General features: G+C 32.2%; 1 long non-coding RNA gene across 2 annotated transcripts; it reads right to left on the bottom strand.

The window, feature by feature from the left end:
• Positions 1 to 38,816: 38,816 nt before the first annotated feature.
• LOC127717703 (uncharacterized) lies at positions 38,817 to 104,094 on the bottom strand. Of its 2 annotated transcripts, none has more exons than XR_007989304.1 (2): positions 103,896 to 104,094; positions 38,817 to 39,382 (listed from the first exon to the last, which is right to left on the bottom strand). It is a non-coding gene; the product is annotated as an uncharacterized LOC127717703 (long non-coding RNA). The 2 variants fall into 2 exon arrangements; XR_007989305.1 differs by lacking the exon at positions 103,896 to 104,094 and adding an exon at positions 41,476 to 41,559.
• Positions 104,095 to 144,179: the final 40,085 nt, after the last annotated feature.

Below are 144,179 nucleotides of genomic sequence, written 5' to 3'. Positions count from 1 at the left end.
AAACTTTCATTGCCTTATCATTTCAAATTAGAATGTTAACCGGACATGTCAATTAAATATACGAAATACAAAACACAAAAACTTTTCACTCTTATATCATTTATCTATTAAAAATAATTTTTAAAAACAAGTTATCTTTATTTCTGAAGCTAATTATTTAAAGCAATATAATTTAAAATCTGCAACATTTTTGCAGTAAAACGTAAACCAACAATTTAAGACAAAGTTGGGATCATATAAATTCAAACAATTTTCCTAATGTTTTAGTGTTACTGGTATCTGGTTCACTAAGCCTGCTTGTACTCAATATGATCGCTCTTTCTGAGGCTTCTATCAAGAAGGGTGTAGGAATAATGTTCAGCCAACAGTACCACTGTACAGATGAATCTACATTTAATAACGTTCACTGGTGGTAAGTAAACAGGTAATTGAACAGTATATCATGTGCTCACATGGTGGCCCTCATTTGCAAGTAAGGGATATCACGTTCTTTTATAATGCTGCTCATATTCAGGCTAAAGGACGGTATATTTTTCGAAATATTAATGATTTTCTACCCCAGGAACAGTTTATCTTAGCTGTACTAAACCTTTTGGAAATTTGGTTCATCAATTCTCTATAATTTCGCTCTAAATTTGGCCTTTTAACTTTTGTGGATTCGATCCTCATTGATGAGTATTTTGTAGACGAAACGCGCGTCTGGCGTACAAAATTTCAATCCTGCTATTTATAATGATTTTATATACACTATCAATACTGTATGACCATATGGCCGTCAGTCTTGTCTACAGATAAAGATTCATTTACATGCTTGTAACAAGAATATACACATCTGGAATGATATAAAAGCTTGACAATAGGAATGTGTTGATATAGTGAATTTGACGACCTTCATTTTTTATCAGGACAACTAATGTTCTGCTGCAATTTCGGGTACTACTTAGGGAGTTCTTTAGTTTTCACTTTGTTCGTCTTTCTGTACGTCTGTCTGTCCGTCAACACTTTGTGTAAACGCTACAACTTTAAAAGTGTTTAATTAAATTTATCAAATTATATCTCTATTATATGAAAATTTGATATTGTTGGGAATAAATAGTTTTATTTTAAAGAAATTACAAAATGTAGGAAATAATTTTATAAGCGCAAAGTATGGATAGGACACCAATGGAATTGTGAAAAGCTATTGTGCAACATATGTTTATATGCTTATTATTTTGTTGTGAAAATTAGCAAATCAATTTTGGGAAAAAATTCATTATCAAATTTGTATGCTATAAAGATTTCAACGAAAGAATACATGGCTATAATATGCTACCTCAAATTGATTCGTAGTGTCAAAAATGTAGTTTTATGAAAAAAGGATTGAATCAATAACATGAATAACTGTCAAAAATAAATTCATATTCAGCTCAGATTTTAACGAGATTCGATATTCAGTGAATTTTTTCCAAGTGTTACAGCATTTGTTATCAAATAGTCCGTTTCTATGTATGTTGGCGTTTGTTTTTGTAGTTTAGTGTTTCTGTTGTTCCGTTGTTTTTCTCTTATAGTTGATGTGTTTCCCTCGGTTTTAGTTTGTAACCCGGATTTGTTTTTTAATAATCGATTTATGACTTTTGAAAAGCGGTATACTACAGTAACTGTTACTTTATTTAACAACAACTGAAATTGCTTTGTTTGCATTGTTAATTATGCTTTACACAATAATGTGAAAGCGAGACTGACGTGTCAGTTATCCAGTATATTTTTTTATGCTCATATAAATGACGACAGTAATTTGGTTTCATCTCTTCGATTTACATTTATGTTCACTTACATTATTTTATGCAAGCATATGTATATTAAAAAAGAATCACAATGTGATTTCACTAAATATAATATATTCCCTTTGTCCAGTTTTCTCCGTTAAAAAAGTTTTAAAAAATTCTTTGTTTATGCTTCTTTTCAGTAAATTTCAAAACTTGAATTATACAAACACATCGTCTGAATTACTTATCTTGATAATGTCGACTTTGCGATTTTTCTTCAAAATAACTTCAAGTTGTTATGTTTTTATGTTTTCCGTTAATCTTTCTTATCTTTTAAAGAATATTCTTATATTTCCATTCTTTGTTCGTCCTTTGTTCTGTGTTGTATTCTATGATAGAAGGGGAAAATTGTAAACACGTAGTGTATGGATAATCTCTATTTATCTTGCTTGATCTTTGAAAGATCGTTTCTTGAACGAGGGGAAAGACAGTGGCTCTTCAAATCTGTATATCGGTATTTTTTTATTTTTATTTTTAACTCCTTTTTCTCTATTTTCTTATTTGCATAGTTGTCCCATTATTCTCTATCTTTTTTACAAGTTACCACCCAATTATGTTCTGCTCTTAATGTTCTAACGGAGTTGTCCTTATTCTTTATTTTTGGCCTAGTATTCTCTATTCTGTAAATCCCATCCAGACTTCAATCAATAGATTATTCCTAACCCGTCAATTAATATAACAGTAAGAAGACATGAGTTATATGTTTTAGGTATTGAGTTATAGAAAATCATTGGATGTAAAAGTTCTTAAGTAAAGAGAAGACCTATAGGTCACCATAGGGCCTTCAACAATGAGTAAAATCCGTCAGCTATAAAAGGTACCGATTTGACAAAATGAATAACAATTAAAGCGAGAACGCTAAAGACCTGATGTATGTATAAAACAATAAACGAAAAACAAATATATAATAAACTCGTGATTTGGGACATGTACACAGAGCGTCCTCTTTGTTTAAGTTTGGCTTTTCGTTGTTGCTTTCAGGTATGACTGGCATCAATCACCAGATCTGATGCACCGATATAATCACTGTCCGACAACCGTTAGATCAGGATATGTTCCCATGGTGAACGGCAAACAGTTTGAAAGAGGAATCAACATTTCTGCCAACTCGCAATATCTTCTTGGGTTTAATGAGCCTGACCACCATGAACAGTCAAATCTTACAGTAGCACAAGCTTCCATTATGTGGAAAGAAGTAGAAAAACATGCTGCTGGGAAAACATTGATAAGTCCGGCAGTTACTGATATCAACTGGTTGCAACAATTTGTACAGCATTGCCACAATTGCAGAGTTGACCACGTGGCATTCCATATTTATAATTGCAATGCACATCGAATCATGACAAAACTTAAGCAGTTATGGGATAGATTACACAAACCAATATGGCTAACCGAATTTGCCTGTCCTCATACTACATCAGCAAATGAACAGCTTCGATTGATGAGAGAGATTCTTCCGCTTTTGGAATCTGCGCCGTATGTTTTTCGTTACGCATGGTTTACTAGTAGATGGGTGTTCCATAGTCATACCTTTGTAGATGGTTCAACAAGTCTGATGAAGGAAAACTCTGCAGAACTTTCAGCACTTGGACATTATTACAATAATTTTATGTAATAAAAGGGAAGTAAATGCCTTCTTCTCAGTCCTACTTATATCATGCATTTCTTAAGTTTTATTCAAAATTATATAAGAGCATTTACGTACCACATATGGTATATCATGATCAGAAATACATAATTTTTTGAAATATTTTTTTTAATAGAAAATATTTTTATTGATAAACCATCAATAGCTATTCATTATCTATTGTATAAAAGTTAATTTGAACTCCTGTTCAGTTATTTTTGACGAGTTATCTCCACATTTCTACAGAGTCAATTTTATATGATTGTTTATTGAAAATGGTTGCTGCTCCCACACGAAAGAGTGACATCGTTTAAAAAAATAAACTCTATATACAACTTTATAGTTTATATTCAATTCGAACCCCTGAAGGGATTTTGGCTTATATCCCAGAACAATATATACTATATCGTCATGCGAAAAGTATAGGCGTGTTCTTAATTTCTGATTATCTATCATACCTAGTTTACCATTCTTAACGTTTGCTCCCATGGGTTACGGGCTTTTACATACTTATATGGATAAAACAAAAATTTTAGTAGAAACAACCCGTGCGATTTCAAGTTTCAGTAAAATGTGCTTCAAGGTATAAAAAATGACCTGTGTAAGGTCATTAATTAGACCGATTAAAATGCAAATTACACTATGATTTTGTGAATTCATTAAACATTTGACCTCGCTGGTGAAAACAATTTAGCGAAACTTTCTAGTAGCGCTAAATTTTTACTTAAAAAAATATGTATATTTTACTCCCAGCGGTAAATATGTCATGCATATACTGGACTAAAATGTGTTATCTAATGTGATATGAATATGAACCCTATTGTGCAGTAATCCGACATGCTGGGACTAATTTTTAACGCTTCAAATATGCCTAGTCCCTTGAGTGCCTACTTTAGGAATTGCAGGCAATTTTGTGTCGCTAAGGTCACCCTAAGATGAGTTTAAACTCATCATTGAAGGTCAAAAAACGGCAAAATTTAAAATTAAAAAAAATCAATTGAAGCTCTGTACGATCCTGGTTCCTCAGCATTGTATTTGCATGTTCAGTGACCTGAAAGTTTGTTTTATGAAGCTTTTAAAGAATTCTATTGAACGTGCCTAGAAAGGGATTGCTATATCATTTTAAACCGCTTCATCAGGATATGCGTGATGAAATTTCCAGGCTTGAATCTTCTGCGTCGTTTATTTCGTAAGTTCAATGATCCCTTTAATTTATTTTCTGGTGGGTTTAAACCCACCCCCACTGAAAAATGGTCATTTTCAGTCTATATTTTCGAAATTATTACGACCTTGAGAGGTGAACATTGACTAAACTGTGTTTCTTTGTCATTCAAGTATTACCTTACAGTTACAGCAGTCTATTCATACTAACTGGAAGTAAATGTGACTTGAGAATCTTGATGGGGAATTATTATTGGCTAGTCAAGTATGCCTAAATGTCCGTTTTTACTGATTTCTGACAAGACGGTGACCTAGATTTAACAGACCACATTTTTTTGGCCATATTATACCTCCTTGTGTTCCTGTACTATCTATGCATGTATTTATGATAATAGTTGATACCTTTAGCCCATACCAGTAACGTAGTGGTCATAAAAAGACTCCCATCCCACCTGATCTTGGCTACTTTTTACGATTTTCCGATTTTGAACTCTAAAAAGGCCGTTAAAGTTGCCATATTTTCATAATCACACATCTGAGAAGAGTTTATGGACCATGAATTGCATGGTTGAAGTCCCTGCTGTATAGACAGTTGAGCTAGGGCAGTTCTAATAAAGTATGGAGGGTCTGACCGTCATACAGGCCATCAAAGAATGGTGGTCGCCATCACGACTACAGGCGGGATTGGGGGCGAAGGTGTTAAACGTATTTTATCAAAATCGTCAAATTTGTCTTCTGTTGGGTTTTAGGGGCGTTTTGGGGTTTAAAACTGACCAAAACACTCTTTTAAGGTTGAAAATCTGAAAAAAAATATTTTTAGTTTAAATTGGTAAGAAGGTTCAAACGGTGACCTAGATTTTACAGACCACATTTCTTTTGGCCATATTATACCTCCTTGTGTTCCTGTACCATCTTTGCATGTATTTATGATAATAGTTGATACCTTCAGCCCATACCAGTAACGTAAAAGCGGGAGGTTTGGCATGCCACAAAACCAGGTTCAACCCACCATTTTTTAAAATGTCCTGTACCAAGTCAGGAAAATGGCCATTGTTTTATTATAGTTCGTTTCTGTGTATGTTACATTTTAATGTTGTGTTTTTGTTGTGTCGTTGTTCTCCTCTTAATTTGATGCGTTTCCCTCAGTTTTAGTTTGTAACCCGGATTTGTTTTTATCTCTATCGATTTATGATTTTCGAACAGCGGTATACTACTGTTGCCTTTATTTATTCAACATTACCAACAATTTAAGTAGTTAAGAACTATAAGTTCATGGAATCTCATATAACAAACTCGAACGACTATTTGTGTATATGACACTACTAGACAATTCTTTATTAATATTCCTTCCTATTAAGGGGCAGTTACTCAAAATAAAACATGAATTTCTTAAAAAGGAAAACGCTAACGAGGAAACAATAAAAATCGTTAGTCCAATGAATGTGTCATATACTTGCTAAATTGATGTGTTTTATACAACGATTTGTCAAATATTTGTGTTTTATCCCAGGATATGTCATATGCTTGCTAAATAGATTTGTTTTATTCTAGGATTTTGCATGTTCTTACTAAAGATTGTTGGTTTTTTTCAATGGTTTGTCATGTTATGTTCTTTTTAAATTTTGGTGTTTTATTCTAGAATTTGTCATGTATTTGCCATAGATCGTTCGTTTATTATAGGATTTGTCACCTTGTTTCCAAAGGTTGTCGCTTTATTCAAGTATGTGTCATCATGTTGTCACATCCTTGTGCTTTATCATAGGAATTGTCATCTTGTTGCCGAAGGTTGATGCTTTATACAAAGATGTTGCACATGTACAGATCGGTATTTTATCTTAGACTGGAATGAATAGTTAAAACAAAATTACGTTTGCTACAAGAACTGAGAGCCCACTAACAGTCGGGTATATCAATGCAAAATTTAACTATGAAAAGTGTGAGAGTAATCATCACATATTGCAATACATATAACTAGGGTTCCACTAATTGAAAGTTCTGTCTACTTCGCTAGGAACAGCTGACGACAAAGTTGTAAACTATGTTAACCTCTGTGAGTTTAACCTTTACTGATTTGTACACGGATCCTTATAGTGGGAATTGTAGTGCCAAGACACTACTAGTGAATAAGTATCTCTTGGACCATGTGGACAAAGATATCCGGATGCACACCATCATCCACGACGAAAGCAATCAGTATCTTGCCTCACGTGAATTTTTTAATTTATTTGAAGTACGAGGAAAACCTTAAAGAAGTACAGCCTTTTCAAAACGTTTTGAGCTGCCAGTGTTAATTTTTTTAATTGTATCGTACTTTATTTATAATTTATAACATTTGTTAGTAATATGCAGTAGTACTTGTACAGTGAGACAAACTTAGGTAAAATTAACTGCCAGTGTAATTCTGCTTATCACATTACCAATAATCGGGACGAAATTCCTACACCTGAAGTCCCTATTCATTATCCTCTTTTAACCAACTCAAAGATAACAGTCCCTTGATTGTTAAACATTGCCAAATTGTACTCTCGATTCCAACAGACTTTATATAGACACATCACGTCTAGGACTTACACCTAGGACAAACCAGACCTCCGTATGCTTAACAGCTGAAACTATGCCGGATTGTAACAGAAGTGCCTGGAATCAAACAGCCACATGATCTTCACGAAGTACAATAAAAGATAACCAACATTTTACTTACAGGAATAAACAGCTTAATATGAGGCAGGCATTACCTGTGAAAGGGGACGAAGTCTATATAAATAATTTTTTTTAATTCAAATATATTTTAAGTTCTAAATCTGTTAAAAAAGAAACGGAAATACCATAACGTTTCCGATTTTGGTTCTTTTGTTAGGGATTTTAGTTGTGACGTTATTTTAGTTATGACGTCATATTCAATGTAAACAAAGAAACGCTATCATCAGGTAACGTTTTTTCATATCAATGAATAATTAGAAATGAAATTGTTATTGTGTTCCTTCCTATATTTTACTGGACTGATAAATATATATTTTTCACTCAAAGTTTCATGACAAACGAGACCGGAAGAAGGAAGTAGATTTCTGCGCAAATGCGGGAATTAAAAAAAGTAACAAAAAAAAAGTGAACGATTTTTATTGATTTTTCTACTGTAATAGGGGACTTCGTCCCCTTATTATCCTTAAACCGGAAGAAACTTCGAATATCAACTTGTTGATCAAGATGGCAATCTAGAAATCCCTTCAACCGTCAATGTTGAGAAGATTTATTTTGTATCTTAGCGTAACGGTTTCAGCACTGTTCGATTTCTACTATTTTCCGATTGGACAGCTCTTGATCGAGCCATTGTTTTCCTGGAACATTTCCACTTTCAAATTAACGCAGAATCAGTTTCTTCTGCCGAAACCTCCGCACAATTCGAACTTTAAGGAGAATATATCGATTGCAGTCGACGACAAATCAATTACGAAGCGGCTTCTGATAGCAAATCTCAATTCGTTTTTGGAAGAAAATGATAACTGCTACGAGTATGATTAAGGATACTACCGAAACTAGAAGGGCCGTTTCATATCATGAAATTTTCGTTTACAAATATAGACAACTATAAGATAGAATCTGTGACGAGAGTGATGATTTCTCCATTTAGATATTAAACTGTTTTAAAGATATATGACACATCCCAGCATGTAACAATTAATTTGATCCCCCCCCTGTAAAATGATCCGGGGGATAAAATGTCTTGGAATATTTTATCCTCTAAGATAGAAAATTGCAACAAATTATATCCCCAACACTAAAAAAATATCCACAATGATGGATATTATTTTAGTGTTGTGGGATATAAAATGTTGCAATTTTCTATCCTAGAGGATAAAATATTCAAAGACATTTTATCTCCCGGATCATTTTACGAAAAAATTAAAAACAGTCCTTAGTAGGAAATTTTGGGAATATCTGGTTAAGAATAACCCAGTTAATGCTTGGAAAATTCTGTCCTCGAAATAAAACAATATTCACTATAAATTATATTATTTTTTGAATAATTGTTCAACAATAACACAAATACCAAAAAAATATATATTACATTCACAAATTTATGTTACAAACAACATATTTTCAATGCATTTTTCTATTTCATCTGTTAATGTGCAAAATATTCAAAAGTACTAGACTGACGTTTCTTATCTCTACACTTTCTTTTCGGACGCTTATTTTAAATTTCATCTCCTTGATCATTTTTCTCTTGAATATACTGTTCAATGATTTCAATTTCATCCTCTGTATCAATTTCTTTAAAAGTGGACTGTGTTAGGAACAAGGATCCATCGAGAACATCACAGTTATTATTGTTCATATCCGAATTCTGATCTTGGTTTTCATTATTGTTTGATTCATAACTTTTATCTAAATCATGATGATCAACAACAGGTTGTGTTTTATTGGGTTCAAAATGTATTTCAGCTGATACTGTCTGAGTATTTTCATTGGGAGAATAATATTTCTTAATGTTCATCTGTTTGAATGTGCCTATAACATCATCACTTGATACACATTTAATCCTGTATGTGCCCTTTTTTACAACTTTATCAATTTTGTCTGGCCCCAACCAATTTTGTTTTTCCATTCCTTTCTTTCTCTTCTTATTTTTCACCAGTACATTATCATTTTCTTTAAACTCATTTTCATGAATATTATGTCTATTGTCAAAATGCAACTTCTGTCTTTTTTGTGCTTGATCGATATTTTCCATGACTTTCTCCGAAATCAACTTCTGAATTTCATGTAATTTTATAGCACAATCTTCAATTTGACCTTGGTTTAATTCTTCATATGACTGAAAAGTGTTAACAGTATTACCTATAGATTGTTCATTTGGTAATATCGGATTTCGCCAATACATTGAATAGAAAGGTGAGAAATTAGTAGATGAATGTTTAGAAGTGTTGTAAGAAAACAAACATTTTGGCAGAAAACGTTCCCAAAGATTAGTTTCCTCTTTTACGGTTTTGTTCAACATGTTTTTAAGAGTCTGATTATACCTTTCACATTTGCCATTTGCCTGTGGATTATAAGGGGTTATTTTAATATGTTTGTATCCATACATGTCATATATCACACCAGGTAACTTAAATTAAATTCACCACCATTATCGCTAATCATTTCCAGTGGTACTCCATGGTGACAAAAAAAAGTATACAAGTTTTCAGCTATTTCACTTGCGTTTTTGGTATAGAGAGGAAATGCTTCTGTATAATTTGAAAAAAAAGTCTATGACGGTTAATACATATTTGTATCCTGCATCGGAAAGAGGTTTTCCAGTTTTGTCATTATATGGGCCGATTAAGTCAATGGCAATTTTTTTCCATGTTGAGGGAGGAACGGGTATTGGTGTCATTTCTGGTTTTGTTGTTTTCTGTTTTTTATTACTTGTTTGACACTGTTCACAAGTTTTTATGAAGCTTTTCACATCTTTTATTATACCTTTCCAGTAATAACGTTCTTGTATTTTCACCACAGTTTTGTCGACTCCAAGGTGGGACCCACTATTTATGTGACATTCTGATATAATTCGAAATTTTTCGTCTGATGGGATTACCCATCTCAAATTTTGATCATCTGCTGCTACACATTTGCCTGAAAATAATATGAAAGATTATTTTAACTTTTGTATAAATATAAATTTATATACTTTTTTTAATAAAAATTAATATAGGATAAGTATTAAAAGAGAGACAACTGTAATCTAATAACTGGAAACAAAATCAAACGCACCTTTTTGTTCTGAACATACATGTTATCGCCGAAGAAAATTGTCCTTAAATTAGTGAATACTATTTATGATAAGATTTATTCCAGTTAGGATAAAATATCACTGACATTTTATCTCTATATACTACATGTATTATAACCTGTGGATATTATTTATGGGATAGTTCTATTTTATCTACATCTTCTGATCCATGATCGATATTTGAATATTTTTGGGTTTAAAATCGCTTTTATTTAATTCAAAACATATTTCAAAACAAACACTGTTAATTATTGATGATTATACAAATATAAATATAAAACTTACCTTCATTAATTCTGTAGTACAGCTTATTTTCTTTAATTATGAAGCTTTGGGCACGTTTTCGTAATGCTCGTTTCTCATTTAAAGAGCTGTTTTCGGAGTATTCTTATTCAGCAGATATTTGTACAAAACGTTATACTCCTCTCCATCCATCTTGACATAAATGATTATCTATTATAATTTAACTTGTTCCTTTAAAGCAATGTGCCATTTGTTAAAACACTTCATTGATCAAGATGCAGTAGGATTGTATTTACATGATATTGTATCCCATCGGATATAATTTTACTGAAATAATATCCCAAATGGATATAATTTTGTAGAAATATTATCCCTAGAAATAATAAATTTCTAGGTAATATTATCCCATGGGAAATTATTTTACTACTTACTTTTATCCTTAGGATATTATATCTACATTGATTTTATCCTTCGTAGCGGATAAATTTTTTTAGAGTGGGACAACTTTTAAAGGTAAAAAATATCCATTATTGACTTATATTTCATCTGTAGGGATAGTTTTTACTTAATATATTGTCCCTTGGGAACTTATATTCTAAGGATAATATTTAAGTTTACACCCAATCTTAAAGTTTATGCCAATGATGAAAAATGATTTTTTTTAAATGGATTCAGGATGTAATTCAAGAAAAAATTTAAACTGTTAAAAGAGCGTACATGTTAGATTCATGTTCATGTATTACAAAGCAGTACGGGGTATCCGCGCATCTAATACTTTTGAATTTGGTAAACTCATAAAACCAATCTATGTGACAAAAAATCATGACATACTTTAATTTCATCAAATTTTAATTAGGTATGATTTCAACCTGAAGATTATCCAAAAAATGGTTATATATGGTTTGTAATTACGTCACATTACGGAAATGACGAAATCAGGTAATGCGCAATATCACCGATATGTTTATTCGATTAATAGAGAATATGAAATTAACGTGTGCATAAATGTGGTGTTGCCAGTCTTAAAATGAAGACAATAAGTCGACAACGAAAAAACAAATACATACCATTGACCAGGAACGAAAGTTTAACTTCATTCAAAATTTCAGGATTATAATTTGTCTCATAGCAAATGTGCTATTTGTGCAGTCAAATTGAATTGACCGTTTAATCATTTGTAATAAACAGTCACTAACTGTATATCGCCTTTTATACTTCAACTGTGATATTTGCGCATATATCATTTGGAATAGTTGATGCGGAATATTTATCATCCAGGTCTTGGTATCTTCCGATGAACTTTGTATAGAAAAAGGACAAGACGTTGGAAATGTATATCCCATATGCAGGTGAAGTTGGTATATTGCTACTAATTTGGGGGAAATTGATAATTTCAAAATTAAAATCGTCTCGTTTGTCATAGATTCTGGTACTGAGATGAGTACTTATGTCAAATTCGAGGTATAAGTCTAAAAATGAGGCAGAGGAAGCCGTGTCTGTTCTTTCTTTAATTTCTAGTTCTGGAGGATATATTAATTGAACCTAATCAGAAAAGTTTGGATTGTTAATGGAAAGAACATCATCAATATATCTGAATGTGAAAATAAATTATCTGGCTTCCTTGATCTTCTTGTTTTTGACAAGTGTCTGAAGGAACTCCGACTCATATGAAAATAAGAAGAGGTGGACAAGGAGAACCGCACAGTTTGTTCCCATGGGAATGACGATAATTTGTTGACAAAGTCTACCTCCAAATTCAATAAATATGTTGTCAATAAGAAACTCCAGCATACTGATCACTTGTTCCTCTGTGTAGCATGTTTTACCTTTTTGTTCGCTATTAATAAAATATGCCGTATGGTATCGCAAAGTAATAAATTTATAGCGTATACTACCATTTTTATGTTGAATAGCATTGTTGTTTATTTCTTTTAGACGATTTTTCAATTTCACATGGGATTGGTGGTATACAGAGTTGAAAAATCAAAAGTTTTGATAGAACTAATTTCAGAGAAAGATTGAAATTTAAAATTATCCAAGACTTCTTTAGAGTTTTTTAGAATCCAAATATGGTTAATACCACTACGCGAGTAAACAGTTTCACAGTATTTCTAAAGACTCTCTTTCACTGCGGACAGAATTTTTGTCAATCTAATGGACAATTCCTTCGTCGAACATTCAGATGAGGCGGCAATGTACCGTTGTTATTACGGAATTTTGTGAAGCTTAGGTATCCAATACAAACAAGGTAAGTCCTCCGATTTGCTGTTCAATGTATATTGTTCATTGAAGCCATGAAGGACTTATGATTCGCCAAATTCTCATCCTTGTCAAATGATATGGTTTTGTATGTGGGATTACCTGAGTGCTCATTTATTCCTAATTACTTTACAAGACGATTTGCATTCAAAGACAATATTATTTGAAGCTTTGTCCGCAGAAACAACAACATATTTATCGTGAAGAGATGATAGACATTAAACAGCTTCTTTGTCTCTGAAAACGCACTTTGGTCGATCATTCACACAGTTTTTCAACTTATGAATTCGACGTTTAATCAGAGACCTGATTGTTTTGACCCATTCTGACAAAGTGTCCAATTCCTTTTCTTCTAGTTTAGCTAATGCTCTGGTCCTCAATGGAATCCATTATTATTTTGAAGTTATGGTTCAAATTGATGTGTTGGGGTTCCCTAAACTTAGGACCATGAGATATCACCTTTCGGAGATGTTCATGTTGAATTATGTTTAGATCCCCAGTAATAACATGGCCAAAGGGTCTGTAAATATAAAGCGAGTGGGAACAGTCACATGCCAGAGGGCTTTTTGGGTATTGTTCTAAATCAAGGTCCTGTAATGCTTGCTTATAGTTAAATACTTTAGATGCAATGGTTTTGGTGTAACTGTAGGAAACAGACTGATTTTGAAATTAAAGTGGAATTTTATATGTTACCTCCTTGTGATGTAAAACGTAGCTGATGTTGATTGCATCAATTCCTTTATTGGTAAACTGAACTGGAAGGAATTTCCTCTTTTCATCATGTTAAGGTCCGATCTTACTGGTTTAAAAAGAATGATAAGAGCTACATCACAAATTATACTGATCAGTCTGTGTGTTAGAGAAAATGTATTCATGCATCCTTTGTCAAGTGCATAATCTCTCAAACATTTTAGAAAATTAACAGACAGTGAAAAAAGAATAGTTCTTATGTAATGTAGCCCTAGCAGATGATGAAGATGTGAAAGAAGGTCATCAAAGCTGCCAGAGGGCGATCTAGATTTGGAAGACTTTTAACATTAGGCCGATGGAAATGTATTTGCACATGACTACGCTGGTGTCTTAAAGTAGTATTGAATAAGCCTATTACATGTACATCACTGCAAGCTGGACTTGAAAAATGGCCTACTCCTTTGATGTTATCATTGCTTCCAAATGGCATTGCAGTACCTAGTTCCCTTATCCAAAGTTTTCTCTATCTTTTCGGTTATCAGGGCTATACTGTGTGGTGATAAATTTTCTCGATGATGCGTACTTTCACAGACAAAGAAGGATCATGGTCCGGTTGATTAAAATGGTTATAAAGAACCCTGAATTGCGGATTTTTATTATCAGACCGGTGTTGATTCATCCTTTTACGCAAAGTTTGTCGAGTGTCACCAACATAAAGTAGCCCACACAAAGTACATTCAATTCCGTAAACGACATTGTCCGTGGAACAGTCCAGAAGCTCAAAATATTGAGTATTTTAAGTTTTTCCTGTTAAGTTACTAGTGAAATCAGGAGTCGTGATTAACATATAACATGTCTTACACTTGCTCCTTTTTCCTTTGTTAATGTTACTAAAGAAATTGATTCAATTAGAACATTAAGAGAAAATATTCTATCATCACTGAACTTTGACATAGTTGGCATTAGTGAAAGTCATTTACGAGACAAAAAGACAAAACTTTTCAAACAATGCATGGCGTGGAAGCGGATTAGTTTTCTCATTAAGAATCGTGTTTTTAATAATTTTGATGTAGACATTCTCGACAGAAACAGAGAAAATTTTTATGGATTTATCTTCAATGTAAATATAATCATGATGTAAAATTTTACTTTGTGTGTTTTATCTACAACCTGAACGTTCATGTAGGAGTAACATAGCACAAGAATTTTATGACGCTTTGTTATCGGGTATAAATGTATATAACATTTTCCAAAAGACCAAATGAGTGAAAAAGTATATTTTAACAAAATGCATTTGACGAGCAGGTCGAACAACTGATGTTCTTAAACCCTGCTGACTGCCATTGGCGATTGCCAAATAAACGGATCACAAGATGTCACAAAATAGATCTTATTATTAATTTATTACCAAACAGAAAACAATAAACTTGCGGAAAAGATGGGATACCGCAAACATGAGGTGCAAACATTTGTACACCATATCCGGATTTCGACAATTAATGTCTCTTCAATGATGTTAGGAATCAAATCGGTATTTGGAAGGCCATATAGTTTACCTTAATTTCGAATAGACTCTTGAACTTTGAAAGAGTAAAAATAGGATGAACGGATCATATAAACCCGAAGGCAAATATAATACAAGCCTAAACGAAAAATTATAAACAAGTCTTAATTGAAAACAATGTTCAAACCTATGATTGCGTTGGATGAAAACCGGAAAGTTTATACGTGTGATTGCAAAACAAATTTCTTGGTAAAGGGGTCTAAATACAGCACAAACAACATTTTCCAAAAGACCAAATGAGTGAAAAAAAGTATATTTTAACAAAACGCATTTGACTAGCAGGTCGAACAACTGATGTTCTTAAACCCTGCTGACTGCCATTGGCGATTACCGAATAAACGGATCGCAAGATGTAACAAAATAGATCTTATTATTAATTTATTACCAAACAGAAAACAATAAACTTGCGGAAAAGATGGGATACCGCAAACATGAGGTGCAAAACTTTGTACACCATATCCGGATTTCGACAATTAATGTCTGTTCAGTGATGTTAGGAATCGAAACGGTATTCTGAAGGCCATTTAATTTACTTCAATTTAGGATAGACTCTTTAAATTTGAAAGAGTCAAAATAGGATGAACGGATCATATAAACCCGAAGGCAAATATATTACAAGCCCAAACGAAAAAATATAAACAAGTCTAAATTGAAAACAATGTTCAAACCTATGATTGCGTTGGATAAAAACCGCAATTTTTATACGTGTGCATGCAAAACAAATTTCTTTGTAGAGTGGTCTAAATACAGCACAAACAACATTTTCCAAAAGACCAAATGAGTGAAAAAGTATATTTTAACAAAACGCATTTGGCTAGCAGGTCGAACAACTGATGTTCTTAAACCCTGCTGACTGCCATTGGCGATTACCGAATAAACGGATCGCAAGATGTAACAAAATAGATCTTATTAATAATTTATTACCAAACAGAAAACAAAAAACTTGCGGAAAAGATGGTATACCGCAAACATGAGGTGCAAAAATGTGTACACCGTATCCGGATTTCGACAATTAATGTCTCTTCAGTGATGTTAGGAATCGAAACGGTATTTGGAAGGACATATAATTTATCTCAATTTAGGATAGCCTTTTGAATTTGTTAAAATATACTTTTTCACTCATTTGATCTTTTGGAAAATGTTGTTTGTTGTGTATTTAGACCCCTCTACCAAGAAATTTGTTTTGCATGCGCGCGTAAAAAAATTGCTGGTTTTATCCAACGCAATCATAGGTTTGAACGTTGTTTTCAATTTAGACTTGTAAATATATATATTTTAATACTATATTTGGTGTACTAATTTTTGCACCTTTTGTTTGCGGTATCCATCTTTTCCGCAAGTTTATTGTTTTCTGTTTTATATTGAATTAATATTTAAGATCCATTTTGTTACATCTGGTGATCATTTTATTTGGCAATCGCCAATGGCAGTCTGCAGGGTTTAAGAACATCCGTTGTTCAACCTACTAGTCATATGCGTTTTGTTAAAATATACTTTGTCACTTTTTTGGTCTTTTGGAAAATGTTGTTTGTGCTGTATTGAGACCCCTTTACCAAGAAATTTGTTTTGCATGCACACGTATAAAAAATGCAGTTTTTATCCAACGCAATCATAGGTTTGAACGTTGTTTTCAATTTAGACTTGTGTGTATATAAAAATTGCGGTTTTTATCCAACGCAATCATAGGTTTGAACGTTGTTTTCAATTTAGACTTGTATATATATGTATATATATACGGTCGTTCAGGATTACAGCAATACTCTGATGATACTCTTGACATGGTTCCATCTAGACAACCTATTGATAAAACGACAAATGCCTTTGGAGACTATCTACTCGATTTTTTGAGTGACGCCAAGTGTTGTATGTCAAATGGTAGAGGACAAAAGAACAAAGAGAACTTTACATATGTATCGCCGCAAGGAAGGTCTGTAGTGGACTATATGATATACTCTCCAAAGTTAAAAATTTTGAGGTAAAACTTATATCTGATGTAGTGATTGATTACAATATTCAAATATCGCCGAACGACCGACTACCAGATCACTCGATTCTTACATTTGCTATAATTTTTCAGAATATAAGAAATTCATTAAGATATCAGAAACAAGTCAACCGAATTCTAATATGATAACGGGAAACACAATTAAGCGCAAATATAATATATCAACGATTCCTCATGATATATTCAATAGTAATAACTGTGTACAATCACTTTAAAGTATAATCGACTTGATGCTACATAGAAATAAAATAAAAAATAGAACTAACACAATACATGAACGACTGGTACAAACGTTACGCGATGAAATGGACGAATATTTGAAGTACAAAGATTTAAATGAAAAAAAAAGAAACGTAACATTTGAAAACCGTATTAGAATGCCGGACTACAGCAACTACTGTTAGAAACAAATAAAACCAAAAAAGAATTTTTGAAGTTCCAAGGAGATAGGAGAACACAGCAAATTTTCGAAAACAATTACAAACTAAAAAGGAAGCAATTCGATAAGCGTTTAAGAAAAGAGGAACGAAAATAATCGGCTGAACGACTGAATAGAATAAAAACAATGAATACACCAAACCCTAAAGATTCTGGCGGGAAGATAATAAGCTTGAACCTGGAAAGGAACAAACTAAAAGTGATTGTGTTTTTTTAAACGAAGGTGGTTACTCTAATGATCCAAATATTATCCTTGGAAGATGAAAAGAAGAGTATGCAAAACTTTTTTCGATGTATGTAAATGAAGAGAACAATGAATTTATAAAAAAATTGAAGTCAAGATGGAAACAAGAACAGAGCAATGTTGACATTGATATTGGTACTGAAAATGATCACACCGCCAATGCAATTAATGACCAGATCTACTTATTTTAGAAGAAACTAAATAAGCTCCTCTATAGGAATTGATAACCTTCCAAACGAAATTTTACGTAATGATAAATTAAAACTGTATTACATGCACTTTAGTATACATGCTTTTGTGACGGGATAGTTTCCGACGTATGGTGACAAAATATAATACAACTGCTCCTTAAGAAAGGGAAGGACTGGCTAGACCCGTTGTCATACCGTTGCATTAGCCTTATGTCCACTGTTGCAAAAGCGTTAAGTCATATTTTGAATAGACGACTTGTCAAGTACATAAAAGAAAATTACCTTCTTAGCGAGGAACAGAATGGTTTCAGAAAATTACGTTCTGGTTTGGACCATATTTTTATCCTATGTACAGTTTTGCGCAACCGCAAATCTATGAATATGGACACTAATCTGTGCTTTATTGATTTTAGTAAAGCGTTCGACTCCGTAAACCACACATTTCTATAGAAGAAAATATTGTCAAATGGTATACATGTATATATAAATATGTAGCATTGTGCGAATATCAAGAAACACACTAACAGTCGACATCGGTGTCCGCCACGGGGACAATTTAGCGCCTTAATTTTTTTGCGTTATTCATAAACAGCCTGATCCGAGAAATCAATAATTTACATAAAGGAGTTAACATAGGGGCCTCTTGTATGCCGACGATGCCTGATTACATGAGAGATTACAGTACAGAGCCATACGGACATTTTTGGGAATTGGCAAGCGCGCTCCTATCACGGATAACACAGGAGATACAGGCTGGACTCCTATACACATGAAAACACAATGTAACATGATAAAACTATGGTGTCAATTATGTGAAATGTCTGACTATAGGCTGTGTCGCAAAGCTTTTATGTGGGATTTGAATATTTCCAACAGATATATAAGAATACGGAGTAATGATGTAAAACAATCATGACTAAATGTAATCTACTAGACGTGTATATCAACCTTAACTCAGAACGACGATCAATAGCTCATATTTTATCTTGTGTTATGGACAAACTCGTTGAACTCCATCATCAGCAGTGGTTAAATACGTTAGAAGATATACCTATATTACGCATTTACAGAAGCATTTAAACTGATTACAAGGTAGAGCCATACTTGAAAAAATGTTTGTCAAGACAACAAAGATCTGTGATGGCCCGGATGCGAAGCGGAACTTTACCTTTAGAGATTGAAAAGGGTAGATTTCGAAATGTGCCACTAGACCAACAATTAGTCAAATGTGCAAGTCTCAATCCATAGAGGACGAATCACATTTTATGTTGTATTGTAAACGCTGTGACCAATTGAGAACAACACTATTAAATGACATTCGAGACAATTACAACATAAATTTAGAAACGCTACCAGTAAACATCAGATTGAAAAAAATTTTTTGTGATTACAGCAAGCTTGTTTCTAACTTTATTTTGAACTGTTTTACTATCAGACAATCTGTGGTTAATTGATATCGTGTCTTACTAATATATGTTCGTCTTAATTTGAACTATATTTATTTATTTATTTTTCTTTTCAATAATGACAACATAATGCGTATGATATCATGACAGAGCATCGTAAGCCTATTTGGCTGGCTGAAAATCAATTGTATCTTTGAATATAATTGCTTATTATAATTCAGGTTGATTTTTACTTTATCATTAAAATATTCATTCATTCATTCATTCATATACAGCAACAAACGACATCCACTGAATAACAGCCTCCTGACTTGGGAGAGGCACTCGAATTACGGAGTAAAAAGATTTAAAGTGGGTAGTTGCACTTTTGTTCTATGGTTTGACGTCGGACAGTATTAATCCTAAATATATCAGCTGTTTGCGAATGCTATGTGAAAGAGTTTTTATTATATGGATATGTTAAAAGGGTTCAGCAAAGATTTATCAACATGAAAAAGTAATATTAATGCAGCGAGAGACTAATTTTAGTTTTGTCAGTGCTCTTTTCACCCAATTTCAATCTTATGAAAATAAAATCTCCAGTAGTCGTATAATTTACGTTACCGACATGTACCGAAAGTTAGCATAGTAAACGGCAAACTTAGATTTTAATTTTGATAAGATTGAGACCATTTCAGGGTTACATCGTGCATGTATGATGTCGTGTCAAGGTAATACTTTCCAGCCAATCACAGACAAGATGATTAACAGTTATACTATAATAATCTAGACCACGGTCTTATCAGTACATTCACGTTAATTGGTACTATATTGTTGTAGTACATTACTTTTGAGATTTTGATTTTGTGTTTCCATAATGGGTATGTACAAACCGTTTGTCGTTTTATTATCTGAAATTAATTTGTTTAATTGAAAATGCCAATGAAATACTGTCGATTCACTAATTTTCGTGGATTTTATATTTCGATAATTAAAGACAAAATGTATTTTTTTAAATATTTTTGTTCATAATTTTGCCATACTTTATACAAGCCAATAGAACATGTTGACTTCGTTGAGCAATTGTTGAAATTTTTGGTTGACCTAAAACCAAGAAATACACAAAAAAATTGGTTTCCGACGATTAACAATAAATCAACGGTAAACGAAGTACAAAACACACCCAGTTTTTACTCAATATCAAAATAAGTTAAATAAAAAAGCAGGCAGTTGTTATGTGTTGCTGCAAACTATTAAAAGCGTAGTTTACCATCTTTACCATCATAAGAGTGTAATTATAATCAATCATTAAGACAAAGTTTGGATAATATAGATTCAAAGGTTTCTCATAATGTTTCAGTGTTGGTGTTTTCTGGTTCTTTATGTTTACTTGTACTCAATATCATCGACCTTTCCAGTGCTTCTAACAAGAAAGGTGTGGGAATAGTGCGAAGCAAAAATTATCAGTGTTCAGATGAATCCACCTTTAATAACGTTCATTGGTGGTAAGTAAACAGGTAACTGAAAAATGTCATGTGATTACACAGTAGCCTTCATCTTCGAGGTGGGTGAAGATTATTACATTTTTTATAATGTTCACATCCTACTACCGATGACTGTCGATTCATCAGATAAAACAGGTACCAAAGATCAAAATCTGCTTTTCGCCATTTTGAAAACCACTGTCTTGCATGAACAAACGAACAAAAGACAAAATTCTTCTGTACTCGCGAACACTTACCATATCAAATCCACCGTAATGATAGCCGGTAATGGGGTATGGTTTTTTTCATTTGCAGGTTAAAGGTGTTACGTGATCATACAGTACCGGTATTGTTTGAAAATATTGTACCATCATATAGCATGCAGATGGGCACTCATTTTCATTAAAGACGAAATATACACACTGGATCCGATTTGCAGGCTAGGCAACATGAATATGTGCTGATATAGTATGATTGATGACAATTATTTTTGTAGACCTAATATTGTGCTGTAATGTTGGGTACTTGTTATTTTCTGTATTGCTTTGCATCAGGATGCAAACTTATTAGTCACGCCATCTTGAAATTATTATTTATCAAATCTCAATACTGCTTGTTTGACATTAGCGAAGGTTCTACCGGTTAGAATGTGATATAGAATTCGGAATATGTCCCGGACAGGAGAAGAAAATATCATGATTACAAAAGATACGGGATAAAACTACACTCTAGTTATTCAAGACCTGATTACCAATTATTACTTCGTGTTGACGTAATTTATGTTACTTTAAATCACTCCATTTGTTTAAGAAAGGCTAAACTTGTTATCATTTAATCACATTATACACGCAGATTTGGACGTACCATCCACAAACTATGGTAAAACATGCTCATGCTTGATGGCGTGTGACCTAAAGTTGTTAATTTCTGTATCATTTTGGTCTCTTATGGAAATTTGTCTCATTGCAATCATACCATATCTTTTTAATTTTATATGATGAGATTTAAATAAAAAACATAAGCATGAGTCCTAATTCATGTCGATTTATCTCAGTGAGATCGTTTTATGAATAAGGATCTGGCTGGACGTAGTGTGAGTCTCAATTATGTATAAGTATACCTCATGATCAGGGCAAATTTTCATTATTCTTTATTTTGTTGGCCCATTATTCTCTTTTTTCTATATTTTAGCAACCCATTATTCTCTTTTGTTGCCTATTGTTCTCTATTTTATAAACTTGTCCAGACCCTCACGAATAGCGGTTTCCAAACCAGGAAAAAAAGTTCCTCTTAGCATATTTTAAGGATTTTGTTATTTGTTTCAGGTACGACTGGCAACAATCACCTGATCGAATGCACCTTCGCCACCATTGTCCGTTGAACGTTAGAGCTGGGTATGTACCGATGGTAAACGGCAAAAATTTTGAAAGAGGAATCAATATTTCTGCCAAAGCACAATATCTTCTCGGGTTTAATGAGCCTGACCACCATGAACAGTCAAATCTAACAGTAGCACAAGCTTCGATCATGTGGAAAGAATCAGAAAAACATGCGGCAGGGAAAACATTGGTAAGTCCTGCAGTGACCAATCTAAACTGGTTGCAACAATTTTTACAGCATTGCCATAATTGCAGAGTTGACCACGTGGCAGTACATATTTATAGATGCGATGCACACCAAATCATGACATTTCTTAAGCAGGCATGGGATAGATTCCATAAACCAATATGGCTAACCGAATTTGCCTGTCCACATACTACATCAGAAAATGATCAGCTTCGTATGATGAGAGAAATTCTTCCCCTTTTGGAGTCTGCACCGTATGTATTTCGTTACGCATGGTTTGCTAGTAGATGGTTAAAACATGCAAGTGATGGTGCTTGGGTAGATATATCAGCAACCCTGATAAAGGAACATACGGCAGAACTTTCAGCACTTGGACATTATTATAATAACTTTATGCATTAAAATTGAAGTTAATGATTTTTACTAAGCTCTACTACATGTAATACCACCCATTTTTTCGAAATATTAAGTACTATCAAGATAAGGGTAAATTATAGATAATATATAATGAATTAAAATACATCAGTTGTAAAATACTTTTTTTTTATTTTTGATATACGTAAAAGTCATATGAAACTTCAAATAAAAAAAAAGAAAATCGATCCTTGATATTATCAAAATCTTCATAAATGTACCGATATTGAATTATTGACTTCCCAGACACTAATTCGCCGATTTTTCCACGTATGCAGTGACCTTAACCACGAGACTTCTCGTTATAACTTCGGCCACCGCACAGCACAAGTGCGAGAGAAAAACCGTGATGAAAGAATGTAAACACACGTGCTCTTGAAGGTACATAGAAACAGATTCTCAAAGAACAAATTTAATACAACATTCATTTAACAACTGTTAAGGAATAGTTTAATTGACAAATGGGAACATATAAAAATATTAAAACAATTGTCATGGCTCTTTCAATTCACTTATCTGTCACAATTTCTGCGTGCTCTGTTTTTTATTGTTGATCAATGTCACGATCCGGTAATCTTCGGCAATAAACTCGAAAGTTAATTAGCGTGCGATCAACAACCATTGATTGAAATATTAACTGTCGATAATACGTGATGGATGTGTAATAAATATGAAACAACGTGCATGCAAGATTTAAATAATGTGATGTTCTGTTAACTTATCGCTACATTAAAGAGACATTATTTGAGACACAATTAATAGCGTAAATTTTTTCTATAACATTTAAAAACAAAACAAATTTTATCAAATTCATGCGTAAAATTATTGAAAAACAATAGTATAAAAACTTGTTGATTCACACCGTGTTGAAACTTAACTTTTGGAGTTTTTTTTTTCCGTGAGCAATACGATTTTGTTTTCTCTTTGTGCTTTTGTTTTATGTTTTCATTTTAATACACATTACACTACCAAATTTCAAAAGTCATTCTACACAGGGGAACATCCAGGATATTAAATGGTGGAGGTGTATTCTCACGCTTATGAGTCTGAATAGTTCGTTTAAAATTGCTTGCCCGCGGTAAAATTGTAATTAAAACAGAGAAAAAGCACAGCATTTCCTTTTATAAAGTTGAATTAATCAAATGCTTACCAAGTGGATTGTGTTTTTATGTACCGAAAGACTACAATTGTTTCTTGTTTTATGCAACTCCATTTTAAACTTATTTTACTGGACAGCGTTAATTAATGTTTTTATCTAGATGAGGGAATTTAATTCACCTAATGATTCTGAAATTAAGCGTGGATATACCTAACCACATAAGAAAAGAATTGGTCAATTGATCAGTAAAATGGGATACAATTTCCTGCAAGTCTTAACAGTAAATAATATTTTTATGGTCAGTCAGATAATGCATATTTCAAGACGGTCGGTATTCATTTGATAATTCTAGTGTATTACACGAAATAACCAAACGTCAAATATCCATTATCTATAAGAGTGATGCAAAAGATACCAAAGAGACATTAAAACTCCTAAATAGAAAACCAACTGACAATGACATGGCAAAGGAAACGGTTAACAACAGTATTCAAAAACCGACATAAAAAAACTAAACACTGAGCAACAGGAACACCACCAAAAAACAGGGTGTAATCTCAGGTTTTCCGGACGGAAAGCAAATTCTGCTCCACATGTGTCACCCGAAGTCTCATATATCTTGTCATGGTAACAAATAAAATTGCACCAATAGTCGGAATATTTCACTCCGATATAATTTAAAGTCATGTGGATTTAATAATATATTATGTTTATTGTTCATTCTGTTCAGAGCTGTTAAGATCAAAATGACCGTTTCTGATAAAAAGTAAAATCACAAAAATACTGAACTCCGAGGAAAAGTTTTAATTTTCAAAATTGGTATTCTTGTGATTATACTGAAGTAAAATATTCTGCCTAATCGTCTAACTTAATTATTACGAAGAACAAAACTAGAATGTAAATAATCAATGATTTACCTGTTTGAACATCTCGCGAGAGTTCATATTTGCATATTGTGGGTGGGTCTTTTCACCACCGAACACCCAAAAAAACCATCAACCACTGAGAAAATCAGTGATTTTATACAATAAAACGGTAAAATCAATTACATTACGTCTAATTAAACAAATTTTTAGATGTTTATATGCATCATTTTTCTGTTAAAGTCGATTATCAATATAATCCATATAAAGAAAAACGTCTCCGGATTCATCACTATTTTTCCGGATTACATTGTGTGTGTATAAGAATCATTTGACATCAATTACTGATGAAGGATATTAGTTACCCGAAATATATTCAACATTTGTTCATGTCTCTTTTTTTGTTATTGGTACAACTTTTTTTATAAAAGAAGAAAAAAAATATTATAGTGTTCAGTGGTGGTTTGCAGAGTTGTAGTGTTATAGACTCTCCTTTTCTGTTCGATGTAGTTATTGTTCTCTTAACCTTATTATTTGTTGAATTAATAACTTAAATATTATATTTAGGTCACATTTATAACAATAAGAGTTAAAAAAAAAAATGATTTTTGGGTGTTCGGTGGTGTTCGGCGGTGTGCGGTGGTGTTCGGTGGTGAAAAGACCTACAGGCATATTGTTATGAAAAATTCAAGTACAATAAAGCAGACTACATCATTTAAAATTTGCGTTACGAAATCGGAAACCAAAGTAACGCTACTTTTCTTACACCTGCTACAAAAATACTTAAAGTTCTCGGCAATTTCTTCTGACTATTCTTTTTGATCGATGTTCTTTATTATTTGAAAGCAAAAAGTACGATTTTGCAGGCGACGATTATCTTTAAATCGGGCAGCGTTACGCACTTCGGAAGCGAAAATAACGGTAAGAAACAACATACAAAAGTGGCCTGATAATCTTAAACATTTGTTTATTTCAAATTCTCTCTAGGGGAGATTAGAAAGCACCTATATTTTAATAGAAATAATAGCATTTAATGGTGGAGCAACAATTTCTCTCAACAAAATACAATATTTTATCACTTTTCTATCGTTATCGGAAACGGTCCCAATACCAAATTATTGCCCATATATCAAAAATAGAGAAACATTGAATAACAAAAAACATAACGATTGTATCAACAGGTCAACATGAAAGTACAATTTGAGAGTACTGGCAGTTACGTATACTGAAAGCTAGTTAAAAGCCAAAATTGATCAATTAATAATAAAAAAATCATGCATCAGAGACTAAGATCAACTAAAACACTTCCCAGGGATTTAGTATTTAATATCATGGACAGTCAAAGAAGACATGACTTGTGCAATGCCAAAAATAAAAGTATCGACAGGCTGTAGGATAGTTATGTTAACCTCTATATAGAAAAAATTAACGTGGATGTGTATTTATACATCCCACTTAAAAGAAATACAAATTTAGTTATGTTTTAATTTGCTGATGACAAAATCGTTATTTGTGCTAATGTAAACTATAATCAAAGATCTAATTACAACATTTGTAAAATAACCTTTACTAATAAGTTTGTTTAAAGGTTCGATGAGTTTACATGGATCACACAGTGATTTCCGTGCTTTTAGTACAATATTAATGTAAAATTTAGGATGTGAAATACCGTTTTTTATAAGTTTTCTACAGGTACAGCCAAATTTACTAATCAAATCTTTGTATCTATGAAAGAATTTAGTAAAAGTTTTAAGTAATTTATGGTAACGAAATCCCTGACTTAATAATTTACCAGTGTAAGTCTGTACGTCCCATTAATTGATTTCTGTTCTCTAACTTGAGTTTGCCTCAACCAAAAGTTATGAAACTTATACATTGCTTATTACCACAAACCACAAATCAAGTTTGAATTTTGGTAGCGTCACTTTTACCATTCTAGATCTAGAGTTATGCCTCTTTACAAATGGAAAAATTGCTGATTATTTTTGTGTCCGTTCTCTTACTTTAGTTTGCCTGAACCAAATATTATGAAACTTATACACAATGCTTATTACCACAAAACAAAGATCAAGTTTGAATGTTGGTGGCCTCACTTTTATTGTTGTAGAGTTATGCTCCTTTACAAATAGAAAAATTGCCAAATTTTTATTCGCCAGTTTACGTGACGTATTATGGTATACCGTTGTCCGTCCATCCGTCTGTCGTGAACATGTCTGACAATCAAAAACGCTTGAACCAATTTACATGAAACTTTGGTGAATTAGTTATATCTATTGACGTGCGCTCCCTTTCGTTTTTTATAAATTTTAGATTTTAAGTTTCCAAGTTTTGGGTTTTTTTTCATTAAAAAGGGGGGAATTTCCAGTTTTCAGACAATAACTCAAAAAAAATTCACCAATTTGCAAGAAACTTTGGTGATTTGTTTATATCTATTGACATGATCTCCCTTTCGATTTTTATAAATTCAAGATTTTGCGTTTCTGAGTTATGGAGTTTTATTCATTAAAAAAGGGTGAATTTCCAGTTTTCGGACAATGACTCTAAATGCTTTCTGCAGTTTTCATGAAACTTTAGTGAATTGTTTATATCTATTGACTTAAGCTCTCTTTTGATTTTTATCAATTTTAGGTTTTAAGTTTTGGAGTTATGTGATTTTATTCATAAAAAGGGGGGATTTTCCTGTTTTCGGACCATGCTTTGAGCAGTTATCATGAAACTTTGGTTACTGGTTGTATCTATTAAGATAACCTCCCTTTATTTGTTCATGAATTTCTGATATGACATTAAGAAGTTATTGAACTTTATTCTTTGAAAAAGTGATGGGCGTATATCATGCACTCATGGTGCAGCTGTTTATTTATTTTAGTTTACTATAAACTTAAGTTTGCTTTATCAAATGCTCAAAAACTTATACACAATGCATATTACCACAAAACTCAGATCAAGTACTCATTTGGGTACTGTGTGTCACTTTTACCATTCTTGATTTATGACCCTTTAAAATGTTATATGCAAGCGGGGGCATCATCTGTGTCCCATGGACACCTTCCCCATTTATTTATTCACAGAATTTTGAAAGGAATAAATAATACATGATTTTCACATTGATAAAACATATTGTTACAAGAATTTATACCTGTTAAGTACAGATGAAATGCAACTCAACAACAGAAAAAATAAATAAACAGCATAGATGCAGTTTTGACCTATACTTGTATAAAAATAAGGAGATGGTGCATGATTGCCAATGAGACAACTATCCACCAAAGTTTGAATAAAGTGGATGTAAGCAGTTATAGGTAACTGTACAGCCTTCTACAATGAGAAAAACCCATACTGTATAGTCGGCTATAAAAGGCCCAGAGAAATCTAACGGCCTAATTTATAACAAAACAAGTAGCGAAAATCAAATATATAACATACATAGCATGAAATATTTGCCACTGGACGTTAAGCAACCAACAATCAATCAATCATATAACATACATATAAAACCAACGACTTCCATGGAAGTATTGGCTCCTGACTTGGGACAGGCACATAATGTGGCAGGTTAAAAAACACAATATTGCTCCCCTTTTAAATCTTGATCAGTATTTGTAAAATGAAAAAAAGTTACATAGAAGAATGCAGGTTGCCAGTAACATTCAATTGGAGAAAGGGAAAAGATTACTCAACTCTACACTGAAATAATTTTGAAAACTATTAATGGCTATACTATCTTTATTGTAAAAAAATGTTGGAAAAGTTATGTACCTTATGATCATGTTGATTGTGTGAAACGTCACACAAGGCAATCAAAATGTTCAGAGGGGGAAATGAAGTTTTGTTATAAACATGATAAATGTCAAGTGTGATAGTCTCAACCTATCAACATGATCAAAATTGTTGACCTCACTATTAATATTTACATTTAGCATGTACAGTGGAATAGAATGTTTTTGTTATCTTTTATTAAATGTTATTTTACTTTGCTCTTATAGGCAGGATTGAAAGGAAGAAAGAACTAGTCATCAGTTAAGAAACAGATCAATTTATATAACATGTAATAATTCCATCTGAATATATAACAAACATTGCACATGTTATGAAGATTTGTTCACATGTCTACTCTGATTTGTAGTTATGTATTTGTAATATTATATAGTACATGTATTTTATTTTAGAACAGTGTTTTTTTTTTTTTTTCCTGTGGAGAACATCAAAGAAATTTAGAAAAATATAATTAAAGATAGTTTCTAACATTTTTTCTGTGACAAAAAAAAAATGTGCAAAATAGGAAAATGAAATGAGGCTATATTATTAAATATTTTTGAGTTTTAGTTTTTTTTTACATCCTATTTTAAAATTTCATTGGCATTTGAAGTAATGAGTTGAAACCAGTTTTTATCAATCATTTTGTTTTCAAGATGTACAAACAGTATAGTAGGTTAAGTCTTTGGTGTACATTAGTTTACTATGATGTTATGGTCAAATTAACTTGAAACATTGTACTTACAAGTGTTCATTATGAAGTCATTTTTTTAAAATAATTACAAATAAGTTACTGAACATGGAAATGTGATTGTGGGAGCAGGGTATAATGTGTTATGGACACACATCTCAATCCCATAGAGCACCGCCCTCCTCACTGGCCTCTCAGTAACCTAATGGTATATTAACTATGAAAATTTCCTTAGTTTACACTGTAAGGTCTGTGATAAGTTCAGTTTAAGGAGAACCATTAACAGTATGTTAGGGATATTTTATTTGCAGTTGAATAAGCTTTTGGACAATGCATGTGCTTGGGGATTTTTTTTACCTTGAACCCTCAATCATGGTCTTATAACTTAGAATCTTTTGCAAAGTTTACATGTTAAAGTTTATGCTTAGGCCAGTTTAAAATCGACCACTTATCAGAGGCGGATTTAGAGGGGGCCTGGGCCCCCCCCCCCCCTCTTTTGTGTGACAAATTTGGTTGATTATATATAGGGAATCACTGAAGCATGACAAAAGAGATGCAGTAGAGAGCAACCTTTATATTTCTTAGAAAATACTTTTTTCGGAACTGTAATGAAAAGTATGCTTATAAACAAAATTCATATTTTTTTCAGTTAAACACATATTTTTTATGAATCATAATATTTCAACAAATCTTTGAAACAAATTAGCATAAAAACTTTCTAAATGTATCAAAATTCTGTGTTCTAAAATCTTTTTCGAGATTTTTCCCAATATGTTTAAGAAATCTGTAGCATAATTTTAGCTTGTGATTTATTTCGGGATTTTTTCCGAAATGGGTAAAAAAAATCTATGCAACAAGTGTGTGCTTGATAATAGATTTATATTTTCGGGATTTTTCCCGAAATGTGAAAAGAAATTATTAGTCATGAGTTCTAGCATATACTTTGGGTTTTCGGGATAAATCCCGAAATATTTGAAGACATCTGTGTTATACATTTTGCACTTAGTTTATTTTTGTCGGGATTTTTCCCGAAATGTGTTCAGATCTATTTGTCAAAATGCTTTGCCAACATATATGTTATAAATAATAATGTTGAAAATGATTTCGGGACATTTCCCGAATAAAAAGTTGTCACATACATCTTTACCACAAATATTTTGAAACTTTAATATATTTTGGAAATTTCCCGAAAATTAAATGTAAGTTTTATCAATTATATGAATAAAAACATGGAATATTGTAAAAATTGTGTGTTTTTTTATGAAATCTGCATTCATTTATGGTAAACATTGAAAAATATTATAAAAAGGAATAAAATGGATTTTACTTTTTTAAAATAGAGTCAGTTGTTTGTTTTTCTTTAACGTTTTCAAGCCTCTGTATATCACAGTTTGTGTGTAAGTCTAAACTTTCCGTCAAATGTATAGTAATATTTCATTATTCAAAACTGCTTTATTCTTAATATTTATAAGTGTTGTCTATATCTGATAATTTCTAATCAACGAGATTATAGCTATTTACAATACACACTGGTCATGAATAACATATACCTGAGACTACTATAACACATTGTAGTCTCAGCATATATGAGGAGTATGGCAGGTGTCGATAAAAACCCGCATAACTATATAAATCATAAAACAAAACTTTATAGATAACAAATAAGATTTTTTTTTTGAAAAGTGAACATAAATTTTAAAGTTGAATTAAATGATATGTCCTGAGTGCATTTGTATGTTCGGTGTTCTCCTTTAGATGACAAGCCCACAGTTGCAACAACATATTTTTTTTTTATATATATATACAAGCTACATTTAAAAAAAACTATTACAATGTCATTGCTAGTATTCAAGCATCATCGCTCACGAGTTTGCCTGATAGGACAGCTGACTGGAGAAAAGTGACAAATAGCCACGCCTACAATATACTGATGTCCAATCAATTGCCTTCAGAAACATAAATTACACCAATCAAACACGGAAACAGAGATCTGATTGCGTATTTAATATTTGAAATAGTTTATAAATGTAAATAAACGGCATAAGTTTTATTGTGGGAAATTGTTGTGTACATACCCCTTTTAGACTCTATTTAAACTGAGAAATACAAAATATGACCATACTGCAAGTTTTTCGATTTTCCAAGAATTTTATACATCGGCGTGTATTTCCCGAGGTCGTCATCTTTAAAGATTTGACAGAGCTAGATAATAAAATTTTCACCTATCTAGTGCAGAACAAACCACCAAATTTAAGAAAATTAGCAAATTGGAACAATTTAGAATAACTTCTATAACCGTTCTAAAAATTACCAGCAATAATTTTAAATAACTGTTTGCACATGATGCAATTTCAAAAAAATTTAAGTCTTTGATCTAGTTTCAAAAGACGATAATGGTCCTTCAAGATGTATATTTTCAAAATACAACTTGAAGACAGACCAAGGGTAAATTAGAAGTGTATATACAAACATCCAGGGAAATAAGTTTTCCGTACATCATTTAATCTTAAATTCACAAATGTAATTGTACATGCAAAACTGTATTCATTTTTGATATTTACAAAAAAATCATAAAAGACAAATGTTACAAAACTTTCAAAGGTGTTTGCAAAGAAAGGATTTCTTTTGTAGGCAAGTAACAAATAGAATTAGGAAATTTGATCAAATGAATGAAATAAAGTTTCTAATTTTTTTTTTAAATAAAGTGTCGAAAAACACACAACGAGTTACATAGATGAAAAAGATAATTATATCAGTAATAATTAAAATGTCAATTTCATAAATGCAAGGGTTGTAGGTAAAAAACGACCTAGGCTTAGCTCTTATCGTTGCCGCTTCAGCGAACAATATTACATAAAATATAGGATGATACCAATTGAAAGCAAACGAAAAAGATTTTTTAATTGTAAAATCAATCAGAGCTTTACTTAAATTCAACATTCAAATTATTATTTTGGAAAACAGCATATTTTGATTTAAGAATACGACTGATGTAGTTTATATTCCTATAACAATTAGCAATGTAGTCTCGACAGCTGGCTCTCACCGAGTTTGGGAGGTTTTTATGTTCAACAACCCAACAAGATCAATCAGGATTGGAATTTTCTTCTTTTCCACAAGCACGTAGTATTAATGAGTAAAGTTGGAACATAGATTAATTTGGCTCTCATTCACAGAAATGTCTTCAGGTAGACTAAACCTATTGCCGACATACGCTCACCGTTTCACATGTAGAACAAAGCAATGCCTAGTCATGTCACTTATATGTTCCTCGACACATATGTTAAAAGATTTGAATTAAAGGTTACAATTGTAGCCTAATGAGCTGCATTTTCAATGGATTTTTTGTGGAATCAGTTGACCATTTAAGTTGTCATCAATTAGTAATACTTGCTGCTAGACGTTAAACAGTAACCAACCAATCTACGATGATACAATAAAATCAATGTTCTATCAACCATTTACTTACACAAAAAGATATGAAGTATGGTACAAGTACCTTTAATTTAGTGTAATTGCATATATTTTTTTATTGAAACAAAACTGTCATAAACCGCTCCCAGTTACATGTAGTTATTAGTATATGTCATTTTGTTCCCATGGGGAAAAAATGTTTTCGTGGGAAGACAAACGATTTCCCTTGGGAAATTTAGAATTTCCCATGGGAACAAACAATTTACAAAAAATTCCTTTGGAAATTGTTTTTTTCCAACGAACGTTTAAAATTCTTATTGGAAAAGTACAGAAATTCTAATTTTCCCATGGGAACTTCTAATATTCCAATAGGAATTCTGGAATTTCCCATTGGAAATGTACGTTTAATCAGCTGCAGTGACAACAGTTACAACAGTATTATATTATATTGTCTATTATTTAGCCAAAAAATATTTGGTAAATTTGGCCCGCACAGTGTTACTAAATTGTCGGAAACAGAGCACAAAAAGGAAAATCCCAAACTGATTTATTTTGTATCATCGTAAATTTAATCGATTGTCGCAAACTAGCCGTGACGTCGCGTACGGTATTGGTGATAATATGGGTTTTGCTTTGCCTTTATTGTATTTGTTCGAAATTTCGGAATTGATAACTATATAAATGTATATATCAAAATTTGTGTAATTAAAAATAAAAATCGAATTTGCCTTAAAATCAATACTTTTTTTTATTTTGTATCCTTAATCATGCTAATACACTGATTTTGCTTCGTGTGGATAAGAAACATTGCAACATATGATCAGCGTTGTTTTAAAGCTATTCTCGTCTTTGTTTACACTTTTTTTTAAAAGAGGTATTCTTAGAAAGAGAATTCTTTGGTCTTAATGACGTATGCTTTACTTATGACGTCATCGTTAACTTGGCGTATCTGACCAGGACGATAGGTTCACTTTGTTTTGTGGTCAAGCCGAAAAAAGTTTTAAAAATTATGGATAGGGGAGAATGTAAGAGAAATATTATAAAATAATTCAAATAGATTATTCCGAAAATAATATTTCATTTTATTCCTATTATGACAAGGAGAGAAAACTAAAAAATTTTGTTACATTATTTCAAGATCGTCACAGAATTCATTATTATTTGAAAATTCACAGTCGGAAAGCAAGCCCTTAGAAACGACCGTTGTTGCTACTTTCTTAAGACAACAATGGGACTGATGTTAAAGCCCGCAATTCTGAAATTGCGTTAATTTCGCGGAAAAATTAAATTGGCGGCAATAGGGATCATTCGTCGCTGGTGTTCCATAAGTGGTTGTCGGAAACGTTTTAATCAATTTGACGCTTGAATCGCATTACGTTGCACATGTTTACATAAATAACCACAATCGACACTCGCTAATTTCACCAAACTAAACTCCAAAATTGTTGTGTCCCCGGCTGCAATTATTCTGAAGGGGGACCACAGATAACCAAAAGACCATGAAATTCTTTTAAAATGGAGAGAAGGCATCAAGAGAGTTGATCCACCCATCAAAAATATCTAGGGAAACCTGGCGGAAAATATTCGACCAAGTTTGCCATAACCAGCTGATAACCATGTCATGCCAAGAGACAGAGACATATTATATGTCTCTGCAGGAGATTATATAACAGCAGGATTAGGTTATTATATATTTATATTTTTCTTATATTTAGTACAGTATTTAAACTCTTTGTTTTATTTTTTCTCGATTAAACAGCCCAATAATTTGACAGGTTATTATTTATTATTAACCAACTTACTACAATATGTATAGAAATGCCCATGCTTTATAAAGGGAAAATTTCGACAACTGGTCATTATGAACGGAGAAATTGCTACAGCCATGCATTACGAAATCTCAGTCATGCATTACGAAATCACACCCGTGCATTACGAAATCACATCCATGCATTATCAACAGGTGAAACGGGACATCGATTAAATCAAAATGTCGTTTATTTCTTCAAATAAGTGACAACTTTTTTCAAATTTTTTTTAACTTAATATCATAAAAAAAAGTTTAAATGATGTTCAGTGTTTTGTAACGACTTGAAACGGAAATATTACACAGCCTTTTTCGAGTACGACTTTCGATTATTATCACTGTTTCATTTTCGTTGATCAATTATCAGAACGCGATTACTCAGAGTGAGAATAGTTAAACTGTCTGAATTATTCTTCCCAGCTACTTTATATTTGCTAGATGAAATGAATTGTAATATCATAAAATAAAGTACTTGGATGAGAAATCAGAAATTACATCTGACAATGTTGACCAAAAACCCATCGTGAATGCGAAAAGACAAGTTCAGCTATGAATTCCTGTATCTTCTTCACGGTAAGATTCTTATTCTTTGTTTAATCGAAGAATTAAAACCACTTACGGTAATAAAAGTGTTATGAACTGGCTTTTTTTTGTATTGGTCCTGTTATAGATTCGTGGTTAGCTTTATTTGGATCCGAGGCTCGAAGACTGTTCTTGTCTTGAATGAGGTTGCCTTAGTTAGTTAATAAAAGTATCAATATATGGACTTTTTCATATTGGTCCTGTAACATACCCTTGGTATTAATAATGGCCTCGGACAGTTGTAATGGCCCTCGGCGCTGCCTCGGGGCCATTACAACCATCCTTGGCCATTATTTATACCTCGGGCATGTTACAAGGGCAATATGAAAAAGTCCATACATTAATACTATATTAAAATAGGGGGATGACACAGGGATGTATTTTATTCTTCAAATATACCCTCACACTTTGTAAGTTTTTTCCTAGTCTTCACATTTTTTCACCCTTTTACCTTTGTTTGCATTGTAAAATTAATAAGAAATAATAATTATGTTGTGCACTTAATTATAGCAAGTGAAATATATTTCCCTGACAAAACAATGCATGAAAGGAAGAGAACTACATGTATTGGGAAATATGACAATCCCTATATTGCATTCTAAAAAAACCATGGTACATATGAGCATAATTTTTCTATTTGTTTGTCGCAATAAAGTCTGAATTTTCTGAGGACTTTACATTAAATTTATGGCAAAAGCTGTCAGAACAATTATTTTTTATTCTTCAAAGTTGGAAATCAAGAGTATTTTTGTTAGAAAAAAATATATCACACATCCCTGCATTAAACGCTTGTCCTTTATGAATGATAAGAAAAATTTCTGAACCTGCAGTTTATTAAATAACATGATGCTTTGTGTTTTCCTGTTTTAATATTTCAGAAGCCATCATGGATAACAGACTTTTTACCCAACCATGAAGTGATGAATGGAATACATCTTTATGTTTGAAATGAATTCATGGTTAAAATCCAAGTGGCTGCAAGTGCGAAGATCAATACTTCTGTCAGAACCAGATGGAAAAAAAAATTGAAAAAGGTGACTACAAATGGCAAATAGTGGAATTATGGAACAGGATTTATTTACTAGCCAAGACAGTTCCTTATATTAACACACAAACTTTTCTGAAAGGGAAATTCCAACTAGATCAGAAGAAAGTAGTTTGTGATAGAAAAGTGTCGTCCAACCGAATTCACATTAAAAGAGTCCTTGTATTGTCTAAAAGTTACACAAGGGTAAAATTCTCCGCTGTGGCAGGGGAATAAACAATCTGAAACATGTAATTCCACGTGGAAACTGCTAATTCAACTTGGTTTCAGAATTATATGTGTTTGCTGTGTTCTTACTAATTTCATAAAAATACATTGTAAATAAATAATATATGCATAAAAGATGAAATGGATTTACATGCAATTGATTTTATTATTTGTTCTAATGTGGTGCTGTTTCACCACTGCTTTCCCAGTTAGCACCAAAAAAAAAAGAAAAATGTTGAAAAAATATTGTATAAAAATATCAAAATCATGCAAAAATAATTGGCGTTAAAAATATTTTCAAAACATTTTCATGATACTTTTAAAACATCATTAAAATGTTACTGAATTTTGACGACAATGTTTGTAAAATGTCTTATAAATGATTTGAATGTGTTTGTTAATCAAATATCACTGAAACATTCTTAAAACATAAAAATTCATTTCTGCAGGATAAAATGTTTTGAAAAAGTTCAAAAAATATTTTTTAACAAAATGTTTTAATAATCTTCATATTCTCAAAAAATCATTAAAAAATCATTTAAATGTTATTCGAAATATCATTATAAAAATGTTTTCTAACATAATCTTTCAAGTCTTTTTATAAAATATTCAGAAACATATAAACAATGTTTAATATCAGAGACAGATTTAGGAGTGGGGTGCCTGGGTCCCCCCTTTATGGCCCTTATGGAGCTACATTTATGGTAAATCCAGATTTTTTTAATTACTCTCAAAACTTTGTCTAGTTTGGGGCCTGATGACCCCTTTTAATGCCCCCGCAACTGAAAGTTGGGGGCATATTATTTTACCCCTGTCTGTCCTTCTGTCTGTCTGTCCGTTCGTCCCATTATGGGTATATAGTTATTCAGCACAACTCCTCCTACAGTTAGAATCCTAGGAAGTTTTCACTTTGCTATCTGTTTGTTCATATATTGAAAATGTGCATGTGGTTATGGTTTTGATTTTTATTGATATTTGCCCTTTTGGGAGATAGTTGAACTTTGTCATTTTTAGGGTATAAGCGGTTAAATGTTATAGTTATTTTAAAATAACACTTTGCATCTACGGGGGAATCAATTGTGTCTCCCAGACACAATAATATCTCAAAGAAAGTCCTACATTGACTTTGTTTTAATACAGTTACTTCAGAGTGGAGTGGGGGGGTCACTTTATCTAGATTCAAAATCCTGGATCAACATTTGAAAAAACAACTGCCGTCATACTGATCTTTACCCCACATCTCCTTTTACATTTGTCTGCATGCTGTTGATGCCGGCTTAATCTATATATGTTTTGTCTATTTTTGTCGGGTTAATGTCTCATTGACAAACCCCAATGCCATACCGCATAATTTATTTCACTTACATAGAGGTATTAATTTTTATACGACCGCAAAATTTTTTTGGGATCGTATAATGGTATGATGTCGTCGTCGTCGTCTGCGTCGTCGTCCGAAGACACATTGGTTTCCGGACAATAACTTTAGTTTAAGTGAATGGATCTTTATGAATTTTTTTAAGAAGGTTTAATACCACAAAAGGAAGTTTGGGGATGATGGTCCCAACCGTTTAGGAATTTGGGGCCCAAAAAAAGCATTTTTCTAGTTTCAGGATAATAACTTGTGTATAAGTATATCGACTGCTCTGAAATTGTACCACAATGTTTAATACCACAAGTAGAAGGTTGGGATTCATTTTAGGGGTTATAGGGCCAACAGTTTAGGAATTAAGGGCCAAAAAGGGGCCAAAAACAAGCATTTTTCTAGTTTCCAGACAATAACTTGTGTGTAAGTATGGATCTCTTAGACATTGTACCACAAGGTTCCATATAACAAAGGGAAGGCAGGGATTGAGTTTGGGGTTAATTGCCCCAAACATGTAGGAATTAGGGGCCAAAAACAAGCATTTTTCTAGTTTCCAGACAATAACTTGTGTGCAAGTGTATGGATCTCTCTGAAATTGTACTACAAGGTTTCATACTACAAAGGAAAGGCTGGGATTGAGTTTTGGGGTTATTGCTCCAAGGGGGGGTTCAAAAAATTGGGGGGAGGGAATTTTTTCCACAATTTTTTTTTAAGGGATTCATATTTTTTTTCAAAATTTTTAAAATTTCGAATTTTTGAAAAATTTTAAAGAAGAAATCTTCAATGGATTTATAAGATCTTTGACCACATTTATTTTGTGTCAGAAACCTATATTATGTCAAAAATTTGAATACAATCCAAATTCAGACAGTATCAAGCTTGAATATTGTGTCCAAATTTGCCCCAACTGTTTAGGGTTCGACCTCTGCGGTCGTATCAGGCTGCGCTCAGCAAAGCATTTTATTTCAGATTATAAATATCCTCATGCATTTCATTTGGTCCAGCATTGAACAAATTTTTTCTTAGAAGTGTTTTTTTATCTTTTGTTTGATCATGTGTAGCATCTGTCATTTTCTGTCTGAACAGCTTTTCGATGGTTTTCTTTGCTGTCTTGGTCAACAATACACAAGATAACAACAATAAGAAATGCAAAATTTTTATTTAATTTTGTCATTTCACTGTTCTTTTTCAATTTTTTCTTTTGTTCCATTCTTTTTATTTCTCTTGACTTCTGCTTGCTTCTGTAAAGAAAATGTTAACAGATTAGTCCTGTTGTTTAGTGAGTAAACTAGTGGAGATAATTTAAATTTCATCAAATTACACAAGAAAATTTTATTTTAATCCAGTCTGGTTTCATAAAAATTTATATTGAAAAGCGACATCTAATCAGTGTGGCTGGATTCGGAAGATATACACGTACATCTGTGGAGTTTCAGGTGTATTATTATCATACGAGTCTGTAACGGTAGAGTTCACCAGTACTAAAATAAAACTGTACAGTATCATTTTCCCAACTGAGATTAGGACCTGTAACCTTTACTTGGTCTTACAAAAAATCAACTCTCTTAATGGTAATTGTATATTTTAACACAAATACATTTTTGTGATATAGATTGAGGCTATAAAAGGATAAATACCTTCACACAATCTGCTCCTCCAGAATGTTTTGAATCTAAGCTTATAAATTTTGGCTCTTCTAATTGATTCTACTAAAGATAAAAAAAAGTCAAAATATTAAATAAAATACAGTCAAGAAAAAATCACATAGTACTAGTCAGCTACAAAGGTCACAACATTCAAAAATGAAAGAAAATTCAAACAAGAAAACTAATGGCTTGATTTTAAGTTATAAAATAAGACAATAAAAAACAAATATATATGTATATATATCAGAAATTAACCAACTATAACTACTAAATTAAAGGCTCCTGACTAGGATTGACACATTAACAATTATCTATACTTACAAAAAATATATCTGGCCTGGCCTTGAAGGGCTAGCGATTAATCACAGGCACTTGTCTCAGAAAAAAATTTCCTATAACACGTGTTATATTAAGGTACATAGGAAATTTTTTTTTGAGACAAGTGCCTGTGGGATTAATCATGAAAACTGTATAATGAATATATTGTCTTTCATGGTTACAAATATCTACCAGTAGAAAATGTCTGCAATATTTCACTATTTTATATTACTTTACTAACTAATACATTGTTGATGACGCTGAAAACAGCATACCATATATATGCTATGTCTTGCTTTTGCACTCTGTCAAGGCAAGACAAAAAGGAAAGAAATCAATGATTCAAGTTCAAATATATGTGATTGATTGTTGGAATCTTAATGTCAAGTGACAAATATTTAATGCATGTTCCAGCCAAAGTTTAATTAAACAAGCTAAGGAATGGTTTGAATTTTTTTTAAACATGTAAGTAAATATTTTTTAAAGTACTATTTATTTACATAGATTAAATTCTGCTTGCCATGAAATATTTGAAAAACCAGATATCATGTGGATTTAATGGTATAACTAATGAAATTTTGAAAAATTCTTGTATGCTGAATGTTGGGCATGATATATATATAAAATTATAAAACATTACTTTTTTCTTAAAAATTAATAAAATTTTCTCTCTAGAAAGAAGTTCTTATTGGAGAGAAAATTTATTTAACCCATATTCAAAGGAAGATGTTTTAATAGCCCTTCAAACAACAGAGGTATAACCCTTTTGACTAGTTTAGGAACATTTTTTTCTAGGGTATATAATAGTTTAGAAAACTTTTTGCAAATAAAACTTCATTATAGATGTACATATCTTTTGAAATTTCCAAAAAAGGCCCCATCATGTTATATATAAAAAGTTTGCAGAGAAGGGCCTTTATATTTTTTTTACAGTGTCTTTTTTTATAAGTTGATGAAATTGAGACATATTAAAAGATTTAAAGCTTAAAAGTATAGAATCATGTCTTGTTTAAAAGTGGTATTGGGAGGATTTAATACTTTCCTTGTGTAATTGTCCCATTTTCAAAAGTAATAAATTGTTTATATATAATTGAGACACAAAAGACTATTAGTATAATAGTCCCAGTATATAACAAGTTAAATTTAATTTTCCCTTGCCCAGTCTGCATGGTCTGTATCACATTTCATGGCCAACAGATAATATCTGTATAGAACCCCTATTTTTAATTATTATTATACAAAATCATTTAAATGTATCCTAGAAAGTTTAATTATATATTCATGACTATTTATATGTTCAGTGGGGTTTTTATTTTGCTTTTTTCTAACTTGGGGTACATGTATTTGTCACTTGGTATTTCACACTAAATATTTCATATAAAATTGCATTTCAAAATTATTTAGGGGACATTTCTGATTTGATTTTATGCAACTTGGTACCAACAGCAGAATAATTATTTGTTTATTTTCATTTTCTTCTGAGATAAACATAAATATTATTGTCTATTATAAACAATCTTGCTATATATTTATATTTCAACCAAATTAAATTGTAAAACATAGTATATGTGTTCACATCAGGAGAAAATAAAAACAACAGACATTGACAGATGACAGAGCTATGACTTAACAAACAAATACTCTTTATATACAATTCAGCGTTTTTCAACACATTATTTGTAAAAATACAACCATAAATGCCTCAAATAAACGTCTTTTTATATGAAATATATAGCCCAAAAATGTTGGTGACGAAAGCTTTTTGGCAATGTTCTGTAGCGGCGTTTCCGCTTATAATAGAAGAAATCTCAATATTTTTTAAATACATCGTTTACCTTTCTATAAGATCTATATTTCTGTCTCTTGTGACAGCTCCACGTAACGTTAGTTCTGGAACAGACCAGGTATTGTAATCATCGAATGCCATTGTTACCTTGTAAATACAGATGCAAGCGTTTTACGTAATTGAAGCGTTCAAGTAACCACTTATGGAACCGCAGCGCCGCCACGCGTGAAAAGTCGTGAATGATTCCTATTTGGGAAATTTTCTATTTTCTGTTTCTTACTTGCTGTTGGAGTCAAAAATCGATGTCTTTCTATCTTTTAAGCATGTTTCATTGGAATAGTCCTAGATTTGTCTTATTATTAAAGAAATTAATACCCAAATTGGCCGTCCTTTAACAAATATGTTAAAAAATTGCTCGAAGTTATCTGTTAGTTTTTCTTCTTTTTTCACAGATAAACTAAGATTATATATAATCTTCCAACAAAAAATAAAACGCATCTCAAATTACAAAAAATATATTTCAAGACTAACGTTCTGTCACCCCTTAGGAAACCCCGTTTGAACTAAATTCCGAAAGAAAGACATTATTTGACATTGTAGTTTTTTGGTAATACACATCGATGTCAACATGCATTTGAACAGAATGTACACACATTTAGTGTGTTTGTTTGAAAAAGCAATGGCAAGTTCATCTGTGAATTTGACTGGATTTTAAATTATTCTCTTTAAGTGAAATGTTTGACTCTCACTGAAACAATAAGGTAAGGAAATTTTAAAACTGTCTTTACACAACCTTGAATTTGAGATGACTGGAAAAAATCATTCATTGTTGGTCATTGTTATAAATATATTTTTTTTGTAATAAAGGAATCCTGCACAAATAAATGCAAATATTACATGTACATTGAAAGGAAACATAAAAGTCTTGTCCTTTGAACTTAAAAACAATCTCTTTCAGACTTGCATTTTAATCACTTTTATTCAAAGCACTGTGTGACTTTAATACTTGTGTTCTAAAAAAAAAAAGTATTCATTTAGCACTCTTGAAACTGCATTGGAATACTTGTATGCCTAGTTATATTTTTTTAAATAGCAGAATAAAATGGAAATCAAATCTTTCTTCTTTTATTATTCGCAAGTACATGATTAACCATTTTAAAAATAATTATCCATTGGTTTAGGCTATTTTTACAATTAAGGTCCATTCACTTAACCTACAGTTAAGGTATGGAATCAATGAGACAAAATTTACTATTAAATTAAGTTTAATTATGCACAGCTAGCAAACCAATTTCAAATTATGAAGAATTTACATTGAGAATACTTTGATTATTATTTCTTTTAAATTTATATGAAAAAGGTAGGATCAGGTATACATTAATATTGCAGGGGAATTCAACATTTTAATCCTGTCTAGATGCAGTATTTATGCATATTTTGGCTAGTCCTGACCTTTATAAAATTAAATGGAAATTTATTTCTGTGTTGGTATTATTTAGTTACAGCAGTTAAAATATATACTAAAATATCAAAGTAACTCTTGGAATAATATATTAATTTACTCAGGTAATAGTAAAGCCCTATTCTAGTCCTGAGGCTGAAACTGGTTTGAAAATGATAAAAAATGTTTACCTAATTGTTTTACATAATATCTGTTGTTTAAAAATATATTTAGTAGATAGATACTTAATTATTTTAATAACATTCACTTGGTAATAACATCATATGGTGCTAAATATTTAAAATAGTATAAAGAAGTTTGTTCATGAAAAGTGTCAACAAAGGGACGTAACTCGTAAAATACAATCGGAAACGCTTCGTCAGAAATTTCGACACATCGAAGTGGCACATTTGTGTATTACAGCGTATTAAGTGGCACAAATTTGACACAAGCTAGTTCATAAAAAACCTCATCATATATTTTAAATTCAGCGTAGGTTCCCCAGAAGTTAAGAAAGAAATTTCAACTGATGTGTTGAAAAAAGTTGACGCGACGAGTGACGACCTGGGGTTTGAAGGCTTCGTATTCTAATTCAGTAAGCTTAATCAAAACAATTTATACGTTAGAACTTCTAAAAAGTATACACAATTGTCATTTGTAATGTACAGCATGCTTTGATTTCATTTGATAAGACTTTTTGGAGGAAACAGATTCGTTTCAGTTGAAGAAAAAATGACCCAAAAAATGCCCAAATACGGTAGTCACATGACTTCCATTGTTGCTTTAAGAAATGGGGTCAAACCGGGGTCAGCTTTCTGACTGTCATTTCTGTCACAAAACACAAATCTCTCATTTAATTAGGAGCTCTTCAAAATTCAAACGAATGCTGCAGACACAAATCATAATTTACATATCCACCCTTCCTGCGTCAAAATTATACAATGAATATAAAACTTTCTATGTCTTCCAATAGTATATATTGTTTAAATCATGTCCTATATTGTTCATTTTATTTAATCCGTTGAAATGTAACACTTGGCGTTTTTGACGTTTTCGGCGTATCTGTTAAGTGTCTGATGAAAAACAGTAGATATTTGAGGTCTTTTTTACGACCTGAAATTTTTTTTAAACGCAAAAAGATGTTTTTAAGTGTATGAAAAAAATATATAGAAATTTCAAGGGAACTGATTTATTATTTTATTATTTTTAAGAAAATAAATACGATCTTTTTGTTTGTGTTTAGTCAAAATGTCACAAAACGCTTTTTTCCACATTTAAGTTAAAAGTATTGTAAGTCATATAAAACAATTTTGGAGGGAAAAACATTTAGAATTATAGCAACAAAAAAACACTATGGAACAAAAAAATCTATACTTCAGGGATTTTTTGGAATCCCATTTTCAACCATATAAACATATTAACGTCACAGTCAGCGACTACTTTTGTCTAGTCATAGTGTCACACAATGCTTATTTACTCGTTTTGACGTTACGTTCTGTATAACTTGATATGTAGTGCATAACGTCGCAAATAATTTTCCCTACATATTTCATGCAAAACATGATTTTTGAGATCTTTGTATTTTCGGAAACAATTTCTCAACAGATTTTTATCGAATCTTCTTTAAACTAATGGCTATATCCGTTTACTTGTTCATAGTCGAGATTAGATTTCCTTTTATTGGCAGTTGGCAAATTAGATTAGATTATTTTTGTTGTTGTAAATTTTGAATTTGCTTTCAACAACTGATAATTAAATAAATCTATTAACGAAAAATTTCGATTTCCATCAAAAGAAGTTTTCAAAAATATAATAAAAGTCAAACAGTCCGCCCTTGCCTAACCCAAACACGAAAAAAAAAATATACATTATAGAAAGAAATAATAGAATTTGTAAATGTACAAATATATTCTCCGTGTATATACTGTTGTTTGTAAAAAAGTATCTTTTTGTTTTAATTAAACACTATTGGCAAAAAAAAACAGGAGATACTGATTTAATTCTTTACAAAATAGTATTGTATGCACGAACAATTGTACACAATATTCATGTTTGATTTATATATTTATATACATATCATGTAAAACTGTATACTCAAGTTGCAAGTATGAAGTGTTTAATACTATTACTATATTTGTAGGTATTCGTCTTTAAACTAACTCTATGTTTGGATCTTATAGTTCATACAACTTGTCTTTCAAATATAGTGGCTAGATCACGGTTCACAATGATTTATAAAAATAGTAAAAACTAAGCAAAATCCCATTTTATCATCCAGTATGACTCCAGGTATCCTTCTGATACCCATTTGTTTTTCCATCACCTTTATTTTTTATTTTTCTTATTTTATATTTACTTTCTCTATTTTTTCTGATGATGATGTGTGCAAGTTACCATACGAAAAATGCCGTTGGCTGTCGTTATACTTAATTTCTGTACCCCCTAAACAATATGGGAGTCAGCATTGGGGATTACAGGGCAGCCATTGGCTTATTTCATTGTACATGTAGCAAGAGGTAAAGCAGTACTTATATTAATTCAAACTGTTATACTTATTTAGAAATACTAAAAATTAACTTACATTGCTCCTTCTATGTTCTTTCACTAGCTTGTCTACAATCAATAAATCCCAAGATTGACATTATCTTTCTGTTGTTAGTACTTCATTTTATTCTTATTGTCGGTAATATTGAACATAACCCTGGTCCAGATGAAAATAACATATCGAGTACACCCTCTAGTGTTAGATTTAGTGAAATCGATAAATCCATATCAATATGTAATTTAAATATCCGTAGTATTAGAAACAAATTAGAATTCTTAAATAATTTCACTGACGAATTTGATGTCCTAGCTGTAACAGAAACACATTTAGATTCTAGTGTATCTGAAGACCAATTAAAACTAGATTCCTTCAATAACATTATAAGGAAAGATCGAAACAACTTTGGTGATGGATTAATGATATATGTGAAAGATGATATCGCTATTGTCCGTAAGAGCGAACTAGAAAATCCCTTTGATGAAACACTTTGCGTTGAAATACGAGCCAAAGGTCAAAACTTCCTTCTCTGTCACTCATATCGTCCACCGAATGCGGACACTGACTTCTGGGCACGATTAAATCATGCAATCGAAACTGCCTTTCAATTAAACGAAAATATAGTGGTTACTGGTGATCAAAATTGATAAAGCAACAAGAGGTGCTGATAAAAGTAGTACACTCTTAGATCCTATAATAACAAGTGACTGTATGTCATATTATTTATCAGATGTTTTATATATTCCCTCAGATATAAGTGATCACAATGCAGCAGTAATATTTCTTGAATGTCCCTCATCAATGTCACGTACTTTTAAAAGAGAAGTGTGGATATATGATAAGATGGATAAAGATAAATTTTTGAAAATAATGAATGAGACAGATTGGTATGCAATTCTTAATGATGACAGGGATGTTAATGAATTATGTGAAATATTTACTGTAACTTTTCTGAACATTGCGAGGGAGTGCATACCTACCAAACATGTAACTATACGAAAAAACGACAAACCATGGTTCATAGCGAGCTTAGGAGAGAAATACGCACTAGAGATCGATTACGAAAAAAGGCTTTTAAATCTAAATAACAATCGGATATTTTGAAGTACAAGCGACAGAGAAATAGGGTCAACAATATGAAAAAAATTGCTAAAGAACATTTTGAAAGTAATTTAGACCACATTTTTCTAAATAATGTATCGAATACAAAAACTTATTGGAAATAATGAAAATGTTAATCAAATCTAACAATGGATCAAATAACATCCCCCACTCCAAAATATTATAAATACCGAAAAAATAGACGAAATTGCATATAAAGATGAAGAAAAATATCAGCTTTTGAACAAGTATTTTAATTTAATCTCCAAATTAGGTGAAGAAAATATCAACGTACCACAATTGAAAACTAAATCTAACAATAAAATTTGTGACATACATGTCACTATTCAAGAAATTATAGATATGATTAATATACTTGATCCAAATAAAGCCTCGGGACCAGATGTGATTAGCCACAGGATGCTCAAGATCTGTCCAGATAAAGTTGCAATAACTCTTCAAATTATATTCAACAAGTCCCTTAGTCAATGTGTATATCCAACCAGCTGGAAAATTGCAAATGTTATAGCTATTTTCAAAAAGGGAGACTCATCTTTGCCATCTAATTACAGATCAATATCTTTAATTAGCTGCGTGGGGAAAGTTATGGAACGAGTTGTGTTTAAACATGTATATAATCATCTATTTAATAACAAACTAATTTATGAATACCAATCAGGTTTTTTGCCAAAACATTCAACAGTGCATCAATTAGTAAAAATCTTTGATTGTATCTTAAATGCACTAGAAACAAAAGAAATTTGCTGTTTTGTTTTTTGTGATTTTTCGAAGGCATTTGACAAAGTTTGGCATGTTGGTTTACTACATAAAATGAAAACATATGGCATTGAGGGAAATCTTTTAAATTGGTTGACTAGCTACCTATATCAACGAAAACAAAAGGTTATCATTAATGAATCATCCTCTACTTTTTGCAATGTTTCAGCTGGTGTACCCCAAGGGTCAGTTCTTGGTCCTTTATTGTTTATCATATATATTAACGATATTGCTGAACAGTTAACTTCTTTATGCAGACTATTTGCAGATGACACTTCATTCAGTTACTCGGGTCATGACGAGGAACTTATACAATTAGTTGTTAGTCGTGGCCTGAGACAGCTGGATGAATGGTCAAGAAAGTGGCTTATGTCTTTCAATCCTGAAAAAACAGAAATTATGATGTTTTCAAATAATGAGATACAAGACCTTAATTTTACTATGAACAATAAAAAAATACCAATTGTGCGATCTCATAAGCATCTAGGGGTTACATTTAGAAGTGATGCAAAATGGAACAACCATGTTGAAAATATATTAAATAGCGTTAAAAAACATCTGAATATACTGCGAAAACTCAAATATCAACTTTTTAATAGCCGACAAAATTTGGAAAAATTATATCTAGTATTTATTAGACCAATTTTTGAATATACAACTGAAGTATGGGACAATTGCGGAAAAGGTTATTCAGTTAAATTAGAACAGCTACAACTTGAAGCTGCACGAATTGTAACAGGTTTGCCTGTTTACACACACTCTGAGACTGTCTTAAAAGAGGTTGGTTGGTTTGGAAACTTTAGAGGAACGAATAAAAAGAAGAAAACTACAATTATTCTATAAAATACAGAATAATAATGCCCCTGAATATTTATGTAGCCTTGTGCCCCCTAAAATTCAAAGTACAACACAATATCCCTTGCGAAATGGACAAGATATCATTTTGGACTACCATTTTGCAGGCTGACACTGACTTCCCAATCATTTATCCCATCAACTATTAAACTTTGGAATAATTTGAACATATCAGTTCGAAATGTAGACTCATTATCAAAATTCAAAGTAGAATTAAAAAAACACGACATTCGAAATGAGAATCAATCTAAACATTATTTATATGGTCCAAGAAAATTGAATATAATATTAACCCAATTTAGATGTTCGGCATCCTTCTTGAATTGTGACTTGTTTAGAGCTAACATTATATCTGATCCAACGTGTAAATGTGGTTTGGATATTGAGGACATGCACCATTTTTTCTTTGATTGTCCTTTATATCTAAATGAAAGGGCTATTCTTTTTAATGGTCTCAGTTGGCTTCCCGAAGGCTGCGAGTTGGACTTAAAACTATTGGTTTTTGTAAAAGAAACTCTTTCCTATGATCAAAATGTGCAAATTGTTAAACAAGTTTTCAATTTTATAAAGAGATCAAAACGATTCCTCGTAGTATAGTATCAGCATAGGTAAAACGCACATCATCATCATTATCATCATCATCCTAATCTCTGTCGTTCTTTCCACATTCCCTCTCCTTTTTTTAGTATAGTTTAGTAATATTTATGTTAACTTGTTTATATTATATGATGCATGCTCATGTTCAATTTGTATTGTTATATATATTGTATTGTGGAGAAGACTTTATAAGTATGTTTTACTTGTGTCTGATCCTTTTTTGCTTTGAGCAAATAAAATATGTTTAAACTAAACTGATACTTAACCTTTAATACATGTGATGAAAAAAGCTAAACTAATAAGAATGTTATCCAGAAACTATCAAAAGCAGATAAAAGAAATGAAAGAAGTACGACGTTATTTATACAATGCATGTAAAATAACATCAAATTAACGCTACCAAAACTAACACCAACACCGTACGTGACGTCCGTATGGACTATATTGCCCTAAATATAAATCAAAACACAAAGTTCCCAAATCAAAAAAGATCCTAGAATGAACTTTAAGTCGGAGGTTATATACACAATCTGTAAAAGGTGCTGCAGAAGGTTCACATTTTAACCTTATGTTAAAACCAAGGTTAACAACAACCTTAATATTCCTGTCAATAACAAAATCTGTGTATTTCAAATACGATTGAGCATTGGTTTAACAAATCCCGAGCGTTTAGACTCAAATCAACTGACGAACGCAATGAGTTATTTGAATAACATAATGCAATATTTTCTGATGATGATGTGAATCCACAGTACACATTAGTCGGGATAACAATGCGCGCATCAGCTGTAAAGTATAAGAGTTCACATCATAATGTTCAGCCCACGTTACCAACGTACAGATGAATCCACCTTTAATAACGTTCACTGGTAGTAAGTAAACAGGTAATTGAACACTATCACGTGTTCACAGAGTAGCCATCATCTGAAGGTAATGGATATCACGTTCTTTTATATGCAGGCTAAAGGACGGTAAAACATGATCATACACTATCGGTACTACATAACCATAAAACCGTCATACTAGTCTGTAGATGAGCTTTCATTAACATGCTAGTAAAAATATACACATTTGGAATGATATGTAAGTTGGACAATAGACATATGTGTTGATATAGTAAAATTGACGACCTTCACTCTAATTTCGGATCATCTAATATTCTGCTCCAATTTCGGGTACTGCTTAGGGAGTTCTATAGTTTTCACTTTGTATATTAGACTGTCCGTCTATAAAAGAGGGACGAAAGATACAAGAGGGACAGTCAAACTACTCATAGATTGAAAACAAACTGACAACGCCATGGCCAAAAATAAAAAGACAAACATACAAATAATAGTACAGATGACACAACAAAGAAAACTAAAGACTAAGCAACAAAAACCCCACCAAAAACTGGGGGTGATCTCAGGTGTTCCGGAAGGGTAAGAAGATCCTGTTCCACATGTGGCACCCGTCGTGTTGCTTATGTTATTATAAATCCGGTAAATAGTCTAATTCGGTAGGTCACATTCGTGAAAAGGGAAGGGTATTGTGATACGACATAAGGAACATATCCAATATCATATGTGAAACGGTTATTCCATAACGGTCAACCAACTCGTGACGGCGTGCGTAAAATTTACGAAGGAATGACTTCAACTTCACCATTTGGAACTGTTGGTTTAATAGCTTCCTTGTGAGCAGCAATCCTCTATCAAGGAAATCATGATAGGAAATACAAGCCCGGGAATATCGTATCAATTGGGATATATATGCTCCGTATGCAGGCGCTGCTGGAATGTTGCTATATGAAAATGGAAAGTTCACAATTGGGAAGCTGAAATCATCTATTTTGTCGTAAAGTTTTGTTTTCAACCGACCCTTATTGTCAATTTCTAGATGTAAGTCAAGATATGAGGCAGACTTAACTGTATCTGTAGTATCCTTTATCTCTAGTTCGATGGGATAGATTCGTTCAACAGAGTCACCAAATTTTGTATTATTTAGTGAGAGAACATCATCTATATAGCAGAACGTAAAGTTAAAGGATATTGCTAACTTCTTATCTTTCTTCTTAAGAAGTTCCTGTATGAAGTCAGCCTCATAATATAAAGAAACAAGTCGGCAAGAAGAGGTGCACAATTGGTTCCCATTGGAATTCCGACAGTCTGTTGAAAAACACGTCCTCCAAACGTAACAAATATGTTGTCAATCAAGAAATCAAGGATCTTGATAATGTCAGTTTCAGAGAATGATTTGTTTGAATCAGAGTGATTCTTTACAATGTATGATTTATCCCTCACCAAAACAAGATACTTGTATCTACGTTCGCCATTCTTTTTAATGAAACAAAGTAATACCAACTGTTTCAATTTGTCTTTTAGTTTGGAATGGGGAATACTTGTGTTAATTGTAGAAAAGTCAAATGTTTTAATACTATTGCAAGATGAGAGAGTCTTAGATGGTATGTACTCTAAAAGATCTTTGGATTTTTTTAGTATCCACGTCTGATTCACGCCACCTCTAGAATAGGCAGTTTCACAATAACTTTGGGGCCCGGCTTTGATTGCTGATAAAATAGTTGTTAATAATTTAGAAAGAGGTTTCGTGATGCACTTGGAAGACCCAGCAATATACCGTTGTTTGTAAGGACACTTATGTAGTTTAGGTATCCAAGACAGTGATGGAAGATCCAGTTCTTCATCTTTGGTTGAAATTCCAAAGGAACATAGAACAGACCTATGATTATCCAGGATTTCCTCTTTGGTAAGTGTCGTGAGGATATATGTTGAGTTTTAAATTTAGCAAATTAGTTCTGTATATGTGTGGGATATCTAATCTATATATGTATATATTTACATAAGTTAATTGCAGTGAAAAATGTAAACAATACATCTTCTTCAACTGTATAATCTGTTGTATATATATTATAAAACTAAAGATGAATATCTAGAATTGCTGTGAAAAATACTGCCCAGTACATTTCGGCATTCAGTCGAAAATGTTCATTTATAAAACGCTATCAAATGCAACCAATTAAATGTTTTAAATCTTTTTCTTGTCTTTGTACATTCACGTAACTAGTCATGGATCCACACAGAAGTATATAAAAGTCTCTAGTACAACATAATCATGAACTTTTTTCTCACAGTAAAATGGCGCTTGGGGAAAACGGAATAGAAATACAAGATATTTCGTAAAACAAGATAACAATTACAATTTTTAGGTTTTCGTGCGTCCGAAGTGCTTTCTTGGATCAAGATCACCAACGGAAACATTTACTATAATACATGAGCTCTATATGATAAAACACGGACATAAATCCATTTCAGGTCAACTTGACCGGAGTGAGTTGGCATTGATTGACTTTAATTCATACAATATACAAATACATCAAAAGATATACTTCTTAATTTACATATTACAAATTAATTTAAAATATTAATATTCAAATCAAGACTTATTTATGAATAATACTGTCTGAAACATTCCAAATATTTTAAAGTTAAAAATTAACATAGATAATGTAATTGGACGTTTCAGAAACTAATGCATTCTGGGTAATATTCATTGTATGAAAAGGTACGACAAAACGTTGTGATAAACTAAAATCATCCTAAACAATGAAAATTTAACTGATGACGTGACGTTATTTTCAATTTGAGGTACGAACAATGGAATTAACCATGGTCCTTTAGAATATAAAACGGTAAATAAGTTAAATAAAAGCTCTAAAAAAGAAAATGAAACACTTGAATTTAAAAAAAGAGGAAACAGATAACTAGAAGACAATCAAAATCAGAAAAGAAAACCGAATAATTCCGTGGCCAAAATCAAACAAAAAAGAAATGACTGATAAACGTCTACAAAATGCTGCATATAATACTTAACACTGAGAACACGAAACTCACAAATATATTGAGATATTTTGATAGACAGCAACCCAACAGTGTACAAAACCTACTAAAAATAAAAGGAGGTCAAAATACAGTCTTCACCAAAAGATACTTACAAATAACCATGACTAATTTACAAGTTGAATATTTTATCTGTTAATTTTCGAGAGTGGCAATATGTACTCAATCTAGTCATTAATAATCTAATTTGTCAATTATTACTTGTCACCAATGATTCTAAATCCTATAATTTGTCATGGTCTTTGCCACGGATTAATGCTTTACCTTCGATATGTCATCTTGTTGCAAAAAAGTTGGTGCTTAAATTTGGGATGTGCCATTGTGTTGCAAAAATTTGTTGTTTTATCCTACGATTTGTCATGTACCTGACACAAATGGAGGAATTATCCTACGATTTGTCATTTATTTCCAAAAATTAGTGTTATATTCTATGAATTCTTATGTAATTGCCACGGATCGTTGTTTATCCATGCCATGCACTTGTCAAATATTTATGTTGTATTCTTGAATTGGTCTTGTATTAGAAAATAATGGTGTCATATCCTTAGCTTTGTGATTTACTTGCAAATATTTTTTTTGGGGGGGGGGGGGGGTTATCCAATGATCTGTCATGTACTTACACCGGATCGATGTTTATGCTATAATTGTCATGTACTCACTAATTAGTGGTGAATTATACAAGGCTTTTCATGTTCGTCCCATAGATCCTAATTTCATCCTAGTATTTTTGATGCAGTTACCATATTTAAGCTTTTTATCTTATGATTTTCATGTACTTGCAAATATTGGTGTTTTGTTCCACTATTTATAATTTTCCTGCCACAGATAAGTGATCTCTCTTAGGGGTTATCATGTTCTTGTCTGTCACAGATCGATGTTTTATCCTAGGATTTGTCATGTATTGACAAGCATTGTTGTTTTACCTTGGGATTTGTACTAGACACCAATTGATGTTCAATCATAGGATTTACCAACTTTTTGCCATAGTGTCATGGTATCATTTTGAACAGATTTTATTATTTTTGTGAAATTCTTAATTTCAGTAAAAATTGGAAAAGTTCTAAGTTTAAAGCAAATTATTTTAGTTAAACATTTTATTTCAATTCTGGACAGACATTTTAATAGCTTTAGTTTTGATTTTCACACAAACATATTTCCTTTTAGTAAGCCTTATTGTGTTGTATATAGATTACGTAAGAAGTTATCGGACAATGGTCAGAATGTATTGACAGATATGATTTTTAAAGTGAAGCCTACATGTAATAAAATGTATTTAGGATTATTTCTATTGTTAATATCCGGCTCAAATGTGGTATAGAGTAAACATTGATAGCAAGATTACATAAGTAATTAAGATATTTTTTAGTCATACACGTCACCTATGACCCCACCTAGTTTCTGTCAATTAGACTAAAGTTGTCATGGTTTTTGATTAAATGTTAATTTTGATTGGACAACCTGAAACAGTCCCCAAAATTCGAATCTAAAAAGTTAATTCCAAAAAGCGTCACTTTTACATGCGCTCTTTGGAAATAAAGACATAAAACTATTTCAAGTTTTATTGAATATTGTTTCAGGTAAGCAAAGTTAATTTAATTTTGTTAAATATGATTTAAAGCACTCAGTTTAAAGGTTTTCATTACCTAAAAGTAACTTCTGATAAAGTTATTAATTTGCTAATGCGTTATTCTTTTTGAAGAGAAATAGAATTTAATTTTCCTTTTTGTAAAATCTTCATGTTTAGCATTTTCATAGTTATTTTATTTAATAAGAGTTTTCATCTTTTATTATCTTATAAAGAAGTTAATTATAAAGATATTTTCTTTATGCTATAATTGTAAATAGTTGTAAATTATGTTTTTTATAAGAAAAGTCTTTGTTTCTGATCGGAAAATTGGTATACATATTTTATCTGTTTTTATAGTTATTTTTAACATCCGCCTGTTTTGTCGCACTGACAAGAAATAATAATTCACCTTAAAGTTACTATTGCATTGAAGTTATAATGTTTCCAATGGTAAGGTCTTATTATTCAAAAGCCTTTTTAGGCATGATTTCTTGATGTGCAATTTATTTGACATGTTATTGTCAGCAAACACATGGTTTGTTATTTTTCTATAAATAACACGTTATTTAGTAAACTTATTTTTAGCAAGTATACATGTAAGGCATATATTCCATAGCTAGTTCCCCACAACAAAGTATTATATATTTTTCATTGCGTAACATGATTTCATGATAGAAAGTTTCTATCTGCAATTGTTCCCCCCTTTTTATTGTGTAAAGAGTTATCCCCCTTATCAGATTAAACAAGAGTTATCCCCCCTTAACAGAGAAATGGTTAGATAAGTAACCTCATTGTTTGAATTGGAGATTCATAAGAAAGACGTTTATATTATTCCTTTATTTAATTCTCAGTATTTAGAATAAAGTTTATCCAAATACCTTAAAATGCTCTACCATGTTTATATTTGAATGTTTAGAATATTTATGCAAAAGACATGAGATGTTGCTCATACATTGAGTATTGCGATACGCATTATGTTCATGTTTCAGAATATTTATGAAATATTTAATTATGATAGGTCTATTGCATTATCTATTGGCATTATACTTGCATTATTATATTGATTTATACTTATGAATATTGTTTGTCATTTTATATTATAATTGCTATTATAATTAGACTTTTACATGCGCTCTTTGGAAATAAAGACATAAAACTATTTCAAGTTTTATTGAATATTGTTTCAGTCCTTGGCTCCAGACATCACAAGTCGTCAAGGTATAGACCCCGTTGGTATAAGACCAATTCCAAGCATACAACCTAGAAACCTAATTCTGACAACTGGTGGAGACCCTTAAGATCCAGAATACGGTACCTGATACCTGAGGGAGGACAAATCGATCCCTTAAAATTATAACAATTGATGGTATTGGTTGGAAATAAAAAGAAAAACAAGAAATATGATGTACACAGCAACTCACCAGACAACAAATTCGTTCAGAGAAGCAGAATCAAGAATGGAGTTCCTAGTCAAAGTCAAACGAAGAATGGTTAATCATTGCGGGAAAACCAAGGACGTGGTGTATGAATAAAACCTCAACAACACACAGTCAGAAGTTCCTGAGACGCTGTACATAGGAAAGAAAGTTTCAATTCAAGATAAGTTGAACAATGGTTGACAAATACATAACTATAATACAGATACACGCAATTCCCCCCGAAAACAGCAAAGCAAAGCAAGAAACAGATTTATAGTGCGGTGATAGCATGCAGAATTCGTTACCCACATTTTTCAAGTTAAAGATTCATACTCATTTACTTTGACATTTACTACTCAAATTCAGTAAATTCAATATTATTGTCGTTTGTTTAGAAATATTTGCCACTGGACGTTACGCAACCAACAATCAATCAATCATTTGATGAGAAACATGTAGATTGTTCTTTAGAGAAAATTACTAATTTTTACAAATTAATACTCATTTTATATGTTAACGCTCATGTATTTAAGTTTTACACATGTATGTAAGTACTTATATTTTTGGTTCGTACTCATAAGTGTATGAATGGTTCTCACAAGTTAGTGTTAATCGAAGAAAATTTGACAAGCTCAGTATGTGTTGTAAAAGTTTATCAGTAGAAAAATATTTTTTGCTGCTATGACACATTGATGTCAAATTCTTGCTGTTAAATACAGAGATTGTAGAATCAGGTGTACTCAATAAGTGCTCAGTATTGAATAAGTACTCATATTTTTTAAGGTCTGTACTTATTGCAATTCATTTAAAAAATGGAGAAATCAGTAACTCAGTGATTCATATAGAATTGATCGGTAAAAAGTTTACTGCTATATGGTTCAGATGTTGATGTTATGTTCTTGCATTTTGCTCGCAGAATTATCTGCTCAGACCGCACTTATAACACAAGTACTCATATGCTTATGGTAGTACTCAAATTTTTCAGACTATAGTACAAGTCTATCATACACACCAAATATCTTGAAACACAACTGACAAAAATCAATTTTATGAAAACGTCAGGAAATATTACTAAAGCTAATCACTATTTCATTACACAGTTTTGGATTTTCTTTTTTTTTTTTCACAAGGTGTTTTCAAGTCATTTTATTAACAGTAATATTGGCCACCTGTTAATATTCAGTGCTAGAAATGTATGATTGCAACATTCATTTCAAACGACTTGCATTTCAACTTTGTGTTTAAAATTTTATTTTTTTATTATTTTTACATTTTCGTAAACAAATTTGTGGTTAGTCAGTATATTTCAACGTCCATAATTTGATATTTATATCGTGCTTTCACAGTTGGTTCAGTGTTGATATGTGTACATCGTTTAGTCAAAATGAGCTTCCAAATCATGATCAAGAGTAAAACATTTTCATGTTCATTTTCCGTATTGAAACACAAAATTATTGTAAAAAAAGTTGTTCACAATACATACTTTTCTGATATATATATCTCAGGTACACAAAATGTTATTCATAACTTAACATTATCATCAAAGAATTCATACTTTACAATATTTTTTCCACATAATAGTTTGCAGACATCTATAATTAAAAACTTTTTGTAATCTTTATACTAGAATGTTTTTTTTTTTACTGCAGTAAAGCAATGAGGACAAAACAATATTTAGTGTTCAGGGCTACTGACTGGCTGTTAGTTATGTTGATGTGTTTGTAGATACTTGTATATATATGTATGCATTTGTAGTTAAATTATATTACTAAGCTTACAACTCCTGCCAATTATTATTATAAACAAGATCTAGAAGGTTCAAGATTTCGGGACGAAATCAGTTGAAGTAGAGGGGAGTTGTCATGGTATCATTTTGAACAGATTTTATTATTTTTGTGAAATTCTTAATTTCAGTAAAAATTGGAAAAGTTCTAAGTTTAAAGCAAATTATTTTAGTTAAACATTTTATTTCAATTCTGGACAGACATTTTAATAGCTTTAGTTTTGATTTTCACACAAACATATTTCCTTTTAGTAAGCCTTATTGTGTTGTACATAGATTACGTAAGAAGTTATCGGACAATGGTCAGAATGTATTGACAGATATGATTTTTAAAGTGAAGCCGACATGTAATAAAATGTATTTAGGATTATTTCTATTGTTAATATCCGGCTCAAATGTGGTATAGAGTAAACATTGATAGCAAGATTACATAAGTAATTAAGATATTTTTTAGTCATACACGTCACCTATGACCCCACCTAGTTTCTGTCAATTAGACTAAAGTTGTCATGGTTTTTGATTAAATGTTAATTTTGATTGGACAACCTGAAACAGTCCCCAAAATTCGAATCTAAAAAGTTAATTCCAAAAAGCGTCACTTTTACATGCGCTCTTTGGAAATAAAGACATAAAACTATTTCAAGTTTTATTGAATATTGTTTCAGGTAAGCAAAGTTAATTTAATTTTGTTAAATATGATTTAAAGCACTCAGTTTAAAGGTTTTCATTACCTAAAAGTAACTTCTGATAAAGTTATTAATTTGCTAATGCGTTATTCTTTTTGAAGAGAAATAGAATTTAATTTTCCTTTTTGTAAAATCTTCATGTTTAGCATTTTCATAGTTATTTTATTTAATAAGAGTTTTCATCTTTTATTATCTTATAAAGAAGTTAATTATAAAGATATTTTCTTTATGCTATAATTGTAAATAGTTGTAAATTATGTTTTTTATAAGAAAAGTCTTTGTTTCTGATCGGAAAATTGGTATACTTATTTTATCTGTTTTTATAGTTATTTATAACATCCGCCTGTTTTGTCGCACTGACAAGAAATAATAATTCACCTTAAAGTTACTATTGCATTGAAGTTATAATGTTTCCAATGGTAAGGTCTTATTATTCAAAAGCCTTTTTAGGCATGATTTCTTGATGTGCAATTTATTTGACATGTTATTGTCAGCAAACACATGGTTTGTTATTTTTCTATAAATAACACGTTATTTAGTAAACTTATTTTTAGCAAGTATACATGTAAGGCATATATTCCATAGCTAGTTCCCCACAACAAAGTATTATATATTTTTCATTGTGTAACATGATTTCATGATAGAAAGTTTCTATTCTGCAATTGTTCCCCCCTTTTTATTGTGTAAAGAGTTATCCCCCTTATCAGATTAAACAAGAGTTATCCCCCCTTAACAGAGAAATGGTTAGATAAGTAACCTCATTGTTTGAATTGGAGTTTCATAAGAAAGACGTTTATATTATTCCTTTATTTAATTCTCAGTATTTAGAATAAAGTGTATCTAAATACCTTAAAATGCTCTACCATGTTTATATTTGAATGTTTAGAATATTTATGCAAAAGACATGAGATGTTGCTCATACATTGAGTATTGCGATACGCATTATGTTCATGTTTCAGAATATTTATGAAATATTTAATTATGATAGGTCTATTGCATTATCTATTGGCATTATACTTGCATTATTATATTGATTTATACTTATGAATATTGTTTGTCATTTTATATTATAATTGCTATTATAATTAGACTTTTACATGCGCTCTTTGGAAATAAAGACATAAAACTATTTCAAGTTTTATTGAATATTGTTTCAGTCCTTGGCTCCAGACATCACAAGTCGTCAAGGTATAGACCCCGTTGGTATAAGACCAATTCAAAGCAAACACACAGAAACTCTAATTCTGACAATAGATTGGTTGTTTTCCTAGTATCTTTCATGTTCTTGGCAAGGATTGGTGTTCCATCCAAGAAATTGTCCACTTGTTGCCACACTTTTGGTATTTTATCCTCTCCTTGACGTAGGTTGGTGTTTTATCCTATTATTTGTCATCTTGTTGCCCAATATTGGTGTATAGTTCTGGGATTTGTCATCTACTTGCCACGAATCGCTGTTTTTACTTCGCATCAAAATTCAAAGCTATTACTTTCAGAAGATATTTATGCCGTCTTGAAATTATTACGTAACAAAAGTTCTGAATGGTTGTAGGATGATGTTGCTTAGATTCTATTGGCGTAAATGGATTATAGAATTGGAATACTTAACAGGTAAGAGAGGAAAATCATACATGGTAAAAAGTAAAATAACAAAAATACCGAACTCCGAGGAAAATTCAAAACGGAAAGTCCCTTATCAAATGGCAAAATCAAAAGCTCAAACACATCAAACGAATGGATAACAACTGTCATATTTCTGACTTGGTACAGGCATTTTCTTATGTCGAAAACGGTGGATTAAACCTAGTTTTTTAGCTAGCTAAACCTTTCACTTATATGACAGTCGCATAAGTGTAACATTATTGGTGTTCGAGACCAGATCGATAACTTATATAGCTATACTATCTTGGTGGCAACACATTGTTGGATAAGCGGATGTCTCTACCTATATACAGGTACATATAGGCGTGGCGCTCGTATGATTTATTGTAAAGATGTAAAATATCTATTTGTTTGAGGTAAATTTCCATTCAATTACATAACGAAAAATTCATATAAATGGATCATACATTTCCGTATTCTGTTTACGTTTTCTGTTAAAACAATGCACTGAACTTTTTATTTAACAGCAATGAATGATTCGTGTCGTTAACATCTAATTATAATGTCAATTGTAGGTCTGAACGCTGTGAAATATATGGGTTAAGATTTTCCTATAAAATATATGTAAAGACAGAGTTTTTCGAATACATCAAAATATAAACCGAAGCCAGTCGTCTGTACTTAATTTTCCACCCAAAAAATTCTCACAAAACACAAAACTGACGTAATTTGATACTGCAAAGCACTGCGTACCTTTTTAGAAAGGTTAAACTTGTATCCTAAAATGTGTCCTCTTGTGACACATATCAGTATTTTATCCTAGGATTTTTTATCTACTTGCAAACAAATGTCTCATGGAAACTGGTGTCATCGAATCAGCTTAAATGCTTTAAATTAAATTTCAAACTCTATAAGTATAATGGACATAAAATAATCTCTTTTTCTGCTTGAGACATCATGACGTACGTAATGCATAAATGTTATGTACACATAAGATGTCAAATTCTCGACGTAATTATCAGGTTTTATGGGAAGAAAATTTACTTTTATTCTCTTACGAATTTGTTATATCTTTATTAATTTATTATTCATAATGTTGATTACTAACGTCGCTTGTATGATTTCTGTTAGGTGGGAAGAACAGTCGCTGTGATATCAATTTAACAAGATGTTGAGACAAATGTTCAAAAGAGATTGAAAATCATGTTGGTGCACTTGTGTGCTTCCCGTATTTCGATAATTTTTGTTTTCCTGTATTTAGTCCTTATCATATCATTTTGTAAAGTTATTTCTGCATTTTGCATTGGCTTAAATCTTATTTCATCTTTGACAATGAATAGTCTCTCCTAGGGAAATTGAAAACTTTAGTCTATGACAGAATCGGAGAACATAACAGCCCAAAAATAATCATGATATAGCATCATATAACTAGCACTGAATATGAAATATAAACCTTGTTTTTAAAAGTTATATTGAATCATTTAAGAAGAATTAAGTTAAAGACGTCCTTTCCAGAAATCGCATTTAGATTGGGTGTTTAAAACAAAAAAATACCTGTGAATAGTATCAGCCATGGGCACTGATGACAACGAGACAAATGTAGATAACAATGATAACTAGGAAATTAGTTAATCTCCCATATATAGAAACAAAAACAAAAAAGACGTCCTATGGTTATCTGCTTGGTATATAAGTACCTAATATTAAGTTGAAGTAAAAGTACAAACGTGCAGTGTTTGTAATGATCCAATAGTTGTAATGAAATATAATTTACCGAGTTAATTGCGTTCAAACCACCTTGCTAAAAAATTTGTCGGAGCTAAAAGTATGGAAAATCAAAGACATGAAGGCATTGCGTAGCAAAAATTGTGAAAAAATCTTTTTTTTTTACTTGCATATACAGTTACACTTTCTCTGGGCTTGGTTACAAATTTTGTTGTTTGCAGTCGCAGATGGAGAAATTTTTCAAAAAGAATGACTTTTATGGCGTTATTATGTGTCAAAATGTGTATTAATAAACCACTATTGCACCGGAAAAGAGAAAACAGGGCTAGCTACATGTCATGGACATGATGAGTGGACTTATGAAAATGCAATCAATATCATTATGCTAGATCAAATTAATCAATTTGTTTATATAGATTATTTAAGCGTTTATCGATCAGTTCATAGTTTTGCACAATTAAATCTTAATCTTATCGTACAATGTTTTATTGTTACTGTAGTCTCCAGACTTTTCTCTCCTCCTGTCTTTCGAAAAATGGCATTGACGTCATGTTCATCACACGAGGAAGCATTGTCATATGAAACATCTACTTGGCATGAGTTGTAGTAGCTACAGCTTGAGTTATTATCTTATTGCATGATGCATTAAAATGTATACTCTCTTTTTTCTTGGATATTTCACTCTTTTGTTGTAAGGGCGGAATCCTTTGTCATAGTCCGTACTACCGTATCAAGCATTTTGTTAATATTAACTTCCATTTAACATTGTTTAACACATCGTATGATTTATTTTTTATTCTTATTGCAATTTTTCACCATTCATTAGATTGATATCGGGACCATCTGCACAATCTCAACTTGGTCTCTATAGACCTTACATTTGGTTATATGCATATTATGTCATTGCAGTGAAAGGATTTTCAATATTCCTGTTGTGCACTGATCGAATACACCATTCCTCACAGTTAATTGGTGACATGTTGTCTATGAAGCAACTTCTTTAGCTGTTATATAACACACTGTATGTGTCGAAAGCATCCAACACGATAACGACATTAATTTATCAACATTATGCACTAAAATTAAACTGTTAAAATCCGGTACACAACATGAAATCAGGCGGATTACAGGTCTCTGAGAGAAATTAAGAAGCATAAACGGAGAAACTTGACAAGTTCTATCAAGAGCTAAAAATATTCTTGTGGATAAAAATATATATTCTACTTATTAGAAATCAGACTCCTTCTTACAAGCACAAACACCTGCTTTCTCTTCAAAAACATTGGAACAGTCCTGTACTAAGTATCGCATACGCACAGATAATTATCTATTCTTTTGAAGGGAACCATTACAGCGGACAGTCTTAAGGACAAAGACACATGGAGCTCTTTATCAGAGACAAAAGGAAAATGCTTCACGAACTTCGGCTTACTCTGACACTAGAATTAGCTACGGACTTATTTAGAATATGTATGATACCAGTCATTTTTCTGAGAAAACTGAAAACTGATTTTAACGCGGTCACGACTTTGTTTTTTCAACATCTAAATGATTAGTTAGGAATAAGTTAGGAACGAGTTAAAAATTTAAGATTACAAACTGGTAAACTGACTAAGTTGCTTAGACCAGATTCCTTCAGACACGTCAAACAGCAAAAAGGCATTAAATGTCGAAAACCTTATGAAAAGGCTTGAAGTGATTATAGCAGAGATTAAATGAGCGATATGGTGACAACAATGTTTGAAGCATCTCGCCTGGACATACTTGCCAGCTTGCTAAAACTGATTTTATGCTGTGCTGTTACATTACAGTCCCAGATTAGGTAGAAGGTTGAGCGCTCGCAAACACGTTTAAAACTACCACATTCTTTATGTGTCTTTTCAAAGCAAGGAGCCTGCAATTCTGTGATTGTCGTTTGTTAATGTCTGTTTTATTAGTTTTCCATAAATCAAAATGTTATAGATTATGTCGTTAGTTTTCTCTCTTGAAATGTTTCAAATTTTTATGCCGAGGCCTTTTATTGATAACCATACGGTATGTTTTTTTCTTGTTGTTAAAGGCCGTAAGGTGACCTGTAATTGCAAACATCCACGTCATTTGAACTCTGGTGGATATTTGTCTCATTGGCAATCATCCCACATCTCCTTATTTTTATGATAAGGTAAAATCACTCTTGTTTGAACTGTCCGTTATTTTCTCAGAAATAGAGCACAAGAAGGAAAACTGATATATTTCGACTCCTCAGAAATTAGATCGATTGTCGCAATATTGACTTATCGAATTAGATTGCCCTAAACACAATTCAAAACACGACGTTGCCAAATGAAGAACGATCCTTGATTGAAATTTAAGTCGGAAGATTATATGAACAATCTGGAACGGATGCTGAGGAATGTTCACATCTTAGCCAGGTTAACAAAAACCTGGATATTCCTGTCAACAACAAAATATGTTTTCCAAAATGAGACTTAGCCTTTGTTTAACGAATCCCGAGCGTTTATACCAAAATCAATAAATGAACGCAATGCGTTGTTTAAATAAAACAATACAATATTTGCTGATGGTGATTGGAATCCACAACACACATTAGTCGGAATAACAATGGATTCATAAGCTGTTAAGTATGAGAGTTCACATCATAACGCCGGACTACACATTACTAGTATCAGAACACAGCAAGCTCACGGTTTGGCTTGCCCTGCACAGATAACGATGGAGAGCCGACCAAGTTTATCTTCTTGCGTCCAAAAAGTCATTGACTTCAAAATATTGTCACTGTTTAGTATGTGCTATTTAAGCACATTTCAGCTTGACATCGTACATGTCCGATGTCGTGTCACGCTATTACTTTTCAGCCAATAATTTTACAGTTTTGTATAAATAGTCCAGATCACTGTCTTATCATTACATTTAAGTTTAAATATTGGAACTATCTTATAGTACTTAATTGATATTTAATATTTGTGATTCCGCCATGGGTATGTACAAAACTTTCATTGTCTTATCATTTCAAATTAGAATGTTAACCGGACATGTCAATTAAATATACGAAATACAAAACACACAAACTTTTCACTCTTATATCATTTATCTATTAAAAATAATTTTTAAAAACAAGTTATCTTTATTTCTGAAGCTAATTATTTAAAGCAATATAATTTAAAATCTGCAACATTTTTGCAGTAAAACGTAAACCAACAATTTAAGACAAAGTTGGGATCATATAAATTCAAACAATTTTCCTAATGTTTTAGTGTTACTAGTATCTGGTTCACTAAGCCTGCTTGTACTCAATATGATCGCTCTTTCTGAGGCTTCTATCAAGAAGGGTGTAGGAATAATGTTCAGCCAACAGTACCACTGTACAGATGAATCTACATTTAATAACGTTCACTGGTGGTAAGTAAACAGGTAATTGAACAGTATATCATGTGCTCACATGGTGGCCCTCACTTGCGAGTAAGGGATATCACGTTCTTTTATAATGCTGCTCATATTCAGGCTAAAGGACGGTATATTTTTCGAAATATTAATGATTTTCTACCCCAGGAACAGTTTATCTTAGCTATACTAAACCTTTTGGAATTTTGGTTCATCAATTCTCTATAATTTCGCTCTAAATTTGGCCTTTTAACTTTTGTGGATTCGATCCTCATTGATGAGACTTTTGTAGACGAAACGCGCGTCTGGCGTACAAAATTTCAATCCTGCTATTTATAATGATTTTATATACACTATCAATATTGTATGACCATATGGCCGTCAGTCTTGTCTGCAGATAAAGATTCATTTACATGCTTGTAACAAGAATATATACATCTGGAATGATATAAAAGCTTGACAATAGGAATGTGTTGATATAGTGAATTTGACGACCTTCATTTTTTATCAGGACAACTAATGTTCTGCTGCAATTTCGGGTACTAATTGGGGAGTTCTTTAGTTTTCACTTTGTTCGTCTTTCTGTACGTCTGTCTGTCCGTCAACACTTTGTGTAAACGCAACAACTTTAAAAGTGTTTAATTAAATTTATCAAATTATATCTCTATTATATGAAAATTTGATATTGTTGGGAATAAATAGTTTTATTTTAAAGAAATAACAAAATGTAGGAAATAATTTTTATAAGCGCAAAGTATGGATAGGACACCAATGGAATTGTGAAAAGCTATTGTGCAACATATGTTTATATGCTTATTATTTTGTTGTGAAAATTAGCAAATCAATTTTGGGAAAAAATTCATTATCAAATTTGTATGCTATAAAGATTTCAACGAAAGAATATATGGCTATACTATACTACCTCAAATTGATTCGTAGTGTCAAAAATGTAGTTTTATGATAAAAGGATTGAAACAATAACATGAATAACTGTCAAAAATAAATTCATATTCAGCTCAGATTTTAACGAGATTCGATATTCAGTGAATTTTTTCCCAGTGTTACAGCATTTGTTATCAAATAGTCCGTAAGGTTTCTATGTATGTTGGCGTTTGATTTTGTTGTAGTTTAGTGTTTCTGTTGTTCCGTTGTTTTTCTCTTATAGTTGATGTGTTTCCCTCGGTTTTAGTTTGTAACCCGGATTTGTTTTTTCATAATCGATTTATGACTTTTGAACAGCGGTATACTACAGTAACTGTTACTTTATTTAACAACAACTGAAATTACTTTGTTTGCATTGTTAATTATGCTTTACACAATAATGTGAAAGCGAGACTGACGTGTCAGTTTTCCAGTATATTTTTTTATGCTCATATTAATGACGACAATAATTTGGTTTCACCTCTTCGATTTACATTTATGTTCACTTACATTATTTCATGCAAGCATATGTATATTAAAAAAGAATCAAAATGTGATTTCACTAAATATAATATATTCCCTTTGTCCAGTTTTCTTCGTTAAAAAAGTTTTAAAAAATTCTTTGGTTATGCCTCTTTTCAGTAAATTTAAAAACTTGAATTATACAAACACATCGTCTGAATTACTTATCTTGATAATGTCGACTTTGCGATTTTTCTTTTTTTTTTCTTTTTTTTTTTTTGCCAAATTTTATTCAAAATAACTTCAAGTTGTTATGTTTTTATTTTTTCCGTTAAACTTTCTTTTCTTTTAAAGAATATTCTTATATTTCCATTCTTTGTTCGTCCTTTGTTCTGTGTTGTATCCTATGATAGAAGGGGAAAGTTGTAAACACGTAGTGTATGGATAATCTCTATTCATCTTGCTTGATCTTTGAAAGATCGTTTCTTGAACGAGGGGAAAGACAGTGGCTCTTCAAATCTGTTTATTTTTATTTTTAACTCCTTTTTCTCTATTTTTTTATTTGCATTGTTGTCCCATTATTCTCTATCTTTTTTTTTCAAGTTACCACCCAATTATGTTCTGCTCTTAATGTTTTAACGGAGTTGTCCTTATTCTTTATTTTTGGCCTAGTATTCTCTATTCTATAAATCCCATCCAGACTTCAATGAATAGATTTTTCCTAACCCGTCAATTAATATAACAGTAAGAAGATGTAGACTGATTGCCAATGAGACAACTTTTACACAAGATACCGAATGAAGTAAAAAAAAGCAACTAGAGTTCATCTTACGACCTTCAAAACAATGAGCAAAACCCAAACCGCATAGTAAGCTATACAAGGCCTCGACATGAGTTATATGTTTTAGGTATTGAGTTATAGAAAATCATTGGATGTAAATGTTCTTAAGTAAAGAGAAGACCTATAGGTCACCATAGGGCCTTCAACAATGAGTAAAATCCCATAACGTATTGTCAGCTATAAAAGGTACCGATTTGACAAAATGAATAACAATTAAAGCGAGGACGCTAAAGACCTGATGTATGTATAAAACAATAAACGAAAAACAAATATATAATAAACTCGTGATTTGGGACATGTACACAGAGTGTCCTCTTTGTTTAAGTTTGGGTTTTCGTTGTTGCTTACAGGTATGACTGGCATCAATCACCCGATCTGATGCACCGATATAATCACTGTCCGACAACCGTTAGATCAGGATATGTGCCCATGGTGAACGGCAAACAGTTTGAAAGAGGAATCAACATTTCTGCCAACTCGCAATATCTTCTTGGGTTTAATGAGCCTGACCACCATGAACAGTCAAATCTTACAGTAGCACAAGCTTCCATTATGTGGAAAGAAGTAGAAAAACATGCTGCAGGGAAAACATTGGTAAGTCCGGCAGTTACTGATATCAACTGGTTGCAGCAATTTGTACAGCATTGCCACAATTGCAGAGTTGACCACGTGGCATTCCATATTTATAATTGCAATGCACATCGAATCATGACAAAACTTAAGCAGTTATGGGATAGATTACACAAACCAATATGGCTAACCGAATTTGCCTGTCCTCATACTACATCAGCAAATGAACAGCTTCGATTGATGAGAGAGATTCTTCCGCTTTTGGAGTCTGCGCCGTATGTTTTTCGTTACGCATGGTTTACTAGTAGATGGGTGTTCCATAGTCATACCTTTGTAGATGGTTCAACAAGTCTGATGAAGGAAAACTCTGCAGAACTTTCAGCACTTGGACATTATTACAATAATTTTATGTAATAAAAGGGAAGTAAATGCCTTCTTCTCAGTTCTAATTATAACATGCATTTCTTAAGTTCTATTCAAAATTATATAAGAGCATTTACGTACCACATATGGTATATCATGATCAGAAATACATAATTTGTTAAAATATTTTTTTAAATACAAAATATTTTCATTGATAAACAGTCAATAACTACTCATTATCTATTGTATAAAAGTTAATTTGAACTCCTGTTCAGTTTTTTTTGACGAGTTATCTCCACATTTCTACAGAGTCAATTTTATATGATTGCTTATTGAAAATGGTTGCTGCTCCCACAAGAAAGAGTGACATCGTTTAAAAAAATAAACTCTATATACAACTTTATAGTTTATATTCAATTCGAACCCCTGAAGGGATTTTGGCTTATATCCAAGAACAATATATACTATATCGTCTTCGCCGTCATGTGAAAAGTATAGGCGTGTTCTTAATTTCTAATTATCTATCATACCTAGTTTACCATTCTTAATTTTTGCTCCCATGGGTTACGGGCTCTTACATACCTATATGGATAAAACAAAAATGTTAGTAGAAACCACCCGTGCGATTCCAAGTTTCAGTAAAATGTGCTTCAAGGTATAAAAAATGACCTGTTTAAGGTCATTAATTAGACCGATTAAAATGCAAATTACACTATGATTTTGTGAATTCATTAAACATTTGACCTCGCTGGTGAAAACAATTTAGCGAAACTTTCTAGTAGCGCTAAATTTTTACTTAAAAAAATATGTATATTTTACTCCCAGTGTGTATATGTCATGCATATACAGGACTAAAATGTGTTATCTAATGTGATATGAATATAAACCCTATTGTGCAGTAATCCGAAATGCTGGGACTAATTCTAAACGATTCAAATATGCCTAGTACCTTGAGTGCCTACTTTTGGAATTGCAGCCAATTTTGTGTCGCTCAGGTCACCCTAAGGTGGGTTTAAACTCATCATTGAAGATTAAAAAACGGCAAAAATTAAAATAAAAAAAATCCTTTGAAGCTCTGTACGATCATGGTTCTAATGTTCCTCAGCAATGTATTTGCATGTTCAGTGACCTGAAAGTTTGTTTTATGAAGCTTTTAAAGAATTCTATTGAACGTGCTTAGAAAGGGACTGCTATATCATTTTAAACCGCTTCATCAGGATTTGCGTGATCAAATTTCCAGGCTTGAATCTTCTGCGTAGTTTATTTCTTAAGTGCAATGATCCCTTTAATTTATTTTCTGGTGGGTTTGAACCCACCCCTACTGAAAAATGGTCATTTTCAGTCTATATTTTCGATTTTAATACGACCTTGAGAGGTGAACATTGACTAAACTGTGTTTCTTTGTCATTTAAGTATTACCTTACAGTTACAGCAGTATATTCATACTAACAGGAAGTAAATGTGACTTGAGAATCTTGCTGGGGAGTTATTATTGGCAAGCCAAGTATTTCTAAATGTCCGTTTTTACCGATTTCTGACAAAACGGTGACCTAGATTTTACAGACCACATTTCTTTTGGCCATATTATACCTCGCTGTGTACCAGTACTATCTATGCATGTATTTATTATAATAGTTTATACCTTCAGCCCATACCAGTAACGTAGTGGCCATAAAAAAACTCCCAACCCCACCTGATTTTGGCTACTTTTTACGTTTTTCCGATTTTGAACTCTAAAAAGGCCGTTAAAGTTGCCATATTTTCATAATCACACATCTGAGAAGAGTTTATGGACCATGAATTGCATGGTTGAAGTCCCTGCTGTAAAGACAGTTAAGCTGGGGCAGTTCTAATAAAGTATGGAGGGTCATACAGGCCATCAAAGAATGGTGGTCGCCATCACGACTACAGGCGGGATTGGGGGCAAAGGGGTTAAACGTATCTTATCAAAATCGTCACATTTGTCTTCTGTTGGGTTTTTGGGGCATTTTGCGGTTCAAAACTGACCAAAACACTCTTTTAAGGTTGACAATCGGAAAAAAAAATATTTTTAGTTTAAATTCGTAAGAAGGTTAAAACGGTGACCTAGATTTACAGACCACATTTCTTTTGGCCATATTATACCTCTTTTTTTTTCCTGTACCATCTATGCATGTATTTATGATAATAGTTGACACCTTCAGCCCATACCAGTAACGTAAAAGCAGAAGATTTGGCATGCCACAAAACCAGGTTCAACCCACCATTTTTTTCTTAAAATGTCCTGTTCCAAGTCAGGAAAATGGCCATTGTTATATTATAGTTCGTTTCTGTGTGTGTTACATTTTAATGTTGTGTTTTTGTTGTGTCGTTGTTCTCCTCTTATATTTGATGCGTTTCCCTCAGTTTTAGTTTGTAACCCGGATTTGTTTTTATCTCTATCGATTTATGAGTTTCGAACAGCGGTATACTATTGTTGCCTTTATTTATTCAACATTACCAACAATTTAAGTAGTTAAGAACTATAAGTTCATGGAATCTCATATAACAAACTCGAACGACTATTTGTGTATATGGCACTACTAGACAATTCTTTATTAATATTCCTTCCTATTAAGGGGGAGTTACTCAAAATAAAGCATAAATTTTTTAAGAAGGAAAACGTTAACGAGGAAACAATAAAAATCGTAAGTCCAAGAAAACTGACATTGAAATGGCCATAAGGAAAAATGAAGAAAAGTCAAATAACAGACGCTTTGTCCTTGGCTTAATTGTTTAGCTGTCACTCGTTGGTGTTTTATCTGAAGAATTGCACAGGTAACTTGTCACATCTCGGGTTTTACCAATGAATGTGTCATATACTTGCTAAATAGATGTGTTTTATACAAGGATTTGTCAAATATTTGTGTATTATTCCAGGATATGTGATATGCTTGCGAAATAGATTTGTTTTATCCTAGGATTTTGTATGTTCTTGCTTAAGATTGTTGGGTTTTTTTCAATGGTTTTTCATGTTATGTTCTTCTTAAATTTTGGTGTTTTATTCTAGAATTTGTCATGTATTTGCCATAGATCGTTCGTTTATTATAGGATTTGTCATCTTGTATCCAAAGGTTGTCGCTTTATTCAAGTATGTGTCATCATGTTGTCACATCCTCATGCTTTATCATAGGAATTGTCATCTTGTTGCCGAAGGTTGATGCTTTATATAAAGATGTTGCCCCATGTACAGATCGGTATTTTATCTTAGACTGGAATGAATAATTTAAACAAAATAACGTTTGCTACAAGAACTGAAAGCCTACTAACAGCCGGGTATTACAATGCATGATTAAACTATGAAAAGTGTGAGAGTAATCATCACATATTGCAATACATATAACTAGGGTTCAACTAATTGAAAGTTCTCAGTCTACTTCGCCAGGAACAGCTGACGACAAAGTTATTTTAAACTATGTTAACCTCTGTGAGTTTAACCTTTACTGATTTGTACACGGATCCTCATAGTGTGAATTGTAGTGCCAAGAAACTACTAGTGAATAAGTATCTCTTGGAACATGTGGACAAAGATATCCGGATGCACACCATCATCCACGACGAAAGCATCAGTATCTTGCCTCAAGTGAATTTTTCAATTTATTTGAAGTACGAGGAAAACCTTAAAGAAGTACAACCTTTTCAAAAAGTTTTGAGCTGCCAGTGTTATTTTTTTTAATTGTATCGTACTTTATTTATAATTTTTAACATTTGTTAGTAATATGCAATAGTACTGGTACAGTGAGACAAACTTAGGTAAAATTAACTGCCAGTATAGTTGTGCTTATCACATTACCAATAATCGGGACGACATTCCTACTCCTGAAGTCCCAATTCATTATCCTCTTTTAACAACTTAGAGATAACAATCCCTTGATTGTTAAACATTGCCAAATTGTACTCTCGATTCCAATAGACTTTATATAGACACATCACGTCCAGGACTAACACCTAGAACAAGGTTGGCCTCCGTATGCTTAATATCTGAATTTAGTCGGGTTGTAACAGGAGTGACTGGCATCAAAAAGTCACGTGATCTGCTCGAAGTACAATAAAAGATAACCAATATTTTGCTTACAGGAAAAAACCGCTTATTATCCTTAAACCGGAAGAAACTCGTTGATCAAGATAACAATAGAGAAATCCCTTCAACCGTCAATGTTGCATTATATATTGTGTATCTTAGCGTAACGGTTTAAGCATTGTTCGATTTCCGCTATTCTTCAATTGGACAGCACTTGATCGAGTCATTGCTTTCCTGGAACGTTTCCACTTTCAAATTAACGCAGAATCAGTTACTTTTGTATAAATTTCTATGAGCGCCGAAAAGACTTTCCGCACTCCGCACAATCCGAACTTCAAGAAGAATAAATCAATTGCAGTCGCCAACAGGAATCAAATACGAAGCAGCTTCTGATAGTTAACCTCAATTCGTTTTTGGACGAATGAGAACTACTATGAGTATAATTAAGGATACTATCGAATCTAGAAGGGCTGTTTCATATCTTGATCTTTTCATTGACAAATATAGACAACTATAAGATAGAATCTATGACGAACATGATGATTTCTTCATGTAGATATTAAATTGTTTTTAAAGATATATGACACATCCCAGCACACCCCAATCTTAAAATGTATGCCAATGATGAAAATTGATTTTTTTTAATGGATCGGGACGTAATTCAACTAAATTTTAACTGTAAAAACAGCGTACATGTTAGATTCATGTTCATGTATGACAAAGCAGTACGGTATATCCGCGCCGCATCTAATACATTTGGCTATAACTTGATAAATTCATAAAACCATTTTATGTGAAAAAGATCATAACATACTTTAATTTAATCAAATTTTCTTTAAGTATGATTTCATCTTGAAGATTATGTGTGTCCACATTAAGGCAAATTACTTTTTGGCAGTTCTTCGGATGTCCAGTGATTTTTAAATGTAACTTATTTTGAATAAAGAATTGATTTCATACTACGAAATACAGGTCAGTTTGAACCTAACAGATTGACTAAGGTTGCAAATATTTTTTTTTCATTTTTAAAACGTTTGTATGTCGATAAAACAGTTCCATCCGAAGATATTATTAAATCAATTTTAACCCACAAAAATGGTTACATGTGATCTGCAATTATGTTACATTACGGAAATGACGAAATCGGGTAAAGAGCAATACCACCGAAATGTTCATTCGATTAATAGAGTATGTAAAATTAACGTGTGTATAAAAGTAGAATAGCCAGTTTTAAAATGAAGACAATAAGTCGACAACGAGAAAAACAAAAAAATACATACCATTGACCAGGGACGTATGTTTAACTTTATTCAAAATGTCAAGATTATAATTTGTTATATGCCAAATGTGCTTTTTGTGCAGTCAAATTGGATTGACCGTTTAATAATTTGTGATAAACAGTCCCTAGCTGTATATAACCTTTTATACTACAACTGTGCTATTTGCGCAAATTTCATATGGAACAGTTGTAAGTGTTGCAGTATAAAAAAGTAAAATAACAAAAAACAAAAAACTCCAAGAAAATTCACAACGGAAAGTCCTTTATCAAATGGCAAAATCAAAAGCTCAAACACATCAAACGAATGGAAAACAACTGTCATGTTCTTGACTTGGTACAGTTTTCTTTGGTGAAAATGGTGGATTAAACCTGGTTTTATAGCAACCGAAATCTCTCACTTGTATGTCAGTCGCATAAATTTCCATTATACTGACAACAATGTGTGAACAAAACAAACAAACACAATAGGTAAAAATGTCAAAAATTGGGATACAGCAGTCAACGTTCTGTTATAATCTTAATCACCATAAAAACTAACATGCACAATAACACAATGACGGGATGTATAATTACTGAGCCACGCCAAAAGGATATTACCAAAAATGGACTAAACAGTAAAGGTTGATAATATACAAAGACAAATAAAAGAACACTATAACACGTAATAAAGATGATAAACAACGTCAGCACCTAGAATCTATACTTCAAGACCATCATGTATTATTTGTGAAGTTGATACAGATTATTTATCAACAAGGTCTAGGTATCTTCCGATGAACTTTTTTTAGAAAAAGGATGAGACGTTCTTCATGTTCTTTGACATAACCCTGGTTTATCAACTTTCTGCTCAGACACTTGGAACGTTTTATAAAGTCTGAGTAGCAGCTGCAAGTTCTTGAATACCGAAAAAGTTTGGAAATGTATATTCAATTTGCAGGTGAAGTTGGAATATTGCTACTAAGGTGGGGGGAATTGATATTTTCAAAATTAAAATCTCTAGTTTTTCATAGTATCAGGCACTGAGATGACCGCTTACATGTGTATGTCAAATTCGATGTATAAGTCTAAAAATGAGGCGGAGGAAGCCTTGTCTATTATTTCTTTAATTTCTAGTTCTAGAGGATACATTAATGGAACCCAATCGGAAAAGTTTGGATTGTTTATTGAAAAAACATCATCAACATATCGGAATGTGAAATTCAATGTTCTGGCTTCTTTGATCTTCTTGTTTTTGAAGTGTCTGAAGGAACTCCGACTCTTATGAAAATATAAAGAGACCAACTATACATTGTATCGAAATATATATTTTATCTGTACATGGCTCAACAGAATACAAATGCTCGATTCAGCCTCGCATTCTACCTTTATCAATGTTTACGGATGATAACTTATGATGAATTAGATTTCAATATTTCAATTTTGGATTATTTATTAAAAATTATTATATATATGGCTGTTGTCTGCGCTATGGTCGGGTTGTTGTCTCTGTGACACATTCCCCATTGCCATTCTCAATTTTATATAACCTGTTACATAATATGCATGACTATAGGTAACATATATTTGTTACATGACGAAACAAAGTGGTTGTTGTTTCGTTCAGATGAATAAAACTAGAGTTACTCCTCTCCATCAAACTGATTCTGTCTTCTTTCTATTGGTTATGTATTTGATATGTTTTATGAAGCAATTTAAAAGCAAAACTAATAAATAAGAATGTTAAGAGATTATATTTTTATTCTAATATTACGTGCTTCTTTCGCTTTGTAAACAACACCGTGATAAAATTCTCGATATATCTATACTTAGCGCAGACTCAGAGATATACATAATAATGGATGTTACAATATACCTCCCTCGTAAATCCACATGTATTGGAACCTATTTGCAAACGCTATGCCGATTTTATTGTTTTATAAATTGCAATTGAAAAAAGACTACAGAACTTTTATTCTTATTCGAAAGCATAACAAAAAGAATTAATGCACAAAAGCTCGGAAATCTACAAAATGAAAATAAAATAAAATTCCGCGAAAGTCCATTTATGCTTTTGGCGCAATTAAGTCATTTCAAAACATGACGTCATACAAATGAAAACATTAAAACTGAAGGTTTTTCCGTTACGTGAACCATCGAAATTCGTATAATATTACATTAAAACGGATTTTTGAGGTAGGTGTTGTTTTATTTTCTTTTTTATTGCATTATTCGCATTTTTACTGATTTCAGCAAGTCAACATGGCGGCTCCTTAGTTACGAAATGTCAACTTTGGATTTGATGGTAGCTTACGAGAAAAACATGTAAATTAAAAATGGCAAATGTTGGGTTTGAGGGTTAAAAGAATTAAGCACATTTTTCTAGCGGTTGTTTACGAAATAATTCATGCAAGCTACAGATTTATTAGAATGTTTTAGTTTTATCTAACAGGGAGTAAAAAAGAACAGCCACACACACGGCATACCCACCCTCGCTTCAGTTTTTTAATGACCGTATTTGCCCTATTAGAATCGAAATAATTCATGGAAGCCATAGATTTGTTGAAAATTTACACATGGCCTGGGCCGTGATATTCGTTAATTTTATCCCTCGCTAACGCTAACTTTATGTTATAATTATTATGTTTTGTCTTCTTTATGCACTCTTTTGATTCATATTCATTGAAATGCCTTCTGTGGGCCGTATAATTTGGAATAAAAGATATGTGTATATTTTGTTTTGTATTTGTTTTTAAGCCTTATACAAATATATTTTATATTTTAAGACAATGTACGGTTATTCCATATTAATGTGGCACAGGAACTAAATCATTCGAAGTCTGGTTATGTTTTAACAGTATTTTTAGTACTCGTTCTTGTTCAATGGTGTTTGTTTGTGTTTTCTTAATGCAATTTTTGGTCTTTCGATTTTCATTTCTGATCTATTTATAACGTATTTGTATCTTTTCAGTTTCGAAGTTCCTTTTATATTGTTCTAAATAAATAGAATGTACACTATGAAATATTTTACTTTCACGGCTAATAACTACCGTGTTTTTTCAAGTAGACAATAATTCGTTGTATACGGTCACGATTTCAATAGTTTGTCCTTATTTTTCATGCTGTAAAGCGCATTAGAATAATTTGCGCAGATATCGGTTTGTAAATTGCAATCCTGGCGGGAAAATTTGTTATGGTTGTTCGGATATAATATAAAAGAAAATGTGGTACGATTGCCTATGAGACAAGTCTCCATCAGAGACCAAACTGACGTAGAAGTTACCACCTAAAGGTCAGCGCGCCGTAAAACCTTTAATAATGAGCAAACCCCATACCGCATAGTAAGGCATAAAATGCCCCGAATTGACAAATGTAAAGCAATTCAAACGTGAAAACTAACGGCCTGGTTTATGAACCAGACAATAGACAGAAATCAAATATGATACATGAAACTGACAGTGAAACTTACTTTCCTAGATTCTAACGTATGAACACGAAATCTTCGTCAAAACCGAAACCACAAAAAGTTAACCCTGATAATGAAATGTCGATCAATATGGATGAAACTGATAGGTCAAAAATATGACGTCCGAAAAATCAAAAGACGATATATATGCATTGATACTGACAATAAAACAAAATCAAGATTCCCTCCGGAATTCATTAGAACAGAGAAAGAAAAATTTAGAGACTCGCTTCAAGCAACAAATACAGATTAATGTGAAGAAAATCAGAAATGAAATGTCACTAGAATTTCAGGTTTTGGAAAACAAAGCTTTAGAAAATAAACCTAAACAACCTGATAAATGTGTACAAATAATATCAATAACAACACCTGAAAAATTGTTCAACACAATTTGATTTTTAAAAACGTTAATTATACAGACGACGGTGATAGTACTAAAAGCTTCAATTCTTATGTTGATGGTCTATTGAGCAATTTAGATTTAAATTTCACCTCGTTGAATGTTCAACGCAATGGCAACCAGAATAACGGTATTGACTGACAGAAACCAAAACCGTTTATTGTTACATTTCATAATGAGAAAGACCGTATTAATGTATTTAAAAAGAAGCGTTCATTGAAAACGATGGACGACTACATACCATCTATATAGAGCCTGATCGCACCCGCCATGAAAGAATTAAGGTCGCGAATATACGGAAAATAGTCAAAAACAAATCTGACTTAAAATTCAAAAGTAGTCGAGTCATACAGTCATCTCACTAATATAATTTTTTATAAGCTAGTCTAATAGTCAAGATGCTAAATTATCAATAGCTTTTTGGAACTGTAATGGTTGGTATGTTACCAAAGAAACTGATTAAAGTAGAACATTAAGAGAGAATATTCTATCATCACTGAACTCTGACATAGTTGGTGTTAGTGAATGTCATTTACGAGACAAACAGTCAATTGATTTGGAAGGTTAGAAATGGATAGGGACAACAGAAAAACAGTTTCAACAAATGAATGGCGTTGAAGTGGAGGAGTTGGTTTTCTCATCAAGAATCGTGTTTTTAATAATTTTAGTGTAAACATTCTAGACAGAAACAGAGATCATTTTTATGGATTTATCGTCAATGTAAATATGATCATGATGTAAAATTTTACTTTTGTGTGTTTTATTTACAACCCGAACTTCCATGTAGGGGTACCATAGCACACGAATTTTATGACGCTTTGTTATCACGATATATTTATACAGCACTGGTGTTCCGATCTTCATTTGAGGTGATTTTAACGGTCGTTCAGGATTACAGCAATATTATACTCTTGACATGGTACCACCTAGACAACCTATAGATGAAACTAAAAATGCCTTTGGAGATTATCTACTCGGTTTTTTGAGAGACGCCAAGTGTTGTATATCAAATGGTAGAGGACAAAATAACAAGGACAACTGTACATATGTATCGCCGCAAGGAAGGTCTGTAGTGGATTATATGATAGTACCTTATGAAGAACTCTCCAAAGTTTCAAATTTTGAGGTTAACCTTATATCTGATGTAGTGATTGATTACAATATTCAATTATCACCGAACGTCCGACTACCAGATCACTCGATTCTTACATTTGCCATAATTTTTTTCAAAATATAAGGAAATCAAGAGGTCATCAGAAACTAGTCAACCGAATTCTATATGATACCGGGAAACACAATTAAGCGCAAATATAATATATCAACGATTCCTCCGGATATATTCAATAGTGAAAAATATGTACAATCACTTTTAAGTATAATCGACTCGATGCTACACAGGAATAACATAAAAAAAAGAATTAACACAATACATGAATGACTGGTACAAACATTCCGCAATGAAATGGACGAATATTTGAAGTACAAAGATTTTAATGAAAACAAAACGGAAACGCAACATTGGAAAACCGTATTAGAATGCCGAACTACAGCATCTTCTGTTAGAAACAAATAAAACCGAAAAAGATTTTTTTGAAGTTCTAAGGAGATAGGAGAATACAGAAAAATTTCAAAAACAATTACAAACTTAAAAGAAACAATTCGATACGCGTTTAAGACCAGAGGAACGAAAATACTCTGCTGAACGACTGAATAGAATAAAAACAATGAATACATCAAACCCTACGGATTCTGGCGGGAAGTTAATAAACTTGGACCTGGAAAGGAACAAAATAAAATTGATTGTGTTGTTTTAAACGAGGGTGGTAATTCTATTGATCTATATTCATTGAAAGATGAAAAGAGGAATATGCAAAACTTTTTTCGAGGTATGTAAATGAAGCGAACAATGAATTTATAGACTAAATAGAAAAATTGAGGTCAAGATGGGAACAAGAATTGAGCAACATTGACATTGATATTGGAACTGAAAATGATCACATCGCCAACGCAATTAATGACGATATCTACTTATTTCAGAAGAAACTGACCAATCTCATCGAAGTGTTAAACTTGGTAAATCAGTAGGAATTGATAACCTTCCAAACAAAATTTTAAGTAATTATACTGTAAACAGGGAAATTTTCGCGGCAGTTTGATTTTCGCTATTTTCGCGTTAAGAGTGGAAGCGCGAAAGTCTTGAATATTTCGATAAAAAATGATTCAAAGATTGAAGACCATCCATTAACGTATTTCAATAGGATTATGTATAGGGCCAATTTATTATAACAATTTTTTCAGACATCGGATCTATGTCGCAATTTAAAACTTTATCTCTAAATGAAAGGCAGTGTTAAAAACCAAACCGTTTAACTCATGACAGTCAAATTAAAATGAAATATATTGTAAGCAAGCGGAAATTATTGATATTGCGATATAAACAACACTTGTGACAGTTAGGTAAGGACACCTTCAATGATTTAAAAATTGATCACCTCATTGGATCTGATACATTGATTAATATGATCAAAAGATTGATGAATAAGTCATAATCCTCGAGGCTTCTAATTTGGATTAAAGCTATTTTTATGGTAATTGGGTATGTGTTTTTACAAGTAAACATTAATGAAGCGGTTTAGTTATACTTAATATAAGTCAATTCACAAATAACTTGAAATCTACATGTTTATCAATGAGCCGACCAAAACTGTTCACTTTGTATAGACAAAAAGGGGTTTTGGTCGATTCAACTCTTGCTTGACGATAAATGCACCAATGTGCCATTTTAAAATTATTTAGTGATTGTGTACAGGCCTCCTACAAATTGCGAATTCATAACGGCGAGAATTAAGATTCAGTTGGTAATAAAGACGGTGCGTAAATTTCCCGGTTTACAGTAAATTAAAACTGTATTATACGAACTTTGTCATGTTTATGATACATGCTTTTGTGACGGGATAGTTCCCGATGTATGGTGTCAAAATATAATACAACTGCTCCTTAAGAAAGGGAAGGACAACATAGACCCGTTGTCATACCGTTTCATCAGCCGTATGTCCACTGTTGCAAAAGTGTTTAGTCATATTTTGAATAGAAGACTTGTCACAAGCACATCAAAGAAAATGACATTCTTAGCAAGGAACAGAATGGTTTCAGAAAATAATTTTCTTGTTTGGACCATATCTTTACCCTATGTACGATTTTGCGTAACCGAAAAACTATGAATATTGACACTTTTCTATGCTTTATTGATTTCTGTACTGTCAAATACTTTGGTGTAAGTACCATAATCCATGTTTCCCATATTATAGAATTTTGAAGTTAATAATCCCAGAGCTCTGTTGCCTGCGGTAAGTAGTTGTAAAATCGGTATGTTCACAAATGGCTATACCAAGATATATTTCGAAGTAATTTCCAATGCTTTATCACCAAACATGATTATACAACCGCACTGGCTAACAGTAGTCTTCTGAAAGAGACAGTTGCGATTGTAATCCTGCAGCACTGTCAGACATCGTCGGCATAAAAGAGACCCTATGTTAACTCCTTTATGTAAATTATTGATTTCTCGGATCAGGCTGTTTATGGATAACGCAACAAAGTGTAAGCATTTAATTGTCCCAGTGGCGGACACCGGTGTTGACTGAAAACCAGTCAGTTAGTGTGTTTCGTGATATACGCACAACGCTTTGCAACTGCGAGTACATTTTTCTAATAGTTCTGTAGAAATTTCCATGTATACCATTTGACAATAGTTTGTACCTTAGAAATGTGTTGTTTACGGAGTTGAACGCTTTACTGTGTCGCAGTTACTTGAATACGTATCTGCTGTATAGGGATTAAAGAGGTACAATCTGATAGAAAGCTGAAAAAACAATGTAACATGATAAAACTATGGCGGCAATTGTATGAAATGTCTGGCTATAGGCTGTGTCGCAAAACTTTTATGTGGAATTTGAATATTTCCAACAGATATATAAGAACATAGGGTAGTGATGTAAAAACAATCAAGACTTAATGTAATCTACTAGACGTGTATACCAACCTAAACTCATAACGACGATCAATGACTCATATCCTATCTTGTGTTAAGGACAAACTCGTTGAACCCCATCACCAGCAGTGGTTAAATGCTTTAAAAGATATACCTATATTACGCATTTACAAAAGCATTAAAACTAATTACAAGGTAGAACCATACTTGAAAAATGTTTGTCAAGACAACAAAGATCTGTCATGGCCTAGATGCGAAGCGGAACTTTAAGTTTAGAGATTGAAAAGGGTAGATTTCGAAATGTACCACTTGACCAACGATTAGTAAAATGTGCAAGTCTCAATCCATAGAGGACGAATCCCATTTAATGTTGTATTGTAAACGCTATGAACAATTGAGAACAATACTATTAAATGACATCCGAGACCAATACAACATAGATTTAGAGACGGTACCAGTTAACATCAGATTAAAACATTTATTTTGTGATTACAGCAAGATTGTTTCTAACTTCATTTTGAACTGTTTTACTATCAGACAATCTGTGGTTAATTGATATCGTGCCTTACTATGTTCGTCTCAATTTGAACTATATTTATTTATTTATTTATTTATTTTTCTTTTCAATAATGAAAACATAATGCGTATGATAACATGACAGAGCATCGTAAGCCTATTTGGCTGGCTGAAATTCACTTGTATCTTTGAATATAATTCTTTGTTTTAATTCAGGTTGCTCTTTGTCATTAAAATATTCATTAATTCATTCATTCATTCATTCATTCATTCATTCATATACAGCAACAAACGACAACCACTGAATTACAGCCACCTGACTTGGGAGAGGCACTCAAATTACGGAGTTAAAAGATTTAAAGTGGGTAGTTGCTCTTTTGTTCAAAGGTTAAACGTCCGACAGCATTAATCCTTAATATATCAGCTGTTTGTGAATGCTATGTGAAAAAGTTCTTATTATATGGACATGTTAAAAGGTTTCAGCAAAGATTTATCAACAAGAAAAAATAATATTAATGCAGCCAGAGGCCCATTTTAGTTTTGGCAGTGCTCTTTTTAGCCAATTTCAATCTTATGAAAATAAAATCTCCAGTTGTCGTATACTTTACGTTACCGACATGTACCGAAAGTTGGCATAGTAAACGGAAACTAAGATTTAAATTTTGATAAGATTGAGACCATTTCAGGGTTACATCGTGTATGTTTGATGTCGTGTCAAGGTAATACTTTTCAGCCAATCACAGAGAAGATGATTATCAGTTATACTATAATAATCTAGACCACGGTCTTATCAGTACATTCACGTTAATTGGTACTTTGTTGTAGTACTTTACTGAGATTTTGATTTTGTGTTTCCATTATGGGTATGTACAAACCTTTTGTCGTCTTATTATCTGAAATTAATTTGTTTAACGAAAATACCAATGAAATATTGTCCATTCAGTAATTTTCGTGGGTTTTATATTTCGATAATTAAAGAAAACTTTGTATTTTTGTAAAAAAAAAAATTCATGATTTTGCCATACTTTTTATACAAGCCTATAGAAAACGTTGACTTCGTTGAACAATTGTTGACATTCGTTGTTGACCTAAAACCAAGAAATACACACAAAAAATGGTATCCGACGATTAATAATAAATCAACGGTATGCGAAGTACAAAACACACCAAGTTTTAACTCAATATCAAAAGAAGTTAAATAAAAAAGCAGGCAATTGTTATATGTTGCTACAAACTATTAAAAGCATAGTTTATCATCTTTACTATCACAAGAGTGTAACAATTATCAATCATTAAAGTTTGGATAATATAGATTCAAACGTTTCTCAAAATGTTTCAGTGTTGGTGTTATCTGGTTCTTTATGTTTACTTGTCCTCAATATCATCGACCTTTCCAGTGCTTCTAACAAGAAAGGTGTGGGAATAATGCGAAGCAAAAATTATCAGTGTTCAGATGAATCCACCTTTAATAACGTTCATTGGTGGTAAGTAAACAGGTAACTGAATAATATCCTGTGATCACACAGTAGCCTTCATCTTCGAGGTGAGCGACGATCATAACATTTTTTATAATGTTCGCATCCTATTACCAACTATCGATACTTCAGATAAAACATATACCACAGATCAAAATCTGCTATTCACTATTGCAAAATCCACTGTATTGCATAACAAACGAACAAAAGACAAAATTCTTCTGTACACGCGAACACTTACCATATCAAATCCGCAGTAATGATAGCCGGTAATGGGGTATGGTTTTTCTTATTTGCAGGTTAAAAGTATTACGTTATCATACAGTACCGGTATTGTTTGAAAATATTGTGCCATCATATAGCATGCAGATGAGCACTCATTTTCAATATAGACGAAATATACACACTGGATCCGATTTGCAGGCTAAGCAACATGAATATGTGCTGATATAGTATGATTGATGACAACTATTTTTGTCGACCTAATATTGTGCTGTAATGTTGGGTACTTGTTATTTTTTGTATTGCTTTGCATCAGGATGTAAACTTATTAGTTTCATTTGATATTCACGCCATCTTGACATTATTATTTAACAAATCTTAATACTGCTTGGTTGACATTAGCAAAGGTTCTACCGGTTAGAATGTGATATAGAATTCGGAATATGTCCCTGTCAGGAAAAGAAAATATAATGATGACAAAAGATACGGGATAAAACTACTCTCTAGTTATGCAAGACCTGATTAACAATTATATCTTCGTGTTGACGTGAGTTATGTTAATACAAATCACTCCATTTGTTTAGGAAAGTTTAAACTTGTTACCATTTAATCACATTATACTACGCACATTTGGACGTACCACCCACAAACAATGGTAAAACATGCTCATTGTTGATGGCGTGTGACCTACAGTTGTTAATTTCTGTATCATTTTGGTCTCTTGTAGAGAGTTGTCTTATTGCAGTCATCCCATATCTTTTTAATTTTATATGATGAGATTTAAAAAAAAAATAAGCATGAGTCTCAATTCATGTCGATTTATCTCAGTGAGATCGTTTTAAGAATGAGGATCTGGCTGGATGTGGTGTGAGTCCCAATTATGTATTTGTATACCTCATGATCAGGGAAAACTTTCTTTATTCCTTATTTTGTTGGCCCATTATTCTTGTTTTTTTTTCTATATTGAAGCAAAACATTATTCTCTTTTGTTGCCTATTGTTCTCTCTTCTATAAACTAGTCCAGACCCTCACGAATAGCGGTTTCCAAACCAGCCAAAAATGTTCCTCTTAGTATATTTTAAGGATTTCGTTATTTGTTTCAGGTACGACTGGCAACAATCACCTGATCGAATGCACCTTCGCCACCACTGTCCATTGAACGTTAGATCCGGGTATGTACCGATGATAAACGGCAAACATTTTGAAAGAGGAATCAATATTTCTGCCAAAGCACAATATCTTCTCGGGTTTAATGAGCCTGACCACCATGAACAGTCAAATCTTACAGTAGCACAAGCTTCGATCATGTGGAAAGAATTAGAAAAACATGCGGCAGGGAAAACATTGGTAAGTCCTGCAGTGACCAATCTAAACTGGTTGCAACAATTTTTACAGAATTGCCACAATTGCAGAGTTGACCACGTGGCAGTGCATCTTTATAGATGCAATGCACACCAAATCATGACATTTCTTAAGCAGGCATGGGATAGATTCCATAAACCAATATGGCTAACCGAATTTGCCTGTCCACATACTACATCAGAAAATGATCAGCTTCGTATGATGAGAGAAATTCTTCCCCTTTTGGAGTCTGCACCGTATGTATTTCGTTACGCATGGTTTGCTAGTAGATGGTTAAAACATGCAAGTGATGGTGCTTGGGTAGATATATCAGCAACCCTGATAAAGGAAAATACTGCAGAACTTTCAGCTCTTGGACATTATTATAATAACTTTATGCATTAAAATTGAAGTACATGATTTTAACTAAGCTCTACTACATGTAATACCACCCATTTTTTTGTAATTTTAAGTACTTACAAGATAATGGTAAATTATAGATAATCTATAATGAATTAAAATAAATCAGTTGTAAAATACTTTTTTTTATTTTTGATATACGTTAAAGTCATATGAAACTTCAAATTAAAAAAAAGAAAACCCTTGATATTATCAAAATCTTCATAAATGTACCGATATTGAATATTGACTTCCCAGACACCAATTCGCCGATTTTTTTCTCGTATGCAGAAACCTTAACCACGAAATTTCTCGTTATAACTTCGGCCACCGCACAGCACAAGTGATGAAAGAATGTAAACACACGTGCTCTTGAAGGTAAATAGAAAAAGATTGTAAAAGAACAAATTTAATACAACATTCATTTAACAACTGTTAAGGAATAGTTTAATTAACAAATGGGAACACATGGAAAATATTAAAACAATTGTCATGGCTCTTTCAATTCGCTTATCTGTTACGCTTTCCGCGTGCTTTTTATTTATATTGTTGATCAATGTCACGATCCGGTAAACTTCGGCAATAAACTCGAAAGTTAATAAGCTTGCGACCAAAAACCACTGAATGAAATATTAATTGTCGATAATACGTTATAGATGTGTAATAAATATAAAACAAAGTGCATGCAAGATTTAACTAATGTAAAGTTCTGTTAACTTATCGCTACAAAAAAGGGAGATTATTTGAGACACAATTAATAGCGCAAATTTGTTCTATTACACTTTAAAAACAAAACAAATTTTATCACATTCATGTGTAGAATTATTGAAAAACAATAGTATAAAATCTTGTTGATTCACACCGTGTTGAAACAACTTCTGGATGTTTTTTTTCCGTGAACAATACGATTTTGTTTTCTCTTTGTGTTTGTGTTTAATGTTTTCATTTTAATATACATAACACTATCAAATTTCAAAAGTCATTCTACACAGGGGAACATCCAGGATATTAAATGGTGGAGGTGTGTTGTCACGCTTATGAGTCTGAAGAGTTCGTTTAAAATTGCTTGCCCGCGGTAAATTTGTAATGAAAACGCAGCACTTCCTTTTATAAATTCGATCAATCAAACGCTTACCAAGTGGATTGTGTTTTTATGTACCGAAAGACTACAATTGTTTCTTGTTTCATGCGACTCCATTTAAAACTTATTTTACTGGACAGCGTTAATCAATGTTTTTATCTAGATGAGGGAATTTTATTCACCTAATGATTATGAAATTAAGCGTGGATATACCTAATCACATAAGAAAAGATTAGTAAAATATTGTTTACGGTCGGTCAGATAATGCATATTTCAAGACGGTCGATCTGCCTTTGATAATTCCAGTGTATTACACGAAATAACAATACGTCAAATATGCATTATCTATAAAAGTGATGCAAAAGATACCAAAGAGACATTAAAACTCGTAAGTAGAAATCCAACTGACAATGACATGGCAAAGGAAACGGTTAACAACAGTATTCAAAAACCGACATAAAAAAAACACTAAAGACTGAGCAACAGGAACACCATAAAAAAATAGGGTGTAATCTCAGGTTTTCCGGACGGAAAGCAAATTCTGCTCAACAAGTGTCACCCGAAGTCTCATATATCTTGTCATGGTAACAAATAAAATTGCACCAATAGTCGGAATATTTCACTCCGATATAATTTAAAGTCATGTGGATTTAATAATATATTATGTTTATTGTTCATTCTGTTCAGAGCTGTTAAGATCAAAATGACCGTTTCTGATAAATAGTAAAATCACAAAAATACTGAACTCCGAGGAAAAGTTTTAATTTTCAAAATTGGTATTCTTGTGATTATACTGAAGTAAAATATTCTGCCTAATCGTCTAACTTAATTATTACGAAGAACAAAACTAGAATGTAAATAATCAATGATTTACCTGTTTGGACATCTCGCGAGAGTTCATATTTGCATATTGTGGGTGGGTCTTTTCACCACCGAACACCACCGCACACCGCCGAACACCCAAAAAAACCATCAACCACTGAGAAAATCAGTGATTTTATACAATAAAACGGTAAAATCAATTACATTACGTCTAATTAAACAAATTTTTAGATGTTTATATGCATCATTTTTCTGTTAAAGTCGATTATCAATATAATCCATATAAAGAAAAACATCTCTGGATTCATCACTATTTTTCCGGATTACATTGTGTGTGTATAAGAATCATTTGACATCAATTACTGATGAAGGATATTAGTTACCCGAAATATATTCAACATTTGTTCATGTCTCTTTTTTTGTTATTGGTACAACTTTTTTATAAAAGAAGAAAAAAAATGAAGAAAACTAAATATTATAGTGTTCAGTGGTGGTTTGCAGAGTTGTAGTGTTATAGACTCTCCTTTTCTGTTCGATGTAGATATTTGTTCTCTTAACCTTATTATTTGTTGAATTAATAACTTAAATATTATATTTAGGTCACATTTATAACAATAAGAGTTAAAAAAAAAAAATTTTTTTGGGTGTTCGGTGGTGTTCGGCGGTGTGCGGTGGTGTTCGGTGGTGAAAAGACCTACCGGCATATTGTTATGAAAAATTCAAGTACAATAAAGCAGACTACACCATTTAAAATTTGCGTTACGAAATCGTAAACCAAAGTAACGCTACTTTTCTTACACCTGCTACAAAAATACTTAAAGTTCTCGGCAATTTCTTCTGACTATTCTTTTTGATCGATGTTCTTTATTATTTGAAAGCAAAAAGTACGATTTTGCAGGCGACGATTATCTTTAAATCGGGCAGCGTTACGCACTTCGGAAGCGAAAATAACGGTAAGAAACGACATACAAAAGTGGCCTGATAATCTTAAACATTTGTTTATTTCAAATTCTCTCTAGGGGAGATTAGAAAGCACCTATATTTTAATAGAAATAATAGCATTTGATGGTGGAGCAACAATTTCTCTCAACAAAATACAATATTTTATCACTTTTCCATCGTTATCGGAAACGGTCCCAATACCAAATTATTGCCCATATATCAAAAATAGAGAAACATTGAATAACAAAAAACATAACGATTGTATCAACAGGTCAACATGAAAGTACAATTTGAGAGTACTGGCAGTTACGTATACTGAAAGCTAGTTAAAAGCCAAAATTAATCAATTAATAATAAAAAAAATCATGCATCAGAGACTAAGATCAACTAAAACACTTCCCAGGGATTTAGTATTTAATATCATGGACAGTCAAAGAAGACATGACTTGTGCAATGCCAAAAATAAAAGTATCGACAGGCTGTAGGATAGTTATGTTAACCTCTATATAGAAAAAATTAACGTGGATATGTATTTATACATCCCACTTAAAAGAAATACAAATTTAGTTATGTTTTAATTTGCTGATGACAAAATCGTTATTTGTGCTAATGTAAACTATAATCAAAGATCTAATTACAACATTTGTAAGATAACCTTTACTAATAAGTTTGTTTAAAGGTTCGATGAGTTTACATGGATCACACAGTGATTTCCGTGCTTTTAGTACAATATTACTGTAAAATTTAGGATGTGAAATACCGTTTTTTATAAGTTTTCTACAGGTACAGCCAAATTTACTAATCAAATCTTTGTATCTATGAAAGAATTTAGTAAAAGTTTTAAGTAATTTATGGTAACGAAATCCCTGACTTAATAATTTACCAGTGTAAGTCTGTACGTCCCATTAATTGATTTCTGTTCTCTAACTTGAGTTTGCCTCAACCAAAAGTTATGAAACTTATACATTGCTTATTACCACAAACCACAAATCAAGTTTGAATTTTGGTAGCGTCACTTTTACCATTCTAGATCTAGAGTTATGCCTCTTTACAAATGGAAAAATTGCTGATTATTTTTGTGTCCGTTCTCTAACTTTAGTTTGCCTGAACCAAATATTATGAAACTTATACACAATGCTTATTACCACAAAACAAAGATCAAGTTTGAATGTTGGTGGCCTCACTTTTACTGTTCAAGAGTTATGCTCCTTTACAAATAGAAAAATTGCCAAATTTTTATTCGCCAGTTTACGTGACGTATTATGGTATACCGTTGTCCGTCCATCCGTCTGTCGTGAACATGTCTGACAATCAAAAACGCTTGAACCAATTTACATGAAACTTTGGTGAATTAGTTATATCTATTGACGTGCGCTCCCTTTCGTTTTTTTATAAATTTTAGATTTTAAGTTTCCAAGTTTTGGGGTTTTTTTCATTAAAAAGGGGGGAATTTCCAGTTTTCAGACAATAACTCAAAAAAAAATCACCAATTTGCAAGAAACTTTGGTGATTTGTTTATATCTATTGACATGATCTCCCTTTCGATTTTTATAAATTCAAGATTTTGCGTTTCTGAGTTATGGAGTTTTATTCATTAAAAAAGGGTGAATTTCCAGTTTTCGAACAATGACTCTAAATGCTTTCTGCAGTTTTCATGAAACTTTAGTGACTTGTTTATATCTATTGACTTAAGCTCCCTTTTGATTTTTATCAATTTTAGGTTTTAAGTTTTGGAGTTATGTGATTTTATTCATAAAAAGGGGGGATTTTCCTGTTTTCGGACCATGCTTTGAGCAGTTATCATGAAACTTTGGTTACTGGTTGTATCTATTAAGATAACCTCCCTTTATTTTTTCATGAATTTCTGATATGACATTAAGAAGTTATTGAACTTTATTCTTTGAAAAAGTGATGGGCGTATATCATGCACTCATGGTGCAGCTGTTTATTTATTTTAGTTCACTATAAACTTAAGTTTGCTTAATCAAATGCTCAAAAACTTATACACAATGCATATTACCACAAAACTCAGATCAAGTACTCATTTGGGTACTGTGTGTCACTTTTACCATTCTTGATTTATGACCCTTTAAAATGTTATATGCAAGCGGGGGCATCATCTGTGTCCCATGGACACCTTCCCCATTTATTTATTCACAGAATTTTGAAAGGAATAAATAATACATGATTTTCACATAGATGAAACATATTGTTACAAGAATTTATACCTGTTAAGTACAGATGAAATGCAACTCAACAACAGAAAAAATAAATAAACAGCATAGATGCAGTTTTGACCTATACTTGTATAAAAATAAGGAGATGGTGCATGATTGCCAATGAGACAACTATCCACCAAAGTTTGAATAAAGTGGATGTAAGCAGTTATAGGTAACTGTACAGCCTTCTACAATGAGAAAAACCCATACTGTATAGTCGGCTATAAAAGGCCCAGAGAAATCTAACGGCCTAATTTATAACAAAACAAGTAGCGAAAATCAAATATATAACATACATAGCATGAAATATTTGCTACTGGACGTTAAGCAACCAACAATCAATCAATGATATAACATACATATAAAACCAACGACTTCCATGGAAGTATTGGCTCCTGACTTGGGACAGGCACATAATGTGGCAGGTTAAAAAACACAATATTGGTCCCCTTTTAAATCTTGATCAGTATTTGTAAAATGAAAAAAAGTTACATAGAAGAATGCAGGTTGCCAGTAACATTCAATTGGAGAAAGGGAAAAGATTACTCAACTCTACACTGAAATAATTTTGAAAACTATTAATGGCTATACTATCTTTATTGTAAAAAAATGTTGGAAAAGTTATGTACCTTATGATCATGTTGATTGTGTGAAACGTCACACAAGGCAATCAAAATGTTCAGAGGGGGAAATGAAGTTTTGTTATAAACATGATAAATGTCAAGTGTGATAGTCTCAACCTATCAACATGATCAAAATTGTTGACCTCACTATTAATATTTACATTTAGCATGTACAGTGGAATAGAATGTTTTTGTTATCTTTTATTAAATGTTATTTTACTTTGCTCTTATAGGCAGGATTGAAAGGAAGAAAGAACTAGTCATCAGTAAAGAAACAGATCAATTTATATAACATGTAATAATTCCATCTGAATATATAATAAACATTGCACATGTTATGAAGATTTGTTCACATGTCTACTCTGATTTGTAGTTATGTATTTGTAATATTATATACATGTAGTACATGTATTTTATTTTAGAACAGTGTTTTTTTTTTTTTTTTGCTGTGGAGAACATCAAAGAAATTTAGAAAAATATAATTAAAGATAAGTTTCTAACATTTTTTCTGTGAAAAAAAAAAAATTGTGCAAATTAGGAAAATGAAATGAGTCTATATTATTAAATATTTTTGAGTTTTAGTTTTTTTTTACATCCTATTTTAAAATTTCATTGGCATTTGAAGTAATGAGTTGAAACCAGTTTTTATCAATCATTTTGTTTTCAAGATGTACAAACAGTACAGTAGGTTAAGTCTTTGGTGTACATTAGTTTACTATGATGTTATGGTCAAATTAACTTGAAACATTGTACTTACAAGTGTTCATTATGAAGTCATTTTTTTAAAATAATTACAAATAAGTTACTGAACATGGAAATGTGATTGTGGGAGCAGGGTATAATGTGTTATGGACACACATCTCAATCCCATAGAGCACCGCCCTCCTCACTGGCCTCTCAGTAACCTAATGGTATATTAACTATGAAAATTTCCTTAGTTTACACTGTAAGGTTTGTGATAAGTTCAGTTTAAGGAGAACCATTAACAGTATGTTAGGGATATTTTATTTGCAGTTGAATAAGCTTTTGGACAATGCATGTGCTTGGGGATTTTTTTTACCTTGAACCCTCAATCATGGTCTAATAACTTAGAATCTTTTGCAAAGTTTACATGTTAAAGTTTATGCTTAGGCCAGTTTAAAATCGACCACTTATCAGAGGCGGATTTAGAGGGGGCCTGCCCCCCCCCCCCCCCCCCTCTTTTGTGGGACAAATTTGGTTGATTATATATAGGGAATCACTGAAGCATGACAAAAGAGATGCAGTAGAGAGCAACCTTTATATTTCTTAGAAAATACTTTTTTCGGAACTGTAATGAAAAGTATGCTTATAAACAAAATTCATATTTTTTTCAGTTAAACACATATTTTTTATGAATCATAATATTTCAACAAATGTTTGAAACAAATTAGCAAAAAACTTTCTAAATGTATCAAAATTCTGTGTTGTAAAATCTTTTTCGGGATTTTTCCCAATATGTTTAAGAAATCTGTAGCATAATTTTTGATTGTGATTTATTTCGGGATTTTTCCCGAAATGGGTAAAAAAATCTATGCAACAAGTGTGTGCTTGATAATAGATTTATATTTTCGGGATTTTTCCCGAAATGTGAAAAGAAATTATTAGTCATGAGTTCTAGCATATACTTTGGGTTTTCGAAATATTTGAAGACATCTGTGTTATACATTTTGCACTTAGTTTATTTTTGTCGGGATTTTTCCCGAAATGTGTTCAGATCTATTTGTCAAAATGCTTTGCCAACATATATGTTATAAATAATAATGTTGAAAATGATTTCGGGACATTTCCCGAATAAAAAGTTGTCACATACATCTTTACCACAAATATTTTGAAACTTTAATATATTTTGTGAAATTTCCCGAAAATTAAATGTAAGTTTTATCAATTATATGAATAAAAACATGGAATATTGTAAAAATTGTGTGTTTTTTTATGAAATCTGCATTCATTTATGGTAAACATTTAAAAAATATTATAAAAAGGAATAAAATGGATTTTACTTTTTTAAAATAGAGTCAGTTGTTTGTTTTTCTTTAACGTTTTCAAGCCTCTGTATATCACAGTTTGTGTGTAAGTCTAAACTTTCCGTCAAATGTATAGTAATATTTCATTATTCAAAACTGCTTTATTCTTAATATTTATAAGTGTTGTCTATATCTGATAATTTCTAATCAACGAGATTATAGCTATTTACAATACACACTGGTCATGAATAACATATACCTGAGACTACTATAACACATTGTAGTCTCAGCATATATGAGGAGTATGGCAGGTGTCGATAAAAACCCGCATAACTATATAAATCATAAAACAAAACTTTATAGATAACAAATAAGATTTTTTTTTTGAAAAGTGAACATAAATTTTAAAGTTGAATTAAATGATATGTCCTGAGTGCATTTGTATGTTCGGTGTTCTCCTTTAGATGACAAGCCCACAGTTGCAACACCATATTTTTTTTTATATATATATACAAGCTACATTAAAAAAAACTATTACAATGTCATTGCTAGTATTCAAGCATCATCGCTCACGAGTTTGCCTGATAGGACAGCTGATTGGAGAAAAGTGACAAATAGCCACGCCTACAATAAACTGATGTCCAATCAATTGCCTTCAGAAACATAAATTACACAAATCAAACACGGAAACAGAGATCTGGTTGCGTATTTAATATTTGAAATAGTTTATAAATGTAAATAAACGGCATAAGTTAAATTGTGGGAAATTGTTGTGTACATACCCCTTTTAGACTCTATTTAAACTGAGAAATACAAAATATGACCATACTGCAAGTTTTTCGATTTTCCAAGAATTTTATACATCGGCGTGTATTTCCCGAGGTCGTCATCTTTAAAGATTTGACAGAGCTAGATAATAAAATTTTCACCTATCTAGTGCAGAACAAACCACCAAATTTAAGAAAATTAGCAAATTGGAACAATTTAGAATAACTTCTATAACCGTTCTAAAAATTACCAGCAATAATTTTAAATAACTGTTTGCACATGATTCAATTTCAAAAAAATTTAAGTCTTTGATCTAGTTTCAAAACACGATAATGGTCCTTCAAGCTGTAAATTTTCAAAATACAACTTGAAGACAGCCCAAGGGTAAATTAGAAGTGTATATACAAACATCCAGGGAAATAAGTTTTCCGTACATCATTTAATCTTAAATTCACAAATGTAATTGTACATGCAAAGCTGTATTCATTTTTGATATTTACAAAAAAATCATAAAAGACAAATGTTACAAAACTTTCAAAGGTGTTTGCAAAGAAAGGATTTCTTTTGTAGGCAAGTAACAAATTGAATTAGGAAATTTGATCAAATGAATGAAATAAAGTTTCTAATTTTTTTTTAAATAAAGTGTCGAAAAACACACAACGAGTTACATAGATGAAAAAGATAATTATATCAGTAATAATTAAAATGTCAATTTCATAAATGCAAGGGTTGTAGGTAGAAAACGACTTAGGCTTAGCTCTTATCGTTGCCGGTTCAGCGAACAATATTACATAAAATATAGGATGATACCAATTGAAAGCAAACGAAAAAGATTTTTTAATTGTAAAATCAATCAGAGCTTTACTTAAATTCAACATTCAAATTATTATTTTGGAAAACAGCATATTTTGATTTAAGAATACGACTGATGTAGTTTATATTCCTATAACAATTAGCAATGTAGTCTCGACAGCTGGCTCTCACCGAGTTTGGGAGGTTTTTATGTTCAACAACCCAACAAGATCAATCAGGATTGGAATTTTCTTCTTTTCCACAAGCACGTAGTATTAATGAGTAAAGTTGGAACATAGATTAATTTGGCTCTCATTCACAGAAATGTCTTCAGGTAGACTAAACCTATTGCCGACATACGCTCACCGTTTCACATGTAGAACAAAGCAATGCCTAGTCATGTCACTTATATGTTCCTCGACACATATGTTAAAAGATTTGAATTAAAGGTTACAATTGTAGCCTAATGAGCTGCATTTTCAATGGATTTTTTGTGGAATCAGTTGACCATTTAAGTTGTCATCAATTAGTAATACTTGCTGCTAGACGTTAAACAGTAACCAACCAATCTACGATGATACAATACAATCAATGTTCTATCAACCATTTACTTACACAAAAAGATATGAAGTATGGTACAAGTACCTTTAATTTAGTGTAATTGCATATATTTTTTTATTGAAACAAAACTGTCATAAACCGCTCCCAGTTACATGTAGTTATTAGTATATGTCAGTTTGTTCGTTACTTCATATCTCTTTTACAAATTACAAAATCCATAAAGGAAAAATAAATGTTCCCATGGGGAAAAAATGTTTTCGTGGGAAGACAAACGATTTCCCTTGGGAAATTTAGAATTTCCCATGGGAACAAACAATTTGGAAATTGTTTTTTTCCAACGAACGTTTAAAATTCTTATTGGAAAAGTACGGAAATTCTAATTTTCCCATGGGAACTTCTAATATTCCAATAGGAATTCTTGAATTTCCCATGGGCAATGTACGTTTAATCAGCTGCAGTGACAACAGTTACAACAGTATTATATTATATTATCTATTATTTAGCCAAAAAATATTTGGTAAATTTGGCCCGCACAGTGTTACTAAATTGTCGGGAACAGAGCACAAAAAGGAAAATCCCAAACTGATTTCTTTTGTATCATCGAAAATTTAATCGATTGTCGCAAACTAGCCGTGACGTCGCGTACGGTATTGGTGATAATATGGGTTTTGCTTTGCCTTTATTGTATTTGTTCGAAATTTCGGAATTGATAACTATATAAATGTTTATATCAAAATTTGTGTAATTAAAAATAAAAATCGAATTTGCCTTAAAATCAATACTTTTTTTTATTTTGTATCCTTAATCATGCTAATACACTGATTTTGCATCGTGTGGATAAGAAACATTGCAACATATGATCAGCGTTGTTTTAAAGCTATTCTCGTCTTTGTTTACACTTTTTTTTAAAGAGGTATTCTTAGAAAGAGAATTCTTTGGTCTTAATGACGTATGCTTTACTTATGACGTCATCGTTAACTTGGCGTATCTGACCAGGACGATAGGTTTACTTTGTTTTGTGGTCAAGCCGAAAAAAGTTTTAAAAATTATGGATAGGGGAGAATGTAAGAGAAATATTATAAAATAATTCAAATAGATTATTCCGAAAATAATATTTCATTTTATTCCTATTATGACAAGGAGAGAAAACTAAAAAATGTTGTTACATTATTTCAAGATCGTCACAGAATTCATTATTATTTGAAAATTCACAGTCGGAAAGCAAGCCCTTAGAAACGACCGTTGTTGCTACTTTCTTAAGACAACAATGGGACTGATGTTAAAGCCCGCAATTCTGAAATTGCGTTAATTTCGCGGAAAAAATTAAATTGGCGGCAATAGGGATCATTCGTCGCTGGTGTTCCATAAGTGGTTGTCGGAAACGTTTTAATCAATTTGACGCTTGAATCGCATTACGTTGCACATGTTTACATTAGTAACCACAATCGACACTCGCTAATTTCACCAAACTAAGCTCCAAAATTGTTGTGTCCCCGGCTTCAATTATTCTGAAGGGGGACCACAGATAACCAAAAGACCATGAAATTCTTTTAAAATGGAGAGAAGGCATCAAGAGAGTTGATCCACCCATCAAAAATATCTAGGGAAACCCGGCGGAAAATATTTGACCAAGTTTGCCATAACCAGCTGATAACCATGTCATGCCAAGAGACAGAGACATATTATATGTCTCTGCAGGAGATTATATAACAGCAGGATTAGGTTATTATGTATTTATATTTTTCTTATATTTAGTACAGTATTTAAACTCTTTGTTTTATTTTTTCTCGATTAAACAGCCCAATAATTTGACAGGTTATTATTTATTATTAACCAACTTACTACAATATGTATAGAAATGCCCATGCTTTATAAAGGGAACATTTCGACAACTGGTCATTATGAACGGAGAAATTGCTACAGCCATGCATTACGAAATCTCAGTCATGCATTACGAAATCACACCCGTGCATTACGAAATCACATCCATGCATTATCAACAGGTGAAACGGGACATCGATTAAATCAAAATGTCGTTTATTTCTTTAAATAAGTGACAACTTTTTTCAAATTTTTTTTAACTTAATATCATAAAAAAAAGTTTAAATGATGTTCAGTGTTTTGTAACGACTTGAAACGGAAATATTACACAGCCTTTTTCGAGTACGACTTTCGATTATTATCACTGTTTCATTTTCGTTGATCAATTATCAGAACGCAGACTACTCAGAGTAAGAATAGTTAAACTGTCTGAATTATTCTTCCCAGCTACTTTATATTTGCTAGATGAAATGAATTGTAATATCATAAAATAAAGTACTTGGATGAGAAATCAGAAATTACATCTGACAATGTTGACCAAAAACCCATCGTGAATGCGAAAAGACAAGTTCAGCTATGAATTCCTGTATCTTCTTCACGGTAAGATTCTTATTCTTTGTTTAATCGAAGAATTAAAACCACTTACGGTAATAAAAGTGTTATGAACTGGCTTTTTTTTTTGTATTGGTCCTGTTATAGATTCGTGGTTAGCTTTATTTGGATCCGAGACTCGAAGACTGTTATTGTCTTGAATGAGGTTGCCTTAGTTAGTTAATAAAAGTATCAATATATGGACTTTTTCATATTGGCCCTGTAACATACCCTTGGTATTAATAATGGCCTCGGACAGTTGTAATGGCCCTCGGCGCTGCCTCGGGGCCATTACAACCATCCTTGGCCATTATTTATACCTCGGGCATGTTACAAGGGCAATATGAAAAAGTCCATACATTAATACTATATTAAAATAGGGGGATGACACAGGGATGTATTTTATTCTTCAAATATACCCTCACACTTTGTAAGTTTTTTCCTAGTCTTCACATTTTTTCACCCTTTTACCTTTGTTTGCATTGTAAAATTAATAAGAAATAATAATTATGTTGTGCACTTAATTATAGCAAGTGAAATATATTTCCCTGACAAAACAATGCACGAAAGGAAGAGAACTACATGTATTGGGAAATATGACAATCCCTATATTGCATTCTAAAAAAACCATGGTACATATGAGCATAATTTTTCTATTTGTTTGTCGCAATAAAGTCTGAATTTTCTGAGGACTTTACATTAAACTTATGGCAAAAGCTGTCAGAACAATTTTTTTTAATTCTTCAAAGTTGGAAATCAAGAGTATTTTTGTTAGAAAAAAATATCACACACATCCCTGCATTAAACGCTTGTCCTTTATGAATGATAAGAAAAATTTCTGAACCTGCAGTTTATTAAATAACATGATGCTTTGTGTTTTCCTGTTTTAATATTTCAGAAGCCATCATGGATAACAGACTTTTTACCCAACCATGAAGTGATGAATGGAATACATCTTTATGTTTGAAATGAATTCATGGTTAAAATCCAAGTGGCTGCAAGTGCGAAGATCAATACTTCTGTCAGAACCAGATGTAAAAAAAATTTTGAAAAAGGTGACTACAAATGGCAAATAGTGGAATTATGGAACAGGATTTATTTACTAGCCAAGACAGTTCCTTATATTAACACACAAACTTTTCTGAAAGGGAAATTCCAACTAGATCAGAAGAAAGTAGTTTGTGATAGAAAAGTGTCGTCCAACCGAATTCACATTAAAAGAGTCCTTGTATTGTCTAAAAGTTACACAAGGGTAAAACTTAATGCCCCTCCTCCGCTGTGGCAGGGGAATAAACAATCTGAAACATGTAATTCCACGTGGAAACTTCTAATTCAACTTGGTTCCAGAATTATATGTGTTTGCTGTGTTCTTTCTAATTTCATAAAAATACATTGTAAATAAATAATATATGCATAAAAGATGAAATGGATTTACATGCAATTGATTTTATTTTTTGTTCTAATGTGGTGCTGTTTCACCACTGCTTTCCCAGTTAGCACAAAAAAAAAAAAGAAAAATGTTGAAAAATATTGTAGAAAAAAATCAAAATCATGCAAAAATGTATGGCGTTAAAAATATTTTCAAAACATTTTCATGATACTTTTAAAACATCATTAAAATGTTACTGAATTTTGACGACAATGTTTGTAAAATGTCTTATAAATGATTTGAATGTGTTTGTTAATCAAATATCACTGAAACATTTTTAAAACATAAAAATTCATTTCTGCAGGATAAAATGTTTTGAAAAAGTTCAAAAAATATTTTTTAACAAAAAGTTTTAATAATCTTCATATTCTCAAAAAATCATTAAAAAATCATTTAAATGTTATTCGAAATATCATTATAAAAATGTTTTCTAACATAATCTTTCAAGTCTTTTTATAAAATATTCAGAAACATATAAACAATGTTTAATATCAGAGACAGATTTAGGAGTGGGGTGCCTGGGTCCCCCCTTTATGGCCCTTATGGAGCTACATTTATGGTAAATCCAGATTTTTTTATTACTCTCAAAACTTTGTCTAGTTTGGGGCCTGATGACCCCTTTTAGTGCCCCCGCAACTGAAAGTTGGGAGCATATTATTTTACCCCTGTCTGTCCTTCTGTCTGTCTGTCCGTTCGTCCCATTATGGGTATATAGTTATTCAGCACAACTCCTCCTACAGTTAGAGTCCTAGGAAGTTTTCACTTGGCTATCTGTTTGTACATATACTGAAAATGTGCATGTGGTTATGGTTTTGATTTTTATTGATATTTGCCCTTTTGGGAGATAGTTGAACTTTGTCATTTTTGGGGTATAAGCGGTTAAATGTTATAGTTATTTTAAAATAACACTTTGCATCTACGGGGGCATCAATTGTGTCTCCCAGACACAATAATATCTCAAAGAAAGTCCTACATTGACATTGTTTTAATACAGTTACTTCAGAGTGGAGTGGGGGGGTCACTTTATCTAGATTCAAAATCCTGGGTCAACATTTGAAAAAACAACTGCCGTCATACTGATCTTTACCCCACATCTCCTTTTACATTTGTCTGCATGCTGTTGATGCCGGCTTAATCTATATATGTTTTGTCTATTTTTGTCGGGTTAATGTCTCATTGACAAACCCCAATGCCATTCCGCATAATTTATTTCACTTACATAGAGGTACTAATTTTTATACGACCGCAAAATTTTTTTGGGATCGTATAATGGTATGATGTCGTCGTCCGAAGACACATTGGTTATCGGACAATAACTTTAGTTTAAGTGAATGGATCTTTATGAATTTTTTTAAGAAGGTTTAATACCACAAAAGGAAGTTTGGGGATGATGGTCCCAACCGTTTAGGAATTTGGGGCCCAAAAAAAGCATTTTTCTAGTTTCAGGATAATAACTTGTGTATAAGTATATCGACTGCTCTGAAATTGTACCACAATGTTTAATACCACAAGTAGAAGGTTGGGATTCATTTTAGGGGTTATAGGGCCAACAGTTTAGGAATTAAGGGCCAAAAAGGGGCCAAAAACAAGCATTTTTCTAGTTTCCTGACAATAACTTGTGTGTAAGTATGGATCTCTTAGACATTGTAACACAAGGTTCCATATAACAAAGGGAAGGCAGGGATTGAGTTTGGGGTTAATTGCCCCAAACATGTAGGAATTAGGGGCCAAAAACAAGCATTTTTCTAGTTTCCAGACAATAACTTGTGTGTAAGTGTATGGATCTCTCTGAAATTGTACTACAAGGTTTCATACTACAAAGGAAAGGCTGGGATTGAGTTTTGGGGTTATTGCTCCAAGGGAGGGTTCAAAAAATCGGGGGGAGGGATTTTTTTCACAATTTTTTTTTTAAGGGATTCATATTTTTTTTCAAAATTTTTAAAATTTCGAATTTTTGAAAAGTTTCAAGAAGAAATCTTCAATTGCACAGTATTGCGCAATGGATTTATAAGATCTTTGACCACATTTATTTTGTGTCAGCAACCTATATTATGTCAAAAATTTGATTACAATCCAAATTCAGACAGTATCAAGCTTGAATATTGTGTCCAAATTTGCCCCAACTGTATAGGGTTCGACCTCTGCGGTCGTATCAGGCTGCGCTCAGCAAAGCATTTTATTTCAGATTATAAATAGTCCATGCATTTCATTTGGTCCAGCATTGAACAAATTTTTTCTTAGAAGTGTTTTTTATCTTTTGTTTGATCATGTGTAGCATCTGTCATTTTCTGTCTGATCAGCTTTTCGATGGTTTTTTTTTTTGCTGTCTTGGTCAACAATATACAAGATAACAACAATAAGAAATGCAAAATTTTTATTTAATTTTGTCATTTCACTGTTCTTTTTCAATTTTTTCTTTTGTTTCATTCTTTTTATTTCTCTTGACTTCTGCTTGCTTCTGTAAAGAAAATGTTAACAGATTAGTCCTGTTGTTTAGTAAGTAAACTAGTGGAGATAATTTAAATTTCATCAAATTACACAAGAAAATTTTATTTTAATCCAGTCTGGTTTCATAAAAATTTATATTGAAAAGCGACATCTAATCAGTGTGACTGGATTCGGAAGATATACACGTACATCTGTGGAGTTTCAGGTGTATTATTATCATACGAGTCTGTAACGGTAGAGTTCACCAGTACTAAAATAAAACTGTACAGTATCATTTTCCCAACTGAGATTAGGACCTGTAACCTTTACTTGGTCTTACAAAAAATCAACTCTCTTAATGGTAATTGTATATTTTAACACAAATACATTTTTGTGATATAGATTGAGGCTATAAAAGGATAAATACCTTCACACAATCTGCTCCTCCAGAATGTTTTGAATCTAAGCTTATAAATTTTGGCTCTTCTAATTGATTCTACAAAAGATAAAAAAAAGTCAAAATATTAAATAAAATACAGTCAAGAAACAATCACATAGTACTAGTCAGCTACAAAGGTCACAACATTCAAAAATGAAAGAAAATTCAAACAAGAAAACTAATGGCTTGATTTTAAGTTATAAAATAAGACAATAAAAAAACAAATATATATGTATATATATCAGAAATTAACCAACTATAACTACTAAATTAAAGGCTCCTGACTAGGATTGACACATTAACAATTATCTATACTTACAAAATATATATCTGGCCTGGCCTTGAAGGGCTAGCGATTAATCACAGGCACTTGTCTCAGAAAAAAATTTCCTATAACACGTGTTATATTAAGGTACATAGGAAATTTTTTTTTGAGACAAGTGCCTGTGGGATTAATCATGAAAACTGTATAATGAATATATTGTCTTTCATGGTTACAAATATCTACCAGTAGAAAATGTCTGCAATATTTCACTATTTTATATTACTTTACTAACTAATACATTGTTGATGACGCTGAAAACAGCATACCATATATATGCTATGTCTTGCTTTTGCACTCTGTCAAGGCAAGACAAAAAGGAAAGAAATCAATGATTCTAGTTCAAATATATTTGATTGATTGTTGGAATCTTAATGTCCAGTGACAAATATTTAATGCATGTTCCAGCCAAAGTTTAATTAAACAAGCTAAGGAATGGTTTGAATTTTTTTTAAACATGTAGGTAAATATTTTTTAAAGTACTATTTAATTACATAGATTAAATTCTGCTTGCCATGAAATATTGGAAAACCAGATATCATGTGGATTTAATGGTATAACTAATGAAATTTTGAAAAATTCTTGTATGCTGAATGTTGGGCATGATATATATATAAAATTATAAAACATTACTTTTTTCTTAAAAATTAATAAAATTTTCTCTCTAGAAAGAAGTTCTTATTGGAGAGAAAATTTATTTAACCCATATTCAAAGGAAGATGTTTTAATAGCCCTTCAAACAACAGAGGTATAACCCTTTTGACTAGTTTAGGAACATTTTTTTCTAGGGTATATAATAGTTTAGAAAACTTTTTAGAATCTTATAAGATTATCTGCCAAGAACAGATAGGATTCAAAAAGGACGTAGAACTACATGTATAAGGACCACATTTCTAAGTTTAAAAAATATTTAGTTGGGTTAGTTTTCATAATTATGTTCTAATCAATTTTGCAGAATTTGAAATTATTCCATATTTAAATATTCCTTGTTTGAACTTGAATTGCAAATAAAACTTCATTATAGATGTACATATCTTTTAAAATTTCCAAAAATGGCCCCATCATGTTATATATAAAAAGTTTGCAGAGAAGGGCCTTTATATTTTTTTTACAGTGTCTTTTTTTTTAAGTTGATGAAACTGAGACATATTAAAAGATTTAAAGCTTAAAAATGTAGAATCATGTCTTGTTTAAAAGTGATATTGGGAGGATTTAATACTTTCCTTGTGTAATTGTCCCATTTTCAAAAGTAATAAATTGTTTATATATAATTGTGACACAAAAGACTATTAGTATAATAGTCCCAGTATATAACAAGTTAAATTTAATTTTCCCTTGCCCAGTCTGCATGGTCTGTATCACATTTCATGGCCAACAGATAATATCTGTATAGAACCCCTATTTTTAATCATTATTATACAAAATCATTGAAATGTATCCTAGAAAGTTTAATTATATATTCATGACTATTTATATGTTCAGTGGGGTTTTTATTTTGCTTTTTTCTAACTTGGGGTACATGTATTTGTCACTTGGTATTTCACACTAAATATTTCATATAAAATTGCATTTCAAAAGATTATTTAGGGGACATTTCTGATTTGATTTTATGCAACTTGGTACCAACAGCAGAATAATTATTTGTTTATTTTCATTTTCTTCTGAGATAAACATAAATATTATTGTCTATTATAAACAATCTTGCTATATATTTATATTTCAACCAAATTAAATTGTAAAACATAGTATATGTGTTCACATCAGGAGAAAATAAAAACAACAGACATTGACAGATGACAGAGCTATGACTTAACAAACAAATACTCTTTATATACAATTCAGCGTTTTTCAACACATTATTTGTAAAAATACAACCATAAATGCCTCAAATAAACGTCTTTTTATATGAAATATATAGCCCAAAAATGTTGGTGACGAAAGCTTTTTGGCAATGTACTGTAGCGGCGTTTCCGCTTATAATAGAAGAAATCTCAATATTTTTTAAATACATCGTTTACCTTTCTATAAGATCTATATTTCTGTCTCTTGTGACAGCTCCACGTAACGTTAGTTCTGGAACAGACCAGGTATTGTAATCATCGGATGCCATTGTTTACGTTGTAAATACAGATGCAAGCGTTTTACGTGATTGAAGCGTTCAAGTAACCACTTATGGAACCGCAGCGCCGCCACGCGTGAAAAGTCGTGAATGATTCCTATTTGGGAAATTTTCTATTTTCTGTTTCTTACTTGCTGTTGGAGTCAAAAATCGATGTCTTTCTATCTTTTAAGCATGTTTCCTTGGAATAGTCCTAGATTTGTCTTATTATTAAAGAAATTAATACCCAAATTGGCCGTCCTTTAACAAATATGTTAAAAAATTGCTCGAAGTTATCTGTTAGTTTTTCTTCTTTTTTCACAGATAGACTAAGATTATATATAATCTTCCAACAAAAAATAAAACGCATCTCAAATTAAAAAAAATATATTTCAAGACTAACGTTCTGTCACCCCTTAGGAAACCCCGTTTGAACTAAATTCCGAAAGAAAGACATCATTTGACATTGTAGTTTTTTGGTAATACACATCGATGTCAACATGCATTTGAACAGAATGTACACACATTTAGTGTGTTTGTTTGAAAAAGCAATGGCAAGTTCATCTGTGAATTTGACTGGATTTTAAATTATTCTCTTTAAGTGAAATGTTTGACTCTCACTGAAACAATAAGGTAAGGAAATTTTAAAACTGTCTTTACACAACATTGAATTTGAGATGACTGGAAAAACTCATTCATTGTTATAAATATATTTTTTTTGTAATAAAGGAATCCTGCACAAATAAATGCAAATATTACATGTACATTGAAAGGAAACATAAAAGTCTTGTCCTTTGAACTTAAAAACAATCTCTTTCAGACTTGCATTTTAATCACTTTAATTCAAAGCACTGTGTGACTTTAATACTTGTGTTCTAAAAAAAGTATTCATTTAGCACTCTTGAAACTACATTGGAATACTTGTATGCCTAGTTATATTTTTTAAAATAGCAGAATAAAATGGAAATCAAATCTTTCTTCTTTTATTATGAAGAATTTACATTGAGAATACTTTGATTATTATTTCTTTTAAATTTATATGAAAAAGGTAGGATCAGGTATACATTAATATTGCAGGGGAATGGTTTTCATTCACCACTTTTCCCGCTAGGTGGGGACAGTGAACTAACGGTGGTTACGTAAGCGTTTTAATTTTGTTTACAAATGGATGCGATAGACACACGTGGAGATGAGGATGTTGACAAGATTGAAAGGTAAGTTATCGTACAAATATTTTGTTAACATGTCATAATTTTGTTTAGTTATAGTCTACATTGCATTATTTTTAAAACGGCAAGTTAATCAGGATTTCATCATGTCAAACGAGCGTAAAACGTGTACCTGTCATCGCAAGTAGTACACACACTTCTCCTACGACAAAAGAATATCATGCTTTGGTGATTGCCAGACTTGAAATCGGTAGATCCATCATAAATCATTTCATTATAAAAAATTTGTGTTGACGGTAGACATTTTGCAAAAGGAATTGTACAGTGGTAAAAATATTCAACTTGTTTTTCTCATTTAAAATGACATTTTTTTGTCTCTTTCAATATAATAAAAGGAGATCACACAGTCCTGGGACTATACTAGTATAATAGTCCCAGCACAGTCACAGGAATAAACTAGATTTTTTTAACAAGTGTTCATAGAGAAGAGATGAGTCTATACAAATGCCATGTTTACTTTTTTGTATGAATGTATTTTTAAAAAGAATATGGCAAAGCCTTATATTACTAATATTCCTCAGAAGTTGACAAAGAAGATAATAAATAATACCTGAAACAAAAATCTATAGATATAAGTTATTAACACTTGATGCTAGACGCTTGACTGTTAAGGTTGTCCCCTTAAAATAATTATGTAATTTTTCACTGGCTTACTTACTTTTGAATATGACAAACTTATTAAAGCTGTGTGTAGCAGGCCAATTTGAAATCATAATGTTTAAACCCAATGTTTAAATTCATGCAGGTTTTCTGAGACGAGACAGATGACTTAGGCGAGCCCAGAAATATGTCTGTACTCAACATTTTTAAACTAATGAGTCCAAATTTAAGATGTATCAAAATTGTCAAATGTTGCATTAAATGTCAAAACATGTATATTTATAAATATCATCAGTTTAAAAATAATTTGAATTTTATTTTATTTCTTTGATTCAACTATTAACTTTATATATCATGTATATATAGCAAAAAATTTCATCTTCACACTGATGGACTCACCATGGCCAAAAAATTATGAGTCCCTAGACTTGTCTTCAAAAATCCTAAGTGACAAACCTGTACATACATGGATAAGAAAGAAGATGTGGTATGATTGTTAATGAGACAACTCTCCACAAGAGATCAAATGACAAAGAAATTAACAACTATAGGTCACTGTACAGCCTTCAACAATGAGCAAAGTCCATACCTCATAGTCAGTTATAAAAGGCCCGAAATGACAAATGTAAAACAATTCAAACGAGAAAACTAACGGCCTAATTTATGTACAAAAAATGAATGAAAAACAAATATGAAACACATCAACAAACGACAACCACTGAATTACAGGCTCCTGACTTAGGACAGGCACATACATACAGAATATACACATTTTTCACATGATACATAAACATGATAAACAACTTAAAAAATTAGGAATAGAAATATTTTACAATATGTTTTATCATGCATGAATTCTTTTTTATTGTAGGAGATATTCTTGTCCATGACTCTGAGTGTCTTCGTACTAGAGTTAAAGAAAATCAATTGCATGTTAACTTTCAATGAAAAAAATTGCAAATATATATTGCTGCTTAAGGTAAGAATTTGCCTACAGAGTTAACTGTTCATGCCTTCACTTACATGTAAAAAAGAAATGTACAGGCCTGTAGCTAAGAATTTTCAAAGGCAAAGGGGTCACTATGGACTTGCGACAAACAAAATCTCAACGTTAGGCCAAAAAAAAAAAAATATGTGTGTTTCCTATTACATCTTTGAAAAAATGGGGTAGGTAGGTACGGATTTAATTTTGTTTTTCCATTTTTTTTTACATTGAGACTAGGGTAGTCTATTTTTTAGCTTTAAACATGTTAAAAATAGGGAGGGTAGGGTAGTAGGAAACACATATCTTTTTTATTTGGCCTTAATAGACTAAAAAGTGCTTATTAGGATTCAAGAGTTTTGTAAGAACCCTTGGACCCCCCCCCCCTTTTTTTGGCTAAGGGCTTGATGTATGTTGATATAGGAAGGGCCCCAAAAATTACTAGTGTAAAACCATTCAAATGGGAATCATGAAAACTTCTTCATTTATTTTAGGACACCTTGTATTTTTTTTAATGTATTTGCTTGCAGTAAACAATATTACAGTTTCATTATATATATGACACTTATTCATGATTTTAAAATTTTTGTTTTCACAAGCGTACAAACTTAAATGTTTAGTTGAGGCCATCATAATAAACAGATTCTCATCCTTCTGGGTAAGATCATCTCATAATTATGTGAAATGGTAAAAGCTGAGCATTCAGATTTTATGCGGAGGGGTGGGAGGTTACACAACTTCCCCAAGTATCTTCTATTCATATAAATAATGTCTTTGGCTATTTTCTTTATTTTTGCATCAGTTTAAAACAAAAATAATTAAAAAAAACTTGTCAGCCCCTAGACAAATATACAATAGTGTGATGATAATTTAAGATTTTTTAATATGGCATTTATTAATATTTATGTTGAATTAATGAATTGTAACATTTTGACTTTTTTAACTACATGAAATATTTGTTAAAATTTGCACTTTTCCTCTGCATGAAAGTATGTTCTAGGTATTTATTTTATATTAACCTTGCTGTTCAGAAAAGTTCATGTATGCTTTTAATTTCAGGTTACACAATGAAGTTAAGCAGCTATGCATGACAGAATCGACAAAATGAACCCCAGAAAAAGTCTTGAAAATCTTATGCAGTATGACTACAGTGCTATTGCTGACTTTTTGAGACTATAAACATGATAAATTCTTCTTATTTTTATAAGAAATTTTATACTTCGAACAAATAAAAACAAATTATGGGAAAGAAAAATGAAAATGTAAATTGTTGAAACCTAAATGGTTTAAATGTTCTCAATATTAAAAACATTGCCAAAATGTACCAATTTATTGTTATATTTAACTCTGGACATGGCCAGTATAAAAGGGGTAGCATAGCTGATTTTTCAAATTATACAGTTACACTGACAGGAATCTGACCCAATCTAGTTTTGTAGGCAGATTCAGTTTACCATAGAAGACCTTATATAATTAAGTGACATGGCTTAAAGAGAACAAGACCAACTTTTTTCCAATTGCTTAACCTCTTCGCCCCCAATCCCGCCTGTAGTCGTGATGGCGACCACCATTCTTTGATAGCCTGTATGACCCCCCACCCCCAAATCTCAATACCTAGTTTAATAGATCAGCATCAGTTACAGCATCAAGAGTCTACTAATTTGCATAAGTTTGCCAATTTTCGAAAATGGCTGATTTTCCAGAAATCTCTTGGGGTCGAATGAGTTAACAGAAATCAAGTGATGAAAACTGCTAACATACAACATGCAGGAGCTATGAAAAGTAAAAATTAAGGGATGTGATGTACTGCATCATGAGTTCACACACCTTACACAACCTTAGGAAAACAAATAGTACTTTTGTTGCAGTTCTTCGTCTCAAATATTTCACTCTGAAGATAAAGATCATGAGAAAACAACCATCACATAGCTACTAGATATATTTTACTAGTACTACATGTACTACTTATTATACTGAAAAAGTCTGAAAAGAAATACAAATTGAGAGGAAAATTTTTATTTCAAATGCAACTTTCTATGTCCAGGAAAAATATTAACAAGTGTCAATACTTATTTAAAACAAACAGCTGAGTCTGTAAATGTACAAAGAAAGCCATAAAAAGCCCATCTTTACTAACAACAATCTGTTGTTAATGGTGACCTATAATTGTTGTTTTGATGGAACAAATTCCATCTCAGGCTTTTTTGGTTGCTGTCTCAATGACATATTATTTCATTAACTTTAAATTCAGATAATATCAATAGAAATATACAATATATGTACATTGTGGGCAAATAGTAAAATTTATTTTTATGAGCTTTAGAAACAGGACAAAAAGCGAGGCTCGACGAGCTTTTCTCCTGTTTCGCAGCGAGTACAAATACATTTTATATTTTCCGACAGTGTACATATATTGTTTTTATCCTGAAATTTACACCCAACACTTGAAACTTCAGTTGTTAAAATCTAAATCATTGTCTCTAATTTTTCAAAGAAATTGACATAGTTTAAACGAGGACCCCAAAATGTACTGGTACGCAAAAAGAAATATCCACATAACTGCTTGCTCAACATGGAAGAGGAGTAACAGGAGACTTTATTTAATAAAGCAAAAATTTATTTGTGTACTTGTTATTTGTACAATAGTTGGCTGATTGCAGGATAAATAATGCGACTTGGTTAGTATCACAATAATTAATATCACATTTTTTGTCCATTCTTCAAAATTTACAATAAATGCCGTATACCATGTATAAATTTCTGAATTTACAATATACAATTTAAAAACTGCATAACCCACAGATTATTATTATCAAGTTGGTATGTATTAATCTGAAGATTTTTTAAAAAGTTTACAGATGGATAGGTATCTCACTTGCACATTGGTTCAGGTCATTTATAACGTTTTTTAGCTATATCATATATATACATGTAAGATAAAATTACTTTTCTCTTGCAAGCATACATGGCTGACCGTATGCGGTATGGGCTTTGCTCATTGTTATAGGTCATATGGTGACCTATAGCTGTTAATTTCTGTGTCAATTGGTCTCTTGTGGAGAGTTGTTTCATTGGCAATCATACCACACCTTCTTTTTATATATATCCAAATGAGGAATGTCCAGAATTTTTTTTTTGGAATGTATATATGTATGTACCAAACTAGATTTACTAGATGATATTAATAGTTTTAAAGCAAATTATATTGCATTGACTTGAGATAGTATTGTTAAATGTATCCTTGCTGAAATGATGATTTGGCAAACAGGATAAACTACAAACTTTATTTAAAATACACATTCCAATATTCAAATGTGAAATAAATCAATCAATTGCTATGGTGTCCTCACAAAATCAGCTCATGTCTCTACAGTTCTACCAGATACTGATGGGATACACTTTTCTCTGAGTAAATATTTTCAGTGTTTATGACATGTCTGTTGCTTCTTTCTGTACTAGAACTTGACTGTCACTGTTTTACTATAGCGAAAAGGATTGGCTATTTCTTCAACCTTGCTATAAGTTGCAGATGAATGTTCCAAATGCTTCACATGCTTTCTGTGATCATGGTGATTTAAAATAAATTCTCACCTGTAAAAAAAGCGTAAAAACTTTGAGAAGTAGTTTCCTTAGGGCAATAATTAAAGGTTTCATTGAAATTCAAAATATGTACATGTTTGATGGTCTGGATTGGGGATTATCATTATATATATTCTTTATTATTTATATCAATTTCTGTTTTTCTCTGTTCTTTCTATTGTGAATTTTTCTTTGTACTTATTTTATCTACCCATTATTCTCTATTTTGTATTGTGTTAGCCTACTTTTATAGTGTCTGTGTTGGTCCTTTAATAGCTTTATTCTACATGCTATGTTTCCATACAAAGTAAATTGTAAAATTTTATTATCTGTGTTCGCATCAAGAGAAAACAAAAACAGCTGAAAACAAAACTATGGCCAAATAAACAAATATTTTTTCGACAATTCCCCGTCTTTTGATGCCTTGTTTATTATAATCCAACCATAAATGCCTTCAAAATATTTTTTTGAACAAATGTGTTCGAATATGAAATATATAGCAAATTAATGCAGGAGACATACACTTTTGGCCATGGCCAGATACTGTAGGTAAATGACAAATATGTTACATACTATTTAGAGTGTCTGACTTGTCAATATCTGTTCAAAGAAATACAAATGTTTCTTAATTCATAATAAAATAATTCTTCCGGTAATGAAAACTTCTATTGAAAAATTATATCGGGCACCTGCTTCAGAACTTCCCTTGTTTATCTGTTTTTCGCCCCGTTTGTTTGTTTACAAATATTTTTGTACTTACCATTGCGAATAAAAACGGGTATTCCAATAGAAATGGATACTGGGTTGTATCATTATGTTCAAATATCCACCAATAAGAATGTTGTGAATGCCCATGGAGACAGCAACAAAGGAATAAACATTGCAAATGCAAGTTTTCACCGCATGTTGACGTAGACGTAAAAAATAAAACGCTTACGTAACCACCGTAAGTACAGTGGCGTCACCTGGCGTAGTAAATTCCGTTAAGGAAAACCATTCAACATTTTAACCCTGTCTAGATGCAGTATTTATGCATATTTTGGCTAGTCCTGACCTTTATAAAATTAAATGGAAATTTATTTCTGTGTTGGTATTATTTAGTTACAGCAGTTAAAATGTATACTAAAATATCAAAGTAACTCTTGGAATAATATATTAATTTACTCAGGTAATAGTAAAGCCCTATTTTAGTCCTGAGGCTGAAACTGGTTTGAAAATGATAAAAAAATGTTTACCTAATTGTTTTACATAATATCTGTTGTTTAAAAATATATTTAGTAGATAGATACTTAATTATTTTAATAACATTCACTTGGTAATAACATCATATGGTGCTAAATATTTAAAATAGTGTAAAGAAGTTTGTTCATGAAAAGTGTCAACAAAGGGACGTAACTCGTAAAATACCATCGGAAACGCTTCGTCAGAAATTTCGACACATCGAAGTGGCACATTTGCGTATTACAGCGTATTAAGTGGCACAAATTTGACACAAGCTAGTTCATAAAAAACCTCATCATATATTTTAAATACTGCATAGGTTCCCCAGAAGTTAAGAAAGAAATTTCAACTGATGTGTTGAAAAAGTTGACGCGACGAGTGACGACCTGGGGTTTGAAGGCTTTGTATTCTAATTCAGTAAGCTAGTTCATAAAAAACCTCATCATATATTTTAAATACTGCATAGGTTCCCCAGAAGTTAAGAAAGAAATTTCAACTGATGTGTTGAAAAAAGTTGACGCGACGAGTGACGACCTGGGGTTTGAAGGCTTTGTATTCTAATTCAGTAAGCTTAATCAAAACAATTTATACGTTAGAACTTCTAAAAAGTATACACAATTGTCATTTGTAACGTACAGCATGCTTTGATTTCATTTGATAAGACTTTTTGGAGGAAACAGATTCAGTTGAAGAAAAAATGACCCAAAAAATGCCCAAATATGGTAGTCACATGACTTCCATTGTTGCTTTGAGAAATGGGGTCAAACCGGGGTCAGCTTTCCGACCGTCATTTCTGTCACAAAACACAAATCTCTCATTTTATAAGGAGCTCTTCAAAATTCAAACGAATGCTGCAGACACAAATCATAATTTACATATCCACCCTTCCTGCGTCAAAATTATACAATGAATATAAAACTTTCTATGTCTTCCATATATGTCTTAGTATATATTGTTTAAATCATGTCCTATATTGTTCATTTTATTTAATCCGTTGAAATGTAACACTTGGCGTTTTTTACGTTTTCGGCGTATCTGTTAAGTGTCTGATGAAAAACAGTAGATATTTGCGGTCTTTTTTACGACCTGAAATTTTATTTAAACGCAAAAAGATGTTTTTAAGTGTATGAAAAAAATATATAGAAATTTCAAGGGAACTGATTTATTATTTTATTATTTTTAAGAAAATAAATACGATCTTTTTGTTTGTGTTTAGTCAAAATGTCACAAAACGCTTTTTTCCACATTTAAGTTAAAAGTATTGTAAGTCATATAAAACAATTTTGGAGGGAAAAACATTTAGAATCATAGCAACCAAAAAAACACTTTGGAACAAAAAAATCTATACTTCAGGGATTTTTTGGAAACCCATTTTCAACCATATAAACATATTAACGTCACAGTCAGCGACTACTTTTGTCTAGTCATAGTGTCACACAATGCTTATTTACTCGTTTTGACGTTACGTTCTGTATAACTTGATATGTAGTGCATAACGTCGCAAATAATTTTCCCTACATATTTCATGCAAAACATGATTTTTGAGATCTTTGTATTTTCGGAAACAATTTCTCAACAGATTTTTATCGAATCTTATTTAAACTAATGGCTATATCCGTTTACTTGTTCATAGTCGAGATTAGATTTCCTTTTATTGGCAGTTGGCAAATTAGATTAGATTATTTTTGTTGCTGTACATTTTGAATTTGCTTTCAACAACTGATAATTAAATAAATCTATTAACGAAAAATTTCGATTTCCATCAAAAGAAGTTTTCAAAAATATAATTAAAGTCAAACAGACCGCCCTTGCCTAACCCAAACACGAAAAAAAAATATACATTATAGAAAGAAATAATAGAATTTGTAAATGTACAAATATATTCTCCGTGTATATACTGTTGTTTGCAAAAAAGTATCTTTTTGTTTTAATTAAACACTCTTGGCAAAAAAAACAGGAGATACTGATTTAATTCTTTACAAAATAGTATTGTATGCACAAACAATTGTACACAATATTCATGTTTGATTTATATATTTATATACATATCATGTAAAACTGTATACTCAAGTTGCAAGTATGAAGTGTTTAATACTATTACTATATTTGTAGGTATTCGTCTTTAAACTAACTCTATGTTTGGACCTTATAGTTCATACAACTTGTCTTTCAAATATAGTGGCTAGATCACGGTTCACAATGATTTATAAAATTAGTAAAAACTAAGCAAAATCCCATTTTTATCATCCAGTATGACTCCAGGTATCCTTCTGATACCCATTTGTTTTTCAATCACCTTTATTTTTTATTTTTCTTGTTTTATATTTACTTTCTCTATTTTTTCTGATGATGATGTGTGCAAGTTACCATACGAAAAATGCCATTGGCTGTCGTTATACTTAATTTCTGTACCCCCTAAACAATATGGGAGTCAGCATTGAGGATTACAGGGCAGCCATTGGCTTATTTCATTGTACATGTAGCAAGAGGTAAAGCAGTACTTATATTAATTCAAACTGTTATACTTATTTAGAAATACTAAAAATTAACTTACATTGCTCCTTCTATGTTCTTTCACTAGCTTGTCTACAATCAATAAATCCCAAGATTGACATTATCTTTCTGTTGTTAGTACTTCATTTTATTCTTATTGTCGGTAATATTGAACCAAACCCTGGTCCAGATGAAAATAACATATCGAGTACACCCTCTAGTGTTAGATTTAATGAAATTGATAAATCCATATCAATATGTAATTTAAATATCCGTAGTATTAGAAACAAATTAGAATTCTAAAATAATTTCACTGACGAATTTGATGTCCTAGCTGTAACAGAAACACATTTAGATCCTAGTGTATCTGAAGACCAATTAAAACTAGATTCCTTCAATAACATTATAAGGAAAGATCGAAACAACTTTGGTGGTGGATTAATGATATATGTGAAAGATGATATCGGTATTGTCCGTAAATCAAAGGGATTTCCTAGTTCGCTCTGAACTAGAAAATCCCTTTGATGAAACACTTTGGGTTGAAATACGAGCCAAAGGTCAAAACTTCCTTCTCTGTCACTCATATCGTCCACCGAATGCAGACACTGACTTCTGGGCACGATTAAATCATGCAATCGAAACTGCCTTTCAATTAAACGAAAATATAGTGGTTACTGGTGATCTAAATTGATAAAGCAACAAGAGGTGCTGATAAAAGTAGTACACTCTTAGATCCTATAATAATAAGTGACTGTATGTCATATTATTTATCAGATGTTTTAGATATTCCCTCAGATATTAGTGATCACAATGCAGCAGTAATATTTCTTGAATGTCCCTCATCAATGTCACGTACTTTTAAAAGAGAAGTGTGGATATATATGATAAGATGGATAAAGATAAATTTTTGAAAATAATGAATGAGACAGATTGGTATGCAATTCTTAATGATGACAAGGATGTTAATGAATTATGTGAAATATTTACTGTAACTTTTCTGAACATTGCGAGGGAGTGCATACCTACCAAACAAGTAACTATACGAACAAACGACAAACCATGGTTCAATAGCGAGCTTAGGAGAGAAATACGCACTAGAGATCGATTCCGAAAAAAGGCTTTTAAATCTAAAAAACAATCGGATATTTTGAAGTACAAGCGACAGAGAAATAGGGTCAACAATATGAAAAAAATTGCTAAAGTAAATTTTGAAAGTAATTTAGACCATATTATTCTAAATAATGTATCGAATACAAAAACTTATTGGAAAATAATGAAAATGTTAATCAAATCTAACAATGGATCAAATAACATCCCCCCACTCCAAAATATTATAAATACCGAAAAAATAGACGAAATTGCATATAAAGATGAAGAAAAATGTCAGCTTTTGAACAAGTATTTTGATTTAATCTCCAAATTAGGTGAAAAAAATATCAACAACGTACCACAATTGGAAACTAAATCTAACAATAAAATTTGTGACATACATGTCACTATTCAAGAAATTATAGATATGATTAATATACTTGATCTAAATAAAGCCTCGGGACCAGATGTGATTAGCCACAGGATGCTCAAGATCTGTCCAGATAATGTTGCAAAGATGAAGTATGGGACAATTGCGGAAAAGGTTATTCAGTTAAATTAGAACAGCTACAACTTGAAGCTGCACGAATTGTAACAGGTTTGCCTGTTTACACACACTCTGAGACTGTCTTAAAAGAGGTTGGTTGGTTTGGAAACTTTAGAGGAACGAAGAAAAAGAAGAAAACTACAATTATTCTATAAAATACAGAATTATAATGCCCCTGAATATTTATGTAGCCTTGTGCCCCTAAAATTCAAAGTACAACACAATATCCCTTGCGAAATGGACAAGATATCATTCTACCATTTTGCAGGCTGACACTGACTTCCAAATCATTTATCCCATCAACTATTAAACTTTGGAATAATTTGAACATTTCAGTTTGAAATGTAGACTCATTATCAAAATTCAAAGTAGAATTAAAAAAACACGACATTCGAAATGAGAATCAATCTAAACATTATTTATATGGTCCAAGAAAATTGAATATAATATTAACCCAATTTAGATGTTCGGCATCCTTCTTGAATTGTGACTTGTTTAGAGCTAACATTATATCTGATCCAACATGTAAATGTGGTTTGGATATTGAGGACATGCACCATTTTTTCTTTGATTGTCCTTTATATCTAAATGAAAGGGCTATTCTTTTTAATGGTCTTAGTTGGCTTCCCGAAGGCTGCGAGTTGGACTTAAAACTATTGGTTTTTGGAAAAGAAACTCTTTCCTATGATCAAAATGTGCAAATTGTTAAACAAGTTTTCAATTTTATAAAGAGATCAAAACGATTCCTCGTAGTATAGTATCAGCATAGGTAAAACGCACATCATCATCATTATCATCATCATCCTAATCTCTGTCGTTCTTTCCACATTCCCTCTCCTTTTTTCAGTATAGTTTAGTAATATTTATGTTAACTTGTTTATATTATATGATGCATCCTCATGTTCAATTTGTATTGTTATATATATTGTATTGTGGAGAAGACTTTATAAGTATGTTTTACTTGTGTCTGATCCTATTTTGCTTTGAGCAAATAAAATATGTTTAAACTAAACTGATACTTAACCTTTAATACAGGTGATGAAAAAAGCTAAACTAATAAGAATGTTATCCAGAAACTATCAAAAGCAGATAAAAGAAATGAAAAAAGTACGACGTTATTCATACAATGCATGTAAAATAACATCAAATTAACGCTACCAAAACTAACATCAACACCGTACGTGACGTCCGTATGGACTATATTGCCCTAAATATAAATCAAAACACAAAGTTCCCAAATCAAAAAAGATCCTAGAATGAACTTTAAGTCGGAAGGTTATATACACAATCTGTAAAAGGTGCTGCAGAAGGTTCACATTTTAACCTTATGTTAAAATCAAGGTTAACAACAACCTTAATATTCCTGTCAACAACAAAATCTGTGTATTTCAAATACGATTGAGCATTGGTTTAACAAATCCCGAGCGTTTAGACCCAAAACAACTGACGAACGCAATGAGTTATTTGAATAACATAATGCAATATTTTCTGATGATGATGTGAATCCACAGTACACATTAGTCGGGATTACAATGCGTCCATCAGCTATAAAGTATAAGAGTTCACATCATAATGTTCAGCCCACGTTACCAATGTACAGATGAATCCACCTTTAATAACGTTCACTGGTAGTAAGTAAACAGGTAATTGAACACTATCACGTGTTCACAGAGTAGCCATCATCTAAAGGTAATGGATATCACGTTCTTTTATATGCAGGCTAAAGGACGGTAAAACATGATCATACACTATCGGTACTACATAACCATAAAACCGTCATACTAGTCTGCAGATGAGCTTTCATTAAAATGCTAGTAAAAATATACACATTTGGAATGATATGTAAGTTGGACAATAGACATATGTGTTGCTATAGTAAGATTGACGACCTTCACTCTTATTTCGGATCATCTAATATTCTGCTGCAATTTCGGGTACTGCTTAGGGAGTTCTATAGTTTTTACTTTGTACATTAGTCTGTCCGTCAACACTTTTTTTTTGTAATAACTCTATAAAAGAGGGACGAAAGATACAAGAGGGACAGTCAAACTACTCATAGATCGAAAACAAACTGACAACGCCATGGCCAAAAATAAAAAGACAAACAGACAAATAATAGTACAGATGACACAACATAGAAAACTAAAGACTAAGCAACAAAAAACCCACCAAAAACTGGGGGTGATCTCAGGAGTTCCGGAAGGGTAAGCAGATCCTGCTCCACATGTGGCACCCGTCGTGTTGCTTATGTTATTATAAATCCGGTAAATAGTCTAATTCGGTAGGTTACATTCGTGAAAAGGGAAGGGTATTGTAGTTACGACATAAGGAACATATCCAATATCATATGTGAAACGGTTATTCCATAACGGTCAACCACCTCGTGACGGCGTGCGTAAAATTTACGAAGGAATGACTTCAACTTCACCATTTGGAACTGTTGGTTTAATAGCTTCCTTGTGAGCAGCAATCCTCTATCAAGGAAATCATGATAGGAAATACAAGCCCGGGAATATCGTATTAATTGTGAGATATATACTCCGTATGCAGGCGCTGCTGGAATGTTGCTACATAGGAATGGAAAGTTCACAATTGGGAAGCTGAAATCATCTATTTTGTCGTAAAGTTTTGTTTTCAACCGACCCTTATTGTCAATTTCTAGATGTAAGTCAAGATATGAGGCAGATTTAACTGTATCTGTAGTATCCTTTATCTCTAGTTCGATGGGATAGATTCGTTCTACAGAATCACCAAATTTTGTATTATTTAGTGAGAGAACATCATCTATATAGCAGAACGTAAAGTTAAAGGATATTGCTAACTTCTTATCTTTCTTCTTAAGAAGTTCCTGTATGAAGTCAGCCTCATAATAATAAAGAAACAAGAAGAGGGGCACAATTGGTTCCCATTGGAATTCCGACAGTCTTGAAAAACACGTCCTCCAAACGTAACAAATATGTTGTCAATCAAGAAATCAAGCATCTTGATAATGTCAGTTTCAGAGAATTTTTTGTTTGAATCAGAGTGATTCTTTACAAAGTAGGATTTATCCCTCACTAAAACAAGATACTTGTATCTACGTTCGCCATTCTTTTTAATGAAACAAAGTAATACCAACTGTTTCAATTTGTCTTAGTTGGAATAGGGAATACTTGTGTTAATTGTAGAAAAGTCAAATGTTTTGATACTATTGCAAGATGAGAGAGTCTTAGATTGTATGTACTCTAAAAGATCTTTAGATTTTTAGCTCACCTGGCCCGAAGGGCCAAGTGAGCTTTTCTCATCACTTGGCGTCCGTCGTCCGTCGTCCGGCGTCGTCCAGTGTCGTTCGTCGTCGGCGTAAACTTTTTATATTTTGAACTTCTTCTAGAGAACCACTGAATGGAATGAAACCAAACATGGCATGAATGTTCCTTATGAGGTGCTGACCAAGTGTTGTTACTTTGTAGCGGATCCATCATCCAAGATGGCCGCCAGCGGGGGACTTAGCTTAACATAGGACCCTACGGGAAATACATACAAATGTCTTCTTTTAGAGAACCACTGAATGGAATGAAACCAAACATGGCATGAATGTTTCTTATGAGGTGCTGACCGAGTGTTGTTACTTTTAAGCCGATCCATTATCCAAGATGGCCGCCAGCGGGGGACTTAGTTTAACATGGGACCCTATGGGAAATACATACAAATGTCTTTTTTTAGAGAACCACTGAATGGAATGAAACCAAACATGGCATGAATGTTCCTTATGAGGTGCTGACCAAGTGTTGTTACTATGAAGCTGATCCATAATCCAAGATGGCCGCCAGCAGGGGACTTAGTTTAACATTGGACCCTATGGGAAATACATACAAATGTCTTCTTTTAGAGAACCACATACTGAATGGATTGAAACCAAACATGGCATGAATGTTTCTTATGAGGTGCTGACTAAGTTTTGTTACTTTGAAGCTGATCCTTCATCCATGATGGCCGCCCTTTGGGGGGACTTCCTTTAACATAAGACCCTATGGGAAATACATACAAATGCTTCTTCTAGAGGTGCACTGAATGGAATGAAACCAAAACATGGCATAAATGTTTCTTATGAGGTGCTGATTACTAAAGTAAGTGTTGCTACTTTGTTGCCGATTTACTGTTCAAGATGGCTACCAGGATTTTTTATTAAATTACAGGACCAATTTTAAACCAAATTTGGCCTCACTCATTATTAGGGTATCTGTTATGATTTTAAGCTATTTTTACATGATTTCCGAAACCAAAGTAGAATCAGGTGAGGGACAGGCTCTTGAGAGCCTCTAGTTTTAGTATCCACATCTGATTCACGCCACCTCTAGAATAGGCAGTTTCACAATAACTTTGGAGCCCGGCTTTGATTGCTGATAAAATAGATGATAATAATTTAGAAAGAGGTTTCGTGGTGCACTTGGAAGACCCAGCAATATATCGTTGTTTGTAAGGACACTTATGTAGTTTAGGTATCCAATACAGTGATGGAAGATCCAGTTCTTCATCTTTGGTTGAAATTCCAAAGGAACATAGAACAGACCTATGATTATCCAGGATTTCCTCTTTGGTAAGTGTCGTGAGGATATATGTTGAGTTTTAAATTTAGCAAATTAGTTCTGTATATGTGTGGGATATCTAATCTATATATGTATATATTTACATAAGTTAATTGCAGTGAAAAATGTAAACAATACATCTGTTGTATATATATTATAAAACTTAAGATGAACATCTAGAATTGCTGTGAAAAATACTGCCCAGTACATTTCGGCATTCAGTCGAAAATGTTCATTTATAAAACGGTCCGTTTGAGGTACGAACAATGGAATTAACCATGGTCCTTTAGAATATGAAACGATGAATAAATTAAATAAAAGCTCTTAAAAAGAAAATGAAACACTTGAATTTAAAAAAAGAGGAAACAGATAACTAGAAGACAATCAAAATCAGAAAAGAAAACCGAATAATTCCGTGGCCAAAATCAAACAAAAAAGAAATGACTAATAAACGTCTACAAAATGCTGCATATAATACTTAACACTGAGAACACGAAACTCACAAATATATTTTGATATTTTGATAGACAGCAACCCAACAGTGTACAAAACCTACAAAAAATAAAAGGAGGTCAAAATACAGTCTTCACCAAAAGATACTTACAAATAATCATGACTAATTTACAAGTTGAATATTTTATCTGTTAATTTTCGAGAGTGGCAATATGTACTCAATCTAGTCATTAATAATCTAATTTGTCAATTATTACTTGTCACCAATGATTTTAAATCCTTTAATTTGTCATGGTCTTTTCACGGAGTATTGCTTTACCTTCGATATGTCATCTTGTTTCAAAAAAGTTGGTGCTTGAATTTGGGATGTGTCATTGTGTTGCAAAAATTTGATGTTTTATCCTACGATTTGTCATGTACCTGACACAAATGGAGGAATTATCCTACGATTTGTCATTTATTTCCAAAAATTAGTGTTATATTCTACGAATTCTTATGTAATTGCCACGGATCGTTGTTTATCCATGCCATGCACTTGTCAAATATTTATGTTTTATTCTTGAATTGGTCTTGTATTAGAAAATAATGGTGTCATATCCTTAGCTTTGTGATTTACTTGCAAATGATTTTTTGTTTTTTTTGGGGGGGGGTTATCCAATGATCTGTCATGTACTTACACCGGATCGATGTTTATGCTATAATTGTCATGTACTCACTAATTAGTGGTGAATTATACCAGGGTTTTCATGTTCGTCCCATAGATCCTAATTCCATCCTAGTATTTTTGATGCAGTTACCATATTTAAGCTTTTTATCTTATGATTTTCATGTACTTGCAAATATTGGTGTTTTGTTCCACTATTTATAATTTTTCTGCCACAGATAAGTGATCTCTCTTAGGGGTTATCATGTTCTTGTCTGTCACAGATCGATGTTTTATCCTAGGATTTGTCATGTATTGACAAGCATTGTTGTTTTACCTTGGGATTTGTACTAGACACCAATTGATGTTCAATCATAGGATTTACCAACTTTTTGCCATAGATTGGTTGTTTTCCTAGTATCTTTCATGTTCTTGGCAAGGATTGGTGTTTCATCCAAGAAATTGTCCACTTGTTGCCACATTTTGGTATTTTATCCTTACTTTTATCATCTTCTTGACGTAGGTTGGTGTTTTATCCTATTCTTTGTCATCTTGTTGCCCAATATTGGTGTATAGTTCTGGGATTTGTCATCTTCTTGCCACGAATCGCTGTTTTTGCTTCGCATCAAAATTCAAAGCTATTACTTTCAGAAGATATTTATGCCGTCTTGAAATTATTACGTAACAAAAGTTCTGAATGGCTGTAGGATGATGTTGCTTAGATTCTATTGGCGTAAATGGATTATAGAATTGGAATGCTTAACAGGTAAGAGAGGAAAATTATACATGGTAAAAAGTAAAATAACAAAAATACCGAACTCCGAGGAAAATTCAAAACGGAAAGTCCCTTATCAAATGGCAAAATCAAAAGCTCAAACACATCAAACGAATGGATAACAACTGTCATATTTCTGACTTGGTACAGGCATTTTCTTATGTCGAAAACGGTGGATTAAACCTAATTTTATAGCTAGCTAAACCTCTCACTTATTTGACAGTCGCATAAGTGTAACATCATTGGTGTTCGAGACCAGATCGATGACTTATATAGCTATACTATCGTTGTGGTAACACATTGTTGGATAAGCGGATGTCTCTACCTATATACAGGTACATATAGGCGTGTCGCTCGTATGATTTATTTTTAAGATGTAAAATATCTATTTGTTGGAGGTAAACTTACATTCAATTACATGACGAAAAATTCATATAAATTGGTCATACATTTCCGTATTCTGTTTACGTTTTCTGTTAAAATAATGCACTGAACTTTTTATTTAACAACAATGAATGATTCGTGTCGTTAACATCTAATTATAATGTCAATTGTAGGTCTGAACGCTGTGAAATATATGGGTGAAGATTTTCCTATAAAATATATGTAAAGACAGAGTTTTTCGAATACATCAAAATATAAACCGAAGCCAGTCGTCTGTACTTAATTTTCCACCCTAAAAATTCTCACAAAACACAAAACACAAAACTGACGTAATTTGATACTGCAAAGCACTGCGTACCTTTTTAGAAAGGTTAAACTTGTATCCTAGAATGTGTCCTCTTGTGACACATATCAGTATTTTATCCTAGGATTTTTTATCTACTTGCAAAAAAATGTCTCATGGAAACTGGTGTCATCGAATCAGCTTAAATGCTTTAAATTAAATTTCAAACTCTATAAGTATAATGGACATAAAATAATCTCTTTTTCTGCTTGAGACATCATGACGTACGTAATGCATAAATGTTATGTACACATAAGATGTCAAATTCTCGACGTAATTATCAGGTTTTTATGGGAAGAAAATTTAGTTTTATTCTCTTACGGATTTGTTATATCTTTATTAATTTGTTATTCATAATGTTGATTGCCAACGTCGCTTGTATGATTTCTGTTAGGTGGGAAGAACAGTCGCTGTGATATTAATTTAACAATATGTTGAGACAAATGTTCAAAAGAGATTGAAAATCATGTTGGTGCACTTGTGTGCTTCCCGTATTTCAATAATTTTTGTTTTCCGGTATTTAGTCCTTATCATATCATTTTGTAAAGTTATTTCTGCATTTTGCATTGGCTTAAATCTTATTTCATCTTTGACAATGAATAGTCTCTCCTAGGGAAATTGAAAAATTTAGTCTATGACAGAATCGGAGAACATAACAGCCCAAAAATAATCATGATATAGCATCATATAACTAGCACTGAATATGAAATATAAACCTTGTTTTTAAAAGTTATATTGAATCATTTAAGAAGAATTAAGTTAAAGACGTCCTTTCCAGAAATCGTATTTAGATTGGGTGTTTAAAACAAAAAATACCTGTGAATAGTATCAGCCATGGGCACTGATGACAACGATACAAATGTAGATAACAATGATAACTAGGAAATTAGTTAATCTCCCATATATAGAAACAAAAACAAAAAAGACGTCCTATGGTTATCTGCTTGGTACATAAGTACCTAATATTAAGTTTAAGTAAAGGTACAAACGTGCAGTGTTTGTAATGATCCAATAGTTGTAATGAAATATAATTTACCGAGTTAATTGCGTTCAAACCACCTTGCAAAAAAAATTGTCGGAGCTAAAAGTATGGAAAATCAAAGACATGAAGGCATTGCGTAGCAAAAATTGTGAAAAACCTTTTTTTTTACTTGCATATACAGTTACACTTTCTCTGGGCTTGGTTACAAATTTTGTTGTTTGCAATCGCAGATGCAGACATTTTTCAAAAAGAATGACTTTTATGGCGTTATTATGTGTCAAAATGTGTATTAATAAACCACTATTGCACCGGAAAAGAGAAAACAGGGCTAGCTACATGTCATGGACATGATGAGTGGACTTATGAAAATGCGATCAATATCATTATGCTAGATCAAATTAATCAATTTGTTTATATAGCTTATTTAAGCGTATTATCGATCAGTTCATAGTTTTGCACAATTAAATCTTAATCTTATCGTACAATGTTTTATTGTTACTGTAGTCTCCAGACTTTTCTCTCCTCCTATCTTTCGAAAAATGGCATTGACGTCATGTACATCACACGAGGAAGCATTGTCATATGAATCATCTACTTGGCATAAGTTGTAGTAGCTACAGCTTGAGGTATTATCTTATTGCATGATGCATTAAAATGTATACTCTCTTTTTTCTTGGATATTTCACTCTTTTGTTGTAAGGGCGGAATCCTTGGTCATAGTCCGTACTACCGTATCAAGCATTTTGTTAATATTAACTTTCATTTAACATTGTTTAACACATCGTAAGATTTATTTTTAATTCTTATTGCAATTTTTCACCATTCATTAGATTGATATCGGGACCATCTGCACAATCTCAACTTGGTCTCTATAGACCTAACATTTGGTTATATGCATATTATGTCATTGCAGTGAAAAGATTTTCAATATTCCTGATGCACTGATCGAATACACCATTCCTCACAGTTAATTGGCGACATGTTGTCTATGAAGCAACTTCTTTAGTTGTTATATAACACATTGTATGTGTCGAAAGCATCCAACACGATAACGACATTAATTTATCAACATTATGCACTAAAATTAAACTGTTAAAATCCGGTACACAACATGAAATCAGGCGAATACGCGGATTACAGGTCTCTGAGAGAAATTAAGAAGCATAAACGGAGAAACTTGACAAGTTCTATCAAGAGCTTAAAATATTCTTGTGGATAAAAATATATATTCTACTTATTAGAAATCAGACTCCTTCTTACAAGCACAAAAACCTGCTTTCTCTTCAAAAACATTGGAACAGTCCTGTACTAAGTATCGCATACGCACAGATAATTATCTATTCTTTTGAAGGGAACCATTACTGCGGACAGTCTTAAGGACAAAGACACATGAAGCTCTTTATCAGAGACAAAAGGAAAATGCTTCACGAACTTCGGCTTATTCTGACACTAGAATTAGCTACGGACTTATTTATAATATGTATGATACCAGTCATTTTTCTGAGAAAACTGAAAACTGATTTTAACGCGGTCACGACTTTGTTTTTTCAACATCTAAATGATTAGTTAGGAATAAGTTAGGAACGAGTTAAAAATTTAAGATTCCAAACTGGTAAACTGACTAAGTTGCTTGGACCAGATTCCTCCAGACACGTCAAACAGCGAAAAGGCATTAAATGTCGAAAACCTTATGAAAAGGCTTGAAGTGATTATAGCAGAGATTAAATGAGCGATATGGTGACAACAATGTTTGAAGCATCTCGCCTGGACATACTTGCCAGCTTGCTAAAACTGACTATTATGCTGTGCTGTTACATTACAGTCCCAGATTAGGTAGAAGGTTGAGCGCTCGCAAACACGTTTAAAACTACCACATTCTGTATGTGCCTTTTCAAAGCAAGGAGCCTGCAATTCTGTGGTTGTCGTTGGTTAATGTCTGTTTTATTAGTTTTCCATAATTCAAAATGTTATAGATTATGTCGTTAGTTTTCTCTCTTGAAATGTTTCAAATTTTTATGCCGAGGCCTTTTATTGATAACCATACGGTATGTTTTTTTTCTCGTTGTTAAAGGCCTTAAGGTGACCTGTAATTGCTAACATCCACGTCATTTGAACTCTGGTGGATATTTGTCTCATTGGCAATCATCCCACATCTCCTTATTTTTATGATAAGGTAAAATCACTCTTGTTTGAACTGTCCGTTATTTTCTCAGAAATAGAGCACAAGAAGGAAAACTGATTTATTTCGACTCCTCAGAAATTAGATCGATTATCGCAATATTGACTTATCGAATTAGATTGCACTAAACACAATTCAAAACACGACGTTGCCAAATGAAGAACGATCCTTGATTGAAATTTAAGTCGGAAGATTGTATGAACAATCTGGAACGGATGCTGAGGAATGTTCACATCTTAGCCTCATGTAAAATCAAAGTGCATATCTTAGCCAGGTTAACAAAAACCTGGATATTCCTGTCAACAACAAAATATGTTTTCCAAAATGAGACTTAGCCTTTGTTTAACGAATCCCGAGCGTTTATACCAAAATCAATAAATGAACGCAATGCGTTGTTTAAATAAAACAATACAATATTTGCTGATGGTGATTGGAATCCACAACACACATTAGTCGGAATAACAATGCATTCATCAGCTGTTAAGTATGAGAGTTCACACCATAACGCCGGACTACACATTACTAGTATCAGAACACAGCAAGCTCACGGTTTGGCTTGCCCTGCACAGATAACGATGGAGAGCCGACCAAGTTTATCTTCTTGCGTCCAACTAGTTATTGACTTCAAAATATTGTCACTGTTTAGTATGTGCTATTTAAGCACATTTCAGCTTGACATCGTACATGTCCGATGTCGTGTCACGCTATTACTTTTCAGCCAATAATTTTACAGTTTTGTATAAATAGTCCAGATCACTGTCTTATCATTACATTTAAGTTTAAATATTGGTACTTAATTGATATTTAATATTTGTGATTCCGCCATGGGTATGTACAAAACTTTCATTGTCTTATCATTTCAAATTAGAATGTTAACCGGACATTCAATTAAATATACGAAATACAAAACACACAAACTTTTCACTCTTATATCATTTATCTATTAAAAATAATTTTTAAACACAAGTTATCTTTATTTCTGAAGCTAATTATTTAAAGCAATATAATTTAAAATCTGCAATATTTCTGCAGTAAAACGTAAACCAACAATTTAAGACAGAGTTGGGATCATATAAATTCAAACAATTTTCCTAATGTTTTAGTGTTACTGGTATCTGGTTCACTAAGCCTGCTTGTACTCAATATGATCGCTCTTTCTGAGGCTTCTATCAAGAAGGGTGTAGGAATAATGTTCAGCCAACAGTACCACTGTACAGATGAATCTACATTTAATAACGTTCACTGGTGGTAAGTAAGCAGGTAATTGAACAGTATATCATGTGCTCACATGGTGGCCCTAATTTGCGAGTAAGGGATATCACGTTCTTTTATAATGCTGCTCATATTCAGGCTAAAGGACGGTATATTTTTCGAAATATTAATGATTTTCTACCCAAAGAACAGTTTATCTTAGCTGTACTAAACCTTTTGGAATTTTGGTTCATCAATTCTCTATAATTTCGCTCTAAATTTGGCCTTTTAACTTTTGTGGATTCGATCCTCATTGATGAGACTTTTGTAGACGAAACGCGCGTCTGGCGTACAAAATTTCAATCCTGCTATTTATAATGATTTTATATACACTATCAATACTGTATGACCATATGGCCGTCAGACTTGTCTGCAGATAAAGATTCATTTACATGCTTGTAACAAGAATATACACATCTGGAATGATATAAAAGCTTGACAATAGGAATGTGTTGATGTAGTGAATTTGACTACCTTCATTTTTTATCAGGACAACTAATGTTCTGCTGCAATTTCGGGTACTACTTAGGGAGTTCTTTAGTTTTCACTTTGTTCGTCTTTCTGTACGTCTGTCTGTCCGTCAACACTTTGTGTAAACGCAACAACTTTAAAAGTGTTTAAGTAAATTTATCAAATTATATCTCTATTATATGAAAATTTGATATTGTTGGGAATAAATAGTTTTATTTTAAAGAAATTACAAAATGTAGGAAATAATTTTATAAGAGCAAAGTATGGATAGGACACCAATGGAATTGTGAAAAGCTATTGTGCAACATATGTTTATATGCTTATTATTTTGTTGTGAAAATTAGCAAATCAATTTTGGGAACAAATTCATTATCAAATTTGTATGCTATAAAGATTTCAACGAAAGAATATATGGCTATAATATGCTGCCTCAAATTGATTCGTAGTGTCAAAATTGTAGTTTTATGATAAAAGAATTGAAACAATAACATGAATAACTGTCAAAAATAAATTCATATTCAGCTCAGATTTTAACGAGATTCGATATTCAGTGAATTTTTTCCAAGTGTTACAGCATTTGTTATCAAATAGTCCGTTTCTATGTATGTTGGCGTTTGTTTTTGTAGTTTAGTGTTTCTGTTGTTCCGTTGTTTTTCTCTTATAGTTGATGTGTTTCCCTCGGTTTTAGTTTGTAGCCCGGATTTGTTTTTTCATAATCGATTTATGACTTTTGAACAGCGGTATACTACAGTAACTGTTACTTTATTTAACAACAACTGAAATTGCTTTGTTTGCATTGTTAATTATGCTTTACACAATAATGTGAAAGCGAGACTGACGTGTCACTTTTCCAGTATATTATTTTTTTTTATGCTCATATTAATGACGACAATAATTTAGTTTCATCTCTTCGATTTACATTTATGTTCACTTACATTATTTTATGCAAGCGTATGTATATTAAAAAAGAATCAAAATGTGATTTCACTAAATATAATATATTCCCTTTGTCCAGTTTTCTCCGTTAAAAAAGTTTTAAAAAATTCTTTGGTTATGCTTCTTTTCAGTAAATTTAAAAACTTGAACTATACAAACACATCGTCTGAATAACTTATCTTGATAATGTCGACTTTGCGATTTTTTCAAGTTGTTATGTTTTTATGTTTTCCGTTAATCTTTCTTATCTTTTAAAGAATATTCTTATATTTCTATTCTTTGTTCGTCCTTTGTTCTGTGTTGTATTCTATGATAGACGGGGGAAAATGTAAACACGTAGTGTATGGATAATCTTTATTCATCTTGCTTGATCTTTGAAAGATCGTTTCTTGAACGAGGGGAAACACAGTGGCTCTTCAAATCTGTATATCGGTATTTTTTTATTTTTATTTTTAACTCCTTTTTCTCTATTTTTTTATTTGCATTGTTGTCCCATTATTCTCTATCTTTTTTACAAGTTACCACCCAATTATGTTCTGCTCTTAATGTTCTAACGGAGTTGTCCTTATTCTTTATTTTTGGCCTAGTATTCTCTATTCTGTAAATCCCATCCAGACTTCAATGAATAGATTTTTCCTAACCCGTCAATTAATATAACAGTAAGAAGATGTAGGCTGATTGCCAATGAGACAACTTTTACACAAGATACCGAATGAAGTAAAAATAAGCAACTAGAGTTCATCTTACGACCTTCAAAACAATGAGCACAACCCAAACCGCATAGTAAACTATACAAGGCCTCGACATGAGTTATATATTTTAGGTATTGAGTTATAGAAAATCATTGGATGTAAAAGTTCTTAGGTAAAGAGAAGACCTATAGGTCACCATAGGGCCTTCAACAATGAGTAAAATCCCATAACGTATTGTCAGCTATAAAAGGTACCGATTTGACAAAATGAATAACAATTAAAGCGAGGACGCTAAAGACCTGATGTATGTATAAAACAATAAACGAAAAACAAATATATAATAAACTCGTGATTTGGGACATGAACACAGAGTGTCCTCTTTGTTTAAGTTTGGCTTTTCGTTGTTGCTTTCAGGTATGACTGGCATCAATCACCCGATCTGATGCACCGATATAATCACTGTCCGACAACCGTTAGATCAGGATATGTTCCCATGGTGAACGGCAAACAGTTTGAAAGAGGAATCAACATTTCTGCCAACTCGCAATATCTTCTTGGGTTTAATGAGCCTGACCACCATGAACAGTCAAATCTTACAGTAGCACAAGCTTCCATTATGTGGAAAGAAGTAAAAAAACATGCTGCTGGGAAAACATTGGTAAGTCCGGCAGTTACTGATATCAACTGGTTGCAACAATTTGTACAGCATTGCCACAATTGCAGAGTTGACCACGTGGCATTTCATATTTATAATTGCAATGCACATCGAATCATGACAAAACTTAAGCAGTTATGGGATAGATTACACAAACCAATATGGCTAACCGAATTTGCCTGTCCTCATACTACATCAGCAAATGAACAGCTTCGATTGATGAGAGAGATTCTTCCGCTTTTGGAGTCTGCGCCGTATGATTTTCGTTACGCATGGTTTACTAGTAGATGGGTGTTCCATAGTCATACCTTTGTAGATGGTTCAACAAGTCTGATGAAGGAAAACTCTGCAGAACTTTCAGCACTTGGACATTATTACAATAATTTTATGTAATAAAAGGGAAGTAAATGCCTTCTTCTCAGTTCTACTTATATCATGCATTTCTTAAGTTCTATTCAAAATTATATAAGAGCATTTACGTACCACATATAGTATATCATGATCAGAAATACATAATTTGTTAAAAATTTTTTTAAATACAAAATATTTTCATTGATAAACAGTCAATAACTATTCATTTTCTATTGTATAAAAGTTAATTTGAACTCCTGTTCAGTTATTTTTGACGAGTTATCTCCACATTTCTACAGAGTCAATTGTATATGATTGCTTATTGAAAATGGTTGCTGCTCCCACACGAAAGAGTGACATCGTTTAAAAAAATAAACTCTATATACAACTTTATAGTTTATATTCAATTCGAACCCCTGAAGGGATTTTGGCTTATATCCCAGAACAATATATACTATATGCGAAAAGTATAGGCGTGTTCTTAATTTCTAATTATCTATCATACCTAGTTTACCATTCTTAACTTTTGCTCCCATGGGTTACGGGCTCTTACATACCTATATGGATAAAACAAAAATGTTAGTAGAAACAACCCGTGCGATTCCAAGTTTCAGTAAAATGTGCTTCAAGGTATAAAAAATGACCTGTGTAAGGTCATTAATTAGACCGATTAAAATGCAAATTACACTATGATTTTGTGAATTCATTAAACATTTGACCTCGCTGGTGAAAACAATTTAGCGAAACTTTCTAGTAGCGCTAAATTTTTACCTAAAAAAATATGTATATTTTACTCCCAGCGGTAAATATGTCATGCATATACTGGACTAAAATGTGTTATCTAATGTGATATGAATATGAACCCTATTGTGCAGTAATCCGACATGCTGGGACTAATTTTTAACAATTCAAATATGCCTAGTCCCTTGAGTGCCTACTTTTGGAATTGCAGGCAATTTTGTGTCGCTCAGGTCACCCTAAGGTGGGTTTAAACTCATCATTGAAGATTAAAAAAACGGCAAAAATTAAAATTAAAAAAAATTCTTTGAAGCTCTGTACGATCCTGGTTCCTCAGCATTGTATTTGCATGTTCAGTGACCTGAAAGTTTGTTTTATGAAGCTTTTAAAGAATTCTATTGAACGTGCCTAGAAAGGGATTGCTATATCATTTTAAACCGCTTCATCAGGATATGCGTGATGAAATTTCCAGGCTTGAATCTTCTGCGTCGTTTATTTCTTAAGTTCAATGATCCCTTTAATTTATTTTCTGGTGGGTTTGAACCCACCCCCACTGAAAAATTGTCATTTTCAGTCTATATATTCGATTTTAATACGACCTTGAGAGGTGAACATTGACTAAACTGTGTTTCTTTGTCATTCAAGTATTACCTTACAGTTACAGCAGTCTATTCATACTAACTGGAAGTAAATGTGACTTGAGAATCTTGCTGGGGAATTATTATTGGCTAGCCAAATATGCCTAAATGTCCGTTTTTACTGATTTCTGACAAAACGGTGACCTAGATTTTACAGGGGTTTAGGGGCGTTTTGGGGTTTAAAACTGACCAAAACACTGTTTTAAGGTTGAAAATCGGAAAGAAAAAAAATTTTTGTTTAAATTGGTAAGAAGGTTAAAACGGTGACCTAGATTTACAGACCACATTTTTTTTGGCCGTATTATACCTCCTTGTGTTCCTGTACTATCTATGCATGTATTTATGATAATAGTTGATACTTTCAGCCCATACCAGTAACGTAGTGGCCATAAAAAGACTCCCACCCCCACCTGATCTTGGCTACTTTTTACGATTTTCCGATTTTGAACTCTAAAAAGGCCGTTAAAGTTGCCATATTTTCATAATCACACATCTGAGAAGAGTTTATTGACCATGAGTTGCATGGTTGAATCCCTGCTGTAAAGACAGTTGAGCTAGGGCAGTTCTAATAAAGTATGGAGGGTCATACAGGCCATCAAAGAATGGTGGTCGCCATCACGACTACAGGCGGGATTGGGGGCGAAGGTGTTAAACGTATTTATCAAAATGGTCAAATTTGTCTTCTGTTGGGGTTTAGGGGCGTTTTGGGGTTTAAAACTGACCAAAACACTGTTTTAAGGTTGAAAATCGGAAAAAAAAATTTTTTGTTTAAATTGGTAAGAAGGTTAAAACGGTGACCTAGATTTACAGACCACATTTTTTTTTGGCCATATAATACCTCCTTGTGTTCCTGTACCATCTTTGCATGTATTTATGATAATAGTTGATACCTTCAGCCCAAACCAGTAACGTAAAAGCGGGAGGTTTGGCATGCCACAAAACCAGGTTCAACCCACCATTTTTTAAAATGTCCTGTACCAAGTCAGGAAAATGGCCATTGTTATATTATAGTTCGTTTCTGTGTGTGTTACATTTTAATGTTGTGTCGTTGTTCTCCTCTTATATTTGATGCGTTTCCCTCAGTTTTAGTTTGTAACCCGGATTTGTTTTTATCTCTATCGATTTATGAGTTTCGAACAGCGGTATACTACTGTTGCCTTTATTTATTCAACATTACCAACAATTTAAGTAGTTAAGAACTATAAGTTCATGGAATCTCATATAACAAACTCGAACGACTATTTGTGTATAGGACACTACTAGACAATTCTTTATTAATATTCCTTCCTATTAAGGGGCAGTTACTCAAAATAAAACATGAATTTCTTAAAAAGGAAAACGCTAACGAGGAAACAATAAAAATCGTAAGTCCAAGAAAACGGGCATTGACATGGCCATAAAGAAAAATGAAGAAAAGTATAATAACAGATGCTTTGTCCTTGGCTTAATTGTTTACCTGTCACGGGTTGGTTTTATCTGAAGAATTTCACAGGTCACTTGTCACATCTCGGTTTTTACCAATGAATGTGTCATATACTTGCTAAATAGATGTGTTTTATACAACGATTTGTCAAATATTTGTGTTTTATCCCAGGATATGTCATATGCTTGCTAAATAGATTTGTTTTATTCTAGGATTTTGCATGTTCTTGTTAAAGATTGTTGTTTTTCAATGGTTTGTCATGTTATGTTCTTTTTAAATTTTGGTGTTTTATTCTAGAATTTGTCATGTATTTGCCATAGATCGTTCGTTTATTATAGGATTTGTCACCTTGTTTCCAAAGGTTGTCGCTTTATTCAAGTATGTGTCATCATGTTGTCACATCCTTGTGCTTTATCATAGGAATTGTCATCTTGTTGCCGAAGGTTGATGCTTTATACAAAGATGTTGCACATGTACAGATCGGTATTTTATCTTAGACTGGAATGAATAATTAAAACAAAATAACGTTTGCTACAAGAACTGAGAGCCCACTAACAGTCGTGTATATTAATGCAAAATTTAACTATGAAAAGTGTGAGAGTAATCATCACATATTGCAATACATATAACTAGGGTTCAACTAATTGAAAGTTCTGTCTACTTCGCTGGGAACAGCTGACGACAAAGTTATTTTAAACTATGTTAACCTCTGTGAGTTTAACCTTTACTGATTTGTACACGGATCCTTATAGTAGGAATTGTAGTGCCAAGACACTACTAGTGAATAAGTATCTCTTGGACCATGTGGACAAAGATATCCGGATGCACACCATCATCCACGACGAAAGCAATCAGTATCTTGCCTCACGTGAATTTTATAATTTATTTGAGGTACGAGGAAAACCTTAAAGAAGTACAGCCTTTTCAAAACGTTTTGAGCTGCCAGTGTTAATTTTTTTAATTGTATCGTTCTTTATTTATAATTTATAACATTTGTTAGTAATAACTTGTACAGCGAGACAAACTTAGGTAAAATTAACTGCCAGTGTAATTCTGCTTATCACATTACCAATAATCGGGACGAAATTCCTACACCTGAAGTCCCTATTCATTATCCTCTTTTAATCAACTCAAAGATAACAGTCCCTTGATTGTTAAACATTGCCAAATTGTACTCTCTATTCCAACAGACTTTATATAGACACATCACGTCTAGGACTAACACCTAGGACAAACCAGACCTCCGTATGCTTAACAGCTGAAACTATGCCGGATTGTAACAGAAGTGCCTGGAATCAAACAGCCACATGATCTTTGCGAAGTACAATAAAAGATAACCAACATTTTACTTACAGGAATAAACAGCTTATAATGAGGCAGGCAATACCTGTGAAAGGGGACGAAGTCTATATAAATTATTTTTTTTAATTCAAACATATTTTAAGTTCTAAATCTGTTAAAAAAGAAACGGAAATACCATAACGTTTCCGATTTTGGTTGTTTTGTTAGGGATTTTAGTTGTGACGTTATTTTAGTTATGACGTCATATTCAATGTAAACAAAGAAACGCTATCATCAGGTAACGTTTTTCTTATCAATGAATAATTAGAAATGAAATTGTTATTTGTGTTCCTTCCTATATTTTACTGGACTGATAAATATATATTTCACTCAAAGTTTCATGACAAACGAGACCGGAAGAAGGAAGTAGATTTCTGCGCAAATGCGGGAATTAAAAAAAGTTACAAAAAAAAAGTTAACGATTTTGAGTTCATTAGTACAATGAACATTTCGGGAAATTTTCCCGATTTTTTTTTTTTTTTTATTGATTTTTCTACTGTAATAGGGGACTTCGTCCCCTTATTATCCTTAAACCGGAAGAAACTACGAATATCAACTTGTTGATCAAGATGACAATCTAGAAATCCCGTCAACCGTTAATGTTGAGAAGATGTATTTTGTATCTTAGCGTAACGTTTTCAGCACTGTTCGATTTCTACTATTCTCCGATTGGACAGCTCTTGATCGAGCCATTGTTTTCTTGGAACATTTCCACTTTCAAATTAAAGCAGAATCAGTTACCTCTGCCGAAAACTCCGCACAATTCGAACTTTAAGGAGAATATATCGATTGCAGTCGACGACAAGAATCAATTACGAAGCGGCTTCCGATAGCAAATCTCAATTCGTTTTTGGAAGAAAATGATAACTGCTACGAGTATGATTAAGGATACTACCGAATCTAGAAGGGCCGTTTCATATCATGATCTTTTCGTTTACAAATATAAACAACTATAAGATAGAATCTGTGACGAGAGTGATGATTTCTCCATTTAGATATTGAACTGTTTTAAAGATATATGACACATCCCAGCACATCCCCAATCTTAAAGTTTATGCCAATGATGAAAAATGATTTTTTTTAAATGGATTCAGGACGTAATTCAAGTAAATTTAAACTGTTAAAACAGCGTACATGTTAGATTCATGTTCATGTATTACAAAGCAGTACGGTGTATCTGCGCATCTAATACTTTTGAATTTGGTAAACTCATATTCCAGCACATCCCCAATCTTAAAATTTATGCCAATGATGAAAAATGATTTTTTTAAATGGATTCAGGATGTAATTCAAGAAAAATTTAAACTGTTAAAACAGCGTACATGTTAGATTCATGTTCATGTATTACAAAGCAGTACGGTGTATCCGCGCATCTAATACTTTAGAATTTGGTAAACTCATAAAACCAATTTATGTGACAAAAGATCATGCCATACTTTAATTTCATCAAATTTTCATTAGGTATGATTTCATCCTGAAGATTATCCAAAAAATGGTTATATATGGTTTGTAATTATGTCACATTACGGAAATGACGAAATCAGGTAATGCGCAATATCACCGATATGTTTATTCGATTAATAGAGAATATGAAATTAACGTGTGCATACAAGTGGTGTTGCCAGTCTTAAAATGAAGACAATAAGTCGACAACGAAAAAACAAATACATACCATTGACCAGAGACGTAGGTTTAACTTCATTCAAAATTTCAGGATTACAATTTGTCATATAGCAAATGTGCTATTTGTGCAGTCAAATTGGATTGACCGTTTAATCATTTGTGATAAACAGTCACTAACTGTATATCGCCTTTTATACTTCAACTGTGATATTTGCGCATATATCATTTGGAATAGTTGATGCAGAATATTTATCATCCAGGTCTTGGTATCTTCCGATGAACTTTGTATAGAAAAAGGACAGGACGTTCTTTGGCATAACCCTGATTTATCCACTTTCTGCTCAGACACTGATGACGTTTTATAAAGATTGAGTAGCAGCTGCAAGCTCTTGAAAACCGAATGAGTTTGGAAATGTATATCCCATATGCAGGTGAAGTTGGTATATTGCTACTAATGTGGGGGAAATTGATAATTTCAAAATTAAAATCGTCTCGTTTGTCATAGATTCTGGTACTGAGATGAGCGCTTATGTCAAATTCGAGGTATAAGTCTAAAAATGAGGCAGAGGAAGCCGTGTCTGTTCTTTCTTTAATTTCTAGTTCTGGAGGATATATTAATTGAACCTAATCAGAAAAGTTTGGATTGTTAATGGAAAGAACATCATCAATATATCTGAATGTGAAAATAAATTATCTGGCTCTTTGATCTTCTTGTTTTTGACAAGTGTCTGAAGGAACTCCGACTCATATGAAAATAAGAAGAGGTGGACAAGGAGAACCGCACAGTTTGTTCCCATGGGAATGACGATATTTTGTTGAAAAAGTCTACCTCCAAATTCAATAAATATGTTGTCAATAAGAAACTCCAGCATACTGATCACTTGTTCCTCTGTGTAGCATGTTTTACCTTTTTGTTCGCTATTAACAAAATATGCCGTATGGTATCCAAAGTAATAAATTTATAGCGTATACTACCATTTTTATGTTGAATAGCATTCAATTTGTTGATTATTTCTTTTAGACGATTTTTCAATTTCACATGGGATTGGTGGTATACAGAGTTGAAAAATCAAAAGTTTTGATAGAACTAATTTCAGAGAAAGATTGAAATTTAAAATTATCCAAGACTTCTTTAGAGTTTTTTAGAATCCAAATATGGTTAATACCACTACGCGAGTAAACAGTTTCACAGTATTTCTAAAGACTCTCTTTCACCGCGGACAGAATTTGTGTCAATCTAATGGACAATTCCTTCGTCGAACATTCAGATGAGGCGGCAATGTACCGTTGTTAGTACGGAATTTTGTGAAGCTTAGGTATCCAATACAAACAAGGTAAGTCCTCCGATTTGCTGTTCAATGTATTGTTCATTGAAGCCATGAAGGACTTATGATTCGCCAAATTCTCATCCTTGTCAAATGATATGGTTTTGTATGTGGGATTATCTGAGTGCTCATTTATTCCTAATTATTTTACAAGACGATTTGCATACAAAGACAATATTATTTGAAGCTTTGTCCGCAGAAACAACAACATATTTATCGTGAAGAGATGTAAGACATTAAACAGCTTCTTTGTCTCTGAAAACGCACTTTGGTCGATCATTCACACAGTTTTTCAACTTATGAATTCGACGTTTAATCAGAGACCTGATTGTTTTGACCCATTCTGACAAAGCTTCAAGTTCCTTTTCTTCTCGTTTAGCTCATGCTCTGGTCCTCAATGCAATCCATAATTATTTTGAAGTTATGGTTCAAATTGATGCGTTGGGGTTCCCTAAACTTAGGACCATGAGATATCACCTTTCGGAGATGTTCATGTTGAATTATGTTTAGATCCCCAGTAATAACATGTCCAAAGGGTCTGTAAATATAAGGCGAGTGGGAACAGTCACATGCCAGAGGGCTTTTTGGGTATTGTTCTAAATCAAGGTCCTGTAATGCTTGCTTATAGTTAAATACTTTAGATGCAATGGTTTTGGTGTAACTGTAGGAAACAATAGGAACAGACTGATTTTGAAAATAAAGTGGAATTTTATATGTTACCTCCTTGTGATGTAAAACGTTGCTGATGTTGATTGCATCAATTCCTTTTATTGGTAAACTGAACTGGAAGGAATTTCCTCTTTTCATCATGTTAAGGTCCTATCTTACTGGTTTAAAAAGAATGAAAAGAGCTACATCACAAATTATACTGATCAGTCTGTGTGTTAGAGAAAATGTATTCATGCATCATTTGTCAAGTGCATAATCTCTCAAACATTTAGAAAATTAATAGACAGTGAAAAAAGAATAGTTCTAATGTAATGTAGCCCTAGCAGATGATGAAGATGTGAAAGAAGGTCATCAAAGCTGCCAGAGGGCGATCTAGATAAGGAAGACTTTTAACTTTAGGCCGATGGTAATGTATTTGCACATGACTACGCTGGTGTCTTAAAGTAGTATTGAATAAGCCTATTACATGTACATCACTGCAAGCTGGACTTGAAAAATGGCCTACTCCTTTGATGTTATCATTGCTTCCAAATGGCATTGCAGTACCTAGTTCCCTTATCCAAAGTTTTCTCTATCTTTTCGGTTATCAGGGCTATACTGTGTGGTGATAAATTTTCTCGATGATGCGTACTTTCACAGACAAAGAAGGATCATGGTCCGGTTGATTAAAATGGTTATAAAGAACCCTGAATTGCGGATTTTTATTATCAGACCGGTGTTGATTCATCCTTTTACGCAAAGTTTGTCGAGTTTCACCAACATAAAGTAGCCCACACAAAGTACATTCAATTCCGTGAACGACATTGTCCGTGGAACAGTCCAGAAGCTCGAAATATTGAGTATTATAAGTTTTTCCTGTTAAGTTACTAGTGAAATCAGGAGTCGTGATTAACATATAACATGTCTTACACGTGCTCCTTTTTCCTTTGTTAATGTTACTAAAGAAATTGATTCAAGTAGAACATTAAGAGAAAATATTCTATCACCACTGAACTTTGACATAGTTGGCATTAGTGAAAGTCATTTACGAGACAAAAAGACAAAACTTTTCAAACAATGCATGGCTTGGAAGCGGATAAGTTTTCTCATTAAGAATCGTGTTTTTAATACTTTTGATGTAGACATTCTCGACAGAAACAGAGAAGATTTTTATGGATTTATCTTCAATGTAAATATGATCATGATGTAAAATTTTACTTTGTGTGTATTACCTACAACCTGAACGTTCATGTAGGAGTTACATAGCACAATAATTTTATGACGCTTTGTTATCGCGTATAAATATATATATAACATTTTCCAAAAGACCAAATGAGTGAAAAAGTATATTTTAACAAAATGCATTTGACTAGCAGGTCGAACAACTGATGTTCTTAAACCCTGCTGACTGCCATTGGCGATTACCAAATAAACGGATCACAAGATGTAACAAAATAGATCTTTTTTTTAATTTATTACCAAACAGAAAACAATACACTTGCGGAAAAGATGGGATACCGCAAACATGAGGTGCAAACATTTGTACACCATATCCGGATTTCGACAATTAATGTCTCTTCAGTGATGTTAGGAATCAAAACGGTATTTGGACGGCCATATAATTTTACTCAATTTAGGATAGACTCTTGAATTTTGAAAGAGTCAAAATAGGATGAACGGATCATATAAACCCGAAGGCAAATATAATACAAGCCTAAACGAAAAATTATAAACAAGTCTAAATTGAAAACAATGTTCAAACCTATGATTGCGTTGGATAAAAACCGGAAAGTTTATACGTGTGATTGCAAAAACAAATTTCTTGATAGAGGGGTCTAAATACAGCACAAACAACATTTTCCAAAAGACCAAATGAGTGAAAAAAAGTATATTTTAACAAAACGCATTTGACTAGCAGGTCGAACAACTGATGTTCTTAAACCCTGCTGACTGCCATTGGCGATTGCCGAATAAACGGATCACAAGATGTTACAAAATAGATCTTATTATTAATTTATTACCAAACAGAAAACAATACACTTGCGGAAAAGATGAGATACCGCAAACATGAGGTGCAAAACTTTGTACACCATATCCGGATTTCGACAATTAATGTCTTTTCAGTGATGTTAGGAATCGAAACGGTATTTGGAAGGCCATTTAATTTACTTCAATTTAGGATAGACTCTTTAATTTTGAAAGAGTCAAAATAGGATGAACGGATCATATAAACCCGAAGGCAAATATATTAGAAGCCCAAACGAAAAAATATAAACAAGTCTAAATTGAAAACAATGTTCAAACCTATGATTGCTTTGGATAAAAACCGCAATTTTTATACGTGTGCATGCAAAACAAATTTCTTGGTAGAGTGGTCTAAATACATCACAAACAACATTTTCCAAAAGACCAAATGAGTGAAAAAGTATATTTTAACAAAACGCATTTGACTAGCAGGTCGAACAACTGATGTTCTTAAACCCTGCTGACTGCCATTGGCGATTGCCGAATAAACGGATTGCAAGATGTAACAAAATAGATCTTATTATTAATTTATTACCAAACAGAAAACAATAAACTTGCGGAAAAGATGGTTTACCGCAAACATGAGGTGCAAAAATTTGTACACCGTATCCGGATTTCGACAATTAATGTCTCTTCAGTGATGTTAGGAATCGAAACGGTATTTGGAAGGACATATAATTTACCTCAATTTAGGATAGCCTCTTGAATTTGTTAAAATATACTTTTTAACTCATTTGGTCTTTTGGAAAATGTTGTTTGTGTTGTATTTAGACCCCTCTACCAAGAAATTTGTTTTGCATGCACACGTATAAAAATTGATAAAACATTATCCAACGCAATCATAGGTTTGAACGTTGTTTTCAATTTAGACTTGTAAATATATATATATACTATATTTGGTGTACTAATTTTTGCACCTTTTGTTTGCGGTATCCCATCTTTTCCGCAAGTTTATTGTTTTCTGTTTGATATTGAATTAATATTTCAGATCCATTTTGTCATTTTATTTGGCAATCGCCAATGGCAGTCAGCAGCGCTTAAGAACATCCGTTGTTCAACCTGCTAGTCAAATGCGTTTTGTTAAAATATACTTTGTCACTTTTTTGGTCTTTTGGAAAATGTTGTTTGTGCTGTATTTAGACCCCTTTACCAAGAAATTTGTTTTGCATGCACACGTATAAAAAATGCGGTTTTTATCCAACGCAATCATAGGTTTGAACGTTGTTTTCAATTTAGACTTGTGTATATATATATATATATATGTATATATATACGGTCGTTCAGGATTACAGCAATACTCTGATGATACTCTTGACATGGTTCCATCTAGACAACCTATTGATAAAACGACAAATGTCTTTGGAGACTATCTACTCGATTTTTTGAGTGACGCCAAGTGTTGTATGTCAAATGGTAGAGGACAAAAAGAACAAAGAGAACATTACATATGTATCGCCGCACGGAAGGTCTGTAGTGGACTATATGATATACACTCCAAAGTTAAAAATTTTGAGGTAAAACTTATATCTGATGTAGTGATTGATTACAATATTCAAATATCGCCGAACGACCGACTACCAGATCACTCGATTCTTACATTTGCTATAATTTTTCAGAATATAAGGAATTCATTAAGATATCAGAAACAAGTCAACCGAATTCTAATATGATACCGGGAAACACAATTAAGCGCAAATATAATATATCAACGATTCCTCATGATATATTCAATAGTTATAACTGTGTACAATCACTTTAAAGTATAATCGACTTGATGCTACACAGAAATAAAATAAAAAATAGAACTAACACAATACATGAACGACTGGTACAAACGTTACGCGATGAAATGGACGAATATTTGAAGTACAAAGATTTAAATGAAAAAACAAGAAACGTAACATTTGAAAACCGTATTAGAATGCCGGACTACAGCAACTACTGTTAGAAACAAATAAAACCGAAAAAGAATTTTTGAAGTTCCAAGGAGATAGGAGAATACAGCAAATTTTCGAAAACAATTACAAACTGAAAAGGAAGCAATTCGATAAGCGTTTAAGAAAAGAGGAACGAAAATAATCGGCTGAACGACTGAATAGAATAAAAACAATGAATACACCAAACCCTAAAGATTCTAGCGGGAAGTTAATAAGCTTGAACCTGGAAAGGAACAAACTAAAAGTGATTGTGTTTTTTTAAACGAAGGTGGTTACTCTAATGATCCAAATATTATCCTTGGAAGATGAAAAGAAGAGTATGCAAAACTTTTTTCGATGTATGTAAATGAAGCAAACAATGAATTAATAGAAAAATTGAAAAGAACTGAGCAATATTGACATTGATATTGGTACTGAAAATGATCACACCGCCAACGCAATTAATGACCAGATCTACTTATTTTAGAAGAAACTAAATAAGCTCCTCGATAGGAATTGATAACCTTCCAAACGAAATTTTACGTAATGATAAATTAAAACTGTATTACACGCACTTTATTATACATGCTTTTGTGACGGGATAGTTTCCGACGTATGGTGACAAAATATAATACAACTGCTCCTTAAGAAAGGAAAGGACTACCTATACCCGTTGTCATACCGTTGCATTAGCCTTATGTCCACTGTTGCAAAAGTGTTTAGTCATATTTTGAATAGACGACTTGTAAAGTACATAAAAGAAAATTACCTTCTTAGCGAGGAAAAGAATGGTTTCAGAAAATTACGTTCTTGTTTGGACCATATTTTTACCCTATGTACAGTTTTGCGCAACCAAAAATCTATGAATATGGACACTTATCTGTGCTTTATTGATTTTAGAAAAGCGTTCGACTCCGTAAACCACACATTTCTATAGAACAAAATATTGTCAAATGGTATACATGTATATATAAATATGTAGCGTTGTGCGAATATCAAGAAACACACTAACAGTCGACACCGGTGTCCGCCACGGGGACAATTTAGCGCCTTCATTTTGTTGCGTTATTCATAAACAGCCTGATCCGAGAAATCAATAATTTACATAAAGCAGTTAACATAGGGACCTCTTGTATGCCGACGATGCCTGACAGTGCTAAAGGATTACAATCGCAACTGGACGTTTTGCACAAATGGAGTAATGATCATTTAATGACCGTTAAATACGACAAATCAAAAGTTATGCAGATTCAGAAAACTACTGTTAACCAGTGCAGTCATATTTTCATGTTTGGTGATAAAGCATTGAAACTTAACTCGAAATATCGATATCTTGATCAAGTCATCTGTAGACATACCGGTTTTACAACTACAACGCATAAATTACTTACAGCATGCAGCAGAGCTCTAGTATCATTAACTTCAAAATTCTATGATATGGGAAACATGGATTATGGTACTTACACCAAAGTATTTGACAGTATAGCATCGCAGTAACTTGAATGCGCATCTGCTGTAAGGAGATTTCAGAAGTAAAATCTGCTAGAAAGATTACAGTACAGAGCCATACGGACATTTTTGGGAATTGGCAAGCGCGCTCCTATCACGAATAACACAGGAGATACAGGCTGGACTCCTATACACATGAAAACACAATGTAACATGATGAAGCTATGGTGTCAATTATGTGAAATGTCTGACTATAGGCTGTGTCGCAAAGCTTTTATGTGGGATTATAATATTTCCAACAGATATATAAGAACATGGAGTAATGATGTAAAACAATCATGACTAAATGTAATCTACTAGACGTGTATACCAACCTTAACTCAGAACGACGATCAATAGCTCGGTTTTTATCTTGTGTTAAGGACAAACTCGTTGAACTCCATCATCAGCAGTGGTTAAATACGTTAGAAGATATACCTATATTACGCATTTACAGAAGCATTTAAACTGATTACAAGGTAGAGCCATACTTGAAAAAATGTTTGTCAAGACAACAAAGATCTGTGATGGCCCGGATGCGAAGCGGAACTTTACCTTTAGAGATTGAAAAGGGTAGATTTCGAAATGTGCCACTTGACCAACAATTAGTCAAATGTGC

This window comes from Mytilus californianus, unplaced genomic scaffold (assembly GCF_021869535.1).
Source record: "Mytilus californianus isolate M0D057914Y unplaced genomic scaffold, xbMytCali1.0.p SCAF_10, whole genome shotgun sequence".
In the NCBI taxonomy this organism is placed as follows: domain Eukaryota; kingdom Metazoa; phylum Mollusca; class Bivalvia; order Mytilida; family Mytilidae; genus Mytilus; species Mytilus californianus.
This window is presented reverse-complemented; position numbering and strand designations above follow the sequence as displayed.